Source organism: Schistocerca serialis, chromosome 8, assembly GCF_023864345.2.
Source record: "Schistocerca serialis cubense isolate TAMUIC-IGC-003099 chromosome 8, iqSchSeri2.2, whole genome shotgun sequence".
Classification (NCBI taxonomy): domain Eukaryota; kingdom Metazoa; phylum Arthropoda; class Insecta; order Orthoptera; family Acrididae; genus Schistocerca; species Schistocerca serialis.
The window spans coordinates 273908292-274052470 of NC_064645.1; the positions used below are offsets into that span (position 1 = coordinate 273908292).

General features: G+C 40.9%; 2 protein-coding genes across 3 annotated transcripts; one reads left to right on the plus strand and one right to left on the minus strand.

The window, feature by feature from the left end:
- The first annotated feature begins 49292 nt into the window (after nt 1-49292).
- On the plus strand, nt 49293-76924 carry LOC126416218 (dynein light chain roadblock-type 2). The gene is made up of 4 exons (XM_050083814.1): nt 49293-49444; nt 49525-49603; nt 76320-76487; nt 76609-76924. Exons 1-4 carry the CDS (start codon nt 49442-49444, stop codon nt 76650-76652), a joined length of 294 nt encoding a protein of 97 aa, XP_049939771.1. The 5' UTR covers nt 49293-49441; the 3' UTR covers nt 76653-76924.
- A 1792-nt stretch (nt 76925-78716) lies between these two features.
- LOC126416662 (transmembrane protein 234 homolog) lies at nt 78717-116205 on the minus strand. Of its 2 annotated transcripts, XM_050084461.1 has the most exons (5): nt 115910-116181; nt 103397-103548; nt 103161-103227; nt 81125-81217; nt 78717-78891 (listed from the first exon to the last, which is right to left on the minus strand). In XM_050084461.1, the coding sequence occupies exons 1-5, from the start codon at nt 115923-115925 to the stop codon at nt 78797-78799; spliced, it is 423 nt and encodes a 140-aa protein (XP_049940418.1). In that variant the 5' UTR covers nt 115926-116181; the 3' UTR covers nt 78717-78796. The 2 variants fall into 2 exon arrangements, with proteins under 2 accessions (XP_049940418.1, XP_049940419.1); XM_050084462.1 differs by lacking the exons at nt 78717-78891; nt 81125-81217 and adding an exon at nt 97292-97452 and having other exon boundaries at nt 115910-116205.
- Nucleotides 116206-144179: the final 27974 nt, after the last annotated feature.

Genomic DNA, 144179 nt, shown 5'->3' on the forward strand with positions numbered 1-144179 from the left:
ATGAATACCGCACTTTGTATGTCATTTCTTCTTTTCATTTTTATTTTAGCTGTATCTTTTTGCATAGAGGGCGGGTTTGCTTTGCAGCACCCCCTTATGGTTTCTCGTTGTCATACGCAATTCTCTATGTTTGACCTGGGCTTAGGACAGTGTTACTACTCAGGGAACATGTATGTTGAAAGGTAAATTTGTATGTGCATTTTAAATGGTTTAATGAGTCTATATACATTTAATTGGTTTTACGTTGCTTTATGTACATTTATTCATTTGGTCACTGTTGTTAATTATTTTTATTTTTATTCTTGTATTTGTAGCACCAATGATGGCTGTTAATCAGTTGAAATCGATTTGCAAAAGTAAATAAAGAAAATATGATTTTGCGACTGGTTGCTACTTATTTGGTAGTTATATATATATATATATATATATATATATATTAGTTTCACTTTTCATGGAATGGCCCTAGTCTATGTCACTTAATAATTTTGTGAAATGAAATAAAGAATTTAATAGAGGGAAACATTCCACGTGGGAAAAATATATCTAAAAAGAAAGATGATGAAACTTACCAAACAAAAGCGCTGGCAGGTCGATAGACACACAAACAAACACAAACATACACACAAAATTCTAGCTTTCGCAACCAATGGTTGCCTCGTCAGGAAAGAGGGAAGGAGAAGGAAAGACAAAAGGATATGGGTTTTAAGGGAGAGGGTAAGGAGTCATTCCAATCCCGGGAGCGGAAAGACTTACCTTAGGGGGAAAAAAGGACAGGTATACACTCGCACACACACACATATCCATCCACACATACACAGACACAAGCAGACATTTGTAAAGGCAAAGAGTTTGGGCATTTTTTGGGCAGAGATGTCAGTCGGGGCGGATGTACAGAGGCAAAGATGAAGTTGAAAGACAGGTGAGGTATGAGCGGCGGCAAATTGAAATTAGAAATTAGCGGAGATTGAGGCCTGGCGGATAGCGAGAAGAAAGGATATGCTGAAGGGCAAGTTCCCATCTCCGGAGTTCTGACAGGTTGGTGTTAGTGGGAAGTATCCAGATAACCCGGACGGTGTAACACTGTGCCAAGATGTGCTGGCCGTGCACCAAGGCATGTTTAGCCACAGGGTGATCCTCATTACCAACAAACACTGTCTGCCTGTGTCCATTCATGCGAATGGACAGTTTGTTGCTGGTCATTCCCACATAGAACGCTTCACAGTGTAGGCAGGTCAGTTGGTAAATCACGTGGGTGCTTTCACACGTGGCTCTGCGTTTGATAGTGTACACCTTCCGGGTTACAGGACTGGAATAGGTGGTGGTGGGAGGGTGCATGGGACAGGTTTTACACCGGGGGCGGTTACAGGGGTAGGAGCCAGAGGGTAGGGAAGGTGGTTTGGGGATTTCATAGGGATGAACTAAGAGGTTGCGAAGGTTAGGTGGACGGTGGAAAGACACTCTTGGTGGAGTGGGGAGGATTTCATGAAGGATGGATCTCATTTCAGGGCAGGATTTGAGGAAGTTGTATCCCTGCTGGAGAGCCACATTCAGAATCTGATCCAGTCCCGGAAAGTATCCTGTCACAAGTGGGGCACTTTTGGGGTTCTTCTGTGGAAGGTTCCGGGTTTGAGGAGATGAGGATGTGGCTCTGGTTATTTGCTTCTGTACCAGGTCGGGAGGGTAGTTACGGGATGCAAAAGCTGTTTTCAGGTTGTTGGTGTAATGGTTCAAGGATTCCGGACTGGAGCAGATTCGTTTGCCACGAAGACCTAGGCTGTAGGGAAGGGACCGTTTGATGTGGAATGGGTGGCAGCTGTCATAATGGAGGTACTGTTGCTTGTTGGTGGGTTTAATGTGGACGGACGTGTGAAGCTGGCCATTGGACAGGTGGAGGTCAACGTCAAGGAAAGTGGCATGGGATTTGGAGTAGGACCAGGTGAATCTGATGGAACCAAAGGAGTTGAGGTTGGAGAGGAAATTCTGGAGTTCTTCTTCACTGTGAGTCCAGATCACGAAAATGTCATCAATAAATCTGTACCAAACTTCGGGTTGGCAGGCCTGGGTAACCAGGAAGGCTTCCTCTAAGCGACCCATGAATAGGTTGGCATACGAGGGGGCCATCCTGGTACCCATGGCTGTTCCCTTTAATTGTTGGTATGTCTGGCCTTCAAAAGTGAAGAAGTTGTGGGTCAGGATGAAGCTGGCTAAGGTAATGAGGAAAGAGGTTTTAGGTAGGGCGGCAGGTGATCGGCGTGAAAGGAAGTGCTCCATCGCAGCGAGGTCCTGGACATGCGGAATATTTGTGTATAAGGAAGTGGCATCAATGGTTACAAGGATGGTTTCCGGGGGTAACAGACTGGGTAGGGATTCCAGGCGTTTGAGAAAGTGGTTGGTGTCTTTGATGAAGGATGGGAGACTGCATGTAATGCGTTGAAGGTGTTGATCTACGTAGGCAGAGATGCGTTCGGTGGGGGCTTGGTAACCAGCTACAATGGGACGGCCGGGATGATTGGGTTTGTGAATTTTGGGAAGAAGGTAGAAGGTAGGGGTGCGGGGTGTTGGTGGGGTCAGGAGGTTGATGGAGTCGGGTGAAAGGTTTTGTAGGGGGCCTAAGGTTCTGAGGATTCCTTGAAGCTCCGCCTGGACATCAGGAATGGGATTGCCTTGGCAAACTTTGTAAGTAGTGTTGTCTGAAAGCTGACGCAGTCCCTCAGCCGCATACTCCCGACGATCAAGTACCACAGTTGTGGAACCCTTGTCCGCCGGAAGAATGACGATGGATCGGTCAGCCTTCAGATCACGGATAGCCTGGGCTTCAGCAGTGGTGATGTTGGGAGTAGGATTAAGGTTTTTTAAAAAGGATTGAGAGGCAAGGCTGGAAGTCAGAAATTCCTGGAAGGTTAGGAGAGGGTGATTTTGAGGAAGAGGAGGTGGGTCCCACTGTGACGGAGGACGGAACTGTTCCAGGCATGGTTCAATTTGGATAGTGTCTTGGGGAGTTGGATCCTTAGGAGTAGGATTAGGATCATTTTTCTTCGTGGCAAAGTGATATTTCCAGCAGAGAGTACGGGTGTAGGACAGTAAATCTTTGACGAGGGCTGTTTGGTTAAATCTGGGAGTGGGGCTGAAGGTGAGGCCTTTGGATAGGACAGAGGTTTCGGATTGGGAGAGAGGTTTGGAGGAAAGGTTAACTACTGAATTGGGGTGTTGTGGTTCCAGATTGCGTTGATTGGAATTTTGAGGTTTTGGAGGGAGTGGAGCTGGAAGTGGGAGATTGAGTAGATGGGAGAGACTGGGTTTGTGTGCAATGAGAGGAGGTTGAGGTTTGCTGGAAAGGTTGTGAAGGGTGAGTGAGTTGCCTTTCCGGAGGTGGGAAACCAGGAGATTGGATAGTTTTTTAAGGTGGAGGGTGGCATGCTGCTCTAATTTGCGGTTGGCCTGTAGGAGGATGCTCTGAACAACAGGTGTGGATGTGGGAGAGGAAAGATTGAGGATTTTTATAAAGGATAGGAGTTGATGGGCGTGTTGATTGGCTGAGTGGATGTGTAGGTGAAGGATTAGGTGGGTGAGGGCAATGGATTGTTTGGTTTGGAACTGGTATAGGGACTGATGGAAAGAAGGGTTGCAGCCAGAGATGGGAACTTTAAGTGTGAGGCCTTTGGGGGTGATGCCAAATGTCAGACAAGCCTGAGAAAATAAAATATGGGAGTGTAATCTGGCTAGGGCGAAGGCATGTTTGCGGAGGGAATGTAAATAAAACTTAATGGGGTCGTTGTGAAGGTGTTGTGAGGGTGACATGGTACTAGAAGGTGGAAAGTGGAACACGAGGCTGAAATGAAAATGAGAATAAATTTGAAAAAATATATGGGGAGAGATAAAGGTAAAATTAGAAAGCAAATGGAGATCTGGTGTGAAAAAAGGCGAAAAAGGGTTGGTTAGGGCTGGGCTATGTTGATCCTGTGGTGAACTTGTGTAGGTAGATAATGATGTGCATAAAGGTTAGGTGGTTGTGTTGCCGCCAAAACACGTTAAAGGGTGGAGAAATTCGGGAAAATTTCGAAAAAACTACGTGAGGATGTATTAAAAGGAGTGGTTTGGTGGTGGCAGATTATGGAAATGAAGCTAACAATTGTTTGATGAAGAAATAATGACGTTAAAACCTGTGGGAAGCGGCTAAAAATGATCGGTGATGTGAGAAAAACGGAAATGGAAATAAAGCAAAAGTTATTAAAACTGCCGAAAGGGTTGTTTAATAGCTGAAAGGAACTGTTTGTGGACTGGAAACGGTGGATTTTATAGCAGCAAAGCGGAAAAAAAAAAATTTTTTTTTTGGTTATGGTTTGGAAGTGATTTACGTATTATTACGTATTATTGAGTGTATATCGACGGGATAAAATTGTATACTGGATTACGGTAAAAAAGGAGAAGGTGAATAGAAAGTGGTGGCAAAAACAGAAGGAGGAAATAAGACGACAGAAAAGACTTCGAAATGTAACAGTGACAATAACAATAACGATAACAATAACAAACGTGATTGTTGGCTTCAAATTAATGATATGAATATAATAGAGGGAAACATTCCACGTGGGAAAAATATATCTAAAAAGAAAGATGATGAAACTTACCAAACAAAAGCGCTGGCAGGTCGATAGACACACAAACAAACACAAACATACACACAAAATTCTAGCTTTCGCAACCAATGGTTGCCTCGTCAGGAAAGAGGGAAGGAGAAGGAAAGACAAAAGGATATGGGTTTTAAGGGAGAGGGTAAGGAGTCATTCCAATCCCGGGAGCGGAAAGACTTACCTTAGGGGGAAAAAAGGACAGGTATACACTCGCACACACACACATATCCATCCACACATACACAGACACAAGCAGACATTTGTAAAGGCAAAGAGTTTGGGCATTTTTTGGGCAGAGATGTCAGTCGGGGCGGATGTACAGAGGCAAAGATGAAGTTGAAAGACAGGTGAGGTATGAGCGGCGGCAAATTGAAATTAGAAATTAGCGGAGATTGAGGCCTGGCGGATAGCGAGAAGAAAGGATATGCTGAAGGGCAAGTTCCCATCTCCGGAGTTCTGACAGGTTGGTGTTAGTGGGAAGTATCCAGATAACCCGGACGGTGTAACACTGTGCCAAGATGTGCTGGCCGTGCACCAAGGCATGTTTAGCCACAGGGTGATCCTCATTACCAACAAACACTGTCTGCCTGTATCCATTCATGCGAATGGACAGTTTGTTGCTGGTCATTCCCACATAGAACGCTTCACAGTGTAGGCAGGTCAGTTGGTAAATCACGTGGGTGCTTTCACACGTGGCTCTGCGTTTGATAGTGTACACCTTCCGGGTTACAGGACTGGAATAGGTGGTGGTGGGAGGGTGCATGGGACAGGTTTTACACCGGGGGCAGTTACAGGGGTAGGAGCCAGAGGGTAGGGAAGGTGGTTTGGGGATTTCATAGGGATGAACTAAGAGGTTGCGAAGGTTAGGTGGACGGTGGAAAGACACTCTTGGTGGAGTGGGGAGGATTTCATGAAGGATGGATCTCATTTCAGGGCAGGATTTGAGGAAGTCGTATCCCTGCTGGAGAGCCACATTCAGAATCTGATCCAGTCCCGGAAAGTATCCTGTCACAAGTGGGGCACTTTTGGGGTTCTTCTGTGGAAGGTTCCGGGTTTGAGGAGATGAGGATGTGGCTCTGGTTATTTGCTTCTGTACCAGGTCGGGAGGGTAGTTACGGGATGCAAAAGCTGTTTTCAGGTTGTTGGTGTAATGGTTCAAGGATTCCGGACTGGAGCAGATTCGTTTGCCACGAAGACCTAGGCTGTAGGGAAGGGACCGTTTGATGTGGAATGGGTGGCAGCTGTCATAATGGAGGTACTGTTGCTTGTTGGTGGGTTTAATGTGGACGGAGGTGTGAAGCTGGCCATTGGACAGGTGGAGGTCAACGTCAAGGAAAGTGGCATGGGATTTGGAGTAGGACCAGGTGAATCTGATGGAACCAAAGGAGTTGAGGTTGGAGAGGAAATTCTGGAGTTCTTTTTCACTGTGAGTCCAGATCTGTCCAGGGCCTCGCTGCGATGGAGCACTTCCTTTCACGCCGATCACCTGCCGCCCTACCTAAAACCTCTTTCCTCATTACCTTAGCCAGCTTCATCCTGACCGACAACTTCTTCACTTTTGAAGGCCAGACATACCAACAATTAAAGGGAACAGCCATGGGTACCAGGATGGCCCCCTCGTATGCCAACCTATTCATGGGTCGCTTAGAGGAAGCCTTCCTGGTTACCCAGGCCTGCCAACCCGAAGTTTGGTACAGATTTATTGATGACATTTTCGTGATCTGGACTCACAGTGAAGAAGAACTCCAGAATTTCCTCTCCAACCTCAACTCCTTTGGTTCCATCAGATTCACCTGGTCCTACTCCAAATCCCATGCCACTTTCCTTGACGTTGTCCAGGGCCTCGCTGCGATGGAGCACTTCCTTTCACGCCGATCACCTGCCGCCCTACCTAAAACCTCTTTCCTCATTACCTTAGCCAGCTTCATCCTGACCCACAACTTCTTCACTTTTGAAGGCCAGACATACCAACAATTAAAGGGAACAGCCATGGGTACCAGGATGGCCCCCTCGTATGCCAACCTATTCATGGGTCGCTTAGAGGAAGCCTTCCTGGTTACCCAGGCCTGCCAACCCGAAGTTTGGTACAGATTTATTGATGACATTTTCGTGATCTGGACTCACAGTGAAGAAGAACTCCAGAATTTCCTCTCCAACCTCAACTCCTTTGGTTCCATCAGATTCACCTGGTCCTACTCCAAATCCCATGCCACTTTCCTTGACGTTGACCTCCACCTGTCCAATGGCCAGCTTCACACGTCCGTCCACATTAAACCCACCAACAAGCAACAGTACCTCCATTATGACAGCTGCCACCCATTCCACATCAAACGGTCCCTTCCCTACAGCCTAGGTCTTCGTGGCAAACGAATCTGCTCCAGTCCGGAATCCTTGAACCATTACACCAACAACCTGAAAACAGCTTTTGCATCCCGTAACTACCCTCCCGACCTGGTACAGAAGCAAATAACCAGAGCCACATCCTCATCTCCTCAAACCCGGAACCTTCCACAGAAGAACCCCAAAAGTGCCCCACTTGTGACAGGATACTTTCCGGGACTGGATCAGATTCTGAATGTGGCTCTCCAGCAGGGATACGACTTCCTCAAATCCTGCCCTGAAATGAGATCCATCCTTCATGAAATCCTCCCCACTCCACCAAGAGTGTCTTTCCACCGTCCACCTAACCTTCGCAACCTCTTAGTTCATCCCTATGAAATCCCCAAACCACCTTCCCTACCCTCTGGCTCCTACCCCTGTAACCGCCCCCGGTGTAAAACCTGTCCCATGCACCCTCCCACCACCACCTATTCCAGTCCTGTAACCCGGAAGGTGTACACTATCAAACGCAGAGCCACGTGTGAAAGCACCCACGTGATTTACCAACTGACCTGCCTACACTGTGAAGCGTTCTATGTGGGAATGACCAGCAACAAACTGTCCATTCGCATGAATGGATACAGGCAGACAGTGTTTGTTGGTAATGAGGATCACCCTGTGGCTAAACATGCCTTGGTGCACGGCCAGCACATCTTGGCACAGTGTTACACCGTCCGGGTTATCTGGATACTTCCCACTAACACCAACCTGTCAGAACTCCGGAGATGGGAACTTGCCCTTCAGCATATCCTTTCTTCTCGCTATCCGCCAGGCCTCAATCTCCGCTAATTTCTAATTTCAATTTGCCGCCGCTCATACCTCACCTGTCTTTCAACTTCATCTTTGCCTCTGTACATCCGCCCCGACTGACATCTCTGCCCAAAAAATGCCCAAACTCTTTGCCTTTACAAATGTCTGCTTGTGTCTGTGTATGTGTGGATGGATATGTGTGTGTGTGCGAGTGTATACCTGTCCTTTTTTCCCCCTAAGGTAAGTCTTTCCGCTCCCGGGATTGGAATGACTCCTTACCCTCTCCCTTAAAACCCATATCCTTTTGTCTTTCCTTCTCCTTCCCTCTTTCCTGACGAGGCAACCATTGGTTGCGAAAGCTAGAATTTTGTGTGTATGTTTGTGTTTGTTTGTGTGTCTATCGACCTGCCAGCGCTTTTGTTTGGTAAGTTTCATCATCTTTCTTTTTAGAAATAAAGAATTTGTGAGACAGACTACTGGAGCTGTAAATTACATGATTATTTAAGTGTGATATTCACTGTTGAAATTTCCTTTGACAGACTTGTTAACTGAATAAATCTGCATTATTGAATATAATGGTTACTTAAAATCTTGTCAGGTATGTATTCTGGAATATGTAAAACTAACAACAGCATAGACAGCATTTGTACTGACCCAAATATTTCGTGAAGATAATATTATGTGAGAGAAAGAAAGGCTTTCCCTGACGTTAAGTGTACAATTTCCATTTTAGTGACTATGCTTATATGTGCCTAACCCAAAACAATTTTCATAGCATGTTTTGATCTGATTAAAACCACAATTCCAGTGATGACAATCTGAAAATCCTTTATTTGCAGCAAAATGATTAGAAGGCTCTTCTTCTGTGAACTAATACAATTAATAATTAGAGCTAAATTAAAACGATCAGCTGTTTTGCTGTGATGTAGGTATGAATGATGAATGAATTTTACATCAACAAATTACATTCTCAACCATCTGATTATGAGTATTCATCCTTGAAAATGTGTTATAACGAACTGCATTCTCAGATATAACTGTCTGATCTCTTCTAAAGTTGTTCGTTCTACCATGCGAAACGCAAGGGGGTCTGTGTGACATATTGAAACATCATCCGTTTGAATTATTTATGTTACTCAAGGTTCTTATTTCATAAGAAACTGTTTTAATCATTGTTTATTACGTAACTGTTATTCTCTTATGTAGGTTACTACTGTTCTGAATTACAGAGTCAACAGTTAGTTTTATATTATGACGCTTGGTTCCACAGGTATATGTATTTATACAGCATTTGCACATGGCAGACCCACTTGTTTTTGGAGCTATTGCCCTGGCAGCGACAGTAAATCTTCGGATTATGGCAGAACGACGACGAAAACAAAAAACCAAACGTCATTGAGTTCGATCCTGGCTGAAAAGAAGGGACAAAGGCATGGGATTATATTCGATGTTTATGAAAGAACTGAGGCTCGAAGGTCCATTTGAAATTCGGAGCTTCGTCACGATGGACATAGCCTGTTTCGAGAAGCTGCTGTCTATGATAGAAGATTGAATTAACAAGTGTGACACAGTCCTGAGGGAGGCTGTTTCACATTCTCGAAAGTAATAATTAAATCATATTTTTATATGTTTTGTGATCGTACCAGCCTAGATCACGAATAAAGTACTGGTAAATGCCCTGTTATGTTGTAGGCTGGTTGTAACATTACGTTTCCTGGCTACTGGGGAATCTTTTAAGAGTCAGGCCTTTAGTCACAGAATAGCACAGCCCACCATTTAAATATATATATACTACTCAGAGTTTTGCAGTCCTTGTCTGCAGCAATGGGCCGAACTGCACAGACTTTCTCCCCTATCACTGCCAGTTTCTCTTTTCTGGCATGCTGAAATAAAGTAAGAGATGCAATCAAATCGAACATGAACTTTCGTAAACGTATGATTTACGATACAAATCGAAAATCGCCATATAACGTTAAATGCATATTACTCAGAAAGAATCGATTTCTGATGTACCTTAGTATGATACAGCGGGTCATACATACACCTTTCCTCTCTGTATGCGTGAATTAAGACGCTGAGCACCTCTTTGCTCTATTTCAATTCTAGAATACGAAGCAATCAATAGAAGAAAATTCTTTCACAAATTGCTTCTATAGAAGAGAGTCTTCTGCTAAATTTTTTTTTCTGTTTTTATGAAACCTACGTTCGTTATTGAAACAATAAGCAAATAACAAGCAGAAAGCACTGTGGTACCCCCTTCTGCTCGTGCGCGAGTTATCATTGCCTAGTGCGCATGCGTGGACTGACGGTAGTTTAAGCGGGTATTACACGACGATCCGCCGCGATTGGTATTGGTATAGTGCGACAACCGTCTAGCGGTAGAACGGGTTAAACTACGAAAAGTAGCAGACATATTGTCTGTGCGCCAGAATAGAGAGCAGTTCTAAACTGCCGTCAATCTGTGCATGTGCAGTAGGCAACGATAACTCGCGCATGTGTAAAAGGGTGTACCACAGTGGTTTCTGCTTGTTGTTTGCTTATTGCTAGGCGGCTAGTGGCTATTTCAGATTTTCGTGTTGGGGATTTTTCGTGTTGGGGAATTCCTCTTTTTTTCAGTAAGCAGGTTTCATAAATTCATAAGAGAAACTTTTTTTTCAGTAGACTCTTTTATACAGTTTGTGAAAGGATTTTTTCTGTTGATAGCTTCGTATTCTAGAAATGAAGTGAAGCAAAGAGGCGTTAAGAGTCTTAAATCAGGCATACAGCGAGGAAAGGTGTATGTATGACCTGCTGTATCATAATAAGGTACTTCGGTTCAAATGGCTCTGAGCACTATGAGACTGAGGTCATCAGTCCCCTAGAACTTAGAACTACTTAAACCTAACTAACCTAAGGGCATCACACACATCTATACCCGAGGCAGTATTCGAACCTGCGACCGTAGCGGTCGCGCGGTTCCAGACTGAAGCTCCTAGAACCGCTCGGCCACACCGACTGGCTAAGGTACTTCGGAAATCGTTTCTTCTGAGTAATATGCATATAACGTTATACGGTGATTTTCGATTTGTATCGTAATGCCTTAGTTTACTAAAGTTAATGTTTGATTTGATTGCGTCTTTTGCTCGATTTCAGGATGCCAGGAAAGAGAAACTAGCAGTGAATGGGGGAAAGTCCTTGCAGTTTGGCCCAGTGCGACAGACGAGGACTGCAAAGCTCTGAGTAGCGTATATATACAGTTCAAACTCGGAAAAATAACACAAGTACACCTTTAAGTATTGGTCCTTTAAAGTGTTGCAAATTGCAGTGCATACATCCACAACAACTTTTAAAATGGTGGGATGTGCTGTTCAGTCGCTAAAAGCCTGACTCTTAAAAGATTCCCTAGTCACCAGGAAACGTAATGTTACACCCAGCCTGCATCTTAACAAGGCGTTTTTGGGTATTTTATTTGTGATCTAGGCTGGAATGACCACAAAACATATAAACATATTATTTAATTCTTACTTTCGAGAAGGTGAGATAGTCTCCCTCATGACTGTGTCACACTTGCTAATTCCATCTTCTATCATAGACAGCAGCTCCTAGAAACAGGCCGTGTCCATCCTCACGAAGTTCCGGAATTCTTGTGGCAATTTAGGCCTCATTTCTTTCATAAGCAATCTAATCCTCTGCCTTCGTTCCTAGCTTTCAGCGAGGGCCGAACTCAACAACGTCTGGCTTTTTGTTTTCGCCCTCGTTCTGCCCTAATCCGAAGGTTTGTTGTCACTGCCAGGGCAGTTGCTCCAAAAACAAATGGGTACTCCATGTACAAAAGGTAAAATTAAATACACATGTACCTGTGCAACAAGGTGTCGTAATGCAAAACCAACTGTCGAGTCTGTAATTCAGAACAGTAGTAACCTACATAATAGAATAACAATTACTTCATAAACAACGATAAAAAACAATTTCTACAGTCTGGAACCGCGCGACCGCTACAGTCGCAGGTTCGAATCCTGCCTCGGGCATGGATGTGTGTGGTGTCCTTAGGTTTAAGTAGTTCTAAGTTCTAGGGGACTGATAACCTTAGAAGTTAAGTCCCATAGTGCTCAGAGCCATTTTTGAACCAGTACCGCTCCGGCGGACCGTCGTGTAAAGCGGGTATTACCAACACCGGCTCAAAGGAAGGCCTCGGCGCTTGTTGGTGACGTCACGTCAGCTAAGCACGGCGAACGCCAGGTCTGTTGCAGGCATACTCATAATGGTGGTGTCTCCCTCTCTGACACAGGAAAATGTGAAACCATTAATTTCCACCTGTTTTAAGGACGGACATACAAAAACAACTTCATGGTCCAGCAGCAACAGATTTCGTGCTTCTTTACTCATAATGGTGGTGTCTCCCTCTCTGACACAGGAAAATGTGAAACTATTAATTTCCACCTGTTTTAAGGACGGACATACAAAAACAACTTCATGGTCCAGCAGCAACAGATTTCGTGCTTCTTTACCTTATTTGTAAATCTGAGGAAGTTACGTTTGTACTGGGCTGCTTTTACAAGAAACTGTGAACATATTGGTGCTCTTCTTTAGGTATCTTGGTTGACTATGGGGTGAGGAGCACTGAATGTTAATGAAATATCTTGTGATTGTACACGTTGGGGGAGGGGTGGGGGTCAGAAGAAGAGGCAAAAGAGAGATACTTGTTTTATCAAATAAATTTTTTTTATAAAGTTTATCCTTTCAGTTGCAGGAGGGGAATGTTTATCTTTTCTAAGGTGCATGTTTAAAAAAGTTTCAGCTCAGCAGTATTTTCGATGTATGAAGCTATTGTGTTTCCTGCTTAGAATTCCTTTCGTTGAAAACGACTGTAATCTAATGACTGGCAACAGTTGGACATTTAGACATGTAAATTAGTTCACATTTCCAGTGACAATGCCAAACGAAAATAAATAAATAAGTAAAAGAAACGAGTTAATTGTAAGGGGGTTGGGGTAAGTTTCGATAACAAAATGAATCAAGCAAATATAGTTACTTGAATCTAAAATTTCCGAAGCTTGCAATGGGGCAAAGCATCTTCTCATATTGATCTACGATTGTTTCGACAGGATTCAGTAATACAGAATTATGATCTTCATTTGTAGCTTTACGATAGTAAGAAAATCTTTCATCTAAATAAAACTGCATAATCCAAAACAATACCACTGCCGCAAACGGTAGTGGTCTAGCGCGACGGCCATCTACCGGTAGAACGGGTGAAACTCCGAAAATTAGCAGACACATTGTCCGCGCGCCAGAATAGAGAGTAGTTCAAAGGCCCCTATTACGCGATGCAAGTGCACGCACCAGCGCCCCAAGAGTGCATATCTATAACTACATGCTGGTTCATGTAGACCTATTACACCATCCACACGGGATATACCTGGCGGACATGCGCAGTAGACGGTAATAGCGCGCGAAACGCAGTTAGAACCGTCTTCTCTCTTGTAATGTCGTTTGCGGCAGTGGTATTGTTCAAATGGCTCTGTGTGAGATACTGAAACGTCAGTCCTTGAAATTATGTATGTGAGCTCAAGGCTGTGTGATTTTGCCTTATGCTGCTGTGTAAGTCGTGTGACCTTGAAGCGGACTTGGCCGCTGAGCGAGGCTGCCGGGCAACACGGGCCCTAGTATTTACTAGGCCCGTGTTGTTGGAAAATCAAGATTGCGCAACACTGATAAGGGGCGCTGGCTCTCTGCGCGCGAGTGGGGGCCGGAAGTTCTGACGTCATGGTACTTGATAACTGTGTCGAGAGGCAGCAGCAAGTTCATTCTAGAGGTGGGTCGAACTCGTTCATTCCCGCGAACTACTTCATTCTTTTCACTCTTTGCCGTGAAGCGTTCAAATGAAGTAGTTCATTCACGAAGTACGGAAGCCTGGCGAAGTTGCCCAGTTCGCCGCTCAGACGCGGCTACGCTCGCATCGCCTCGCTCGTACAAAAAGCTTCGTAATACTTCATAATTTTACCAACAGATGGCCGAACTATGCAGTAACGTGCACGCAACGTTTTACGCTCTTACAGCGTCTGAGCTAACTTAAATAGAGCATGGTCGAAGGGGACAAAGGAAAGATAAACAGAGAAGCCTGTCACATATAAAGAAGGTATTACATTTAATCTTGCTCGACATTTTCTCATGAAGCGCCCAAAAAAGTCTTTATCTGCCAAGTGAAACATTATTTGTTGTATTCATGGACTGAAAACTAGGGCTACAAACGAAATGCATTCCAGTTTTATGTTCCTTTTAAAATTTAATCCAAAATAGAATGTGTATGTTTACCACTGTCACAAAGTCTATATATCTACGTTAGGTAATTATTCAGAAGTTTTCCTGTAGATTTTATTTTTGTTGAGAATAATAACCCTCCAGATTCAAAACAGTTTAAACTGTCACCTGCAGTCATTGTTACGATTTCAGGTAAAATCCCTCTTTCAGTGTTATTAACAAACCTTTTATTTTCATGTTGGCTGTGCGTGCTCACACAGCCAGCCTCTTCGTTTGCATCTGTAATATTCATTGGTCCGCAAGATGTCAGCACTGCAGGAAGCAGCTGACGCTGCCTTCCCCTCGCCCCTCACCACCGCAACCCCTCACTAACCTATCATTTCCCACAAACGCCGCGCGATTCGTCGACAGGCAGTAGAGGGGAACTGAAGTGAAGGGAGAATGAGTGACGTAGCGCCGATGTAGTGAGAGAGGGGAAGAGAGTGAGTGAACTAGAAAGAACTGTGGAGTGTGCCATCTGTGAAGAGTTTGAAGTACCAGTTCATTGAAATTGAGTGGTTAGTTCACACTTCACTGGAGTGAAGCGTTCATTTGAACGACTCATTCACGAGCTCCCCATCACTAGTTCATTCGACTCGAGGCAGCTGCACGAAGCACACAGCCATGCCGTACCGTCGTAGAAGATACAGGAGGAGGAGCACACTTCCAGTGTACAAGACAGTGGATACATTTTCAATTACACCAAATGAGACTGGTCAACAGGAGTTACTGCAAGGACCTATTACTTTTGTTGGTTGCAAGATTCAATTTTCTTGTACTACAACAGAAGTAGTTAGTGGAAATGCATGGTTAACAACCTAGAACCGCTTGGCCACCCTGGCCGGCAGCGGTACCGGTCTAGCACGACGGCCATTTAGTAGTAGAATGGGTGAAACTACGAAAATTAGCAGACACATTATCCGCGCAATGTTTTCTGCTTGCTGTTTGTTTACTTCTTGGTGGCTAGGAGCTCATGTCAGATTTTCTCTTGTTGGGGATTTTCCGCGTTTTTTTTCTGTAAGTGGGTTTCATAGATCACTTCATACTCTAGAAATGAAATGGAGCAAAGAGGCGTTAAGCGTCTTAATTCAGGCGTTCAAGGAGGAATGGTGTACATATGACTCGCTGTATCATAATACGATACATCGGCAATCGTTTCTCTCTGCGTAATAAGCATATAACGCCACACGGTGATTTTCGAATTGTATCGTAATGCCTTAGCTTACTAAAGTTTATGTTTGATTTGATTACATCTCTTGTTTATTTCAGCGTATCAGAAAAGAGAATCTGGCAGTGATAGGCGACAAAGTCCATGCAGTTTCGCACAGTGCGATTGACGAGGACTGAAAAACTCTGAGCACTTATACAGGGTGTCCCATTTATCTTGACCACCCTAAATAACTGTTTGTCCAGATGCAAATTACAAAACGTTTCAAGCATATGTTTTTCAGCCGACAGGGGGACATCAGTCAACATGATTGCCTTCGTTGTAGCTTTGTATTTTACAAAGATATGAGCAGAAGTATGACTTTTTTAAATGGCACCCTGTATTTTTTATTCGGTAACTGATTTCCTCAAAAAATAGTTCAAATGGCTCTGAGCACTATGGGACTTAACTTCTGAGGTCATCAGTCACCTAGAACTTAGAACTACTTAAACCTAAATAACCTAAGGACATCACACACATCCATGCCCGAGGCAGGATTCGAACCTGCGACCGTAGCGGTCGTGCGGTGCCAGACTGTAGCGCCTAAAACCGCTCGGCCACCCCGGCCGGCTCTAATTTCCTCTCCTAAAGACCTATTCACAAATTTATCACAGTGTACCATTTACTAAAACACAACATTATTAATTACATAACACAACATTGATGTTGACGCTCCCAGTACTTAGTGCAGGTACTCAGGGTAATGGAACACATCCAAGTGCTGACGTTGACAGAAGACAGATGTAAACATAAGTAGAATGCACACCCGGCGTTCCATCAACCATCGCAGGTTGAAGAATTGTGTTAGTAGCATGTACACCAAAGAAGAGAAGGTAGAAACGTTACTCATCCATGAGGAATGCAAGTTAGCAGAACAGTAATTGCAATACTGTTTTCTTATGTACGGATACATTTAGTACAGTAGTTTAGTCCTTTTAAATGCTGTTAGTAGAATAGGCATACAGTAAAGGCTCCCCTTCCTACAAACTGCATCGACGTAACGTTTCTTTCATTGTTGTTGTTGAAGGTAGGCAAAATGCTCGCAGGCAGCGGAACTGTACAGAGAGCGATATTCTGACAAGAACCCACCTTCCCGATGGATGTTTTCCCGTCTTGTTGCGACGCTTCAGGAAACGGGAAGTTTCAACCCACGACAACACAATCGTCGTAGCACTCGCACAGGCGAAGCTGCTAGAGTTACTGTTCTCTCTTCCGTTGCTATGAATCCACATGTGAGCATACGACATGCTGAACACGAGATTGTCGTTCCTAAAACCAGTGTACATCGTATTCTTACACGTCACCGGTTCCGTCCTAATCATGTACACCTACATCAACAATTGAATGGGAATGATTTCCAGAATCGTGTACAGTTCTGTCAGTGGGCACAGCAGCAAATCCTCGCCAACCCGGACTCCTTCTCCAATGTTCTATTTACCAATGAATGTTCCTTCTCAAACAAAGGACAGCTAAATACAAGGAGCATGCATTATTGGTCCAGCGACAACCCACGGTGACTCAGACAGATGGAACATCAGCCTCAATCGAGAGTTAAAGTCTGGTATGGGATGCTTGGTACTACAATTATTGGCCCTTATTTCGACATGGGAGTCTAAACGGCGCAGCGTATGCCAACTTCCTCGGACGAACTCTTCCTCCTCTTCTGGATGGAATGCCGCTAAGAACCTGAATGCTTATGTGGTATCAACACGATGGATGTCCAGCACGTAATGCTTTGCGTGCACATCATGTTCTGAACTGAAGGTATCCTGCCGGATGGATTGGTCGAGGAGGAACAATTACTTAGCCTGGTATGTATCCTGATTTAAATCTGCTGGACTTTTTCCTTTGGGAATGCACTGAAGACATTGTCTATCGCGATATTCCAACAACTCCAGAGGACATGCAGGAACGTATTGTGCTTGCTTGTAATTCTCTTCAGCAGGCAACACTGGAAGCAGTAAATAATTCTTTCATTCAACGAGTGCACCAGTGTATCGCTGTCTTGGGTCAGCACTTTGAGCACCTTTGAATGGTCTACTCCTGGGCAATGGTACAGGAGAGCCAAAGTCAATTTTGTGTTATGTTTTTACCTGGTTTTCATTTGTTTTCAGACAACTCCAACAAGTGGACGAGTTTGTAATCCTGCGTTCAAAGTCAATGTTGTGCTATGTAATTAATATCGTTGTGTTTCAGTGAATGGTACACTGTGATACATTTTTGATTAGGTCTTCAGGAAAGGAAATGAAGTACTGAATAAAAAATACAGGGTACCATTTAAAAAAGCTATACCAGTGTTCATATCTTTGTAAAAAGCAAAGCTACAACAAAGGAAATCATGCTGATTGACGTCCCACTGACGGCTCAAAAGCATTTGCTTGAAACATTTTGTAATTTGCATCTGGACAAACAGTTATTTAGGGTGGTCATGATAAATGGGATACCCATATAGGTATATTCAAAACTTGTAAAAATAACACAAGTACCCCTTTAAGTGCTGCAAATTGCAGTGCATACATCCACAACAACTTTTAAAATGGTGGGCTGTGCTATTCTGTGGCTAAAAGCCAGACTCGTAAAAGATTCCCCATTCACCAGGAAACGTCGCATTGCAACCAGCCTGCAACTTAACAGGGCATGTACTGGTATTTTATCAGTGATCTAGGCTGGTATGATCATAAAATGTATAATCATATGATCTTATTCTTACTTTTGAGCATGTGAGATATCCTCCCTCATAACAGTGTTACATTCCCGGCATAGCACGAGAAGCGTGCTGTACGAACCCAGAATAACGCCTCATCGGAGAATAAACTTATTATAACTAAACCCGCGATTTCTGGCCAGTTAACGAGCTTAACCAGTGAATATGTTTTCAAGATGGCAGGAAAAGTGACAGATGCAGACAGCAATGACGAGATTTTCACTGAACTGTCCATGAAAATGAGGAGAAAGTGAGACGACATCGATTCCGAATTTATATCCAGATATTGCTTATCAAAGGAAGCTGTATTTTGTCTTTTCAGTTTTGCTCATAACAAACTGGAGCTTATGACGAACATGTGACAGTATTTTTCTACTTTCTTAATTAATACTGTTTATTTGTAGTAATATGAATTTGATTTCTGTACTTCATGAATTCCGTCATGCTATGTACGTAAATCAGGCACACTGAAATGACGATTCGCTAAAAATAGCCTTTCTTTGCAAGATGTGGCAACCCTGCAGGCTTGCATAGTCACAATATCTTTGACCTTGGTCTGTAAGCTGCTTCTAGTCCAAGCAGCACATCGATGCAACTGGTGTTTGTGTCTCTTGTCATGGAAATGGAACTGCATAATATTGCGCATTGGTATGCCATTTCTTTTTGTGTTAAATTGGGTGAAAACGCGATGACAACTTACAGTAAGCTTCAGAAGGCTTTCGGAGAGGAGATTATGTGAAGAGCTCAAGTTTTTTGTAGTCATAAAATTTTTAGTGAAGACAGAACGAATGTTGAAGATGAAGACCACAGTGGACGACCATCAGCCTCACGGATGGATGTCAACTTGCCCAGGCTGTGTGAACTCGTACAATCTGATCGAAGATTATCCGTGAAAATGATTGCAGAAGAACTGAACATCAATCGAGAAACGGTTCATCTAATAATAATGATGATCTTAGTATGAGAAAGATTTGTGCAAAAATGGTCTCCAAAAATCTCTCACCACAACAGCGAGAAACACGGGAAAAATGTGGCAGCCGATCTGTTACTTGTAGAGCAAATGGAAATCAATCGAGAATTGTTGAGCCATGTTATCACTGGTGATGAAAGTTGATTTTTTCAGTACGATCCAGAGACAAAACGTCGAAGTTCGCAATGCTGCTCAAAGGGATCACCCAGACCACAAAACTGCTCGCATGTCAAAATCAAAAGTGAAATGGATGCTTGTGTGCTTATTTGATTCCAAGGGAATTGTTCATAAAGAGTGGGTGCCTCCTGGACAAACAGTTAACCAATATTACTTCAAAGAAATTTTAGAAAGACTTCGGAAAAGAGTTCTTCGTGTCCATGCCAATATTGCTGATAGTTGGATTCTGCATCACGATAATGTGCCATCCCATACTGCTCTGTCAGTACAGCAAAACCTCAAAACAAATTTCAGTACTACCACAGCCCCCTTATTCGCCACATATCGCTCTGTGTAACTTTTTTCTATTTCCAAGAGTCAAAACACCGGTCAAGGGACACTATTTTCAAACAATGTAAGATGTTCAAAAAGCCGTGATGAGGGTCTTGGAGGATATTACAGAAGATGAGTTCCAGAAATGTTACCATCAATGGCAGAAGCGCTGGAAAAAGTGTGTGCAATCAGAAGGGAACTACGTTAGAGGAGACAATGGTAAACTTAAATAAATTCCACGCCATCATGACGTCACGCACCACAACAGCCTTACATCATGGGTCAAAGCCGACAGGTGATATCGGACTGAAGAATGGGATACAACACATCGACTTTGACCAATGACATCATTGTTTACTCACAGATTTTAATGTCTTTATTTTCGAGCCATAGATAATAAATTGGTTATCTTTTGTGTCAGGGCATCATCATTGGAAATCGATGTAAATGAATGTGTTTTTTGTCTCTTGTATTAATTTAAATCATTTGTTCGTTCCAATTCATTCGGTACCTATTTTCATTCTTAGTGAGTTTGAGATATTTTGGGAGAATTGTTTTTTATTCTGGACAATTTTTTACTTTTTGATTTTCGGTTCCAGGTATGCATTTCTTAACCGGAGCACTAGTATTACTATGATATTTTTCAGTTGGTACAAGTACTGTCGAAGGCGAAAAGACCGACATATGAAAAATGTATATCCGGTACTAACACTAATATCCTATTCTTCAGTTGACTTACATAGGTCAGCTGAAGTATAGGATACAAATTTTCCTGTTGTAGGTGCTTTTTTCCTGTCGCTATTACTACTATGATAATTTTCAGTCGATACTGTTACTATGGAAGGCGAAAAAAATTTGTATGCCACACTTCAATTGACCTATGTAAGTCAACTGGACCTATATAGGTCAACTGAAGCATGGGATACACATTTTATGTATGTCCTTTTTTTGACCTACGCATAGTTCAACTGAGGTCAGTATGGCAAAGTTAAGTGCGTCGATTTTTTACGTCTTTGATAGCATTAATCTCATATTCTGAAGTATGGGATGCAAACTGTATGTATGTCCATCTTTTCACCTTCGCTATTTCTAGTCTCAGATAAAGCATAGGATGCTAGTAGTACTGGAGACGAAAAAAGTAATACCTGTAAAATTTGTATCTCGTACTTTAGTTGACCTAGAAAGGTTACCAGAAGAATAGAATACCAGAAGCGGTATACTTAACATTATGTTCGAAATATGAGTACACATGCTATATGTCTACCACCTGTTTCTCTGTCCCACATTCCTTTTTTTCTCAACATACGTCTTTGCTGTTAAATCTGTGCAATACATCATCTCTGGTGACTTCTGACATCATTGGTCAAAGCTGATGGGTTGTATTCCATTCTTTGGTAATACCGAAAATGAATGTGTTTTGATGCATATTACGTACGGATATCGTACACAAACTGGAAAAATGCAATGGACGATCCACTATGTATCCTTCACCATATTTGATCTGTTTTCCCGCATTTGCTACTCCTGGTATAGGTTCAAAGACAAATTCGTTCTGCAAACGTCTGTGGCAGTTAAGTCAGTAAGCTCCGCTTACTGCATTAAAAACATTTAGACACGTTGTCCTAAATGTGTAATACGACTCATGCTATAAATCACTCTGCCATTCAACCAATAATTTGTAATCAGTTGGCTTCAATCAGTCACGTAAGACTCTAATCTGTAACTCTGACTACACTGCGGATTATTGTGTCACCTTAATCAACATTATTCGTATTCGAAACTTGTTTCTATATTTAATTCTCTTAATGGAAGCTTTATTCAAACAATCTGGAGTGACCTGATGTTCCAAAACGTCAACTGAAGGCAAGTCTGTATATACTCTGTGGCCAACATGTGACGTCACATATGTCAACAGAGCCACTTGCAGGTCTAGTCACCAGGCTTCTCTGTCACGCTTTTGGCCTTTCTGATGACGTCACGAAGCGATTTCTTGGGGCCACAGGACACACGTGCGAGATGCACATGTATGAAAGGAAAGGATCATACTCTTTAAATAAACGAATGTAGCATGCGATAAAATTACAGTCAAGTTTAACGCCATTATTATTTACACGCGAATGACATCTAAACGACTTGAAGATAACCAACATAAATAAGAACAGGGATAAACAAAAGACATGCCTGATTAGAATTATTGCTATAATTTATGCAATTAGAGGGGCACAGAGAACCATTAAACTTCATTAATGTATAGTGCAATGTGAAATCGAGCTATTACAGAAGTGCGTTAATTTTAATATTGATTGTTCATTCAAACGGGAGAACCGCAGGCAGGTTGGGATTTTGGGCAGGGAGAAACTAAATTACAACAGAACAATGGAAAATAAAGCGAATGGTAACAAATACAAAGAACTAAAATGAAATATGGAGAAACCGACACCACAGTAAGGAAGATCCATAAAAAGTAACAAATATTTGAATCGATAACTGGAATCGCCCTACTTACCGATTCCAATATTACTAACTTTTTCGCACGAATTCAGAGAGCAGTTACGAGTGCAGAATTGGTATTATACTTGACACATGTCCTGCAAAAACAATCTAATTAATGAACCTTCAAATAGAACTGATTGATATAGGAGGCCAATTCTGGTTACAGATTCCAATATTACTGTTTTGCGGTAGTTCAGATAGCAATTACAAGTGCAAAAATCTTATTACATTTGACAAACAAGCTTAAAAACGATCTCGTTAGTGAACTCTGCAATAGGCAGAATCGGTAACTAGAACTGACCTAAATAGGTGGTCATTTCTAGTTACCAATACCAATATAATAACTTCTTCGTGGTAGTTCTTAGAGCAAATAGTACTATGGAAATCCCATCACATTTCAGTGCAGAAACCTGGTGCAAAAAATCCTAAATTATGAACGATAGAATGGTTGGAATTTGTGACTAGAATCGACCTACATCGAAGATCAGTTCCAGTTACTGATTCAGACAAGTGACTCATCCCTAATGAAAAGCAAATGCGTAAGAAATCAAAATCTTATAAATTTCTAATATTTTCATCAACAAAGGATACCGAAAACAAATTATGATATGAAAGCAAAACACTATATATCGGCTTTTTAATACAGGCACGCAACCAACGGGTGGACACTAGAATTGACCCCCGATGTGTGTGGCATCAGCAGTTAATCCTGTGCGAATTACTTTACGTAATTCTCAGGTAGTAAACAGTAATGAGACAATGATTGCCAAATGGCAAGAAAATTGGACTAAATTATCTAGAATGAAGCTTCATTACTGATGGAACATTTGTTCAGATTGTATGTCTTTTTCATACAACCGAAAAGTTCAGTACTGCCTGCTTTCCACTTAGAATTCTTTCTCACTATACTGGCCCACAAACAGGATTGGCACCTTACTTTTATTCAGTCTGTCCTACAGCATTTTCTTTTTTAGCATCTTAGATCTAAAAATTGTACTTTCTAACATTGAAATTCTTATACTCAAATCCTAAATATTTAATCACTAATGGTATTTATGATTAATAATAGAGTAAATTTAGTAGACACTGATTTGATTTACGAATTTTCTTAATGTCAGCCAAGACATTAATATAAGCCCTTACCAGCTGCTTCAGCATCTTGTTTTGCAAATATAAATGTCCCATTAGTGTCTTCAGTTTTGCTCCATGTCTCCTTCTGCTTAAATACTTCAGTGACTGAAAATAAAGTTCAAGAACTCCATTTAAATGAGAGTTAACTCTGAAGAAGCCTTCCAACAGACATTACAACAGTGCTAAGTTGCATACAGCACAGCTATGAAACTAAATCTGCTGTTTATAACATTCATCAAAACAACACCGCACTTGCAGCTTGAATACATATGTCTCAGCATTAAATAAATCATATACATTTAAAATCTTCCGGGAAGTACGATATTGTCACTGCAATCATTTTAACTGTTCAACTTACTTGTCTCCCTGAGTATCAATCTATCTTCAACAACTTTGCATCCATCTTGCATTCCGATTTTCGCCTCAGTTCACTGCAGCAACACAATCTTGACGAAGACAATAACAAACACATATATTTCTGATCGCTAAAAATTTCATCTTCAAAGTAAATTATTACAATGCCTTCAACTGGATGTGGTAACGTCTGTGAACTGCATCACTTTCCGTGTTTCGCCGGCGCTTATGTTTTTCCTAAAATTCCGCTTTCACGTAACGAGAAACAAACCGACGCTTCCTGTCTTATGAAAGACCTTGTGAGCAGTGTTTGTCTGGGCTGTCTGTGGTTATACACTGCAGAAAAGAATTTGCAGATACCTGCAGAAACACTAGAGAAAATGAGCCTGACGTCTATTAGGAGAGACATCCTGTACAACAGTGTACAGACCAATGTCAGACGACAATGACGCACACAGAAGCTAAAAAAAAGAAAAAGAAAAAATGTCGTAAAAAAAAGGAAGTTATCATAAAGTAAGAACACCAATGTAGCCACCTTAAAACAATGTTAGCGTAGTATCACTAATACCAATTTAGACGTGCAAAAGCAAATTTTCACCAAACTGAAGATGCATTACGACGATCCTGTTAGATGTAGGTCTATAATAAGTAGAAAAATTGCCAGGCTGATGAATCTTCTGCTGAGGGCAAATTCGTAAAGGAATGCCTTTTGGACACGTCAAATGTAGTATGTCCCAATAAAGAAAGAGTGTCCAAAAAATGAGTTTGTCAGCATATACAGTTGTTAAAAAATTGATATGAAGGCTGATTACATTTAAAAAAATTGCATGATAATGCTGCCACATTCGAAGCATTTTCTTTCGGATTGGATGAGAGCACTGATTTATCAGGAACAGTTGATTTTTTTTCGTTGTGTATATGTGGCGTGCGGTGTAGTGGAAGAATTATTAGCATTACAACTATTAAAAGGAACCACTATTGTTGAAGATATTTTTGAAGAATTGCAATCTGCAGTGAAGTCAACTCACAGGAGTTCGTTTTGATGGAGCATCTGTGATGTGTGGTTCACGAAACGGGTTTATTGGCTTATTAAATAATAAACATGCTAATTTAAATATTGAGAAAGCTAATTTAACAACTCTTCACTGCATTACACAACAATAAAATTTGTGCATGGCCCATGAGCTTAAGTAAGTACGTGAAAGAGGACCGCGGGTCACAAATAGTTGCCAATGCCTGTTTTAAATGGCCAACACAATTGCTCATTATGCGATGGCAGTTTTCACATAATAATTCACTACATGGCAAACCCAATGACTGGCGAAATCCTTTTCGAATGTGTTTTTAATTCCATATGTACATAAGTAAAAGTCAATCGCACATGTATGAAAGACTAGCACCTGAGTATAGCTAGATTGATTTGGTTGATTTTTTTTTTATGTGTGTTTGTTATTGTCAGGATAAGGTTTACATGAAAGAAAATTTTTGGAAAACCCACCCAAAAAGAATTAACACCAACTGCTGCATGTGTGAAATACTGTATCATCAGTTAGGAATGGCTGGTCAGGTGTGATTGATTTTTGTCATGTGCTTAGAATTCTAACAAAGATTTATAAGAAAGAAAATTTTTGTAAATTTCACCAGAAAAGTAGGAAATTAAAATCAATTGTGGGAGATCATTGTGTGAGAATGGTTTGACCAATTTAGTTGATTTGTTTGGCAGTGTTTGTAATTGCGGATAGTAATGGTATTTTTAGTATGAAAAACTAAAAAAAGTGTAAAACAGTTTGACAATTATGCTGTCACAGTTTTCATTGCAAAGAAATCAGTTTGACTGTTTCATACACATCCACGCACACACACACACACACACACACACAAAGTTTTGCATCACCTCAGTTCTGAGAGTTCTGGTACCTGTACAGAAAATAAGAATAGAGAGCAGCATAAACATCATTTCCGCCCTATTTATTGCTCATGAAAACCACACATTGTGTGTTGTACCACCATATAACGAGACCTTCAGAGGTGGTGGTGCAGACTGCTGTATACACTGGTACCTCTGCTGCAGGAGCTCTGGGAACCAGGGTGATGCAAAACTGTTTTTGATGTGTGTGTATATATACGTATCTATGTATGTATACACATACATATATGACATCTAGAGGTGAAATGTTGTTGCTGAAGATCTTGAAAACTTCTTAACAAATTTACTTCAAATTTTTACATGATACTCTAATTAACATTCAGATGGAAATAGGAAGATAGGATATATATTTTTGAAATATATGTAATATATGGATGTACACGTAATATATAATGGAGTCAGCATCATTATCACAAATATCAAACAGTTCTTGACCAATTAATTTCCTGTTTTTGAATGATACTCTAATGAACATTCAGACAGACATAAAGAATTTATTTTTGTAATACACTCCTGGAAATTGAAATAAGAACACCGTGAATTCATTGTCCCAGGAAGGGGAAACTTTATTGACACATTCCTGGGGTCAGATACATCACATGATCACACTGACAGAACCACAGGCACATAGACACAGGCAACAGAGCATGCACAATGTCGGCACTAGTACAGTGTATATCCACCTTTCGCAGCAATGCAGGCTGCTATTCTCCCATGGAGACGATCGTAGAGATGCTGGATGTAGTCCTGTGGAACGGCTTGCCATGCCATTTCCACCTGGCGCCTCAGTTGGACCAGCGTTCGTGCTGGACGTGTAGACCGCGTAGACGACGCTTCATCCAGTCCCAAACATGCTCAATGGGGGACAGATCCGGAGATCTTGCTGGCCAGGGTAGTTGACTTACACCTTCTAGAGCACGTTGGGTGGCACGGGATACATGCGGACGTGCATTGTCCTGTTGGAACAGCAAGTTCCCTTGCCGGTCTAGGAATGGTAGAACGATGGGTTCGATGACGGATTGGATGTACCGTGCACTATTCAGTGTCCCCTCGACGATCACCAGTGGTGTACGGCCAGTGTAGGAGATCGCTCCCCACACCATGATGCCGGGTGTTGGCCCTGTGTGCCTCGGTCGTATGCAGTCCTGATTGTGGCGCTCACCTGCACGGCGCCAAACACGCATACGACCATCATTGGCACCAAGGCAGAAGCGACTCTCATCGCTGAAGACGACACGTCTCCATTCGTCCCTCCATTCACGCCTGTCACGACACCACTGGAGGCGGACTGCACGATGTTGGGGCGTGAGCGGAAGACGGCCTAACGGTGTGCGGGACCGTAGCCCAGCTTCATGGAGACGGTTGCGAATGGTCCTCGCCGATACCCCAGGAGCAACAGTGTCCCTAATTTGCTGGGAAGTGGCGGTGCGGTCCCCTACGGCACTGCGTAGCATCCTACGGTCTTGGCGTGCATCCGTGCGTCGCTGCGGTCCGGTCCCAGGTCGACGGGCACGTGCACCTTCCGCCGACCACTGGCGAGAACATCGATGTACTGTGGAGACCTCACGCCCCACGTGTTGAGCAATTCGGCGGTACGTCCACCCGGCCTCCCGCATGCTCACTATACGCCCTCGCTCAAAGTCCGTCAACTGCACATACGGTTCACGTCCACGCTGTCGCAGCATGCTACCAGTGTTAAAGACTGCGATGGAGCTCCGTATGCCACGGCAAACTGGCTGACACTGACGGCGGCGGTGCACAAATGCTGCGCAGCTAGCGCCATTCGACGGCCAACACCGCGGTTCCTGGTGTGTCCGCTGTGCCGTGCGTGTGATCATTGCTTGTACAGCCCTCTCGCAGTGTCCGGAGCAGGTATGGTGGGTCTGACACACCGGTGTCAATGTGTTCTTTTTTCCATTTCCAGGAGTGTATGTTACGCATATATATATGTGATATGTAAAACGGACATGTTGTTATCAGAAAACTCAAAAAGATCTAGATGGATTTACTTCAGATATTTAGACGATGCTCTACTAATCATTCAGATGGAAATTGACACAGAGAGGGGAAGGAGGAGATGGACAAAGAGAGGGGGAGGTTATGCACAGGGAGATGAGAGGGAGGAGGAGATGTATGGAGAGAGAGAAGAGATGAGAAGAAGGACAGAGAGAAGGGGCAAGGAATTTAGGATGTATGTGCAATTCTCATATATGTTAGCAACTGCAAAGGTTTGTCAGGTACAGTAATATTTTAATAAATTACAGGAGTGGTCAGCGAGATATCATTTACTTTGTTTCTGACTAAGGAAATTTTCAGTTCACTACCTGAAGTCTACCAGCAATCTATTATAAATATTTGCACCAAAATATAGAAATCCATTCTGAACTACTGATAGGGAATCACTATCTATATGAAAAGCCTTACTTCTCATACTGCAGTAGAGAATGTTATAGTTTACCTTTAATTCATTATTGCTAAAAACTACATATTTTATAAGGCAGTAAAAATACTGGCACACAACTATAAGAATCCCTATGTCCCTGAAGACACTGCTGCAAGATGTTCCTCTATTAACTTAACACGACATTTGCCTGAATTCTTCTACATATTAAACACTTTTTTATGTACACTGCTACAAATTACTATGGCATAGGGCAGTACTGAGTGAAAGTGTGTTAGCAAGACCTCAATCAAGCGAACACAGTGAGAGACATTTCTCAGCACAAAGCAGGCAGTACTAATAATTTTGGTTAAGTCCCCAATGATGTTTTCCAGAATTACATCTTCCCTGTTTACCATAGGGTCAACTATTCTTGTTTTCTCTATTAAAGAATTATATGCAGCTACCTCCTTATCTGTAATCTTTTGTCTTAACTTTCCACAAAATTGTGTGGCTTCTATGGGGCTATTCAGAATAATCTAGACATTTTCAGTTGATTGCGAAAATGTCTGTATTGAGGTAAGGCATTATTTGATTATATGTGTGGCTAGAACAACTCAGGAAGCTTTTGCGTCATGTTGACAAATGTTCAACATACTACCAATTACTCACATGGCACACAACCGGAGTATAGTCCAATTCGAGCCACAATCGCTCCACTCTGTCTGCATTAATGTCAGTCACAATTGCCCTGATAAATCCTCGAAAGTCAGCGATGCTGTGGGAAAGTTGAGGTGTGAATCACGTCCTGTGAACGTGGGCCAAGCCAGCAATCGCAGACTGCCAGCTGACGTACAACGGTTCCATCATCATGGTAGCAAGAACTCATGGGCATCATTGTGGAAGTGTAGTGGAGCTTCATCCTGTTGAAAAATGAAAGTATCCCTGTTCTCTTGCTGCTGTGGCATGAGCCACAGCTGAAGCATGTCCTGGAAAGTATTTTCATTGATCTTCACCCCTGCCAAGAAGAAGGGTAAAATAGTCTTTTTTGCTTCGACAAAGCACAAAACACAGCTTCTGAGGACCATTGGGGATGTTCAACAACAGTGCTGGAATTGTCTGCTCCCTATATTTGGATGTTGTGTTGTTTTGCTGTTTTACTGGATTGTTTGAGTGAAAAGTAGCGTCGTAACTGAAAGTCAACCTGCAGGTGAAATCGTCACCTTCCATTAACTGCAGGACATCAATGCAAAATTGTTTCTGCATACATTTGTCTCTATGTGTAATGGTTGGAGCAACTGAATCCGATATGGTTTAGTTTTAGTCATCTTCTAAGCATTCTCCAAACAGTTGATTGAGGAATTCATAGCTCCCTTTGGACATGAGGTGTTGATTTCTTCGAATTTCTGGGCAATGTTTCCCAGATCTGTTAAACCTGTTTGTCAAATGTTGATGGGCAACTACTGATTTTGTCTTTAAAATGACGTCCTGTTTCCTTAAACTTCCATACCAACTCGTAAATGGATACTCTGGCAGGCAGAGGCCTGTTAAACATAGTCCTGAATTTCCTATGCATTGCAGTTGCAGACTCGCTCTTCCAGAACTCCGTCAAATAAAATGTCTTCTTGCTGGTCTGGCAGCCATGGTTGCTGGAGATCACTCACTGTAACAAAGAAATTTTTGAGATGCTGTATCCATACAGATAATCATACATTACCTCAATACAAACATTTTTACACTCGCTTGAAAATGTCTGTATCGATTTAAAAGACTCTGTACATATTTCAGTAAATTCAGCAAAGAACTTTCTGAAACACCGACACATATCAACCATTTTAGAACTCTTTTTGCATGTAAAGACAAGAAACCCTAGGCTGATCAGATAGCTGATTCAAACACGTTTCACACGCCAGATTTGTGGCGATCTCCTGTCCCCACATTGTGATTATTCTGTGCAGATGTGACTTGTGCAGTCCAACTTCCAGGGTTGTACACCTATCATATTTGCACAAATTTGCTGTCCATACGATATGTCTGCACAGATCTGATGTGTACAGACAGATTGTTGCATGCAGACAAGCTTTAGCATTTGACTCAGTACTAGCATTCATTCACAAAAATAATATCATATAAAGTATCAGAAGTAATTTGTAACAGGATTGAGTATTCTTGGTAAGAAGGATTCGGCTTGTTATTTTGGATAGAGAGTCAGAAGTAGAAGTATATTGGGACCATTGCTGTTCATATTGTATATTAATGATCTAGCAGGCGATATTAATAGTCACCTCATACTTCAGGCTTTGATACAGTTATCCATAACGAAACTCTGTCTGAAAAAGAGCTGCACAAACATTCAGTTTTTTATTTATTTTATTTAACTTTATTCATTCAAAAGTAACCTAACAATGATATAGAATTTGTGAAGGTCTACAGTGCCAATCAGTAGGCCCCAAATTAACACACAGCATATGTAACATGCTTTAAGAGGATGGAACTGGTAGCCTAAGGGGATAGGACAGGTGACTGGATCTGGATAAGATGTCAGTGTAGTGAAAAGATTGGAAACTTGATTTGAATGTTAAGAAACGTAAAATTTTGCACTCTAGAAAATGCAAAAATGTATTATCCTATGTCTACAATTTCAATTAGTCACATGTGGATTAGTCAAGTCATACAAACACCTAGCTGTAACAGGTTCCAGGAATGTGAAATTGAATAACTACACAGGTCCATCCATAGGCAAGTCAGACTCCACACAGGTTCGTTGGTGCAAGTCTGGGGAAATTCAGCTAGCCTACAATGGAGACTGCTTACGAACACTTATTATCTTAGAATATTGGTCAAGTATGTGGAATTCATACCAAATAGAGTACCGGAGGAAACCACAGCATGTTGTCCATTTACAAGTACCTCCTGCCTTTCACTTCATAGTGTTTTTCAGTGTATGTATGTAGATTCAGACGTCTCCTGAAATCCTGTCTACAATGCACTCCACTCAAATGTTTCGGACTGCTGTTCGAATGGACCCACTGCACTACTTCTCTGCCATTAATTGAAAATAGAGTCAGTTTTTGAGAAAGCTTTTGACAATGTTGACTGGAATACTCTCTTTCAAATTCTGAAGGTGGCAGGTGTAAAATACAGGGAGCGAAAGGATATTTACAATTTGTACAGAAACCAGATGGCAGTTATAAGAGTCTAGGGACATGAAAGGGAAGCAGTGGTTGGGAAGGGAGTGAGACAGGGTTGCAGCCTGTCCCCGACGTTATTCAATCTGTATATTAAGCAAGCAGTAAAGGAAACAAAAGAAATATTCGAAGTAGGAATTAAAATCCATGGAGAAGAAATAAAAACTTTCAGGTTCGCTGATGACATTGTAATTCTGTCAGAGACAGCAAAGGACCTGGAAGAGCAGCTGAAGGGAATGGACAGTGTCTTGAAAGGAGGACATAAAATGAACACCAACAAAAGCAAAGCGAGGATAATGGAATGTAGTCGAATTAAATCGGGTGATGTTAAGGGAATTAGATTAGAAAATGAGATACTTAAAGTAGTAAAGGAGTTTTGCTATTAGGGGAGCAAAATAATTGATGATGGTCGAAGCAGAAAGGATATAAAATGTAGACTGGCAATGGCAAGGAAAGCGTTTCTGAAGAAGAGAAATTTGTTAACATCGAGTATAGATTTAAGTGTCAGGAAGTCGTTTCTGAAAGTATTTGTATGGAGTGTGGCCATGTATGGAAGTGAAACATAGACGATAAATAGTTTGGACAAGAAGAGAATAGAACCTTTCGAAATGTGGTGCTACAGAAGAATGCTGAAGATCAGATGGGTAGATCACATAACTAATGAGGAGGTATTGAATAGAATTGGAGAGAAGAGAAATTTGTGGCACACCTTGACTAGAAGAAGGGATCGGTTGGTAGGACATGTTCTGAGGCATCAAGGGATCACCAGTTTAGTATTGGAGGGCAGTGTGGAGGATGAAAATCGTAGAGGGAGACCAAGAGATGAATACACTAAGCAGATTCAGAAGGATGTAGGTTGCATTAAGTACTGGAAAATGAAGAAGCTTGCACAGGATAGAGTAGCATGGAGAGCTGCATCAAACCAGTCTCTGGACTGAAGACCACAACAACAACAACGGAGTCGGTTTATTTGTAATGATCTGAGTATGAGATTCCTATTATGTAAATTAAAATATGACAGTCAACATGGTTGAACTCCAGTGCTATAACATCAATTATATATATTCATAAAATACCGAAATAATGTCATCTGTTGTTGACAGAATGTATGTATCATTAACACATGCAGAAATGTTGCAGAAAGAAGTTTTCTTGGGTTACCTTATATCCTTTGCCTCATTTTAGCTCACTGTAAAGATAATTTGCTGAAAAAGTTCTGAAAAAAATGGTCCAATATTTTGTGAAACGATTTGTTTAAAAATAATAAATAAAAGAAATTACAGAAAAATCTGATGCATCTCTTTTACTATACATGATTTCGAGCATTATTCAAACGAGAATCAAATGTTTCTCTAAGTTTTTTATTTCTTACTTTTAGTCACATCATTTCACAATACATTTGACTGTTCTTTCATTTTTTTTTTATTTTCAAGTTTTGTTTAGAAAGTATGATTTTATTACTTTCTCGACCTTCCCTGTTCTTGAAATACCTTGATTTACTACTTGATTCTAAGTAAACCATTTTGAAAATTAAACATCACACCAACACAATTTTTTATCCACAGCCTCGAAAATATAAACCTTTTTGAGACCTCATTTACAACAGCTAGCAGCAGCTATTTGCGAAAAACTTCAATTTTTCCTCAGATCAATAATTAAGTTATTCTGTTTACTTTCAAATAATGGCAGGGGAAAAATGCTCCTTTTGGAGCACGGAAAATGGGAAACGTTCGTCTTTAAAAGACTGACAGAAAAGTGGGGAACCAGATGCCTCAATCCTCATTCTACCTTCTTCATAAAAAATTTAGGAATGTGAATGTATTTGTGCTCTTTTAACAGAGAACATTCTAAATCCTTTTACTTAGTCTCTATTTGTAACGAAGCCTTCATACTCAGTGTTTCTCTCTCGCTGTCACTTCCATTGGCACTGTCTTCTATGTGTCTCTCCCACTGCCACCGTCTTTATCCCTCTCTCTAGGTCTTCCTTACCACTGTCTCCTTCTATGCCACTTTAATTCTCTCTCTGACCTACTATCATTGTCTTTGTCCCATTACTTTTTCTCCTAATGCCAACGTCCTCTCTTTCTATCTTACAGTCTGCTGTCTTTCTCTTTAGCCACCATTGTTTCCCCTCCACATATGTTGTTAGGGAGGGTCTGCTTTGGGTTTTGACTCTTAGGCCGGGAAACTTTAACATTTGGGTACAGGGGACAGGAGAAACTGGGTAAATGTTTGAACATGTGAGTATAGGACGGTGGGGGAAAATTGACAGAAAATAACCCCTCCCAGACTGGAAACTCCAGACATATAAGCTCCTCTCTTTCTCTGCCATTGTTTACACTTGTTTCTGTCTCTCTCATTGACACTGTCTCCTCTCCCTATTACATTGGCTCCTTCTGCTTATCTCTCCCACTCTCTACAATCTCTCATTTACACTGCTCCATGTATTTACAGTATATTCCACTGCCACTTTCTCCTCTTTTTCACTTATACTGTCTGCTTCCACTCTTCACTGTCTCTACCACACCTCAAAAGCTCAAAGATTCTGGAGGGTCCAATACCCATGAGTTTAAAACTTCGGTTCAAAACGCGCCCTCCCCTATACCTACATATTAAAGTTCTCCAGCTTAGGAGGTTTAGACGTTCCAAGTCTATGTATGGTCTCCATTCATCTCGCCTTTTCATTTTCACTATCTCATTTCTTTTCAGCTCCCACTTCAATTGTCTTCCTCCATCTCTCTTTCTATTTCGTTGCCACTTTCTCTCTCCCACCAACACTGTCCCCTTTCTCTTCCACTGGCACTGTCTTCTCTCTCTTCTACCATTTCGAAAAAGAGAAAATATATTCATATGCCAAAATATATGCCAAAATTTTTGGAGAAGAAGGCGGAATGAAGACTGAGGCAGCTAGTTCTCCACTTTTCTGTCAGAGTCTTTTAGAGAGGAATATAGTCACCGTTTTTGTACTCCAACAGGAGCATTTTTCCACTGTTTTCCTTCTTTTCCTTATCACAGAATGCTACTTATATAAAAATTATTCTGTAAGTTAGTAATGTTTTAATAGTTCATTGATATACTTCGACATATTTATATATTTTGACACATACAAACAACAAATAAGTGTGTATAATATATAGGTTAACACAAAATCGTTTGATTTTAATTTTTTCTGGAGACTGCTCATTGACTGGAATTCAGCGAAAAGGCCCAGCTTATGCTTTACATCTTAATGGAGTAAAAACGTTTTTAGAAATATTTTACTGAATTTGCAGTCTTTACAAGTTTTCTTGGTAGTCATTTTCAGTTCTTTCATAGCCTACTTTTTGTCATTGCTGTACCACGTTTGGCATATTTGAATAGCTTTAGAAGTAAAATCTTCCAACACAAATTCGCTTTTCACTGTTTTACTTTAAAATGCTCAACATTTTTAGGATACACCTATAGCATACCAAAATATGCAATGTTTGATTTTCAAGTATAAAGAATTTCATACGACAAAATAAATTTTTTGGCAGGTACTTACGCCACCAGGAGGCACCATGAAATAACTGACAGTTCAAGACAGCCCTTATATGCAAGAAGTGCCCATTATTTAGAAGCAGCACATCGCGAAATTGTACCTTGGAAAATTCTGGCTAAACATGTAGTTTGGTGACCATCGAACCCTTGCGATGACACCAGAACCCTTTCCATGTGCTCACTAAGTCGGTTAAAAAGTACATTTAGACCTCAGACTGGATATTACATGCATATTTTATCTGCAGAAGTATCATAACTTTGAATCTCTTCCTCCCTGTAATGGTTAATGATATCGAAAAAAATTTCGAGGTTTGCCAAGAACATATGTTAAAAAATTCGACGATTTGCCACAAATAGAAATTATAAAAGTGGTCATCCATACAATTGCTACAAATCATGGTTTTACAGGTATATCTTGATAATGGATAAGGGTTCTCGAAAATGTCAAAACAATATACAGCTAAAAATCTAGCCATTTGCTGTGGTTAGTTATTCAGGTAACTGTGGCCCACAATGCAGAAAACGGGTAAAACCCGGTTTTTTCGGTTTTCTCAAGTACTGTCCATGGACAAATGTTGCTTTTATAGGCCACCTAAGGACCACCTTAGATCACACGTAATGCAGAAGAACCAATCACATCGCTCAATTTACCTAGGCTGGAAGAAGTGTATAATGTTTAAATGTTGACTGTATGCTGTAGGATAGCTACAGTATGCCCTTTTTTCCGACAGGTATATAAATGGTCGCTAGGCCAAGGGATATCCGAAACGCTTGACCCCTTATCTCTGTGATTAACAGAATATGAGGTATGTTTTCCTGAAAAACCCGATTTTTTCACACAGCGACATTATATGTCGTACCACGCGAAAGACTACGGAAGTGGAAAATGTGATGGACCAGATCGTGCACAGGAAGTTATTAAACTTAAAAGGAAGCTATCCGAAGAAGATCTGGATGATGAAGAAAAATCAACTGAAGCAGCTCTCAGAGTGAGTTACAAAATTGCTTTTCTTTTAGCAAAATCCCTGCGCCCCTTCACTGATGGCGATTTAATAAAAGAATGTTTGGTAGTTGCAGCGGAACATTTGCGTCCATCTCAAGTTTAACAGTTTCGGATTGTGCCATTATCTAACATGACCATTATGCATCGCATACAGGACATGGCAGACGACGTCCAGAGCCAGCTTGCAAATATCTGTAAAGATTTTATAGCGTATTCTCTAGCTCTGGACGAAAGTGTTGATATCACTGCAACAGCGCAGCTTGCCATATTTATTAGAGGTGTTAACAGTGATCTTCAGGTGAGGGAAGAGCTCCTCGATGTAGTAGCTATGAAGAACACTACAACTGGCGGTGATATTTTAAGTAGTGTTGAAGAAAGTGTTGAAAATATAGGATTGCCGTGGAATTCTTTAGTTTCAGTGTCTACAGACGGTGCACCAGCGATGACAAGGAAAAAATCAGGTTTCGTTGCGCTGTTGAAGGAGAAAATGCAAAAACTGCCCGTGCCGAATGAAATAAGGGGCGTTCGTTGTGTGATCCACCAGGAAAACTTATGTTTAAAGAGTATCACTCTAACAAATGTGATGAGTGTTGTTGTTCGTACAACCAATTATATAAGGAAGCATGGGCTACAACACAGGCAATTTAAAAGCTTTCTTGGGGATGTAGAAAGCCAGTGTGGTAGCCTGCCTTATTACAGCGAGGTCCGCTGGCTTAGTCGTGGCGAATTATTAAATCGATTTTTTTGCCTATTAGACGAGATAAATATGTTCATGGAAATAAATATCATGTGTGTTCCTGAATTGAAAGAGCCTTCATGGAAATGTTATTTCGCGTTCTTAGCAGATTTAACTTGCCATCTGAATGCTTTGAACATTTCACTACAAGGTAAAGATCTGCTAATTACTCATTTCATAGATCGAATACGAGCTTTTAAAATGAAATTGACACTTTGGGTGAGTCAGCTGGAAACAGGAAATCTAGCTCATTTTCCTAAATTATCATCCACGCAAGATGTTCACAAAGACTGTGAACGTTATTCACATAGTTTAGTTGCCCTTAAGGAAGAATTTGATCAACGCTTTCAAGAACTGACAGCACTAGACAGTGATTTTGATCTGTTCTCCTCTCCATATTCAGCGAATATTGAAGAGATTCGTCCTGAGCTGCAACTAGAAATTATTGACCTGCAGTGTGACAGAGAATACAGAGACAAATTTCAGAACAAGAAAAACATTTTGGAATTCTACAGACACTTCCCTCAGGATAGATTTCCTCGTTTGCACAAACTGGCGGCTACAATAATATCAATGTTCGGTTCCACGTATGTTTGTGAACAACTGTTCTCTGCAATGAAATGTAACAAGACGCGCCAGAGAAACGCATTGTCTGATCGAAATTTAAACTGCACGCTGCGCCTACAATGCACAAGAACAATTACTCCGAACATAGACGCAATTGTAAAGGGCAAAAAGTACAAGATAACCGTGAACCCCACACTTCAGTGACACCTTTTATCGTGTAACAGTTCACAAGTTAATACGAATGTAGAGGCATACACTAAGCTAATAAAATTATGTGGCACGTGTACATTCTCCTTTATTTGTTTCATTTGTCGCAGTAATAATTCGTGAGTGATATCCCTGCAGGTGACCGCGGATTTACATTGACTGGCGGCAGCTGTTGTGTGCCCCACGTGACTCTCCCCACTCTCCACTCTGGTCCGGTAGTGGGGGTAGCGTGCTCGTGCTGCTCCGTGCTCGCGCCTTGCTGCTCACAGCTTGCTCCGCGAGCACGTATGTTGTGAAGCCCTGTTATAAACAAATAGTCTTAAAACTTAAATACAATTGACAATACAAATTTACAAAAAAAAAAAACAGTTGTTGATTAATCTGCATGTACTCATCAAGAGAATAGAACGACTTATTCATAAGGTATTTTCTCAATTTAGATTTAAATGTAGACAGATCATTAATTTAGAGTTTGATATCTGATAGAAGAGAATTGAAAACTATTGCGGCAGAATGGTGAACATCTTTTTCTAGAACTCTTAGTTAGAGACATGTTATCAGCATTCAAAGATCATGTAACCTTCTGTGATCTGAATAAAGCCTTCGACTGTGTTGACCACCACGTTTTCCTCTCCAGATTAGAAGACTATAGAAATTGTGGCAAAAGTCTAAAACTGTTGAAGTCACACCTCAGTTAAAGAAAGCAGGTGGTGAGTTCATGTCAGTTATCAAACACACTTGATGTTGAAAATGGAGTGCCACAAAATCAAAATTAGGACAACTTCTATTCCTGGTACAAATAAATGATTTACCAGGTAATACAGATGTAAAGACATAAACTCTGATCATCCAGAACATTACGACAACATATTTGATAGCCAGTACGTCCACCTTCGACACGAATAACAGGGGTGACACATCTTGACATGGAAGCCTTGGTAGATCTATACACACAAGTTACCTAATTCCGTAAATTCTGGGGAGGGGGACGATGGGCTCTGACACCACATTCAATCACATCCCAGATGTGTTCGGTCAGATTCATATCTGGCAAGTTGTGGAGCCAGCACATCAATTGTAACTCACCACTGTGTTCCTCAAACCATTCCACCACAAACATGCCCTTGTGACATGGCTCATTATATTGTTGAAAAATACCATAGTCCCTAGGTATCATGATCGTCATGAAAGGGTGTATGTGATCTGCAACCAGTCTACGACAGACCTTGGCCATCATGGTGCCTTGCATGTGTTCCACTGGACCCATGAATACCCATGTGAATGTTACCCAGAGCGCAATGGAACTGCTGCCAGCTTCTTTCTGTCCTGTAGTACAGGTGCCAAGTAGCTGTTCTCCCAGAAGACGACAGAGTCGCACCCTCTCATCAGCGTGATGAAGAAGGTACCAGGATTCATCAGACCACGAAATGCTCTGCGACTGCTCCAACATCCAATGCTGATGGTCACATGCCCATTTCAGTCATAGCTGCTGATGTCGTGGTGTTAATATTAGCACATGCATGGGTCATCGGCTGCAGAGACTACAAGTGTTCGGTGCACTCTGCCCAGCGTCAAAGTCTGATGTTAGTTTCGCCACAGTCGCTGTCTTACTAGTCTGCCCAGCCCATGACGTGTGACATCTGTAGTGGGGGAAGAGGGGTTGGCAACCCCACGACATTTGGATGTGGTTTCACCTTTGAGTTGTTGAAGACACTCACCACAACAGCACTTCACGAACATCTGGCAAGTCATACAGTTTCCAAAATGCTTGTGCCCAGCCTCCAGGCCATCACAATATGCCATCTGTCAAACTAAGATAGAATATACGCCTTCCCTATTCTGTACACGGACGTCATACTCATTGATACTACATGCACTTTACATGCATCTGAGTAGCAGTCATTCCTCGGCAGGTGGCGCTGCTATTGCCTGCATGGATTTATACCAGCAGTAGGCAAGTGGTCACAATTTTTCGGCTGTAAACAATGTATTGTATTGTATTGTATGTTAACCGGGGGCCTAGAACCGACGGAGAGGCTCGGTCCCCACCACAGCTGCAGTGGTCCACAACCCCACGACGACTACCGCAGTCCACTTCACCCCTCCGCCTCCACACACCAAACCACTCTTTCAGCGTTATTGTGTAGTTTGGCCCTCGGTGGACCCCCCAGTGGAACGTCTCACACCAGATGAGTGTAACCCCTATGTTTGTGTGGTAGAGTAATAGTGGTGTATGCGTAAGTGGAGAACTTGTTTGTGCAGCAATCGCCGACATAGTGCAGCTGAGGTGGAATAATAATCATCCACAGACTGGCCGACTCACCGGACATCAACATAAGTCCGCCGGCGCATTCGTGTTGGGGAACAGACAATCCTTCCCAAATGGAAAACCGTGTGTTAGACCACACGGCTAACTGAGTGGGCTGTAAACAATGTAGTTGGAGACCTTGTCAAAAGAATGAATTTGGTGAGAAGAAGTGAAGTATCGTCGTTCAATGGAAATGGTTTACTATTAAACGTAAATAAAACGCAGAATATGTGGTTCAGCCTATCAAAGACTGATAAAATAGAAAAACAAAATGTGAAATTTTTAGGCATTACACATGACAATAAACTTTCATAGAACACCAATGTAGAACAAGCAATATCAGTTATGTTATCAAGAGTAATACACTTGCTGAAGAGACTGAGTCATGTGTCATCTTTGAATGTGTAAGGACAGCGTACTTTATTTTTTTTCGATCTATTTTGAGAGACACCCACATGCCTTGCTCATACTGTGGCATCAAGCAGTCAGGCCTGCAAGATGAGTTGTCTGCCAAGCGAGTGGATTCATTCTTATTTACCGAGTAACATGAACTCTAGTACTCACACTTAAGTTACAGGTTATCCTCCTATATGATTAATACGCAACGGAAACGCATACTGACTATCAGTGATTTACAGAACTCTGACTGTTCACTACGCACTGGCAATACCACATTTTCTTTCTTATTTTATTTAACGGCTTTTGTCAACACGTGGCCACCGCACTGAATATGAATGGCGCACACATTATAAATTCGGGACATTATGACAACATACAATTCGAAGGAAAAGTCCACCAATCTTTTTCTTTTCACTATCTTATTTATTCCGATAAATTCTCTAACCTAAACACACAAATTCTATAACCTACAACAATAACACATGAGAAATTCCGCCCAGTGGGCATGGCTTTACATTGGTGAATCTCTATATTATGGTCTCGTAATTATTTAACGCTGCAGTGCACTTTCTGGATAGGATGGTGGATCTTTTATTATACCTCACACTTCGACTCTCACAATCATCATCACTAAACTTTCCTCCAGACCGAGCGGTACTAAAGGAACAAGCATAACCCACTAATCTTTTGAAACTACCTCGCTACTCTCCCATGCAAACCACACATACCCAAATTACATGACATACACCACACTACAACATGAAATACTACACAGAGAATAGTCACAACATTATCACTTTCAGCTTTCCCACTTCAATTAATATTTATCCCAGTTTCACACGACACTGCCCCACTTCATAATTCTACTTTCCTACTACGAACTCTGGAGATATTTCCACGACTTCCTGTGCAATGCAAGCCAAGTGGCGTTGCTGGATAGACGGCCGACTCACCTTGCTTCTCTCTCAGAGTTTGAATCTAGCGTCACACGGAATCATATCACGCAAAGTAATATTAAGAACGTATTCATCACACACGCGAGTCCTCAACTGATACCATGGACGAGTACTTCTCTTTATCTTTTGTCTCATACACAGTTTGAGACTCACACAGTACTCACCACGTGGAAGTACTCGTCTCTAATTTCAAGTCCTGCACACGCCATTTCTTAAATATTTCAACTTATGGTACACACGCTATTTCTTAAATATTTCAACTTATTGTACACACGCTAGTAATTCAGCTTAACTTAAGCACACGGAAGTATTTCAACTTAATGCTACACGTGGTTTCATTGTGACCATTGGTCACTTCCGAAGATTCCTACAATCCCATTAATATTACCTGCCTGACATTTAATTCTCCCCACAAAAGTTCCTGAAATAGAGAAATTAATATTTCAAACTACTCTTAAATATTCCACATGCATACCATGTCTCCACTCTTTCGTCATTACGGAGCACAACTAAAACAGGTCTTAACAGCACAAGATCCAGCGGCAGAGTGCTGAAACATGGCCGTTCTCGAGGTCCTCTCCACCTCTGCTGAAGTGGGGGGAGCACCTTTCTACTGCATTGGTCAGCCACATTTCAGGCGCTCAAAGCTCAGGCAAATTTCATCTCTTTGGTCCCACCAAAGATGGCCAAAGGATCTACTCAAAGATGATCATATATTCACATTCACTATCTGCGGTTAGCAGACGACCATACATTCATTCATTTCACAGATCTCACCAAACTGGATGTAGGGATTTACTTTGTGGGAGTGCACATGTGATCAATTAAATAAATAAATTGTCATTCTTTCCCACACTGGTATCCGGCTTCACTGTATTAATTGAAATTGAGTTATTTTACAAAAAAAAAAATGTGTTCTTCTGACAAAAATAATGAAGTATGTTGTACCCATTTTCAATGTCGTGCGGTACTGTACCCTTTCAATTTTCATTCATCATATCATCAGTGTTCTGCCAAAAGTGCGATAAGAAATAATGTCCCTCTCATTGTAGGCTTCCAATCCAGCAAGAGGTTGTTCAGTACCTCTCAAAATAGCAATTGTTAACCGTGCATTGCCACTAACTACTTCTGTTGTAGTACAAGAAAATTGAATCTTGCAACCAACAAAAGTAATAGGTCCTTGTAGTAACTCCTGTTGATCAGTCTCATTTGGTGTAATTGAAAAAGTATCCACTGTCTTGTACACTGGAAGTCTGCTCCTCCTCATGTATCTTCTACGGCGGTACGGCATGGCGATACATAGCGTGCGGCTGCCTCGAGTCGAATGAGCCTGCTGCTGCCTCAGGACACAGTTATCAAGCACATGACGTCAGAATTTCCTGCCCCCACTCGCGCGCACAGCGCCAGCGCGCCTTATCAGTGTTGCGCAATCTTGATTTTCCAGCAACACGTGCCTAGTAATACTAGGGCCCGTGTTGCCCGGCTGCCTCGTCCAGCGGCTAAGTCCCGCTCAAGGTCACCCGCCTTACACGGCGGCATACAACCAGTGCAAAGAGTTACAGTGTCCAGTCTTCTGCGATCCTCTTCAGGTCGGCATAATTTCCTCTTCCCTTTATGTCATCTGTCATCTCGTATCTTCTTCTTCCTCTCATTCTTCTCCCACAAACCAATCCTTCCAAAGCACCTGCTAGCAAGCACTTCCTTCTCAATGAATGTCCCAACCAGTTCCTTTTCCTTTCTCTTACAACCTTCAGCAGACATCTTCTCTCACCAAACCTTTCCAGTACTCTTTCATTACCCATTCTTTCCATTCAGCTTATTCTCTCCATTCTCCTCCACATCCACATCTCAAATGCTTCTAACCTTTTTTCATCTTCTCGTCTCAGTGAATGCCTCCTTCGCCATGTCAATTCGAGATTTCACCTCCTGGTGACATCTAAAGTCTTCAGTTATTGTGCTTCCAAGATGTTTAAATGTACTTACTTGGCTAATGGTAGATTGTCCTATTTTAATATTGGACAGTCTGCGTCTTGTACTGATGACCATACTCTTTGTTTTTGCTGTGTTCATTTGCATCCCATATTCCACACGAGCTTCATTCAGATCTGTCAGCATGTTATTCACTGTCCACTTGGTTTCTGCTACTAATACCATGTCATCAGCAAATCTTATGCATTCTTTTTTTTTCCACCAATATATACATTCCTCTTTTCCCATCTAAGCCTTTCGCAATAATCTCTTCAAGGTATGCGTTAAACAACAGAGAGGAAAGACAACAACCTTGTCTGACACCTCGTCCAATGTTGCTTCCTTCTGACATCTCATTTCCAATCCTTATCCTTACTTTCTGGTGTAAATATAGATTCTGTATCATTCGGCTCTCTTTCCAATCTACTCCTTTCCTCTTCATAACGTCCATCAGCTTGTTCCACAGAACTCTGTCAAAAGCCTTTTCTAAATCTATAAAAACAACAAAGATTTCTCTACCTTTTTCCATATATCTTTTCCCTATAGTTCTTAAAAGGCCAGTAGCATCTCTTGTTCCTTTTCTCTTCTAAATCCAAACTGCTCCTCTGCAATCCCTCTATCTAGCTTGCCATATATCCTTATATTCAACACTCTCAGCAAGATTTTAGCTGCATGAGAAATTAGACTTATGGTCCTATGTTCTTCACATTTTTTATTGTTTCTCTTTTTCTCTATTGGTATCATAATTGTTGCAAGGAAGTCCACAGGCCATTCCACTTTCTCATCTATCTCGTTACAGAGGTACACTATTTCATTTCTTGCCTTGTTTCTCAGACTCTTCAACAGATCTGCTGGCATATCATAAATTCCACATGCCTTCCTATTCTTCATCTCCTTCAGCACCTTTTCTATTTTTGTTTCCAAGATGGTGAATACCTTTCCATCTTCCAGCACGTAATGCTCCTCTTCAACCTTAATTTCGCTTTGTATTTCATCCCCCTTATAAAGAAATTCAAATTATTCTTGCCATCTGTTCAAAACCTCCTGTGGTTCTTCTGCTATAGTACCATCCGCTCTTTCTATTTTCATGTTATTCCTCTTTCTTTTACATTCAAAAACTATCTCACTAGCCAGTGTATTCATCATTTCACGCTTTCCCTCTTTCTCAATTTTCTCTGTTTCGTGGCATTTCTGTTTCTTCCATTTTTCCCTTGCTTCTTCAGTTTCTCTTCTTAATTCATTATTCAGTTTCCTCTACCTCTTTTTGCCTTCTTAATTTTCTACATTTTTCCACTTTCTCCACTCTTCCATCTTCTTCAGCACGTTTTCTGTTATCCATTATTTCCTGCTACTTTGGGATATTCTAATTCCTAGGACTTGTTTGGCAGAATACATGAGTCCTTCCCTCATTTTTATCCATTTGTCATTAACACTTTTATCAGCACTACCACTTTCCCATTTTTCCATTAATTTGTTCTCCAAATCTGATACCTTTCCTACATCTTTTAGTCTTTCTATATTTAGTCTTCCCTTTGCTTTACCTCTCCAGACTTTTTTCAACCTCACTTGTATTTCTCCCTCTACTAGGTTGTGGTCTGAATTCATATCTGCTCCTGGATAACTTTTGGGATTCTTCAAACACTTCCTAAATCTTTTTTGTGTCAGGATGTAGGCCAACTAATAACTTTCCCTATTCAAATTTGATGTCCATATATAACATCTCCTTTTGTGGTCTTCAAATAATGTGTTACCAACTGCTAATGAATTTTCTTTACAGAAACTAATTGCTCGTTCACCTCTCTCATTTCTTATTCCTAATCCAAATTTTCCTGCTGTATCTCCAGCTCTTCCTTCACCCACCACTGCATTCCAGTCCCCCATGATGATAACGCAGGCATTTCTATTTTCTTTCATTATTCAGTTTCCTGTACCTCTTTTTGCTTTCTTAAGTTTCTTCATATATTCATCCACTTCCTCATCTCTATGCTGGCTGGTTGGCATATAAACCTGTATTAACACCAAATCTTTTGAACTATACTTAGTTGTACCATCAATATATTGTAACATCATTACCTTATTTTTCCGCTTTTTCCCTAACAACATTCCTACTCCGATTTCACCACTTTTGATTTTCTCTGAGTAAAACAGCTTATAATCTCCACTTTCTATCTTCCCATTCTCTCCCCATCTCATTTCACACAAACCGAGGGCATCGAATCTGTTCCTTTTCATCTCCTGTTTTGCATTCTCTAGCTTTCCTGCTTGCTATAGTGTCTTTTCATTCCATGTTCCAATTCTTATCTTTCCTTCCTTCACTGTCCCTTTCTTCCTTTCAAATATGTCTACTCTTTATGTGTTCCTCTCCCAAAGATCCAAATGAAGGGAAGTTTTAACTCCGGAATCTTCCACATGGAGAGACACACCATGTACTGTTTGGGAATGTAATGTGGTAGTTTCCCATTACTTTCTACATAGGCAGTAGGATCCCCAGCCTAAAATCAGCCACTCACTATGAGTCAGATGCTGTCTATAGCCACCCCTCTGGGGTACAGTCGCTACTTGTACTCTTTTTGTATCCAAAGAGAGAGAAGGTGCCTCTTCCACCAGCTCCACCATACTGAAGTCCATCTTCTCCACCTTCATTGCCGTTGAGGTCTTCACTGTATCCCTGGCAGGAGCCCTCACGGGGCACTACCTCCTGGGCCAGGTGAACCAAGGTTTTTTATCGAGGCATTATTCCTCCTCCTCCTCCTTTCGCAACCAGGCTTGGGACCAGCTATGGTGGATTTTGATCTATCTTAAAATATAATAATTAATACTCTGGGGAAATAGCAAAACAGAAATGAAATTCTTGTAATTCAGAAGACAATTAGAGTAATGGTAAGAACAAATAGCAGAACTCATTGCAAGCCTTTGTTCACTAAGACTTTAACTCTAATTAATTTATGTATGTAGAAAGTGTTAATTACATACTGATTGAACTACCAAATTTAAGTGTAAGAAATTAAAGGCATGGTTATAATACAAGAACCAGTACCACTCTGCTCTTACCACAAAATAGACTAGCAAAAATAAACAATAGTCATACACACATGGCAATCAAAATATATAACTAACTGTGTAAAAATGTCACGAACATCCCAGTCAAACCATTTACTTAAGGAAAAATTGCATGGCTGCTTGCTAGCTAATCCACTTTCCTCTTTAGAAGAATTTTTAGAAATATCACATTCGAAAATGTAAATAGTGTATGTATCTAACATTAATAAGCAAATATACTGACAAAGTCTATTGCATGAACAAATGCTGGAGACTAAAAAGCAATCGGAACCTATTGAAGGATTGAATGTTTTAGATCCCTATATAAATCATTTTTGACCTTGTACTGAGAACATGATAGACACTGTTGGAACAGTTTATGTCACAGTTCGGGAAATCTCGGCTTCTGTTCGATCCTTTGATCAACCTGCATTCTAGTGACCTGTTGGTGCTATCATGATTATCTATAATAGCGTTTTAATGCACTATGAATTTCGACAATAACTGTGAAACACGCACTGAAATTCCATCTAAGGTGGAGATCATACAAAACAACGGAAACTACACTGAAGCGCCAAAGAAACTAGTACAGGTATGCGTGTTCAAATACACAGATATGTAAAAAGTAGAAAACGGCACTGCAGTCGGCAACACCTACAAAAGACAACAAGCGTCTGGCGCAGTTGTTAGATCGGTTACTGCCGCTACAATGGCAGGTCATCAAGATTTAATTGTGTTTGAACTTGGTGTTATAGTCGGCGCACGAGCGATGGAACATAGCATCTCCGAGGTAGCAATGAAGTGGGGATTTTTCCTCTGCAACCATTTCATGAGTGTATTGTGAGTATCAGGAATCTAGTAAAACATCAAATCTCCAACATCGTTGTGACCGGAAAAAGATCCTACAAGAACGGGACCAATGACGAGTGACGAGAATCATTCAACGTGACAGAAGTGCAACACTTCCACAAATTGCTGCAGATTTCAATGCTGGGCTATCAACAAGCGCCAGTGTGCAAACCATTCAACGAAACATGATTGATATGGGCTTTCAGAGCCAAAGGTCCACTTGTGTACCCTTGATGACTAAAACTCCGCCCAAACAGGCCATGAAGGCTCAAGGGTACCCTGGTATGTCTAGGTACGACTCTGACAGGTGACATATCTAAGCATCCTGTGTGATCACCTTCATCCATTCGTATCCATTGTGCATTCCTACAGACTTGGGCAATTCCAGCAGGACAATGTGACACCCCACACGTCCAGAATTGCTACAGAGTGGCTCCAGGAACACTCTTCTGAGTTTAAACACTTACGCTGACCACCAAACTCCGCAGACATGAACATTATTGAGCACATCTGAGGTGCCTCACAACGTGCTGTTCAGAAGAGATCTCCATCCCCTCATATTCTTACGGATTTATGGACAGCCATGCAGGATTGCTGGTGTCACTTCTCTCCAGCACTACTTCAGACATTAGTTGAGTCCATGCCTCGTCGTGTTGCAGCAATTATGTGTGCTTGCGGGGGCCCTACACAATATTTGGAAGGTGTACCAGTTTCTTTGGCTCTCCAGTGTCATAAACAAATAAAAGATTGCAATCATGATTTTGTGTAGTTCTCGAGCTTTCGATCGGCCCATAATCTAATGATGTCTGATGGCACTATCTCCAAGGCAGGTCATTTAGCTGTAATTTATTCTCATGATAAAAATTTACAGTCACTTTATTATGATACAGTTCGTTTGTTCGGCATTTAATTCTTGATTAGTTTTCTTGACTGTTTCATCTAAATGGTGTTTTCTTGTTTTCAGACTGATTAATTGTGGTAATGTTTTTATCTGTTGTACAACTATGTGAACAGGGGTGGAATTGCTCATTTGCAAACCTACTTGGTAAACCATTACTGCCTCTCATAATCAAATAAAATGTTGTATTGGCTTCATCAAGCAATATTTTTTGGAAGACAACATTTTCACCTTTGTTACCTTTACTTAAAAATCGACATAAAAGTTTCTTATATCCATACATATATACATACATACTGTATGAGAACGCATATTGTAAATTTGTTCAAATACAATAGGAGTTTGTCCAGTGGTACGATTTAATGCTGTTTCTACAACTGTTTCAAGAAATTGTGTAATTGATGCAGAGCCGTAGCTTATCATTGTGGCTAGTTCATAGTTTCTTTCGTATACCTTGTACTCAGGCCACTAGGATCAAATGTAACATGATTGTTCAAATAATCTCGATATTGTATGGAGCACTGTGGTGAATTGGAAAATCTTGATCCTGTTCGAACACTAGTATCGTTTGCCCACCTCTATAATCCCCTATTATATGTAAAAATGAGGATAGTTATTCGAGACAAGACCATAAAAAGAGCAAGTGTTATTGAGATGTAGTGGCTAGTATTTGGAGCTTGCAGAAGAGATTTCAGCAATAATATCTTTGATGATTGCCTCTCATGATTCTAACTAGTCTCTTTTGTGCAATAAAGATTTTTGGGTTAAAGGCCAATTACCCAAAAACATTATATCACACCCCATAACAAAGTGAAAGTACTCAAACTAAACAGTTTTGATAGCATTCATATCACCAACAGTGGTGTAATTAACTTTTAGATAATTATTCAGATTATTTTGAAGTTAACAAATCACTTTTTGAAAAATTTGATTTCACCCTGGTCAGTTAGGTAACTCATTTTCCACTCTACATTTGGCTATGAACATTCGGACAAACACATGTAGCAAAAACTAGTGTCACTCTCCTTGATCAGGTATGTGTAAACATGGACAAGTGTACATCAGAAAACTTTGATACTGGCTATAGTGACCACCTCTTCGCAATTACTAACCATACCTGCAAGCTTTTCAGGAAACAAACGGCAATTATAAGATTAATGAAACAAGTGAACAGCACAAAAGCATGTAAACCTTTCTACAAAGAACTACAGATCTTAGCCCTTCCCTGCATTTATATACTGTAAGTAGTCATGCCTGTCAAAAAAAGTACACTGAGGATATCTCTTGCCTCAAAACAAAAGTGTCCATGACTACAGCACCAGGTCAGACAGTGAAATGCATGTTAATCATTGTCACACCACATTATGCCAAAAAGATGTATATCATGCAGGAACAAATCTATACAACAGCTTACCAAGACATATAAAATCTCTTACAGAACTACAGATGTTTAAAAAGTCTGTCACAGCCTACTATCTGAAAAACTGCTACTATTCAATGTCACAGTACCTTATGTAACAACAAATGTAATTTGTATCTTTATCTGTAGAAATAAGTTATAAATATACAATATTTAAAAAAATGTAATTATTAACCGTATGGATCCAATCTGTTATAAAAATTTACATAGTGTATGTTTGATGTTTGAAAAATCAATACATAAAAAGGTTTTGTGTCAAATATGCTGTGTACGATATATGTACTGAAAAAGAGAATTATGTGGACAAATAAATAATTTCTAAGGAGTCTTGTTTTCACTCTGCCAAACGTCTAACAAATAAGGGTCGAAGTGTATTCTGTTATATTCTTTATTGCAGTTCTCTTTGGTTCTTGTAGTATCATAATAAATATAGCATTTGACAGGTATATGAACTGTTACGGTCTCCTTCAACTCGTAGGAGGCTACGAGGCTACAAATTACACATGAGCTGGTCTCAGTGAGGATTCTTCGATATATATCGCACAGGATGTTTATCGGAGTGAAGAGGATAGTCGATAACTTTAAAACTCCTTGCATTGTTGATTTGTTGTCAAGTACTGGAAGTATGTGCTAATGTCAGTGTCAGTGCTGTAAAATAATCGTAGTGGTGTGAAGTCCTGTACATTTATTACAATGGTACCCTTATATTTCTTATCTTCTTGGGCCATTTATTGGTGTCATTTATGTGTAACAATTATTGTGTATTATTCTTTCAGGCCAGTGAAGTTGAAGATACCCTTAAAAGGATTCAGTCCCATAAAGGGGTAGTTGGGACGATTGTAGTGAACGCTGAAGGTAAGTGATTGTTAATATTGTAATACATTGTTTTGTTTGACTGGCAGAACTGTTCATCAGCGTATGAATCATATACCGAAAAAGCACTGTTGGTTGCCGCTTGATACGACGGTTAATAATCATGTTATTTACTTTCTTCATTTTCTCAGCGTCAGACTTTTTAACCTTAAAATGAAGCAGAGAATAACAATGTTTTCATTATTTTGTGAAAATCTTTCCCAGTGATGTGTTGTCGTTTTCTTTCAGAGTGTTGGATTCTGTAAGTAATTTCCAAATAGGAATGTCTTTTCTTTTAAAGTATCATTCAACATACGTGCTAGGTATATGCATGTAACATCAGAATGCGCGGGGTGGTTTACTGCATTGAAGCTTTTCGTGAAGTAAAGTTACTTGATGTTGTTCAACATACAACGGTTCGAAATGTTTATACTTGTTCGTGGTTCTCTTATGTAAGGAGAAGGATTGTGCTATCACTGTAATAGGAATGTGCATAAGCTCTGTGCCGCACATTTACCATTCACGCAATTACAGACAATGTAATGTATGATTTGAGAAAGAAAAAATTTAGATCTGATGTGCAGTCTGCTACAACTGGAGAAAGTCTTATGATGTAATGGAAATACTGTCACATCCACATAACTATTGTAGAGTCCATATTAGTTTTGATCAAACACACTAAGCATTTACAGTACAACATCCTTGCCATGTTGGATACACCAGTTCTCACCCAGACACCAATGTGAAGCATCATTGGGCTGTGTCATTACTTGGAGGTGTGACCAGTTAGGAACATCTGGTGTCATTGGCTCAGGAATATGCTTGTTGCTGAAGTGTAATCCAGAGAAAGGCTGGCACCAGGCCTTTCAGCCATACGGCGCTATTACTATTAGCATTTGCAGTGCTGTAAATGTGTCTTAATGGTTTCTGTCTGACATTTGTGCTGTCTGAATCGTATGGACAGTATAACTTCCCACAGATGGTGCTGGAGAGTAATCCTTGCTCCCTTTGAAACCTACTCTTGTAGGATGGACAGCATTTAGAGCAAAAATGCATCACTGTTTTTATGAAAAAGAGGTGACATACAAAGGTAAATATTGTTTAAGTAATTTTGTGTAATAAAAACTAAGGTTTTGTGATTACAAAATATAGACACATTTACTAAATAAGGTTGACAGCCAAATGAAACCAACTTTGACAGATTTACTCTGATATCTAGCTCCCAGCATCCAGCATGAAGAGTGCAAAGCAGTGTTTTTAATGATTCCTCTGCTCTCAGTATCCCACATTAAAAGTGTGAAGCTATGTTTCAGGTCTGCTATGCCCTGCACATGCCTTAATAGTTTTGATTTTATCGTACTGACTTGGTGTGAACCATATTTAAGGGGCAGTTTGTGTTCTTACAATATTGCGAAAAGATGTACTCTGAAAATGTTGAACAGTCTTCCATAAACTGCCCGATATCTTTGTTGGTGTGGCCCATTGATTTTTGCCATAGACCTGTGGAAGCACAAGACATACACATAAATCATGCAGCCCCATTTTCTTCCTACTGGTGTTTCTTCAGCAATAAGATCTGCTGAGCTTGAATGAAAAAGGCCATAGAAAATGCATTGTCAGAAAGCTTAATGGCAGTGGCAGTTTTACTCATGTGCTTGTCAGCTGCTCCGCACCTGAGTTGTATGGTAAGCGGTTACCTGTACTTCTTCTCTGGAGAAGTAATTTTCAAGAATGGCTTACATGAGGTTCCGATAAGTTACTTTCTCTGTATCTAAGCTGTTGTTGTTGTTGTTGTTGTTGTGGTCTTCAGTCCTGAGACTGGTTTGATGCAGCTCTCCATGCTACTCTATCCTGTGCAAGCTTCTTCATCTCCCAGTACCTACTGCAACCTACATCCTTCTGAATCTGCTTAGTGTATTCATCTCTTGGTCTCCCCCTATGATTTTTACCCTCCACGCTGCCCTCCAATACTAAATTGGTGATCCCTTGATGCCTCAGAACATGTCCTACCAACCGATCCCTTCTTCTGGTCAAGTTGTGCCACAAACTTCTCTTCTCCCCAATCCTATTCAATACTTCCTCATTAGTTATGTGATCTACCCATCTAATCTTCAGCATTCTTCTGTAGCACCACATTTCAAAAGCTTCTATTCTCTTCTTGTCCAAACTATTTACCGTCCATGTTTCACTTCCATACATGGCTACACTCCATACAAATACTTTCAGAAATAACTTCCTGACACTTAAATCTATACTCGATGTTAACAAATTTCTCTTCTTCAGAAACGCTTTCCTTGCCATTGCCAGTCTACATTTTATATCCTCTCTACTTCGTCCATCATCAGTTATTTTGCTCCCCAAATAGCAAAACTCCTTTACTACTTTAAGTGTCTCATTTCCTAATCTAATACCCTCAGCATCACCCGACTTAACTCGACTACATTCCATTATCCTCGTTTTGCTTTTGTTGATGTTCATCGTATATCCTCCCTTCAAGACACCATCCATTCCGATCAACTGCTCTTCCAAGTCCTTTGCTGTCTCTGACAGAATTACAATGTCATCGGCGAACCTCAAAGTTTTTATTTCTTCTCCATGGATTTTAATACCTACTCCAAATTTTTCTTTTGTTTCCTTTACTGCTTGCTCAATATAGAGATTGAATAACATTGGGGAGAGGCTACAACCCTGTCTTACTCCCTTCCCAACCACTGCTTCCCTTTCGTGTCCCTCAACTCTTATAACTGCCATCTGGTTTCTGTACAAGTTGTAAATAGCCTTTTGCTCCCTGTATTTTATCCCTGCCACCTTCAGAATTTGAAAGAGAGTATTCCAGTCAACATTGTCAAAAGCTTTCTCTAAGTCTACAAATGCTAGAAACGTAGGTTTGCCTTTCCTTAATCTTTCTTCTAAGATAAGTCGTAAGGTCAGTATTGCCTCACATGTTCCAGTATTTCTACGGAATCCAAACTGATCTTCCCCGAGGTCGACTTCTACTAGTTTTTCCATTCATCTGTAAAGAATTCGTGTTAGTACTTTGCAGCTGTGGCTTATTAAACTGATTGTTTGGTAATTTTCACATCTGTCAACACCTGCTTTCTTTGGGATTGGAATTATTATATTCTTCTTGAAGTCTGAGGGTATTTTGCCTGTTTCATACATCTTGCTCGCCAGATGGTAGAGTTTTGTCAGGACTGGCTCTCCCAAGGCCGTCAGTAGTTCCAATGGAATGTTGTCTACTCCGGGGGCCTTGTTTCGACTCAGGTCCTTCAGTGCTCTGTCAAACTCTTCACGCAGTATCGTATCTCCCATTTCATCTTCATCTACATCCTCTTCCATTTCCATAATATTGTCCTCAAGTACATCGCCCTTGTATAGACCCTCTATATACTCCTTCCACCTTTCTGCTTTCCCTTCTTTGCTTAGAACTGGGTTTCCATCTGACCTCTTGATGTTCATACATGTGGTTCTGTTATCTCCAAAGGTCTCTTTAATTTTCCTGTAGGCAGTATCTATCTTACCCCTAGTGAGATAAGCCTCTACATCCTTACATTTGTCCTCTAGCCATCCCTGCTTAGCCATTTTGCACTTCCTGTCGATCTCATTTTTGAGACGTTTGTATTCCTTTTTGCCTGCTTCATTTACTGCATTTTTAAATTTTCTCCTTTCATCAATTAAATTCAATATTTTTTCTGTTACCCAAGGATTTCTACTAACCCTCTTCTTTTTACCTACTTGATCGTCTGCTGCCTTCACTACTTCATCCCTCAGAGCTACCCATTCTTCTTCTACTGTATTTCTTTCCCCCATTCCTATCAATTGTTCCCTTATGCTCTCCCTGAAACTCTGTACAACCTCTGGTTCTTTCAGTTTATCCAGGTCCCATCTCCTTAAATTCCCACCTTTTTGCAGTTTCTTCAGTTTTAATCTACAGGTCATAACCAATAGATCGTGGTCAGAGTCTACATCTGCCCCTGGAAACGTCTTACAATTTAAAACCTGGTTCCTAAATCTCTGTCTTACCATTATATAATCTGATACCTTTTAGTATCTCCAGGGTTCTTCCATGTATACAACCTTCTATCATGATTCTTAAACCAAGTTTTAGCTATGATTAAGTTGTGCTCTGTGCAAAATTCTATCAGGCGGCTTCCTCTTTCATTTCTTAGCCTCAATCCATATTCACCTACTACGTTTCCTTCTCTCTCTTTTCCTACACTCGAATTCCAGTCACCCATGACTATTAAATTTTCATCTCCCTTCACTATCTGAATAATTTCTTTTATTTCATCATACATTTCTTCAATTTCTTCGTCATCTGCAGAGCTAGTTGGCATATAAACTTGTACTACTGTAGTAGGTGTGGGCTTCGTATCTATCTTGGCCACAATAATGCGTTCACTATGCTGTTTGTAGTAGCTTACCCGCATTCCTATTTTCCTATTCATTATTAAACCTACTCCTGCATTACCCCTATTGGACTTTGTGTTTATAACCCTGTAGTCACCTGACCAGAAGTCTTGTTCCTCCTGCCACCGAACTTCACTAATTCCCAATATATCTAACTTTAACCTATCCATTTCCCTTTTTAAATTTTCTAACCTACCTGCCCGATTAAGGGATCTGACATTCCACGCTCCGATCCGTAGAACGCCAGTTTTCTTTCTCCTGACAACCACATCCTCTTGAGTAGTCCCCGCCCGGAGATCCGAATGGGGGACTATTTTACCTCCGGAATATTTTACCCAAGAGGATGCCATCATCATTTAATCATACAGTAAAGCTGCATGCCCTCGGGAAAAATTACGGCCGTAGTTTCCCCTTGCTTTCAGCCGTTCGCAGTACCAGCACAGCAAAGCCGTTTTGGTTATTGTTACAAGGCCAGATCAGTCAATCATCCAGACTGTTGCCCTTGCAACTACTGAAAAGGCTGCTGCCCCTCTTCAGGAACCACACGTTTGTCTGGCCTCTCAACAGATACCCCTCTGTTGTGGTTGTACCTACGGTGCAGCTATCTGTATCGCTGAGGCACGCAAGCCTCCCCACCAACGGCAAGGTCCATGGTTCATGGGGGGGGTATCTAAGCTACACAATCCAAAAACCCCTACCACTGCATGACTGACTTGGTTGCCCCACTGTTCATGACTCCATACAGCTTTGCACTAGCATTGAAATATTGGCATTGGCTCTAGTGACTTACTGGTAATGATACAGGAGACTGTCACCACAACACACGCTCATTACATTAATTACCATTGAGAGATGGCTGCTATCCACCAAGCTAAGCAGAGAAGAAAACAACAGATCTGATAACTGGTTTTGCCATTCACAAATTATTTGTATATGTTGAGAATAGCAGTAATGCTGTTCATCCCTCCATTAGTTTCTAGTGATGACTCTTCATCCAGAGCTACATACTGCCTTTTACCAGTGGGAAATCTTCAATCCAATTTCATGTAGAAGTGGTTGTAGCTCTTAAGGTACGCATTTTAGAGCTCATGTTTACTAGCCTTTTTCCATTGAATGATAGTTCCTGTCATATTCCTGAATATTTGACCATTGCTCCTGGGACACATTGTGTAGATTCACATGTTTGCAGTAGATACCAGTTATAAGTGCTGCTAATTTTCCTAAATATTCAGAGTACAGTATAACAGACCATTTTTAAGTCTCAACATCTATAGATTATCTTTATAACTTCCACATGCATATGATTTTAGAAATCAGATAAACTTGATTCACAATTTCATTTTTGTTTTGCTGTCTCATCATCGGTGCACATGAAGTTAATAAATAACTGGGCAGAATGTTTCAAAATGCTGCTGACTTACCTGATCAAAGTTGTGGGGCATGTATGATAGCTCTTTGATGCATTGTGCCTTTAAACTTGTCAGAGCCATCCCAGATAGCATTCCCCCCCCATCCCATTAAAGTATCCACAGTCTCATGAAGCCTGTGGGACACTTCTTTGGACAGCTTGCTGATCATATTGCTAAACCACATTGGACTTCTATCATACTTCACCTTTGTTGGTACATCCTCATCCAGCATGTGTTGAATTAGTACAAAATGCTATCAGTACCAGTAAAAAACCTGCAAGTGAAATTTGCGCACATTCACAATGCACTTGATTCTGAAGGAAGACACTGGTCTTCAGAAGCAAGAATTGTCATATATATCAGTCTGTTGCATATTTTCCCATTTATGCCATGTATACTCTCTTCCTTGGCCAGTTTTTTTTTTTTTTTTTTTGGGGGGGGGGGGGGTAAACTGTATTCATCCTGTATATAAAGGGTTTATCAAAGGTAATCATCAGATTTTTAAAAAATGATGACTATTATGTTATTTGAAATATGTGCATGAGCAAAGTACTGTTGGAAAGAGCAAACTGTAGAGTTTTATATGGTTCCTGCTAGGTAGCAATAGTGTACGCCCACCTAATTTCTAGTAAAAATGGTGTCGGGACAACACAAAGCATTTTGTATTTTATGTTTTGCGATTGTGGGCGAGTGGTAACTGTTCAGCATGACTATCGTACTAAGTATGACGCTACAAATAATTCAATACCTTCTCTTGCTGACAGTACACGTAATGTAATGGATGATGATAAACAGAAGCGCCCCCCACCCCCACCCCCCTGCGGGTCCGGGGGTTAGAATAGGCCCGAGGTATTCCTGCCTGTCGTAAGAGGCGACTAAACGGAGTCCCTCCCCCTCAAGGGGGTAGTTAGCGCCTGCGTCCCGAGACGGACGGTTCCACGACCTATATTTGCGGTTATTTTGGTTTTTCACTTCTTCTGGTTTCTTCCTTCCTTTGGTTGGTTCCTTTCTTTGTTCTTCTCCATCTCACTGTCTTACTTACTCTTTCCCTTGCCTTCTTCTCCTTGCCTTCTCTGGTCTCCGCCTCGGCGTTTGAGACAGTCTGTCCTTTCTCTCCCTCTCTCCCCTCTTCTTCCTTCCTCCCTGTGCATGCCTGAAGGCCGACCCACGCGTTCGCACGCATAGCCGGTGACGGGGTAACGCGTAACTCCCCGCCCTGGGTAGACAAGTAAGGCACGCACGTACCCCCTGGTAAAGGCCAGGCCGATTGGTCCCTCCGTCCGTTTTTCAGGAGGTGTGACCTGAGGTGTAAACATTCACCTAAGGCGGGAGTGCCCTCTGAGAGGGTCCCCACAAGGAAGGAGCGCGCCATCGGAGACGCTGGCAATCATGGGGGATTCCTCCGTAATGGATTTCTCTTCTTCTTCTCCTCTCTCGACTTCTGCCCAAAAACGGAAACTTGACCAGCCACCAGTGACAAAAGTACTACCGCTTGCCCCAAAGTTCCTCGTAGTTTCTTGATCTGAGGACGGAAAGGATTTTTCCTCTGTCAACCCTTTCGTTATCCAGAAGGGCGTAGATGCCATAGCCGGATCTGTCAAGTCTTGTACCAGGTTGCGTAACGGTACCTTGTTACTAGAAACTGAGAGCGCCTTTCAGGCACAAAAACTGCTTCGGGCCACACTCCTGTACACATTCCCTGTCCGGGTGGAGGCTCACCGCACTTTGAATTCGTCTCGTGGTGTGGTATATACTAGATCACTCGACGGATTGACTGACGAGGAGATTCAGTCTTTCCTCGCTGAGCAGGGCGTGACGGCTGTCCATAGGGTCATGAAAAAGGTCAACAGTGACCTTGTACCGACCCGGACACTTTTCTTGACCTTTGATAGTGTTCAGCTGCCGTCTCGCATCAAAGCGGGCTACGAGGTTATTTCTGTTCACCCCTATGTCCCGACACCTATGCGCTGCTACCAGTGTCAGCGTTTTAATCACACTCGCCAGTCTTGTTCCAATGCGGCTAAATGTGTCACTTGTGGCAGGGATGCCCATGAGGGTGACTGTCCACCTCCGTCTCCTCGTTGTGTGAACTGTCAGGGTGACCATGCAGCGTCCTCCCGCGACTGTCCCATCTACAAGGAAGAAAGCTGTATACAGGAAATTCGGGTCAAAGAGAAGGTGTCCACCTCGGCTGCTCGCAAGTTATTTGCTAGTAGGAAGCCCACGCTGCTCCCAGCGGGGAAATACAGTACTGTCCTCGCCTCTCCTCGGACTACCAGGGAGGTGGCGACGCAGACATGCGATCTGACCTTCAGCACTACGGTCGTCCGTTCGGCCAGTGCTAAGATCGCCCGGTCGACGTCTCCTTTTCCTCCCGTCACTCCTCAGCCACAAGCACCTTCATCAGCTTCTGCCAAGACGAAGACCCAGAAGTCAGACTCACGGACCTTCAAGAAGGAACCGTCCTGTGCAGACTTCCTACGTACCTCGAACTCCCAGCCATCGACCAGTACTTCCCCTAAACGACCTTCCAAGAAGGCTCATAGGAAGCGCAGTTCTCCTTCTCCGCCACGGCGTATTTCTTCTGCTGTGCCACCCAGCGGTTGCCGCCCCAGGCCGTCATTCGTTTCGCCTGGCCGCACCGCTGGTAGCCAAACATTTGGCCGTTCACCGGCGGAGGAAGCTCCCCCTCCCGGCCATCTTAACAAGATGGCCGATGAACCTATAGAACCAATGGACGATGACTGTCCGTCTACTGATAGCGGCGGCAGTGCTCGCTCGAAGCCAGGCCCTCAGCGGCCTTCGAGGTGACCCCTTCTTGCATCTTCTTTTTCTTTTTCTTCTCACGATGGCACTTATTCACTGGAATATTCACAGCATTTGCTCCAACCGAGAGGACTTGAAGTTGCTGCTCCGCTTGCGCCGTTCGCTCGTCGTAGCCCTCCAGTAAACGAAGCTATGCCCATGCGATCAAATTGCCTTGGCACACTACACCTCTACGTGTTTTGACCTACCCCCTGTGGCAGGTATTCCGGCTCATGGAGGGGTTATGTTGCTGGTCCGGGATGATATTTACTGCGATCCCATCACATTGCACACCGGCGTGCAGGCAGTTGCCGTCCGAATTACTCTCCCCACTTTTACATTTTCCATTTGTACCGTTTACACTGCATCGTCGTCTGCCGTTACCAGGGCAGACATGATGCAAATTAGTGCTCAGCTATCTGCACCATTTTTGTTAACTGGAGACTTCAATGCCCACCATCCCCTTTGGGACTGTCCAGCATCCTGCCCGAGGGGCTCCCTGTTAGCAGACCTTTTCAACCAGCTCAATCTTGTCTGCCTCAATACTCGTGCCCCTACTTTTCTTTCGGACACATCTCACACCTATTCCCATTTAGACCTCTCTATATGTACTACCCAACTTGCACGCCGGTTTGAGTGGTATGCACTTTCTGATACATATTCGAGTGACCACTTCCCGTGTGTTATCCATCTCCTGCATCGTACCCCCTCTCCGTGCTCAACTAGTTGAAACATCTCCAAAGCAGACTGGGGGCTCTTCTGCGATAGTCAGGTCGCACACCTCACGGAAGTCATTCTCACTGCTGCTGATGAATATTCCATCCCTCACACTACTTCTTCTCCACGTCAAGTACCGGTCCCCTGGTGGACCGCAGCATGTAGAGACGCTTTACGTGCTCGTCGACGTGCTTTACGCACCTTTAAACGCCACCCTACAGTGGCGAATTGTATCAATTATAAACGACTACGTGCGCAGTGTCGTCTTATTATTAAAGAAAGCCAGCTGGGCTGCTTTCACAAGCACCTTCAACAGTTCTACTCCTTCTTCTGTTGTCTGGGGTAGCCTGCGCTGGCTATCTAGCACTAAGGTCCACTCACCAGTTTCTGGCTTGACGGTCGCGAATGACGTCCTTGTGGCCCCTGAGGATGTCTCCAATGCCTTCGGCCACTTTTTCGCAGAGGTTTCGAGCTCCGCTCATTACCACCCTGCCTTCCTCCCCCGAAAGCAGGCAGAGGGGGCTAGGCCACCTAACTTCCGCTCCTCGAATCTTGAAAGTTATAATGCCCCATTCACCATGTGGGAACTCGAAAATGCACTTGCCTGGTCATGGTCCTCCGCTCCAGGGCCTGATTCTATTCATATTCAGATGCTGAAGAACCTTTCTCCTGTGGGTAAAGGTTTCCTTCTTCGTACTTACAACCGCATCTGGACTGAGGGACATGTTCCCGCATGCTGGCGCGAGTCTATTGTTGTACCGATTCCAAAGCCAGGGAAGGACAAGCACTTGCCTTCCAGTTATCGACCCATCTCGCTTACCAGCTGTGTTTGTAAGGTGATGGAGCGAATGGTTAACTCTCGTTTGGTTTGGCTGCTCGAATCTCGACGCCTACTTACCAATGTACAATGTGGATTTCGAAGGCGCTGCTCTGCTGTTGACCATCTGGTTACCTTGTCGACCTTCATTATGAATAACTTCTTGCGGAAGCGCCCGACCGCGGCTGTGTTCTTTGATTTGGAGAAGGCTTACGACACCTGTTGGAGGGCGGGCATTCTCCGCACCATGCATACATGGGGCCTTCGCGGTCGCCTCCCTCTTTTTATTCGTTCCTTTTTAATGGATCTACAGTTCAGGGTACGTGTGGGTTCTGTCCTGTCGGACACCTTTTGCCAGGAGATGGGGTGCCACAGGGCTCAGTTTTGAGCGTCGCACTCTTCACCATAGCGATCAATCCAATAATGGATTGCCTCCCAGCTGATGTATCAGGCTCCCTTTTCGTGGACGATTTTACCATCTATTGCAGCGCGCAGCGTACATGTTTCCTGGAGCGCTGTCTTCAGCGTTGTCTTGATCGTCTTTACTCCTGGAGTGTCGCCAATGGCTTCCGTTTTTCTGCCGAGAAGACGGTCGGTATTAACTTCTGGCGCTACAAAGAGTTTCTCCCACCGTCCTTACGACTCGGTCCCGTTGCTCTCCCATTCGTGGAGACAACAAAATTTGTAGGTCATGCATTTGACAGGAAACTTAGCTGGTCTCCACATGTGTCATATTTGGCTGCCCGTTGTACCCATTCTCTAAATGTCCTCCATGTTCTCAGTGGTATGTCGTGGGGAGTGGATTGAACCGTCCTACTTCGCCTATATCGGTCGATCGTCTGCTCCAAGCTGGATTATGGGAGCTTCGTATACTCCTCTGCACAGCCGTCCATCTTACGCCGCCTCAACTCCATACAACATCGGGGTTTACGTCTTATGATCGGAGCGTTTTATACTTGTCCCATCGAGAGTCTTCATGCTGAAGCCGGTGAATTGCCACTCACCTACCGGTGCGATACACTACTTTGTCAGTATGCCTGTCGGCTACTGTCAATGCCCGACCACCCGTCTTATCATTCCTTTTTTGACGACTCTCTCGACCGTCAGTACTGGTTGTATGTCTCTGCCCTGCTACCCCCTGGAGTTCGCTTTTGTCGCCTCCTTCAACACCTTGATTTTTCACTCCCTGCAACCTTTAGAGTGGGTGAGAGCCACACGCCACCTTGGCTCCAGGCTCAGGTTCGCGTTCACCTTGACCTCAGCTCGCTCCCAAAGGAGGTTACCCCCGGTTTGGTCACCACTCCCGTTTTGTCGAACTTCGTTCGAAGTTCATTAATATGACCTTCATTTATGCAAATGGCTTTAAGACCAATGACGGGGTCGGATGTTCTTTTATTGTCGGGGCACAAAGTTTCAAATACTGGCTCCATGGCCATTGTTCGGTCTTCACAGCTGAGCTCTTTGCCCTCTACCAGGCTGTTCTTTACATCTGCCGCCACCGACATTCTGCTTATGTCATCTGCTCAGATTCCCTGAGCGCCATCCAGAGCCTCAGTGATCCGTATCCGGTTCACCCTTTCGTGCACCGGATCCAACGCTCTCTTCAGCAGCTGGTGGATGACGGATCTCCGGTTAGCTTTATGTAGGTTCCAGGCCATGTCGGTATTCCTGGGAACGAAGCTGCAGATGCCGCGGCCAAGGCTGCAGTCCTCCAGCCTCGGACAGCTTCCTGTTGTGTCCCTTCATCAGATTGCAGCAGGGTCATTTGTCGGCGCATTTTATCGCTGTGGCATGCCGATTGGGCTGCACTTACGGACAACAAGCTTCGGGCCTTGAAACCTCTTCCCGCGGCTTGGACGTCCTCCTCACGCCCTTCTCGGTGGGAGGAGGTAGTTTTGGCCTGGTTACGAATTGGACACAGCCGGTTCAGCCATCGCCATCTGCTGACGGCTGCGCCGGCGCCGTTCTGCCCATGTGGGCAATTGCTGACGGTCCGCCACATTTTAACGTCCTGTCCGGATTTTAATACACTGCGTCTTGATCATGGCCTATAACCCAGGAGCAGCTGCTCGCGTTCTTCGTTTTGTCAACTTGACAAACCTGTCTAAGGACATTTGATTATGCTGCTTTTTTAATCCTATGCCTGTCAATCTGTCTTTTATTGTGTTTTCCCTTTTAGTTGCTGTTTTAAACTTGTGCCTCGTGGTGCATTCCTAACGTAGTCTGGGCGCCAATGACCATTGTGGTTGTGCGGCCTAAAACCACAAAAACAAAAAAAAGGCTGAAATTCTAAACATAGCTTTCAAAAACTCGTTTATGGTAGAGGACTGCAGCACCATTTCCCCTTTCAGTTATCGAACAAACTCAAGGATGGCTGACGTAGTGTTTAGTGTATCTGGGATTGTGAAACAGTTAAGATCCTGCCAGGAAGGCATCTGGCCCAGACGGTAGCCCCATAAGATTTTATGTTGACTATCTACAAATATAGCACCATTCATATCCATCATCTATCTGAGATCATTGGAGCAGCGGAAAGTTCCATGGGACTGGAAGAAGGCCCAGGTCATAGCAATGTATAAAAGGGTAGAAAATTGGATGCACATAATTACTGGCCAATTTCACTGACATCGATTTGTTGTAGAATCATGGGACATATTTTGTGTTCAGACATAATGACCTTTCTAGACTCTGAGAAGCTCATCTGCAGAAACCAGCGCAGTTTTAGGAAACAGCGGTCATACGAGACACAACTGGCCCTCTTTGTGCATGATTTTATAACAGGTTCTAGATACTGGCTCCCAGGTTGATGCCATATTCCTCGACTTTCAAAAGGTGTTAGACTCAGTTCCACACTGTCACTTGCTCCAAAAAGTGCATGCTTATGGTCTATCTGTCGGCATATGTGGTTGAATAGAAAGTTTTCTAACCGATGGAGAGCAGTACGTCGTCCTGAATGGAGAGGCTTCAACAGAAACAGCTGTACGATCAGGTGTGCCCCAGGGCAGCATAATAGGTCCACTGCTTTTTACGATTAACATAAATGATCTGGTTGATGGTGTTGACAGCAGCATTAGACTGTTTGCCAATGCTGCTGTAGTCTGCAGGAAAGTAGTATCATATGAAAGTTGTGAACAAATCAATGAGGATTTGCAGAAAATAAATGCATGGTGTAATGACTGGGAGTTATCTCTCAATATTAGTAAGTGTAAACTACTGCGCATAACAAAGCAAAAATCCCCTTTAACGTAAGAGTACAAAATAAATGCCCAGTCTTTTGGAAGTGGTAACATCCGTCAAGTATCTGGTTGCGACTGTTTGAAATGATCTCAAATGGAATGATCAAATCATACAAATAATGGATAAGGCAAACTATAGATTGCGGTTTATTGGTAGAATCCTGAAGCGATGCAGTCCTTCAACAAAGGAAATTGCTTACAATACTTAAGTTTGTCCAGTCTTAGAGTATTGCTTGTCTGTGTGACCCTTACCAGTTGGGTCTGATTCGAGAGATTGAGAAGGTCCAGAGAAGAGCAGCAAGATTCTTGACTGATACATTTAGCCATCACGAGAGCGTTACAAATCTCATAGAAAGTTTGAAGTGGGACACACTTGCAGATAGATGACGCGCTAAATGGAAGGGGCTGCTCACTAAATTCCGAAATCCGATCTTCGCCGAGGATGTAGAGCATATTATTACCACCAGCTTTCAAATCACGCAATGATCACCATTCAAATATAAGGGAAATTAGAGCTCGTACTGAGGCGTTCAGACAGTTGTTTTTCCCTCGCGCGATCTGCAAAAGTGGAGCAGAGGGGGGGGGATATGACTTCGGCGTGAATAGTGCTCTCCGCCACACACCGCTTGCTAGCAGAGTATATCTGTAGATGTATGGTATGGATCCTCCTACAGCACAGAGCATTCGATGGTAGTATGAACAACTCTGAGAAACAGGTTGTTAGTGTAAAGGCAAATCGCCGGGCCGTCTCAGAGTGTCTGACACAGATGTTGAATGCATCCATCATAGTTTCACAAGGACTCCAGAGAAATCCGTTCACTGTGCAGTTGGCAGCCCAAAATGCCCTTGATCCTCCTAGCTTGTGTTGCATCGATGTTAACACGTGAAGCCATACAAAATTCAGCTACTGCAAGCACTTCATGAAGGTGACAACAACTTGTGGAGCTCTGTAATTTTGTTTCTGCAAAAAGGACAACGACAGTTTTATTCCACGCTCAGTGTTGAGTGATGAGGCAACTTTCCATTTAAATGTAAAGGTGAATAATGCGAGAATATGGGGAACAGAACAACTACATGAAGTTGTATAACATGAGACAGATGTCCAAAATTTAATGTGTTTTGTGCAGTTCGAATCACATATCTCAATATGCTTGAGAACTTTTTTTTCCCACTGTTGGAGACATTCAAATAACTTCATTTACCAACAGGATGAGGCACCGCCACGCTGGCACCTGGAAGTGTGGGAACACTCTAAGTCAAAGGATTACTGAATGACGGATCAGTCGCACTGGACCAAATGATTCAGCCTTACATTACTAGCCTCCAAGGTCACCATACCTCACTGTACGTGATTATTTCTTGTGGGGGGGGGGGGGGGGCTTATAAAAGACTCCATTTATGTGCCTCTGTTGCCAACAACAATGAATGAACTGAGACACTGCATAACAGTGACTATGGAAGCTGTAACTCAAGACTTGCTCGATCTAGTGTGAGAACAATTTGAGTACCGCATTGACGTGCTGTGCATCTCTGGGGGGCATATTGAACACCTATGAAAAGGTATAAAAAATCTTTTTGGGTATCCTGTTCATCAAAAAAAGGAAAAAAAATTAAGTGCAAATTTTTATTAGTTTCAGAGATATCAACGTGCCAGATTGGAGGATTCTTTTTGATACACTCTGTATATTCCAGTAGGAAAAGTAGGGACACACAATGAACAAACCACCTTCCTTATGAAAGTCACTATGCACTATTCTTGATACCGAATGTACACAGAAGATGGTCACACTGCAGAGCTAAATTTACCGAGAAAGATTTTTATATAGGTGGACAATGGACCAGAATCAGCTGTCATCACATTTTTAGAACTGAAAATGTTCTCTGTAGGAATCAAGATGGCTTATGAATACAATGATCATGTGCAACCCATGTAGCTGATGTGTTTCTTGACTTCTGGAAGACTTTCCTTACAGTTCCGCACTGCCATCTAATGAACAGCTGTGTGACTGGATTTAAGAGTTTATAGCAAACAGAACACAGCATGTCACTTTCAGTGGAGAGAAGTCTTCAAACGTAAACATAACTTCAGACCTGCCCCAAGGGAGTGTTACAGAACCAGTACTTTTCACAGTGTCTATAAATGAACTAGCGAATACTGTTGTATGTACCACAAAGGTTTTCGTGGTTGATGCTGTTGTAGATAAGGAAGTCACCACGCCAGAAAATTGTATCTAGATGCAGGGAGATCTACAGAAGATACACTTGGTGCAGACGATTTAAAAGAAAAATTCCCTTATGGTTTGCATCTGCAAACATCTTTATCAGTACCCTTTTAACTACAGGAGAGTTCTGCATACAGCAACATGGCCAGGTAGGTAGTGGAGGTAAAAGCAGATCTTTGTTGTCAGTGCTGTTTAATAGAGCATCATTTGGTGTGTTTAAATTTGTTTGTGAATATTTCAAATTCCAGCTGTGAAATATAGGCTGTGATTCGTTTCCTCAGTGATAATGACATGAAAGTGGCTGAAATTCATTGTCAGATCAGTGATTTTTATTGAGAAAACATTGAGTGATGGGATGATATGGAAATGGGTGGGAGCTTTGAAAGATGGCCATACAAATGTGCATGACTAGGATCTAAGTGGGCGACCTTCATTGATTACCGTCAGTTTGGCACAGAAAGCTGGTGAAAAAATGAAAGAGAACAAAAACTTTACGATTTTACAGAACTTTTAAATTATCGAAAGTTACGCTCATGATGGATACCAAAAATGCTGATTGAGGTTCACAAAAGCAGACATTTAGCCAGTTCTTTGACTTGCCTGGAGTGGTACAGAGGGGAAGGTGATAAGTTTTTAAGCCAGATTTTTGCGGGTTACGGAACGTGGGTGGCTTACTTTGCACTTGAATCAAAGCAGCAATGCGCAGAATTGTGGCATTCAACATCGCCCAAAAAAGTGAAGTTCTAGCAAACAATTTAAGCCGGGAAATTGTATGTACTATTTTTTGAGACAATAAGGGAATATCACTTGTGGATTTTTTGCCTCATGGTAACTCCATAAAATCTAAGGCTTAATGTGAGAACTTAAAAAAACCACACTGTTAAATCCAAAATGTAAGGTGTGACATGCTGAGTAAGGGGATCACATTACTTCATGACAGTGTCTGAGGACATGTGGCCAATCAAACTCAAGAGCTGATTGAATCATTTTGCTGGGAATAACCTGTTCACCCTCTGTACAGCCCCTATCTAGCGCCCAGTGACTATTGTTTGTTTCTACATTTAAACACCAACTGGGTGATAAGTGCCATGATGATGATGAAAATGTCGGAATGACCCTGTTCCATTGGTTATCTAATTGGACATATCTCTACGAGGACGGTATTCAAAAACTGGTTCTATGATGCAATAAGTGCCTCAGTGTCAGTGGGAATTGTGTAGAAAAGTAGGTTAAAGCACAAGCTTTCATATAAAAGTAAAATTGCTAAGTCTACTTGTTTTATTTTTATTGTAAAATGGTACTTAAAAATCATGCCTCGTATAATTCACCCTGGGGGCTCAGTTCAGTCTGTCGATGTGTCTAGAAGGATCATTTGAAATGTAGACACTGCACACTTGTCATGTTGCAGCAAGATTTTTGCGGGTTACGGAACGTGGGTGGCTTACTTTGCACTTGAATCAAAGCAGCAATAAATAAAAACAGCATCCTATGTAATGAACAACATGGATTCAGAAATAAGAGGTCAACGACAACTGCTGTCTATGAGTGCATAAATTCCATCCTAAACCTGATGGACAAAAAACAGGAAACAATAGGAGTCTTTATTGACTTGTCAAAAGCTTTTGACATGGTGGACCACAAAATTCTGCTATCAAAGCTAGAAAGATATGGTATTCGAGGTCTGTCCAACAAGTGGATCAGTTCCTTCCTGACAAATCGTATGCAGGCAGTGTGCGTCAAGCACACAAATATTGAACTAAAAACTGTATCTAATCACTTATCTGACTATAAACAAATAAAATGTGGTGTACCCCAAGGATCCGTATTGGGACCCCTTCTGTTTCTTCTGTACATAAATGATCTAAGCTTAAATATTGATGCACACAAATCAATCATATTTGCAGATGACACCACGATTCTACTAAAAGGAGACGACGATGAACAGTTGCAGCAGACAGTAAACACGGTCACGAAACAACTTAGCAGCTGGGCACAGAGTAATCAGCTTGTAATAAACAGTAAGAAAACCGTTGCTCTAAAATTCCACAATGTTCCTAACAAGGACATGTTTATCCCATCAGTCTCTATCAATGACGAACCAGTTGGTAACAGTACTGAAACCAAATTCTTAGGACTTTGGCTGCAGAGTAACATCAGATGGAATAAGCATATTGAATGTCTCAATGCAGAACTGAGCAAAACATGTTATCTTCTTTGTTCATTAAAATCATGCTGTAGTGAGAAAACAGTATTGAATGCATATCATGCGTACTTTCATTCTCGTCTTAGATATGGGGTCACCTTCTGGGGAAACTATAAAATAGCTAATAGCACTTTTAAACTACAAAAAAGGGCCATTAGAATCTTGTTTGGGTGCAAGCCTAGAGACTCTTGTAAACCCCTGTTTAAGAAATCTGGTATTCCCCCATTACCGTGTGTATACATTATGGAAACCCTTTTGTTCTTTAAATTAAATGTAATAGGCAAGGACCAGAGGCTACAAAAAAACTGTGATATACATGAGCACTTTACCAGACAAAACAGGAACTTACATATGACTCAAATCAGCACAGCACTGTGCCAAAAAGGTACTTTTCACATGGGAGTTAAGCTTTATAACAAACTTCCTGAAAACATAAAAGCTATCACTGAGGTCAATACATTTGGAAAATCTCTAAAGTCATATTTACAGCATCACTGCTTTTATTCCATTGAAGAATATTTAAATTTATGAAATGTGTTATATAAATACTTGTGTGTAAAGTGTATTATTGTAAGCTTAAATATGTATGCCTTGAAATTACTTTCAGCCTGTATATTTATAACTTGACTTGTCCAATGTCTTATGCATAAGCTGCTATGTAGACAACAGGACCAATAAAATACAATCTACAAACAAGAGGAGTAATCAGCATGGGAAGTTAGTCACTGAACTGGTACACATCACTGCAGTGTCATTTGGATGCAAGGAGCGTAGAATGAGTTCTCTTCAGCATTGTGTGCAAGATTTGTCAAACACATGGCGATTTTTGTAGAGAGAATGTGGAAATGGCCTGGTAACAATAAATTCTCAGGAATTGTGTCCCATAGGTAGTATATGGGGCCAGTAGCTTATATGGATGCTGGATGCCTCATTGTCAAGGGTAATATAAGAGCTTTTCAGTGTCAGGAATGGGTCCTCCAACCTATTGTCCAAACCTGCAGTCCACATTTTGGTGGTGGATTCTTCTTGAAAGATGATAATGCAGATGCATACTGTGCTCACCTCATGAACACCTTCCTCCAGGATACAGGGATCAACCGAATTGAACGGCCTGCAGTAATTGCTGAATAAGGCCTGTTGAACATAATTGGGACCACTTATAACCTGCAATGTATCATCACAAGAATCTTCTTCCCACACTTTATGACCTAAGGAGAGCCCTTGCAAAGCATTGTACAGGCTTGAAGAGTGATGTCTTGTCCCCTTTGTTAGTAGCATACTGGGAAGGATTCAAGCACATTATGATGCACAGTGTGAAACAGCACAGTGTTGAATGTTAAAGAGCTGCAGATTTTGATTTCACAGATGTGCAATTTTAAAAATATTGCTTTTATATTGGCTTGTTTAAGGTAGGGAAGGTTAAAACAGGAGGAAAGATAAGTCAGACCCCAGGATGAAAGAGAGAATCTATCGTTAAGATGAAGAGAGACAATAGATGAAGGGGGAGGCTCTGACAGCTCCTCCTCCATCTTTGTCTCCCCTCATCCTCACAAGTGCCTCCCTCTCTTCCTGAGGACCAGGCGAACTGCCTTTCCTTTTTAATCTTCCCAGCTTTTGGAACTATTAGCCTTGTACGTCTGCATTTCTATAGGCAGTACTGAAAATTTTTCCTGCAGAGGGGAAGTACTGGCCTGCAGTTCTCTCATAATTTTATAGTTTGCTCAAGTGACTCTTCATTTTGATGGCACTATTGTTTTGTTTTTATTCCACAGTACAGTTATTGATTTCAGATTCATAAGACTTATTTTTTCCCTTCTCCCCATGAATCCAAGCCTACACATGTGTGCAGATATGCAGGTGGTGCAATTTTTTGTAGTTTGTATGCTGCAGTAATAACTAATGTTACTGATAGTTGTGCTTTTACACAGTTCAGATTTTAATATGTACATCCAAGAATGTGCCCTATTCATAGGCTTCTGTTCATGCTTTTCATTAATTGTTGCTGCTGACAATAACATGTGTTTTTGTGCTGTTAAGGGAGTTACTTCACAGGAATCACTTACTAATTCCTTGAAACATATTGACAATACTTCTGTCATTGTCTGTTTAATTGTAACACTTGTCACCCAGAAAAGTTACCATCTTGTCATTGTCTGTTTAATTGTAACACTTGTCACCCAGAAAAGTTACCATCTCTTTTTGATGTACTGAAAGCAAAAAGTCATGCACATGTACAAAACAAATAGGAGTATACCCAAAATTGAGTGCTGTGGGCTCCCACTGGTGATTAGTCTCTCATGACTAAAATCCCCCCTCCAGTGTAATTTGGTTTATTCGGCACCACTTACTGCATTCTTTTTGTTAAATACTGCTCAAACCAATTGTTTCTAAACCCATTAATTAAAGCTTTTCAAAAATGTGGTTCTGGTTTCATCTGCAGGTCAAAATGGTGCAAAGTTAACTATATTAGGAACTAAACCTATGTAGTGTGTTTGCATTGAAACCAATAGTCATGCATTGCTGTCTGTAGCTATGATCAGAATATAGTTTTGACACTTAATTAGTTGCATCATTTTTAGTACATGTTGAGTTTGTTTGCCTTGAAATTAAAAAATGAAGAAGAATATAGTATTCCTTTGCACCCTGAAATAACCATTTACAGTGTGGATTTTTATTCCTTTTTGAAAGAAAAAGATGATTGCTATTATTTTTTTAAAGAACCTTTTAAATTCCAAATGACTGCTTTTTAAATAAAAGTTCCAGTAATCTGTTATCAAGTTATATAGAATAAAATGTTCATTCTTTATTGTCTTATTCGCAGGCTGTACAGGTACCTTTAGTGTGAGTTGTAAGTCTGCTTCTTCGACAGTAAAGACTTTACTAAATACATATTTTGAAAAAAAATAAATACAGAAAATTTTTGACACTTCTGGAAAAACTTCTGGAGGGGGATACTTCTTGGCCAGTACAGTTTTCTGGATGTTTTGTTGCATACTCACACTTTCATGCGGGAACACTGTGGGTTCTACTGGGTAGCACCTGAATGCAAACCATGTATTCTGTGCAAGTATTCTGTCAGTTTGTGTACCGAGACCACAACAGTTAGCTGAAAGGCGAGCAAAGACTGCATTAGACAAACATTGATGGTAGGTAATAACAAAGCCAAAATAGCAGCCCTACAGAGAACCGTGCAGTGCATGGTTATTGTCAGTAGGTGGCAGCCGCCAACTCTGCCACAAGCATTTTGCCACATGACAAACATGGATATACTCTTCCACACTGTGCCTAGCGACATCACTGGATGTATGCATAACTATAGCGATTAACCCATCAATATTTTTGTTGAATCTGTGAGTGGGACCAGAACCATTGTGGACAGTTTGGGGAGGATAGGGCGGGCATGACCTGTTGCAAAGGTTGGGGTGTGGCTTCGAATGCCAGTGCAGAGTCGGGGGAGAGACTGATGTGCCTGGGTCCAGATCCATAGATAGGGTTGATGGACAGTGGATGATGACTCGAGAACCAGGAATTCTAGGCACCTACTACCTGAATTTTGTCCTGGAACAGGACCTCGGATCGATGACTGAGTTTGCCTCAGATGGCGTAACTGTAGCTGGCGTGGTACCATTACCAGTGAAGGATATCCCAACTTGTGGCCACCAGGACCAGGTGGCAGCTTCGGTGTTCAGTTTGATTTCTGCACCTGGACTGTGTGATACTTTTACAATTTTGCCATTAGACAGGTTAGGTCAGCTGAATTTCCTTTTAGTTGACAATACTGATCTCTCACAGTCCATGGAAATTGAAGCTTGAATTGCTTGGGAACTCTTCAAAGCCTTAGCAATACAGATAACAAACTTCAGATAGAGAGAGATCTAATTGCAGTCACGTTTGAGCAGAAACTTCACTGTCTGGTCCTAATCTAATCACTTTGTCATGGAGTAATAATTGTGAGTTTGACGTTCCACAAGATTATGTAAACTTGCGTTTTATTCATTAGCTTGGTAGTTCTTTGATTCATGATGCATAACTGTCTGTGTTGCCTTATGATATCAAAGGAACTCTCAAAAAGCAACTGACACATGCATTTTTGTAGCAAAATATTCACTTAAAAATGACTGAATAGTGGTGAGGGGCAGCACTGGCCACTTTTTGCGTAAGATAATAGATCTTTGGGTTTGTAGATAATAGAAAGGCTCTCTGTTGCTCAGGGGGCAGTCCTGAAAACGAAGTGCTAAACACATTTGCTACCCTTCCCAGTCCTCTTGAGAATCATTGAATGACTGGAAAACCATGATTGCAAGAAGCGATTGTATACTTGCCGGATCCATCAGCTCCTGTACAATTTCAAGCTACTGCACAAGTTATTGTTTTCCAGAGCATGAATAACTGCTTGTCTATAGGGTTTGAAATACTCAGCAAAATAACTGGACAAGTCCTATTCCAGCACAGGATTGATTTCAATTCCAAAAAAAATCTTCGCCAACATTTTTTTGTAAGTTCTTTCTTCAACAACATGAATTTCATGAAGCAAAAATTAATTACAAATGAATCACAGAAGGTATACTTCAAAGGTGTAGAAATACACACAACAAAAACTTGTATGATACCTCTTGCCCTCTGAAAGTTTCTTGAATAACTCGCATGTTAGTGTAGGGGAAGACTGTTGGTGGTTCAACTGGGAAGCACTTAAATATGAACCATGTTCGTTGCACACCCGTATGCCGTTGGTTCGTTCACTGAAAACACAACTGAGTATTGAATGGTGATCAAAGACTGCACCTATCTGCATAACATTGATAGTAGGCAACAACAAAGTCAAAATTGCAGTCTAGGAGACTGCCATCAGCAGTTAGACCATAGCACTTGCTGCAAACATTGGCTGATTGCAACAAGTGACGCGTGGGGGCCCATGGCATGGTTAGCTAGGGGAAAAATAGATACTACCTATAGGAAAATTACATGCACTTGCGGGGAAAAGAGAAGCTACTGCATGAATATCAAGAGCTCAAATAGAAAACAGTTACTGAGGAAAGAAGGGAAAGGTGCAAAGGGTATATAGAAGGTCTATACAAAGGAAGTGAACTAGTGTTTGGGAGACAGATCCAAAAGGGAGGGTTTGTGAATGAGCCATTGAAATTCAGCATGTTGTGATCAGCAGCGTGTGCTACTGGGTGGCCAACTCTACTTTTGGCACAGTTTGGCAGTGGCCATTCATTCAGTTGAATTGCTGGTTACTTGTCATGCCCATGCAGAAAGCTGTGCAGAGACTGCAGTAAAAATGGTATATAGCATGATTGCTTTTATAAATTTTTCTGCTGTGTTGTAGCATCAGGCTTTTTCTCCTCAATACCAGCTTTTCTGAACTACATAGATGGGAATTGTCCTTGCAACACACCTTCATCCCTGCAATGCTCCTGGTCTGGTCTCCAGTAGCGCACTGCCCACATCAACCTCCTCCTTGGCTCAGGATTGTAACTGCATCCAGCTTTCACCCACATCCTCTTCCCCAAAGTCTTGCCTTTGTGTGTTCTGTAACCCCCTCCCAGTCCACTCCTCCATGTCGTAGTCATTGTGTACTGCATGAATTCAGTGGTGCCCGTATGTTGCATTCCTACATCATGCACCTGCTGCCTCTTCCGTTCACATTCATATCCCACACACATGCTGCCTCCCTCAGAGCTGTCAGCCACCCTCCTACCCTCTGGCTCTCCAGTCTCCCTTCTCAAACTTGACCCAACACAAACCCTCTTCCTAGCATGTATACACATGGGCCTGGGTGTGCATGCACATGCTCTATGTCGAGAAAGGATTCATACGAAAGCTAGTAAGTTTCTAGTCTTGTTTATGTGCCTCTCAATGACTCAGTGCCTCTTCTATATGGGAAGACAGCTGAACTTAACTGTGCATTATCACTCATTAACATCACTTCCCTGCCACCATCATTTACAAGTGATGCAAGGTAATGCTGTGGAATTGCCTAATTCACACAGATTCAGCAAGGCCTTAATGACCATGTTGTTGACCAGCATTGTACCACTACCATTGCCTTCTACATCTACATTTGTACTCTGCAAAACACTCTGCAGTGCATGATGGAGAATGTGTCCCAATGTACCAGTTATTAGGGTTTGTTCCCATTCCATGCCCATAAGGAGTGCAGGAACTATGATTGTTTAAATGCCTCTGTGCCTGCCTTTGAACAAATACCAAGATCCTGTCTCCATTGTGGGCTTGAAATATTTTTGAGCCCCAAAAAAAGGCCATCCTTAGAGACTGTGAACATAAAATTAAGACTAATGCTTCAATCATCTCTCTGTATCACTTATCACTTTTGCACTCGAATAGTTACCAGCACTGTTCATGTCTACCTGCTGTAATTTGAATGTGCAATTCCTCAGCAAGTAGTATTAGTAATTTTTCAACAGCATGGTAGTTGTTAGTTAACCCAGATAACCCTGACGTCCTTCTGGAAGGACGACGTAACTCACTCTTGAAATTATTTATTTTTGCGAATAACGCATTGTTGCAACGGACTGTGACGCATTGTTATATGACATAGGCAGAGTCAGTTGTGCGCTGCGACAGCCAGTTTGACGCTGTCGTTCATAGTGAGTGAGAACCTGTGTCTTGAAAATAGGGCAGATTTTACCGTGGACGAACTGACTGACCTTGTCATCGATGGGTATATATATTTTCTTTCATATCGCGTCAATAATTCTGAAACTTGTCATATAATATCTTCAAGAATTAACCTATATTATTTATGGGCTCATATTACGATTGAAAGTTTTCGTCATTTGTAATACAATAATGTTTTCAACCGTCCTCCCAGAAGGACGTCAGGGTAATATGTTGTCATTTTGTATTCGCAGAAAACGATGTACACTTATGGAACTTTTGGACATGTTAGAATCAAAAGATGAGGAAATACCTAATACTGGTGTGAATGTAACATTACATCCTCCTCTAAATTCAACTGATGACGTAACAGATGAAGAATCGGGTGCTGAAGAAAACCCAAGTGTAGATAAATTACCAGCAAGTCAGCTCAATGCTAATGCACTACATGACCTAAAAGAGAGGGGTGTGGAAGCAACAGGAACAATAAGAGGAAACTGAGTTAAGAATTGTACTCTATCATTTGTAGATAAAATGATAAGAGAAAATAGAGGATCATATGAAATTTGTTCTGACTCAGCATCCGGGATTTCCATTGTACGTTGGAATGACAACAATGTTGTCACTGTAGCCACTAACTTTGACAGAGTGCAACCACTACGCTCTGTAGCAAGATTTTCCAGGGAACAAAAGATATGGATTAGCGTGCTTCAACCTAACTTATTACACTCCTACAATACTCATATGGGAGGCATAGATCGAACTGACCAAAATGAATCCCTATATAGATGCTCTATAAGAGGGAAAAAGTGGCATTTCCCGATCATTGCACATTTTATAGACATTGCAGAGCAAAATGCCTGGGATCTTTACAAGCACAACGAATAACCCATAGATCATCTGACATTTCGTCGTTGAATTGTCACTGCATTTCTTGAAAGTAACAAAAGAGTCACTACCAGCAGAGGACGTCCTAGTAAGAGGGCAAAACTAGATTCCAGATTTGATGGAAGAGAACATTATGTTGCTGAATTACCAATGGGCGGGATGACAAAAAAGAAGCAGCAGCTGAAATGTCGAACTTGCCACAAAAAAAACTACTACTAGCCCTATGTGCGTAAAATGTGACGAACCACTTCATATTTGTTGCTTTTTGTCTAATCATACTAGTGCATAAAATATGTGTATAGGTTATTTCCTTTGTTTTTTGTATTTATTAGCTGTTTTAGCCCATACTTCAAATTTATTTATGTTTATTTGAAAGTATAAAAACCAAAACAAGTTAATCGTGCAGTGTCATATACTTTAAAAACAAGTTCCCTTATTGTCCTGATGTCCTTCTGGAAGGACGCCCATTTTTGGAAATACTAAATAAAAATAAATACTCAAAATTGTTTTTACTTTCTTCCTTACAACCTTGTGAATGAATGTAGATAAGATATAAATCAATTTTGGAAAACAAATAATTCAGGACTATCTGGGTTAATAATAACATTGATTTAATTTCAGTGTGATTCTGTTAGTTCAGTTAACACATGATTTACCTGTTATGGTGATATAATGCAATTGGCAGATGGTGAATTCATATTAATTTTGTAAAGACTGATTCCAGTCTCCATTTAGTCACCTTTATTTAGGTTTTCCATGATTTGTGTTTGTTGTATTGAGCAATTTTTATGGTTCCTCGAGCAAAGTTATGACTGCTTTTCCTTTTGTCTTTGGCCCCTAGGGTAAGAGTTCAATACCGTTTTGGTGAACATTTCTCCAATATTACTTCCACATGCAACGACATTGTGTAATGCTGAGTTCAAAAAAGAAATGTTTCAGCTTTTCAAATAAATAATGTGTTTAGTTAAAAAATGTGCCTTTGTATTGGTACACACTTTATTTCCAGAAATGAGTTTTTGGCGTGATGTAGCATTAGGAAGTGCCATTAGTGTATACCCTAAATAAATATTAAAATAAAAGGAGCTGTCGGAACACATCAGTGTTGGGGTGTCGTAAGTATGCAGAAATGGTGTGTATGCCTATAGATACAAAAATAAAATATGCAGACCACATTTACCAGCAGTACCATGTATATGATGATTGTCATCCTTGCTCAACACAATTTGTTTGGAATTCAGTGGGTGGGAAATGGTTTTTATGCCCCCCCCCCTCAGTTTCTTTCAATCTTTGTCATATTTCTGCTACCTGTGTATGTTGAAATGTCAGAATGTGTTACTAAACTGACAGAGGGAAGAGCCGTCATTACAAAATTAGTTTGTTCTTATTTCCAGGAATTCCTATTAAGACGACAATGGACAACACAACTACTGTTCAGTATGCGGGGCTGATAAGCCAGTTGACAGACAGAGCTCGCAGTGTTGTTAGAGATTTAGATCCTACCAATGATCTTACTTTTCTTCGGATACGGTCCAAAAAACACGAAATATTGGTAGCGCCAGGTGAGAAACCAAATTTAAACACGATTTGTTTTACACTGCAATGATATAAATTTTGAATAAATTGTTGAGTAGTTACTGTTTTGAAATGTTGCTCTTTCATTTTCTTTTTTTTTTTTTCCAGACAAGGAATTCATTCTTATAGTAGTGCAGAATCCAACAGAATGAACTGCAGGCCAAAGTGGTGTAATCTGGCACAGCGTGTGTTCATCAGTGATCGTGAACACAGTTTTAATCTGTTGCAGAACTTCACTCACAAATAATTTACTGGAATATATTCTTGTTGCATTTGCTGCAACATGATACTTAACATTTTTGCAAGCTTTACTCCTTATTTATTGCCATATGCTGATTTTGCAAAATAATGGAAAATGATTTATATGTACTTCTGTATTCTGTTAGCATTTTTACTAATAAAATAAATATCATGTTACCGTATACATTCTTAGGAGTACCAGCTACTGAGCTGTGCATTTGTTGAATAGTCACTGTATTCTTAAGCTTTAAATAGTAAGATGTCACTCAAACTAATGCATGATCATAAACCATTGTTGATGAACAGATGTTGAAGCCCAGCATGCATATTGACTTCCAGATGATTCTCAACAAGTTAAGAGTGCAGTACCTTAGATTTTGTGTTGGTATAGTGGAAGTGTGGTAGCTGTAAAATTTTTAAAATGTGTAATGCAGACAAAGTTACATTCCTGCATATGACACTACATCATAACCATGTAATTTATACAGTACAGTTAGTAAAAGTTTACCTTCGTCTGTGTACTACAGTTTGCAAAACATTTTGTTACAGTATTAATTTCTCTCACTTTGCCTACCAGTGCGTTTACGAGAGAAATTAATTTCACATCTGTTTGGAGAGATTGAGCCATAAGATGACTGAAATGAGATCTTCCAGTTTTCTACACTAGTTTTCACAAGTCCACCATTTACATTTCTCAGTTAAAAGAGCTGCTCCTCTAGTATGACCGATGGTCTTGTTTTGTGCTCTTCCCTACTTCTCATATTAGGAATTAATCATTTTGATGAAAGTTAAATCACTTGATCTGCTTTATATTCTGGGCAATACAATCTGCAGTCACCATAAGAAAAAGTGCTTGTAGTTTAATGTTACTGACAAGAAAAATATCTAACAAAAAAGCTAAATGTTTGCTAAAACAATAAATGTGAGTAGAGAAGTACTTTCAGAGGCATATTTCCCACAACAGAAGTTCCTGTGTTGTTGTATGCTCTTCCATTATTTGTCAACGAAGCAGCAGAAATGTGATTTTTCATTAAAATGATTGGAAAAACAGTGGAATGGAATGGTAAGCAAAGTCGAACTTGTAGACATGCTACATCATTTCTGGTGCATCTGCACTGCAGTTGTCCAATACCAAATGCAGCATCACTTTATCAAATGATGCAACAAGAGTACCATCTTAGTAGCCTGGTTGTTGCCACATGTATGGCAACATAGCTCTTTACCTGGTGCAGAAAGTTGATTGTAAGTAGATGATGAAATATCAGTCGAGGGTTAACAAATATTGTTTAAAGCAAATATTTAACTGTGTGCTATATAATTTCTCATTTATTACTCTTCTGAATTTGCTTGTGTATTACATGGTTTGCTTCTTATGTGACGTGTCCTTCAGTAGACTTTAGATTCGTCAACCTTGAAACTACTCTCTCTGGTAAGTGGTTGTTTTGGATTAGAACAGCAATATTCTCAATGAAAGAGCAGCCTTTACAAAGCATACACTTTTTTCTTGGTTGAGGTCAATGGAGGCTGCAGGAAATGGGAGTAACAGGCTCAATGCCCTTCCCACACTGCAGCTCTGAACTTTTGCTTGTGTTGCATACAAAACATTTATACTCACTGCTAGAAATGATTTTCCTTTTCAGAGAAGTCATAGGTAATGCTGCCATAGTACCTGAAAATGATTTACCACCTTTCTAACACCAGCAGCTTAATCAAAGCATGGAAGAATGTAGTACAGCATTCAGAAAAGCTACTACAGTGCTTCTTCACACAAAAGTGTTTGATTCCTAGGGTTGACAGTGAGGGGACATAGTCCACCCTCACTGAGAAAAAGCCAGAATGTCCAGACAAAGCCAAGAAAAATGTGTAGCTGTACAATATGCATAGTGCCCCCCCCCCCCCCCCTACACACACACACACACACACACACACACACACACACACCAGGAGAGAGTAAGGAGATGACAAACTTCAGAATATTAGGTTAATACACAGTAAAGAAATCTTTTATTTTATACCGTCTCATTTATGAAACAAATACAAAAATGATACCATAGCTTCATCCAGCACCACCTCCTCCATTTTGCATGAGGAATTTGTCCACACAGCAAAGTGATATTCCACACACTATCAATGTAATGCCACACACGGTCTCTGTAGAAATAAGTTCAATATTGATTAGCAGTAAATTAGCAAGCAATGTGAAAAAGTGTAATTTTAAAGCTATAAATATCATTTGTATTACTATCAAATTCTTCTTCAAGTAACACTGTGTGGAATCAGACATGCAGTTTCAACAGAATAAATATAGGATAATATACTAACAGTATAAAAACATACTTAAAAATGTGGATTTATTCCAATCTGTGAGAGCCCAGGTATCTCATATTGACATAATTTATCTTTGTAGTTTTTTAATGTGACTGCAGAACTGCTGCTACTTCCACTCTAAAAGCTAGATAGTGTACCATCTCTATTTTGATATTTTATTACTCTTTTCTGTGTAGAATTAACAGAACTTAAGTTATTGACCTTAATAAGTTCATCCCCCCCCCCCCCCACACACACACACACACCCAGTTGGTACCAACCAAAGTTGCCTTTGTGTAGGCATTTGATTAGGTGAGCTTTTGTTCAAAGCAACACAAGAAAATAGTAAATACGGAAAGGAAAACTTCAGAAACAAACCACACGTGAAAGAGGTAGGTGTGTGTGTGTGTGTGTGTGTGTGTGTGTGTGTGTGTGTGTGAGAGAGAGAGAGAGAGAGAGAGAGAGATATGAACTTCTTAATGATATTCTACACACTACAAGAGTGGGCACATTGTACCAGTTGTCAGGGATTGACATTCTGTTCAAGTATGGATTGCAGGAAGAATGGTATGCATTGTGGGAAGAATGATTGTGACATCTCATTGAATCGGGTGTATTGCCGGTGGCCGTTTTTCTGCAACACAACCTCGGCGTCTTCATCAGGTGCTTCCTGTGACTGAACTTTCAGCACGTGATGAAGACGCCAAGGTATGGTGTCGAAATATTGTGTCAGAAAAACACAGACCACCGGCAGTACACCCAATTCAACGAGATTTCACAAAATCGCCAGGAAAGTCTAAGGAATTAAGAATGATTGTGTTTGGCTCTCTCTCTGTGTGTTGTAATTATTCTAATGTTGTCCTCACAATCCCTGCTTGAGCAGTACATAGAGATTGTAGTATATTTGTAGAGTTATCATTTACAGGCGGTTCTTGAAACTTCGGCAATATGCTATCTCGGGATGATTTACGTCTATCTTGGAGTGTCTGCCCCGCAGGTCAGGCAAACCTGTGACCATTCATGCTGCCCCTTTCTCTATATGTTCAATAACCCAAGTTAGTCCTATTTGGTACAGGTTCTACACACTTCAGCAATATGGGTCACATGAGTGATTTGTAAGCAATCTCCTTTGTAGATTGATTGCACTTCCCCAGTATTCTCCCAATACCCCGAAGTTTGACTGGGTCTATGTGATCATTCCATTCCATGTCCCTACAAAGTGTTACACCAAGGTATTTGTATGAGTTGGCCAATGCCAACTGTGACTCATTGATATTATAGTCATAGATACTACTATTTTTTCATTTTGTGAAGTGCACAATTTTACATTTCTGAACGTTTACAGCAAGTTGCCAATCTTTTCACCAGTTTGGAATCTTTTCCAGATCTGAGTGAATATTTATACAGCATCTTTGTAGACAACTGCATCATCTGCAAAAAGTTTGAGATTCCCATTATTTTTGTCGCAAGGTCTTTAATATACAAAATGAACAGCAATTGTCCTAACACATTTCCCTGAGGCATACCCAAAGTTACTTCTACATGTGATGATGACTCTCCATGCAAGATAATGTACTGTGTCCTACCTACCAAAAAGTCCTCATTTCAGTCACAAATTTTACTTGATACCCATATGACTCTTTACAATAAGTATAGGTGTGGTACTGAGCCAAATGCTTTACAGAAGTCAGGAAATATGGAATCTATCTGACTGCCTTGATCCAAAACTTTCACTACGTCATGTGAGAAAAGTATGAGTTGTGTTTCACATGATTTATGTTTTTGGAATCCATGCTCTTGATTAGTGCTGATCATGGAGCGCATTTAACTAAGCCAGAGATTTCACATTCTCGAAGTCTCTGACTTGCTCTGGTTGGACAGGACTTGTGGGAAGTTCAAATACATTGAGCAGGCTTCTGTTTTCATGCGACATTTTTGTTATATTTGGTTATAAAAATCTTCAGAAACTATATATGTGTGCTTAATGTTGATATTCTACAGTTTTTGTGTGTCATTATTTTGAGGCATACTTTACTTTGTGGTATAATGAATTAAACACTTCTGAAGCTGTACTCACTGGCATTGGGTAAGCTTTCTCCCAAGATCCAACCTGTAGCTGCAGTGAACACAAATGTGAGGGAATTTGCTACTGGAACTGCCAAAGACATTTCTGAAACAATGGATTAGACAAATGAAATATTCAATAAAAAGTACAACTGTTCATACAAAATAAATATCCATCAATTTTACTGGAATGTAATGTTGTAAATAATTCTCCCCCCCCCCCCTCTTCCTATGTTCACTGGAAAGAGCATTCCAGGAATAGAGGTCTTCCTCCTACAATGTAATACTGATCAAGTATCTCATTAAATTCCTAGTGTAACATGTGATGTCCAGGCTTGGATGAAAACTGTGGACTAACAGCAGTTAGGCAATGCGTTCAAAATATCTGACATACTTCTATAACTGAATATTGCTACTTTAAGTTTGCTTTCAATAAGGTATTTTGCATCATAAAGACTTAACTACTTTTACCATACTACGTATACTGCTGATAAAATATGGAATATTAAATATGATGGAAGTAGTACTGGGAGCTGACCAAATAATATATAAAGTATTGTATTGAAAAGGAAATACCTCCAAATGTTTTGCAAAATTATATTTACTCGGTCACAAACCAGCTTTTGCCTTCTTAAGCAGTCTTTAGGTGTCACCTGACATTACTGAATAAAAATAATTTTGCAGAACAGTGGGAAATGTTCCCTTTATAATACTATAATCTTGTACTGACAACTACCTATCAAAAAATTTAATTCATCTTTAATTAAAATATCATTTCTGGTCGAAGTGGGAGAAGCAGGACAGCAAAGAGGTAGGGAAAATAACTATGAAAGAGGTACAAGGAGGTGGCTACACAAATGGAAATTGGGAAATCACCAGGGCCTGGAAATGTACCAGTAGAATTTCGTGTGGCCTAAGTATTCTGTATGAGTACCTAAGCATGTTATTTAATAAATGTATGAGGTACAGGGAAGGATTTCCAGCGGAGTGGGAATTTAACACATCTAAGCCCCACACGTAAAAAAAAGGGGGGGGGGGGGCAAGTAAGAAAGTGTGTAGCAATTACCATGGCAGCAGTATCACAAGTTCAATCAGCCAGGCTGTAGGTGAGGATTTTCAAATAAAAAATGCAGAACATTTGTAAATCAAGTGGAAGAACAAATTGGCTTTAGAAGAGGCAGGTCAGTGTAGATAACATTCTTACTCTAAGGCAAATCATGGCGAAGAGACTGGAAAGGAATTGAAGCAGTCATTTGGTCTCCATGGATATTGAGAAAGCATATGACACAGTGCCACTAAAGCTGTAGTTTGAGGTGCTGTGGTCAGAGGAATTAGCAAAAATTTTTGTAAGAAATATCATAAACCTCTATAAGTCAGCAGAATGTGTTATTAAAGTGGGGAAAAGAAATCTGTGGATAGGTCTTCAGAATAACTAAAGGATTGAAGCAAGGATGCTCTCACATTCTTTGAGATGCATGTGCAGAAGATAGTGGATCTATGGTGTAGAAAGTGCATGGGCATGTGAACTGAAATAGGGAACCACTGTATGTAATACTTTCCTGCACTGATGATCAGGTCATTGAAGCAAATGATGAAGGGGAGGAAGTTTTTGGGAGAGTACAAAAAGTGAGGTTCGAAAATTAATTTTGAGAAGATGGAGTATGTATGTTGTGGAGAAGAGGGAAGTAACTTGTACATTGGCGGACACCTCATTAAGTATGTTAAGCGTTTAAGTAACTGGGTAGCATTCTATCGTGATGTATATTACTGACCTTGCTGACAATATTGATAGTAATCTCAGACTTCTTGCAGATGACAGAGGTATCTATAATGAAGTACTGTCTGAAAGAAGCTGCATATCAGATCTCTATAAGTTTTCAAAGATTGGCATCTCATTCAAAATGTTCAAAAATGTAAAATAGTGCACTTCACAAAGCAAAATAAATGTAGTATCTTATAATATCAATTGGGCAACTCATGCAATATACATTGGTGTAACACTTTGTAGGGATATGAAATGGAATGATCACAAAGGCTTAGCTGTGGGTAAAGCAGGTGATACACTTCAATTTTGGTAGAATACTGAGAAAATGCAATCAGTCTACACAGGAAATTGCTTACAAATCAGTCATGCGATCAATTCTAGAATACTGGTCAAGAGTTTGTACACGTAGTAAATAGAACTAACAGGGGATATTGAACCTGTACAGAGAAAGAAAGCATGGATGATTACAGTTTTGCTTGATCTGTAGGAGAGTGTTACAGAGATACTGAACAAACTGAACTGGCAGACTCTTGAAGATAGATGTAAACTGTCCTGAGAAAGTCTACTCACAAAGTTTCAGGAACTGGCTTTAAATGATGACTCTATGAATATAATACAATCCCCTATGTACTGTTCACATTGGAATCAGGAGGACATGTTTAAATTAATTACAGCATGCAAAAAGGCATTTAAACAACCATTTTTCCCTTGCTCTATATGAGAATAGAATGAGAAGAAACCATAATAAGGGGACGCCGAGACATACCCTCTGCCATATACTTCACAGTGGATTGCAGAGTGTAGATGTACATGGAAGACGTGATACAGACAGCCAACGGACCAGGCATGGAAAGGCAGCTATCCAAAATTTAAGTCCTATACCTTGGTCTCTCAGAAATGAGTTTAAAGGATTTATATAAATCCACTGTGGAACCAATAAGAAGCTATGGGACTGAGTGCTGGGAACTCACAGAAAGTAAAGACTTAGAGCTTCAGAAATGAACCACTTGAGAAGAGCATGTAGAATTTCCCTTCTTGACCTAAGAAATGAGGAAATTAGAGAAAGGATGCAGACTGATTATAGTATTATGGATAGAATAGAAGAACAAGTTACGATGGTTTGGGAATGTCAAAAGAATGAATGAAAACAGATGGCCCAAGAGAGTACTTTCATGGCAACCTCTTGGAAGCAGAAGAGGATGAGCAAGAATAATGGGAGCACTATAACCTCTGAATCTTGTGAAAGATTAGCTCAGCAATATTTGCTATCCAGATACCCCCAAAATCAGAGACATCAGTGTCTCAAAATCTTCCTATTTCAGTTACTTCCATTCACTGATGTACTATGGGCTCATCTTCTGGGGTAATTCACCACTATTGAAAGAAGTATTTATCATTCAGAGAAAAATGTTGTCAGAGTTGTATCTGGAATTCCTGCAGGAACTCATTTAATCTTTTTGCCAAGTAGGGATGTTGATAACTATATCACAATATCTCTTTTCAATCATGACATTCATGCTTCACAAACTCTCAAAATGAATAACATCACCATCACAACACAAGAAGGAAATGTGCCATATAATGTGATCCAAAGAATCTGGCTAGTGCAAAAAGCAGTAAAACACGCTAGCACAAAAATCTTCAACTCTGTTTGAAGTTTATTTTGAAAAATGAAGAAACCACAGGACAGTTGCTTGACCCACAATCTTTTATTGTGTACACAAGGGTTTTGGAACACTTACAGTTCCATCATCTGCTGTAAAAACTAAAATCACTTTATCATGTGAGGTCATCCTCACCCCAGTGTTGTCATGGAACCAAAGGTTCTGGGTCAAAAGTGTGAAAGGGACAAAAATTCCGTAACCACTACTCCTCCTGTGCTGCGTGATCTGTTTGTGATCCTGGTGACACAGCACAGGGGGAATAGTTGTTATGGGATTTTGGTCACTTTTACCCTTTTGACACGGAACCTCTGGTTCCACGACAACATTGGCATGAGAATGACTTCAGATGATTAAGTTATTTTATTTTTTTACACCAGATGGAACTGTGAGTGTTCCAAAACCAGTCATGAATACAATAAAAGATTGTGGGTTAATCAACTGTCCTGCAGTTCTTCATTTTTCCAAATGGACTTGTACACTTGCAGCTGTCCCATAAGGAGAACACAATTCCAAGTAGTATTAAGCCCATAGGAGGTACTGACTGATTATTTAAATGTAAGTTAAAGGAATTTTTGCTTAAAAACATTTATATGCTCTATATGTATTCTGCAACAGGGACAGATGAGACTATTTCTCATATATTTAGGTGTTTTCCCATTTTAATGTCTCTTGTTGCTTTAATTACACCTTATAAAACACTTTGTGTTCTGTAAGTTATGAAAACGGTCCTTGCACTTTCTTGGATCATATCTGAAATTTATATTTCAAACCTGAGGGTGTGATTGTTAATGTTTCTTGTTAACCTCTGTATGTAATTGTTAATGATGTGAACACAATAATGAATTACAAGTCTTCACTCATTCCAGTCCAGATGCTATTATGTAATATGGAATATGCAACACAATACATAAACTGCTTTTTTTATAATTCTGTGGTATATCATGTAAGGGCATCATTCTTGTTTGGTGAGCTAAATCTCTGTCAGCCATCAGCCTCTGTTGGTGAGGAGATTAGCAAGTCACTTATTTAGCTTTCCTGTTTGTTTTCATAATTTAATTCTTAAGTTAGTAGTAGTACAATGGATAGGGTGCATGTGTGCTGTGTGCAGATGCAGGAGGAGCTGGCCACAGTTTGCAAACAGCTGAAGACACACATTGCCATGGTCAGCTGTCTGCAGGCTGTTGCCTCGGGGTGTGGCGGCAGTGGAGTAACTGATGTCAGTTGTTTCACCCATGGGCTCTGCTATCGAGGCACCTTCCAGCATACCTGATGTGGGGGATCCACACTCACTGTAGAGTGAGTGGTGGGTTTTTACGTAACTGCATCACTTGAGCCAGAGTGTCAACATGGAGGCTGGCTGTCTGGCTTTGCCCATTCACTCTGTAATTTGACAGGTAGCTGACACTTCAGCAGGGTCCGAGCAGGCACATGGGTGGGGGGTTTACTAGTTATTGGGAACTCCAATGTTAGGTGCATTATGAAGCCCCTTAGGGAAAGAGCAATGAGGGCTGGAAAGAAATCCAATGCGCACTTGGTGTGTCTGCCTTGGTGGCCTCATCCAAGACTTGGAAGAGGCCCTACCTGTGGCTACTGACAATGCAGGATGCAGTAGCCTGCAAGCTGTTACTACAATCAGCACCAATGAGACCTGCCGTTTGGGTCTGAGGTCATCCTCAGTTTTTACAGGTGGCTGGCGAAGTGAGGAAGACTGCTGGTCTCACTCACAAGGTGCAATCAGAGTTCACAATTTGCATCATCATGCCCAGAGTTGATCGGGGCCCTTTGGTTTGGAGTGTAGTGCAATGTTTCAAGCAAAGGCTCTGTTGATTCCATGACATTCATGGGTGCAGATTTCTGGATCTGCATTATGGGCTGGAAAGTTGTACGACTCCCTTGATCGGTCAGCAGTGCACCACACAAAAGAAGTAACTACTCAGATAGCAGAATACTTGTGGAGTGCACACGAGATATTTTTAGGCTAGGCAGTAGTTTGAGGTTCTCTGATGGATGCTTGCCAGTTGATAAGCAGGAAGAGAAATCAGATCGCATACAAAGTAAGGACACTTCGACTGTCAAAAGCTTAATGGAAAATTGTCGAAGTATATGTAACAAAGTTCCTGAACTTACTGCACTGCAGAGAACTTGTGGCATTCAGATTATTCTCTGAACCAAGAGCTTGACGAACTGAAATAGTAGGCTCCAAAATATTTCGCTAGGCATGGGACACACATGAAAAAGGCAGATTATACACCATATGAGGGAGAGGGTTCATGGCTGTTGACAAAAATATTGTGACTATTGATTGCAAAACTAAGTCATCTGGATCCAAGTAGCAGATCTAGGTGAACTCAAGTTAATTATTGGATGTTTTTACCAGCCACCCTGTTCTATGTCAGCAGAGCACGAATACCCAGATCATGCAGTATTACTTGGAGGCAACATTAATCTACCAAGTATAGTCTCGGACATTTATGAATTTACTGCAGGTGACGTTGGCAGACAGTCTTGTGAAACACCTTTGAACACTTTTTTCGAAAACTGCCTTGAACAAGTAGTTAGACAACCCACACACACTGGAAATATTTTAGACCTTGTAGCTATGAACAGGCCTGACCTTAGTGCGTGTATAGAGACGGAGGTTAGTGATGATGATGATGATGATGCCATAATAGTGATAATGGTTAGTAAAGTTGATAACTCCATCATGAAGGTAAAGAGAGTATTTATGCTAGAAAGTGATGATAAGCAGTTGATAGCATGCTACTTAGACAGTGAATGGACATAATTTTATTCCAATATGATAGACACAAAGGAATTACAGGCAAAGGTGAAACTGACTTAAATTGCTCTCTGGAGACATGTGGATGAAGGATGGAAAAGACCCTCTGTGATTCAATAATAAAGTTTGGAAAATGCTGAGGTAGTGGAGATTGTTGCATTATTGGTTAAAAAAAGAACACACAAATATCAAAAAGCAGAAGTTCATGGCAATCCGTGCGTTTGTAAGAAGATCAATGCATGAAGCAAACAGCAACTTACACCGTCATACCTTAGCAAAAGCTCTTGCCAAGAACCTGAGAAAATTTTGTTCACATATAAAATCATTTCTACTGCTGGCAACATATATTTTGCATAAGGACCATGAGTATCAGATGGGAGAAATTAGGGCTTGTACGGAGGCTTATAGCCAGTAGTTCTCCCTTGCTCTGTTTGTGATTGGAACAGGAAAGGAAATGACTAGTAGTGACACAAGGTACCCTCTGCCGTGCACTGTACAGTAGACTTTCAGGGTGATACAGAAAAACAGGAATATTTCCACAATCCAATAAAACTAGAAGCGATGAAGGAGAGAAAATGCTCTCATAATAATTGAAACTTTACAACTTTAATATTTATGAAACATTGATGGCATTTGTCATTTTTTTTAAACCATATCCTTTAGATGGCATCTTCCTGTACGAATACATTCGTGAAATCGGCTGTTGAGAGTCCTCTCTGACTGCCCCTAAATCTCTGTTTTAACTCATCCAGGGTTCTTGGTTGAGTCGTGTAGACTTTGCTCTTGAGGTAGCCCCACAAGAAAAAATCACAAACAGATAAATCTGGCAATCTAGGGGGCCCCATGGAATATTACTGAATCGTGAGATCACATGGTTACCAAACAATTCTCGCCCATATGCCACTGATTGCCATGCAGTGTGTGATGTTGCTTCGGCCTGCTGAAACCAGGCTTCTTGAATGCTTGGAAAGTTGTTCAATGCAGGTTTAACAAAAGGTCATAACATCTCCATGTAACGATTGGCATTGACAGTTATTGTGTTTCCCTGTTCATTTGTAAAAAAATACGGTCCGATAATTCCATGTGATGAAACATGACACCATACTGTCACTTTACTAGTGTGTAAAGGGCGCTCATGAATATCATTGGGAATTGTGTTTGCCCAGTAACAGTAGTTTGGTTTATTCAAATAATCTGTGAGATGAAAAAGTGCCTCACCCGATATCCACTACTTGTTTAGAAATTCATTGTCATTGTTTATTTTTGTTATTACTTATTGACACAATCCTAATCGTAACCAGTAATCATTGTCCTTCAATTGTTGCACCATCTGTAGTTTGTATGGATGACATTTTAAATCAAGATGAAGAATGCTGCAAGTACTCTTCGGAGACATTCCAACCACTGCTGCTTACTTATGAATTGAATGCCGTTGGCTCTGTAAGACAGACTTGCGTACAACACCAATGTTCACTGGAGAATGCACACTTAATTTGTCATTGTGTTGGTTTCTTCTTGAGGGCAGATCCAGTCCCTTCAAAGTTATTAATCCAACATTTTATCATGTGTTTTGATGGAACAGCATCATGACGTCCTAAATTATAAAAACGTCGAAACTCCCTCTGCACCGCTACCAAACTATCATTGTTTTTATAAAACATTTTTATGGCTAACACATGCTATTGTCCATTCCACTGATCCATGATTACTGAAATGGCGGACTGTTTACTTGCTAACTATCACAATTCGCAGTGCTGCCACATGCCCATGGCTGCCCCTACTCATTTCAAACATTACCGTTATTCTGTATCACCCTGTATAACCTTCCCAGTAAAGTAATGGCTTCTACAAGTTTCATTGATCACATAAACTGTAGTTTCTGTTGTTTCCATTTATTGCTTCTAAATTTCTCTCAGCTTGTTCGTTAGTTTGGAGTTAAATTTTGTGTCTGCAAACATAGTCACATTGCTTTTCTGAATAACAAAAAAAATCATGTTTAAAAGCAGCAAAGTGCCAGTCAAGTCTGAAGTCATTTTCTTCCACCACACTGTAAATATCTTAGTAGACTAATGCTACAGAAAATGTAGGTTTGTGGTCTTTATCAGTCATCACCATCCTGTGTTGCTGCCATAGATGAATCTTTCATAGAACTCGCTATCAGTTGCTTTTACACCACTGTCTTTCAAAAACTGCTGTGCAAAGCATTTATTTTAATGATCAAGTACTCCATGTTATCTTCATAAAGTGTCATCTCTTTCAGCAACAAATTCAAACTATTCTTGACGAACAACTTTAACAGACACTTTCACAGTCTAATACAACAGCGATTGCAGTTTTATTATTGACTAATACCCATGATATACCACAATTTGCAACTGTTTGGTCAATTTCCTCTAGTCTAGCCTTCTTGACAGAAAGAGAGTTGCAAAACCAAATACCTACAGATACCTTAATTTTATATATTCTTGATAAGTGACCTATCTTGGCACAAGAAGAAGGCAATCCTCATCTACACCGAAGAGCCAAAGAAACTGGTACCTGTCAAATACCATGTAGGGCCCCCACAAGCGCACAGAAGTGCCGCAACACGATGAAGCATGGACTCGAGTAATGTCTGAAGCAGTGCTGGACGGAACTGACGCCATGAATCCTTCAGGGCTGTCCATCAAACCGTAAGAATATGGGTGGGGGGGGGGGGGGGGGTGGAGATCTCTTCTGGACAGCACATTGCAAGACATCCCAGATGTGCGTATAATGTTCATGTCTGGGAAGTTTGGGGCCAGCAGAAGTGTTTAAACTCAGAAGAGTGTTCCTGGAGCCACTCTGTAGCAATTCAGGATGTATGGGGTGTCACATTGTCCTGCTGGAATTGCCCAAGTCTGTCGGAATGCACAAGACATGAATGGATGCAGGTGATCAGACAGGATGCTTACGTACGTGTCGCATATCAGAGTTGTATTTAGATGAATCAGGTGTCCCATATTCCTCCAACTGCACATGCCCCACACTATTACAGAGCCTCCACCAGCTTGAACAGTCTCCTGCTGACATGCAGGGTCCATGGATTCATGAGGTTGTCTCCATACCCTTACACGTCCATCCGCTCGATGCAATTTTAAACGAGACTCGTTTGACCGTCAACATGTTTCCAGTCATCAACAGTCCAAAGCTGGTGTTGACGGGCCCAGGTGAGGCATAAAGCTTTGTGTCGTGCAGGGTACATGAGTGGGCCTTCGGCTCAAAAGCCCATATCAATGACGTTTTGTCGAATGGTTCACACAATGACACTTGCTGATGGCCCAGCATTCAAATCTGCAGTAATTTGCGGAAGGGTTGCACTTCTGTCACATTGAATGATTCTCTTCAATTGTTGTTGGCCCCATTCTTGCAGGATCTTTTTCTGTCTGCAGCGATGTTGGAGATTTGATGTTTTACCATATTCCTGATATTCACGGGACACTCATGAAATGGTCGTATAGGAAAATACCCTCTTCATCACTACCTCAGAGATACTCTGTCCCATCTTGGCTCGTGCGCCGACTATAATGCCACATTCAACCTTACTTAAATCTTGATAGCCTACCATTGTAGCAGCAGTAACTGATCTAACAAACTGCACCAGACACTTGTTGTCTTACACGGGCGTTGCCAACCACGGCACCGTATTCCGACTGTTTACATAGCTGTGTATTTGAATACACATGGCTATACCAGTTTCTTTGGTGCTTCAGTGTATAAGCAGACTGGTGTGTAGCACATAGACACACATAACAGAGGGAGCAGTTGCCTGGGCTGAGAGAAGTGGTGAGGGTCTAGGTAAGGATGCACAAGTCAGAGCAAGAGGGGGAAGGTTAGCAGGATGGTGCAAGACAGGTCTTTGAACATATGTCTCAGCAACTGCACAAGAAGAAGAAAGGAGTTCAGAGGGTAGAGTAGGTATGAGGGGGGTCCCCATAAAAATCCAAAATAACATTGCCATGGGTGGAGCTCATGTAGTATGCATTTCTGCCCGTAGACGAGTATAGCACAACTCATTGCCACTTCAGTGCTGCCTATTGTTGACCTGGCTTGTTCTGTTCATCTGCAGTGATTGTTTTTGCTAGTGCTGTTTTGTTCGTGTTTTGTTTTTTATGATGGCAAATTTAAGTCAACAATGTACAGCTGTGAAATTTTGTTTTCTACTGCATAAAAATCCTGTTGAAACTGTTTTAATGTTGAAACAGCGTACCAAGACAACACTATGGGAAAAACTCAAGTGTACGAGTGGTTTGCTCAATTTAAAAATGGGAACATCTCAATTAATGATTAACCTTGTTCTGGATGTAAGTCCATCATCTGCCCGAATCAACAAAAATATTGGAAAAAATCGAGAGCTCGTGCTTACAGACTGTCAACAGACAACTGATCAATTGTCAGAGATTAGTGGTTTGTCTTGGAGCTTGGTTCAGTAAAAAAAAAAAAAGACTTGATTTATGGCAGATAGGAGACTGATTCTTTCACCACGACAATGCACCTGCATCAGAAGTCATCTCTGTTAGACAGTTTTTGGCTAAAAATGGCATGGTTCCACTGCCCCTCACACTTTACACATCTGACCTGGCACCGTGTGACTCTTTTTTTATTTCTACACGTGAAAAGAGGCATGAAAGGACACACTTTACTCGTCTGACCTGGCACCATGTGACCCTTTTTTTATTTCTACACATGAAAAGAGGCATGAAAGGACACAGTTTGTGGAAGCAGTCAAGTAAAAAGCAAGGAAGGAGCTGTCAGCTAAGATGACTATAAAAAATGTTTTGAACAGTGGAAGCACATTGGGACAAATGTATTAGTTGTAGTGGAGAGTATTTTGAAGGGGATAAGGTTGTTTAGCAAACAATTTGAAAATATATAGCTTTTAAAAATTAATTCCATTTTTTTGGGGTGCCTCCTCATAAAATACATACATAGAGAGGCAGTACACAATTAGGCCAGGGAAGGGGTGGTGTGAACAGAAGAGAGAAGGGAAAAGCTAAGGAAAGGCAGTGGGAAATAGGTTAGGAGAGGTTCAGGTCAGGGGAATTGTGAGAGGTCAGCATATGCTGGAGAGACAATTCCCACGTGTGTAGTCCACAGAAACTTGTGCTGGAAGCAAATATCCAATGGCCCCCATAGTGCTGAAATCAATTGTGTTGTGGTGCGCAGCATGTTCAACAACTGGATGGTCAAGTTGAAAGTTTGTCAAAGTTTGGCAGTGGTCATTCATGTAAGTAAACAGCTATCTAGGCCTACCTGTCATGCCCACATAGAGTTATGTACAGTAACTGCAGCAAAACTGACACAGAACATGGCTATTTCCACATGTGACTCTGCCTTTTGTGGGTAGGAAATGCCTGTGGCAGGACTATAGTAGGAGATGGTGTGTGGGTTATGGGGCAGGTCTTCCATCTGGGCGAACAACAAGGGAATGACCCACAAGGTGCAGTACTGGGAGTGAGATTGGAATTGGGATGAACACAGATATTCTGTAGGTTGGCTGGGCTGTGGAACACTAGTTGGGGTGATGTGGGTAGGATATCTCATCTCCCACAAGAACCTTCAACTTTTCCAATTCCACCTGTCCTTCACCATCTGGTCCATCATAAACATACAATCCAAGCTCAAAGCATACTTGACAGCCTCTACTCCGTTCACTAAATCCCTTTACTGTTTGACCGCAACTTCTGGAGTGCCATCGCTGCAATAGAAACGTCTGCCCTTCAACAGTTGGAACAGCATGCTACTCCTCTCCTATGCCTGCATGGTATTACCTGCAACCAAGAAAGATCCTACCAATCTGATCTAGCCCCCACTCATAGCTCCCTCACTGTGGCTTGCTGACTTACTTCCACATTCCCAAAAACTTCCTTACGCCTTCCATGAAACACAAAGCTCCCTTAACACTATTATCAACTTTTCTGCCAAAATTCTGATCCCTGCATAAGTTTGAGTACTTTCTATATACCATATTTTTAGCCCAAACCCTAAGTTCAACCATACTGGGCTCGTAAAGGATCTTCTTTCCTTTATCATTCTCTGCAGTGGATACATTTCTTCGCCATGCACCCCACTAATAACAGTCAACCAAATCTCCATACAAAACATTGTTCAATCCCTTGCTGTACTTTGATGAGTCTGACTCATGAAAACAAATGCAGGCCAAACATAAACATAACAAGTTACACATGTGAGAACAGAAGTTGGGCCAAATGTAAACATCTAGCCACACACGCACGAAAAAATGTTCTGAACAAGTGTAAATATCATGATTGCATCCCATTAGACAAAACCTTGTTAGTTATAATTGTGGTTTGGTTCTTACCATTATGAGAATTGGTCACAATTTATTAAATCTACATTATGCGTGCTAGTGGTTTTGTACCCTCATTTTTGAATAAAAATTTAATAGACCTTTACATAATGTCAAGAGTGGGGTGTTTACGCGGAAATAGTGACGAAAAATCCAGAGATAGAGACATCTTTGTACAAAAGGGAAAGTTTGCAAAGCTTTCAATTGCAGATAATGATAGTAAGAGAAAATACAATGCCTCAATCATGTGTATGATGGATCAGGCAGGAAGTGAAAAACACACCAATCATTTGGAAATATTGTGAAACTTATGGCATAAAAGCCTCTATTTCAAATCATTTAACTGAACACCCAGGATTATTAGAGTTATTTTTTATTATGCTTGATAACGAATTGTGGGAAATATTTTCCACAGAAACAAATCTCTTCACATGTCAGATAACAGACCGTGAAGGGCACAAAGCAGAAAGAGGAGGACACTTGATACCCTGTAGTTTTTGACAAAATGAAGGCCAACTATGCACTGTGCATCTTGATGGCTCAAGTCAGAAAACTAAACATCCAAACATATTAAGACCAGTAGCACAAATGTGAATATTTTTTTAAAAAACTAATGTCTCTTAAAATATTTAAACAAATTTGGAGTTTCTTATATTTTTGCAGAAATGAAACTACTGACAGTACCAACCAGTTTTGAAACATAAGATCTATTATTTGGCCTGAAAAAGTTAAAGAAATTCACATACCAGATGAAAATGTCAGATAGACAGGTTTTAATGAAAGATTAAGTACATTTAGCATACAAACAATCTACTCTTTCAAAAAGAGTGAGATTTGCATTAGAAATTCACAAACTACCAGAGGCAAGTACTGGTTATTGTTATGGTTTCAAAATATTTCCTGGCCAGGACAAAACTGATAGCAACAGCAGTATATCAGAGAATGCTTTCATTAACTTGTCAATTTTCATAGTGAATAAGGAATATACTATGTTTCTTGACAACTGGGACTTTTCTCCCAACCTGTTTTTAAAATTACACCACGAAAACATAAATGTTATCAGGACGGTATGCAAAATATGCCAAAGAATATTCAAAAACTAAGAAAGGAGAATGTTTATGAGAAAATTGTAAAAATTTGTTGGCTCTGAGATCAGAATACAAGCTTGATGTGTAAATGATATTAATGAAATAAGACACTCTAGAGAGGGTTGAACACACAGACAAACAGTTTAGAAAAAAAATGAAGCACCAATGCATCCTCGAATACAATAAGGGAATGGGCATAATAAATCATCAAGCTCAAATGTTGGCCTGTCTCCCAATCATAAGAAAATTCCTCAAAGGATACAGGAAACATTTTTGTATATATAACAGACATGGCTCTGTCCAATACGTACATTATCCATAAAACAATACACAGTCAAAGAATGGAAAAATATTTTGATTGTCAAATAAATCTAGCAGAGGCAATTTTTAAAAATGTCCAATTACTGGACTTTGTAAAATGAGGAAAACATCCACTAGGTGAAACACCTCTTCAATTCAAAGTACAATATTGTGCCCATTTCCCAAGGGGAACATATCAACCTGAAAACTAAAAAAAAAAAAAAAACACCCAATAAGGAAGTGCAAAGTTTGCGTAAAACACAAAGCATGAAGTGAAATGACTTGGGAATGATGGAGTGTAAAGCACCTTTACATCTACCATGATGTTTACAAAACTACCATACCACGCAAGACTACGGTACTAATTTTTGGAGTTGTAGGTATTTTCCTATTGGAAATTCATTAAAGCAGAGCATTTTTTCTTGTAGTTAGATTTTTTGTTGACAATATCTGTTTTTCGGAATTGTGTTATAACATACCTTCTTCAGAAGATGCCATAGAGGATTATAATTTCTATTAAATTATTGTTTATGTATAACAATATACATTCATATTTATATTTTGAAGTAATGTTTGAAAGATTTTATTAATAATATACATATTAAAAAAGGTACATTAACTGAATTAGTTCTGATGTCCACAAGAACAGTATTGCATGAAAAAAATCAGCATTTATCTACATACTAAGTATCCAGAAGTCAGCTTATATTGCAACTGTCTAGCACAGCATGTTGGCCTGTTTAGCACTTGTCATCTCCAACAGTTTGGGCATGGATTTCTTTGAACTAAATGGCACAAGGGGATGAAACAGTTCTGACTTCCCTCCAACCATGATCTTCCTTCTCTTTCATCCCTTCCTTGCAGTCATCCCTTTCTGACCTGACTTCACCTTCCTATCCTACATCTCTTCCCAGTGAGTTCAACACCACTCAAATAGAACATACAGCTATCTGTTATCTGGAAACCAATCAAGATCTTATCATCCTTCCCCACAGACCAAGACATTACCACAATGGTCATGAATCACAGTGACTATGTGACTGAGGGCCTCCATCAACTTTCCAACACCTCTGCATACAAACCTTACAGACATGATGCCATTCCAGAAGTCCAACATGATCTCCAGCAGTTCCTCAAACCCTTAGGTCTCTATCCCAAAACTTGACACCTGAATGCATTTCCTTCCTCACACCAGCAATCCCCCCCCCCCCCCCCCCCTCTTTTACTCTCAGCACCCCTGTCTTTTACATACTCCCCAAACCCAAATCCTCAGTTCTCCCTACTGGTCATCCCATTGTGGCTGGGTACAATCTGCCCACAGCAAACCTCTACCTTTGTTGACCAATACCTCCAAACTATTGTCTGTAACCTCACACCCTACATTCAAGAAACTGCTCACTTCCTTCATGCCTTTTCACAGTTTCTGTCCCGTTACTCCTAACTCCTTGTAGGTTACTGTGGGTGCAACATCCTAATACACCAACAACCCTCATGCCCATGGCTTTGCAGCCATGGAACACTACATTTTCCAGTGACAGCCTGCCTGAGACCAAACCCGTCCCTTTTTTCCTAATCCTCATAGCCAACCACATCCTGACCCACAATTATTTCACTTTTGAATTCCAAACCTATAACCAAATCAGTGATACTGTCATGGGTACTCACATGGCACCATCCTGTGTCAACTTATTTATAGACCATCTGGAGAAATCTTTCCTATCAAGTCAACACCTAAAACCCTTGACAGGTTCAGATGCACTGATGACATTTTCATGATTTGGACTCATGATGAGGACAACATTTATTCATATCCTCAGCACCAACTCCAAAACCTGCTCCACCTGATCCTTCTGAGCTGCATAAGCCATCTTTCTAAATGCCAATCTGCACTCTTAGACAACAGCTCCATGAGTACATCCTTTTACATCAAGTGCACCAACCACATACAGTACCTCCACTTTGACTGCTATCATCCACTCCATGTTGAAAAGCCTCTTCTTTACAGCTTTGACAGCCATCTGCCTTGGAAAGCCTGATTTGACAAAATATACTGACAACCTTACCAGAACCTTTATTGACAGACAATATCCTACCAGCTCAGCTGTATACAGATCTCCCTGCCATATCATCCTCTGAAACCGGTAAATCTATTAACCACCCATCGATGAACACTCCTACAAATACCCAGTATCAACTTGACCTTGAAAAGCTTAACAACCTCCTCACAAGTGCTTTGATTATGATACTTACCCAGAAATCTACTCACATCAACTAAAGCAGTGTCCCTTCACCGATCCACCTATAGACTATCCTTGTCCATCCATATTCCAACCCAGCACTCGTTGTTGTCAACCCAGATGCAAGGCGTATCCCATGCAGCCACCTGCCGCCTCCTGTAGCCCAGCAACAAGCATTTCCTACCCAGTAAAAGACAGGGCCACATGAGAAAACAGCCGTTATATGTCAGCTATGTCACAATTACTGCAAAGCATTTTCTGTAGATATGATAGGTAACCAATAGTCTAATCATATGAATGGCCACCGCCAATCTGTGGTGAGCCGCAAACTTGACCATCCAGTTGCCCAACATACTGCACACCCGTATATGAGTGACTTTCAAGCTCGGCTTCATTACACAGGCTGTTGCATTCTTCCTTCTAGCACACATTTCTCTGAACTACACACTAGGGAATTATCTCTCCAGAATACCCTATGGTCTCACAATCCTCCTGGATGACACCTCTGTTAACCCGTTTCCAACTACCTCTCTCTTTTGTCCACATCACTTCTTCTTTGTAAGATTGTGTACTTCTTCCAACATTCATCCCCCCCCCCCCCTTTCCATGAGGGGGGAGAAAGGAATGACAAGAAAAGGGAAGGGATTATTGATGTCAGCTGCATTGGGGCTTAATGTAAAATCAGCAGTGACAAGCGAAAATGTCTGCCGGATCGGCAGTTGTGTTAACCACTGTAACACCCAGACACAGTGTTTATAGCAATTGTGTGGACCAGCTTGGTATGCCTCTCGGCCGACATAAACTCCCACCAAGAGCCACCTATCCACAGTTCCTGCCGATGCCATGTCCTCCATGCTCACTAGTTTGAGATTCCTGCAGGAGGTCAGACATAATCATGCATCCACACTGAAGAAGGTGGATTCATTGCCCATCAAGGCATATCAATTATATGAATGCTTGATGTCTCTTCTTTCGGACATGGTTAATGCAACTGCCTAATAATCAGGAGATCATGGGTTCAAATCCTGGTCTGGCACACATTTATATTCATTGCTGCTGAGTCTACGTAAAGTCCCAATGCAGCTGATATCAATAATCCCTTCAATTTCCTTTCCTTTCTCCCCCCCCCCCCTCCCCGCCCCCCCCTCCAATTAAGTTGTGGATTCTGCACTGTGTCTGTTCTTTCAAACAAGTCTTCAGGACATGGACAGGGACTGTGGGTAGGTGATGCTAGGTGCAAGTGTGGGTCGGCCAAGAAGTGTGCAAAGATAGTCCACAAAATTGTGATAAACACTGTGTCTGGGTGGTGCAGTGCTTAATGCAATTGCCTAGTATATGGGAGATCCCGGGTTCGAATCCCAGTTTAACACATTTTCCTAGGTACTCACTTAAAGGTGCCGCCAATAAGGCATAGTTACAAATGAAATGCCTATATAAGTTTGTGACACCTAGAAACTGACGAACTCATGTATTGTTATTGGTTGTGGATGATTCAATATCGTCTTGACTCTTTCTTGTGGGGGCTGTGTTTCATGGGTGTTGATGGTGTGCACCACTGGTGCTCCGAAAACACACTTCACTGGATTTATAAGCAAACTGTGTGCACAAAGACAGTTGAAAAGCATGCATAAATGCTCTAAATACACTGCCCCTGATCTGGACATCACTAAAACATTATCAATATAGATAAAACAGAAATTAAGATCATGTATCACTTTGTCCATAAACCCTTGAAAAGTTTGGGCACTGTTGCATAGACCAAATAGCATCCTAGTAAATTCAAAAAGTCTGAATGGGGTACACTCAGCTGCTTTGGGGATGTCCTCTGGCATGACTGGTTTTTGATAGTAAGCTCGCAATACATCCATAGCAGAGAAGATGCATTTACCATGTATGTTGTGTGTGAAGCCCTCAATGTGGGGCATGCGGTATCAATTAGGAATAGTCTGTTTGTTGAGCTGATGATAATTGCAACAGGGGCACCATCCATTAGTTTTCTGTGGCAGGTTGTGGAGAGGCAGATACCAGTTGCTACTAGATGGTTGACAGATTCCCTGCACCAGCAAGAATGCAAAGTCCTAATTTGCTGGTTTAAACTTATACAGTTTCAAACACAGTGGTCATGCATGGATGGTGTTGTGTAGGAGTTGTTAACATGTAGCGCATCATACTGTGTTGACTGGTGCAAGTGTGGGTGACTACTGCGTAGTCTCCAGATACTGCTGAAGGAGTGCAACATATGGTGAATCACCCGTTACTGTTCATATTCCGGCACTGTTCGTATTCTGGCTCCTTAGGTTGGTTGTCGTGCCCAGAAGACTGTTGTGTTTGAGGTCTGAAGAAGTCCAAAGTATGAAAAAAGTCTGCTCCTAATATCCGATATTCTATGTCAGCGACTATGAATTGCCATTTGAATCAACATTGGAGACCAAGATTGAGAGCTAATGTTCATATGTCTGACTGGTGGAGCCAATGGCGGTAAACAGGTGACAATCGTCACGACTACCTGAGGTAGGCATTTGGTCGGGTTAACTGACACATCTGCTCCAGCGTCTGTCAAGAACCGCTATTTTGTGTATCGCTCAGAGATCTGTTGAGTCAATTGCCATCAGCAATGAGCCCTTGTCATTAAATGGCAGGTCACATTTCGTGGTCTCTGTACCAAATCATCTGTAGTACCAACATATCCTCAAGGTTGATGGCGAGCAGCTACGACTCCAAGTTGAGCTATGGTGCCGACATTAGTTGGTACTAGAATGCACATTCACAACCAGTGCTATGAGCTCTGCCAGATGTGCCTGTAGCGATGTAAATGTTGCTGTGGCGGGACTCTCTGGTTGTGGTGTAGCAGTGCCTTTCTAGCACACAGATACCTTTCGACTATACGGTTGGCTGTCAGCGTGAGTGCGTCTAAAGCTCTGGCACACACCGTAAGTATCTTTTGTGCGCCCTTGGGCTGGCGTGACATCCAGATACATCTCCGTATGTTACCAGTGACTGCATTATTTGCCAAAGTGCACAGACGACATAATAACTGCGATGGTGTTGGATCACCAAGCTCTTCTGTGTGCAGCAATTTCTCCAGTCTCTTGGTCTCTGACTGTTACAGTCATTGATTAGTGTGATTTTAATCGCTGAGTACCATTCCACGGCAGGGGAATCACCTGTTCATATTCCGGCGCTATTCATATTCTGGCTGCTTAGGACATCCTTTGCTTTGCTGGCCATCTTTTCATTTAGTGCCGCAATGACGTAGTTGTACTTCTTCTCATCGGCAGTGACATGTGCCAACACAAACTGGCTCTCCAACTGAGCAAGCCAAAGTATTGGGCTTTGTTACCAAAAGGGAGACGGTTTCGTGGATACATGGCTGACTGCTGAGATCAATGGCATCTCACTTGTGGCTGCTAGTTCTGACACAAGTATAGTCTAGGCTCCTCTGTAAGTTGCATGAGAACTTCACAGCATGGCTGGCATCGTTGTCTCATGTGTACATTGTGGTACAAAAGGTTTACATGTATGCTGTTGCCGACACAGTCATTTAACTCACTAAGCAGCGTGATAATGTGGTTGTCACCATTAAATGTTTGGTATTTGACAAGATTTGTGTCAACATTTACAAAGCACAACTACAGAGACAATGCATAAAATACATCTCTGGTTACATATGATGACCAAAAGTAAATAAAAAGAGTAAACAACACTATGACTACATAACGTCTCATAAACTTCTTTGACAAGCAGCACTTTGCAGCAAGATAATTTGCCACTACCGCTACAGATAGACTGCTACTCCTCATATAGAGGAGAAGTTAAGTAGCAGAAAGGCACAACGAAAAGACTGCTGTATGTTTAAGCTTTTGGCCAAAAGGCCTTCTCCTAATGTAGAAAACACTCATGACTGCTGTTTCTGACCACTGAGACCAGACCCATTGGTCAGAGGTAGTGGTCATATATATATATATATATATATATATATATATATATATATATATATATATATATATATATGTGTGTGTGTGTGTGTGTGTGTGTGAGGGGGAGGGGGGGGGGGGGAGGGGGGGGAGAGAGAGAGAGAGAGAGTTGTGCTTGCGTCAATGTATTTATTTATTTTTTTACTTTTTATTTATTTAATTATTTATTTTAGAAGAATGCCTTTTGGCAGCTCAACTGTATGCTTTCTGTTGTGGCTGTCTGCGGCTCAACATCTCCATATGGTGAGTAGCAACCAACCCTTTTCATAATATTAATGTTTACTCTCTCCAACTTTTTGGTAGCTTGTTGGGTCACTCCAGTTAATATGTACAAATGTTCCAAAACTATACATAATCTTTTTTAAGTGCTCTGAAGTAATATGGTATAAAAAACTGCATGATTCCTAATGACATCTCCTTCATGCAATGTGCTTAATGTCTCAGAGTTTTGAGGCAGCTAAGAAAGATAAGTTGCACCATTCAATTTTCATTCTTATTGACTCAATACATGGTTTCCATTTCCAAAAACTTATATTAAAAAGTGACCAGCTGAAAACGTTTCATCTTATATTGGCAGTAGTACAGAATAAGCATGTCGCACATGTACTTATCAACTTTTCCCATACAATTTTTTTACTGTGATAATTCTATAAAGCATACTTCCCTGAATGTTGACCAGTGTATCTTTTTGGGCATATATTTTAAAATCCTGTATTTGCAGTTACAATGTACACTGCCCATCAGTTGTTGAAGGCAGATGACACAATTTGACCTCACTGGTTTTCTGGCAGTGACTGATTAATAAGGTACTTTAGAATATTCAGCCAAGTTGTTGATTCCATTTTTCTGCAAGACATTCGACAGCTGAACAAGTTGTCTTCTTCAGATGCTGCAAGCTGTGTTAAAGAGGTTACTAACTGCCTGGACTTTAGTCAGACTTTTTAAATCTTTCTTCACCCACTCATAAGAGCTGTTATCCCAGTAGGCTGGGAGTGGGGTAGATGGGTTCCCAGTCGAGAATATCTGGGAGGGGATTTCCAGTTGATGTATTTGCCTCATAACCAAGGGAAACCTCCCAAAAACTTGTGTGTGCATGTGCATGTGCATATCAAAGCTGCTATTTATAGTCCATTTTGACTCTTAGTGTCCACTTCCCCCCTTGATGCTCATGTTTTTTAAGAGCTTACAGTGACATTCAGTGAAGCACACATTCTCTTAGTATTTTCTAGGTCTGGTGGATGAGACACACAGTGAGATTTTGATAAACTAAATGCAGGATCCAGAGTCCTGGTTGAATTTAAAATTCCATCCTGGTTTATTATGTTTTTCATCTTTTTTTCAAGAGAATCTTTAGTTACAGTGTCTCAGAAGCTTGGAATTTGCACCCTGACTCTACTCTCATTACATTTCATTTCACGATTATTGTTCACATAAAATATGATGCAACCAGTAACAAGATGCAAACACCAAGTTTCTCAGACAGCCTAGTTAATGCGTCTACCAAAATAAAGATGTTCAAAAACCTAATAAACCAAGATGGAGATTTCAGTTTAAGCAAGACCTTAGATCCAGCACTGGAGATATTGAGAATTCAGCAGTCATCTCAGCCATCAAAGCAATAGAGGACATACCAGGGGCTGGGAGTTGAACTAATCTACAAACACCATTGCAACACCGACTATACTTCATGGATGGCTGGAGTTCAGGCATGAGTACACATGGCAAAACAGCATCAGTGATCAATATATCATGCTGGAAAATTAATGCAATCAATGCCTTGGCTGAACAACGAAAAGCACGCCATCAGAATGTTATTTTCTTTACAAAAATCATGGATTATAATACGCGTTTTAAGTCATATGAAGTTCACAGATTATTCACAGAATATGGTAAATAAGGTAAAAATATAGTCACCTGTATTTTGAAGAGCCAAAAAGTAAAACAGTGAACCACTCTGGTTTAAAAGGAAAGGTGTCATGTACTGTAAAAGATGTAAATTGAATTTACAGACAGCTATACATGATGATTACAGCTTATAAATCAGAAGCAAGAATAACATGAATTGCTTGTATTAAAAAAAAAATACTAGTTGCTGAATATGTAGAAGACTATGAATGTCAAAGAAAAACAATCCATAGTAGTATACAAACCTTCCAATTACTCAATAGGAATTTAACTTCTTTAAAAAACTTTTTGGTAGAAGATTTTTCACTAATGTCCTCTACCCCTGAACTTCCTTTTTTGATGAATGGATTAGTGCAGCCCCATAGAATAGCCGCAACCACAAGGCTCATTACAGATGCTGCAAACAGAAATAGTAATTTGATACAATGTGAACGCTTTTTATTGCATAAGCGGTCATATCGTAACAAGTCTGTTTGATGTACAGCATAATATTGTGTGCTATTACAATCATTTGTTTATATCCAATGGTTCTGCAGTGAGCAATTGACTAAGGAAATAAATCAATGAATCAAAGTAGCACTGATACAGTGACTGTACACATCATGTTAGTTATCAGTCATTAAGATTGGATTTTGTCATACATTTAACACAATGCCACTCTTCTATCACAGTGTTTCTTAATGATTAGGGACAAAAGTCTTATGCTACACATAAGAAAGCTAGATTATAGACAATGTCCAAAATCAGCAAAGAGATTCTGGAAACATAGTGGCACTGGTAGCTTCAGTGTTGACAACTCCAATAGTTTCAACACTTATACAGACCATGGGAAAAATCATACAATTTCAGACTGACAAAGGACATAATTTGCAAGCTATGGCTAGGGAGGGAAAGCCTGGAGAATGGACAAAAAGTTTTACATGCTAAAAAGTAGTTATGGAAGGGGAATACAAAGCCTGGTGCAGTTACTAAGTAGCTTGTGTTTCTAAGACAAGTGAAGAGATCAGCTATGCTACCTATGAGGTAGGGGAATATTTTGGAGAAGAAAATTATTTTCAACTCTTGGGGTGCAGGAAGCAGCTTGCATTGCAACTTCTATTAGGCTGTAGAGTTGGTTACCAGGCAGACTCCTTGCACTGGTGTGCAGATTATTATTCAAGTAGTACAGTAAATTGTACATGAACCTTTAAAGGGCAAATGTTTAAGCAGAGCTGCGACAATCACTAAAGAGAGGGAGACATTCACACATGGGCATGATTCATGGATCATCTCTCCCTCAGTATTATCATATTTAGTGTGGTCATTTAGAAAATGCTCCTGGTATGCACAACTTATTGACTGAAGCAGTTGTCTCACTAAATCAACATTCATAGAATCCCAATGATTTCCAGTGTTTTTGGTAGGAATCTTTCATGTAAATTACTTCAAAAGAGGGAGCTGTTTTTATTATAGGGTCCAGTCACATTAGTGTGACCACTGTCTGCATCTGACATCAACATGCAGTAAACACTCACTGCGGGCAGGTCGTAGCACTAGCAGTGGAGGATGTATAAAGTGTGAGTGTGTGTGTGTGGGGGGGGGGGGGGCATGAAAAACAGTGCAGTTGCTTTTGTAATGTGGAAACAGAGTGATTTATTTGATGTTTAAAAGGTTAAGATCATTGGCTTTCACAACAAGGGTGGAAGCATTTCTGACATGGCTACATTTGTAGCCTTTCACATCCCACTGTAGTTGATGTATACTGTGCATGGAAAACTAGCGCTATCCAAAACACTTGCCAAGACAACTGTGGTGCGCCATGGGCCATAGATGACAGGGGTGAACTATGGCTATGGAGATGTGTACGGGTGAATAGACATGCAAATGTTGAGCAACTGACTGGCCAGTTGAACCAAGGGGCCACCAACAGTGTCTCCTCAACATATGTTCAGTGAATGTTGCTGTGATTGGGCCTCCACAGCAGGCACCTGGTTCATGCACCCATGCTGACTCCTGTTCATCAGCAATGAAGGATGGAATTTGCACACCAATACTGCAGCACTGAGTGGTGTCAAGTGGCTTTCTCACATGAATCAAATTTTATGCTCCATTGGACAAATGGTCGTTTGCCTGTACGGCCCTGCAACAGTAATCAGAAGGGTCCAGGCCAGAGGAGGGAACATTATGGACTGGGGTACGTTTGCGTGGCATTCTCAGGGTGAGCTCATCATTCTGAAAAGGACAGTGGATGAGCACAAGGACTCGTCTATCCTTAGGGATCATGTCCAAACCTAAATCAGTTTTTTTTTTTTTTTCCTATGGCCCATTGCATTGTAATTGACAATGTCACTGCATTAGCATAGACACATTTAGGGGTCATCTACTGCAGAGCCCCATGTTCAACAATGTGTGCTGCATGATGTGCTCTGAAACACTAGTGCCTGCACCAGCACTGTACGCTTGTCATCAGATCTGCCACAGATCGCCACTTCTCTTGCTTTGCGGAGTGGGCGAGCTTCTGACTGCCACATTCTCTGATGAAGTAAGGACATCTGACTCCTTGTTCTTTGCTTGTGGATTCAGTGCCTTTCAACCACTTGCTACAAATGCTCAGGATAGTAGCATGCAAACAACTTCACCATTTCTGACAAGCTCGTTCCCTGGCGCTGGGCTATAATAATCTGCTTTTGTTAAAATCACTAATGTCAGTGTGTTTCCCATTTGAAGCCCTTATCATCAATATAATTATTCCCTGTTTGTCTCTGGTCCATTTATATACTTCCCTTACAGTGTCAAATGCCGACGACAACACCAGGTGGCATTCAATTTTGTGCTAGTCAGTGGTTATAATGATTTAACTAGTCACTGTAGGTCAATAATGATGGTGAAGAGCAACTGCACCGGATTATTTGCTCTAATAATAAGCAGGGGCTTTCATAATTGCTAAAATTAGTTTTTGTAGTTTTCTGTATTTTTTCTCCTTCGAAGGAGGGGGCACATCAGTGGTTCTGAAGTGCCCTTAATGCCTAAACATAATACTTGTGTGAACTGGGTTGGTGTCATCTATGAACGTGGATTCCTGGTTAGTGAACAGCATCTCTGCAATAGAAGGAACTTATTCACCTAGAATATCCAGAAAATCCTTGACTATTGTTGGTCCTTAAAGAGTATTTGGAGAGTTATTATGGTTATTAAGACACATGAACAGCAGGATTCAAGTCTTCATCCAGCAATAAAGATTTTTTATCTGCTATCTCTAAAACATTTCTAATGCAAGCCTGGATGTTTCCCTCACTAAGATTGTGACGAATATTCTCATAAATTCTTTTCCAACCTGAACATATATTCGTCTTCTAATAACTGTGGACTCAACAAAATGTTAATCCCTCTAGTTCCCCCTCCTTCATTACATTAAGTAGCTACAGGACCACGATAATACTATGAAACTGTAATCTGTACCATAACAGAGCAATATCCACAATGAACAGTGGAAATGAAATTTCATGTGGCTAGGGCCTCCTATTGGGCAGACTGGTCATCTGGTGTAAGTCTTTTGGACTGACGCCACTTCAGCGAGTTGCGTGTCAATGGGGATGATATGATGAGTTAGACAACACAACACTCAGTCCATGAGTCGACAAAATCTCCGAGCCAGCCAGGAATCGAACCCTGGCCTCTTTGCGTAGCATTCGGCCGTGCTGACCACTCAGCTATCAAGGCGGACACAATGAATAGTGCAAAGTACCATAGACGGAAGTGTTTGGGTGTCCACTGTTCATACATTCAACTTCTTGCTGAAAACAATGCAAAGGATGAGGCATTGGACCATATTACGCTTTTCCAACCAGAAGAGTTCCATGTTGCAACTTCTTTCTGGCATCTGAGTTTTTACAGAATGGCCTTTATTGTGATCTTAGCCTTGGTGTCCGTATCCAGCAGCAGTAATCCACTCTGTGTACTTCTCATTTACTATAATAAAAAAATATATGTTTTGAGATGCTGACTCAGTTCAAACACCATTATCTTAAAGTTCATTAGTATAAGTACTTTCGATTTTGGTGTTCTCGTCATACACCTCCTATGTTAAAATTACCTCAGATCTCATTGCTCTTGATACAAGTAAAATACTGGTAATCATAGATACAACTGCAGCAACTTAATGCACTCGAACAAAACATCTTAATGAAAATTCATGTGTCTTTGCCAGTTTACCTCATCTACACCTCACCAACTGCACAAAGAAATAGAACTACTATATCATCATATGGCATGAAGGCACTGCACTCTAGAATATAGGAAATTGTCCTTTCCCATAACCATATGTTTAAACGTCCTTGTTTTGTTTGTTGTTGTCTTCAGTCCTGAGACTGGTTTGATGCAGCTCTCCATGCTACTCTATCCTGTGCAAGCTTCTTCATCTCCCAGTACTTACTGCATCCTACATCCTTCTGAATCAGCTTAGTGTATTCATCTCCTGGTCTCCCTCTACGATTTTTACCCTCCACGCTGCCCTCCAATGCTAAATTTGTGATCCCTTGATGCCTCAGAACATGTCCTACCAACCGATCCCTTCTTCTAGTCAAGATTTGCCACAAATTATTCTCCTCCCCAATTCTATTCAGTACCTCCTCATTAGCTACCTGAACTACCCAACTAATCTTCAGCATTCTTCTGTAGCACCACATTTCGAAAGCTTCTATTCTCTTCTTTTCTAAACTACGAGGGCGGTTCAGAAAGTAACCTCCGATTGGTCACAGTGCGGGTTGTGGGGGGAGTAGCGACGCCATCTGTGCGTTCCCGCACTCAACAGGTCAGTCGGCATCAAGCCGTGGTCGAGTGAACGTCGTACCTGCGCTAGTTAATTTTTGTGGCAGTTTGAAATGTGTGCTGCAATAGAAAACCCCGCCAAATGTGAAGTGCGTGCTGTCATAAGGTTTTTTACAGCCAAAGGATATTCTGCAGCAGCTATTCATCGTGAGCTTTGTGCCATGTATGGACCAAGAGTTATGAGTGAAGGAGTTGTCCGTGAATGGGTACGTTTATTTAAAAGTGGGCGAGAAAACGTTCATGATAAAGAGAGGAGTGGTAGACCATCATTGGTGACTGACGAACTCGTTCAGACAGTTGATGCAAAAGTTCGTGAAAATCGACGTTTCTCAATGTCGGAGTTGTCTACTGGTTTTCCACAGATTTCTAAGACTCTCTTGTACGAGATAGTGACAGCAAGATTGGGTTACCGTAAGTTCTGTGCACGATGGGTGCCCAAAATTCTTACTGACCACCACAAAACTCAAAGAATGGCCTCTGCATTAGACTTTCTGTCACGTTATGAGGACGAAGGAGAACCATTGTTAAACAGAATCGTGACCGGTGACGAAACCTGGATTAAGTACGTGAACCCTGAGACAAAAGAACAATCAAAGATGTGGGCACATTCAAATTCGCCTACCAAACCAAGAAAAGCCTCGCAAGATTTTTCTGCCAGAAAACTGATGGCAACGGTGTTTTGTGATGCCAAAGGGGTGTTGTTGGTTGAATTCATGGAACGTGGTACGACCATTAATCAAGACGTGTACTGTGAAACAATAAAAAAGTTACGACGGGCTATACAGAACAAACGCCGTGGTATGCTGACTTCCGGTATCGTTTTTTTGCACAATAATGCCCGTCCTCACTCTGCTCGCAGAACAACGGCCGTTCTTGAGTCCTTCAAGTGGGACGTTATCAACCATCCACCTTACAGCCCTGACCTGGCGCCAAGTGATTATCACCTCTTCATGCATTTGAAGAAATGGCTCGGGTCACAGCGGTTTGATGACGACGAAGAGCTCAAAGATGCGGTCACAGGCTGACTCCAGGCACAAGCGGGTGATTTTTATGCAGAAGGAATTTCAAAGCTTGTGAAGAGGTACGATAAGTGCCTCAATCGCTATGGAGACTATGTAGAAAAATAGTGCAAAGATGTAGTTGTAAGATGTATATATTAAAATATTTTTATTTAACTTGGTGTATTTTTTTAAATCAATCGGAGGTTACTTTCTGAACGGCCCTCGTATTTATTGTCCACGTTTCACATCCATACGTGCCTACACTCCATACAAATACTTTAAGAAAAGGCTTCCTGACACTTAAATCTATACTCGATGTTAACGAATTTCTCTTCGTCAGAAACACTTTTCTTGTCATTGCCACTCTACATTTTGTATCCTCCCTACTTTGACAATCCTCAGTTACTTTTCTCTCTAAATAGAAAAACATCATCTACTACTTTAAGTGTCTTATTTACGAATCTATAATCTATTTCCCCTCTGCATCACCAGATTTAATTAGACTACATTCCATTCTCCTCGTTTTGCTTTCGTTGATGTTAATCTTATATCCTCTTCCCACTGCATCACCAGATTTAATTAGACTACATTCCATTCTCCTCGTTTTGCTTTTGTTGATGTTCATCTTATATCCTCCTCTCAAGACACTGTCCATTCCGTTCAGCTGCTCTTCCAGGTCCTTTGCTGTCTCTGGAAGAATTACAATGTCATCAGCAAACCCCAAAGTTTTTCTTATCCATGGATTTTAATTCCTACTCCAAATTTTTCTTTTTTTTTTCCTTTACTGCTTGCTCAAAGTACAGATTGAATAACATCAAGGATAGTCTACAATCCTGTCTCACTCCCTTCCCAACCACTGCTTCCCTTCGGTGCCCCACGACTTGTATAACTGCCATCTGGTTTCTATACAAAATGTAAATAGCCTTTTGCTCCCTGTGTTTTACCCCTGCCACCTTCAGAATTTGAAAGAGAGTATTCCAGTCAACATTGTCAAAAGCTTTCTCTAAGTCTACAAATGCTAGAAATGTAGGTTTGCCTTTCCTTAATCTATTTTCTAAGATAAGTCGTAGGGTCAGTATTGCCTCACGTGTTCCAACATTTCTGCGGAATCCGAACTAATCTCCGCCAAGGTCGGCTTCTACCAGTTTTTCCATTCGTCTGTAAAGAATATGCATTAGTATTTTACAGCTGTGACTTATTAAACTGATAGTTCGGTAATTTTGACATCTGTCAACACCTGCTTTCTGGGATTGGAATTATTATATTCTTCTTGAAGTCTGAGGGTGTTTCGCGTGTCTTATACATCTTGCTCACCAGATGGTAGAGTTTCGTCAGGACTGGCTCTCCCAAGGCCGTCACTAGCTCCAATGGAATGTTGTCTAATCCCGGGGCCTTGTTTCGACTCAGGTCTTTCAGTGCTCTGTCAAACTCTTCACGCAGTATTGTATCTCCCATTTCATCTTCTTCTACATCCTCTTCCATTTCCATAATATTGTCCTCGAGCACATCACCTTTGTATAGACCTTCTATATACTCCTTCCACCTTTCTGCTTTCCCTTCTTGGCTTAGAACTGGGTTTCCATCTGAGCTCTTGATATTCATACAGGTGGCTCTCTTTTCTCCAAAGGTCTCTTTAATTTTCCTGTAGGCAGTATCTATCTTACCCCTAGTGAGATAAGCCTCTACATCCTTACATTTGTCCTCTAGCCATCCCTGCTTAGCCATTTTGCACTTCCTGTCGATCTCATTTTTGAGACTTTGTATTCCCTTTTGCCTGCTTCATTTACTGCGTTTTTATATTTTCTCCTTTCATCAATTAAATTCAATATTTCTTCTGTTACCCAAGGATTTCTACTAGCCCTCGTCTTTTTACCTACTTGATCCTCTGCTACCTTCACTACTTCATCCCTCAGAGCTACCCATTCTTCTTCTACTGTATTTCTTTCCCGCATTCCTGTCAATTGTTCCCTTATGCTCTCCCTGAAACTCTGTACAACCTCTGGTTTAGTCAGTTTATCCAGGTCCCATCTCCTTAAATTCCCACCTTTTTGCAGTTTCTTCAGTTTTAATCTACAGTTCATAACCAATAGATTCCTTACGTCTAACATATTGTATGCTGATAATTGCAGGTCTATGGGTGTCACAAAATTAAAATTTAATTACCTATAATTCTGAAACTGTTAAATTCATTATCTGATAACTACAAGTACATATAAAGAATGCTGTCATTGTTTGACTTTTACAGATTACTTACTGGAAGGGATTGATAAATTTTAACAGTTAATATTTTGATAACCACATTGGAAAACAAACTTACTGCTGAAAACATGAGCTCTTTACATGCTTACGGTATTCATTCTTTTTTGTGTGTATCGAATATTTTATGATGAGACTAATCTTCTGACTCAACCATTTTCTCATAGTTACTTAGGGTCATTGACTCTTGGTGCTTATCAGTTATATTTTAGATATGTGCCTTCGGAATGATGGAAACAGATGTTAGCATCATGCATGTTGGTAGGTACTGAGATGTTTCTTCAAAGTTTGAAGGGGAGTATGTGTATAAATTCAGATGCTCCTCTGTAATGATCTGAAATTAACTTGCTTTTCTTGAAGTATATCTCCCCTCTCGATATCTTGTTTCTTCTCTTGATAGGCTTCATTTCCTTAGCAGTTTGGTCTGCGCTGAAAATTTAATCACGCTTATCTGTTTCCAAAAAACTACTACATAACATACACAACTCTTCTAAGGGGGGGGGGGGGTATATATTGTTTCAGATCATAAAATATTGAAACATCACTTTGTAGTAATAATTCGGCAATTAAATCTATCAATACAGATTGTTTGACAGTTCACAGCAGACTACCTCGTCTGCTCTTTCCTTCACAACATAGCAGATTGTCACCAGGTGCACTATTCCATGTAGTGCAGTGCATCTCCGAGGCCAGAAGGCAACTTCATGGAGTTATCACCAAACCAGCAGGTGCCGCAAATAGTGACTGAATTGCCAGTGTTGCCTGATCTTGTAGAAATGCTGCAGCCATCATCACTCAATTACATGCACAGACAATATGAAATCCCCATAGAATATTTATGTCCAAACTCACTAAATCCACTAACTGTATGTTTGTTGATCGTCATTTGTTATCATTATAAACAGTCAATACATCACATTGCCACTACGCTACATAAACAGTCAAATTCACTAGATGTTACTCAACGAAAATGTGGGTGATAACAGTGGCTGGAAGCTATTACATACTCAAATTCAAAGTGCATAATGAACATCAGGTAGTGTAATACTTGGCGACTTAAATAATTTTGTGTGCATAACCGGAGAATAATGCTCACTTGTCTCATTTTCTCTAGATCCTAGTATAAATAACTTTCAAGCATGTGCAACAAGTTAAGAAATACATTGGTGTAGTGAAGCAGTTTTAATAGAATGTTTCTGTATATCGCGCTAGCTATTAACTGGTAGTAATGATGGTAAGTGTTATGAAGAATCCGAAGTTAAAGTTGGTCCCATACTCAGTGTTAAGTTTAAATGACAGAACCAAATTGCTCTCCTGCTTTCTGCCAAGGACATAGAGAGATATATTGCCCGTCTCTTGCTCCAACTGGTTAACAAAATTCCAAATGTGATTTCATACTGTGTGCATTAGTGCAGTAATTGTTAGTGCCATGTAGTGTTGATTCAAATGTGTATAGAATGTAAGGCATGAAGAAATTGAAAGCTCGCTGCTGTTGCACACCTCACTCTTCCCAAGTAGTTTTAGGATGCAGCCACCATACCTAACATCCCCGTCTGACAGTCTGAATACCATCACTTTTCACTGCTCCATTAATCACTGTGGAAGTCCTTGGGAGTTAAATATGGACAATGGTCCAATGCCTGATAATATGGATATGTAATTCATAACCTCTCCTCCAGTTTCTGATGATGAATATTTCTTCTACCTCCAAAACTCAGACCAGTTACCTTCAAGTTAAGAGTTGTCAACTATTGTGTCTCAGCATCCTCATCTGCAGAGCCACAGGGTGTGACATTAAACATAGGAATTTTCTTTTCTCTCTTTATGCTAAATGATCAATTGTATATACCTTTTAATCATCAATTACATCCCAAAGTTGCTATTTGAAAAATAATAGAATCCTAAAATATTTTTCCATGTCAGGATGAATATGAAACAATAATTTATAAAAGTGGGTGATACTACATACTATTAATGTTTTCTAAGTGACTCCTTGGCTGCTTTATTTCCTACCTTATGTCTGTTAGCAACTTGTTCCAAGAGTTCTGCATCAGTATACAGATCCCACTGTGGATTCTAGACAAGGTTGTGTATACATGACTGGCAACCTCGTATGTACAGTATTCATACACTGAGTACTGAGAATTACATGGCAACTCATCTGTTATGGTTTTGATTATTAGATACAAATTATATGAAAGAGCAACACTAGTGTCATTGAAGTGGAATTTCATATTACTCTGAGAGGCATTGGCATGCTCTCTTGTATTCACTGGTGCACACAGTAATCACTGATGATGGTGAATAAAGTACTTATTCAATTCTGATATATTAATGTACAGACTATTAGTATATAAAACAAGGAGTGATATCCCACATAACATGCTAACATTTTCCTCTTCTGTGCAGAACTGCCATAAAGTGCTCTGTGAGAAATGAAACTAGGCCTGTGTTTAATTGGTTTTCATTGTTCTGTCATCTAGAGATACTAAGGAATTTAAAACATCAGGTGTGTCGGCACTTGCCTCTCTTGTATGGTTCTGGAACTGTCAAAAGTATTTTAAAAACTTGCAAGCTAAGGCATCTGTAATTCGCAGACATACTTTAAAAGGATAAAATCATATTTCAGCAGTAACAGAAGGCAGGATATGACAACAGAATCTTGATGCAGATCTGAAATCAGGCATATTAAGTATGGTGTACGTCAAGGATCTGTACTTCGCCCACTCTCTTTACCTATTTGTAAACAATATTCAAGGTAAGAAGGATATAAAAAGTATTGAATGCTTCTAACATGAAACTAGTGAATATTGAAGAAAATCTGGAAACATGAGAAAGAATTGCTTTCACGCTAGCAAATAATACAGCACAGTGGCCCATACAGAAATATTTAACAATAAATCTAAAAAAGACAATGTTCATGGTGCTCACACACTGAGAAAAGGAAGATCACATAGGTACACTCATATATGAAACAAGACTGGAAGAAGTTAACTCGATAAAAGATTTTTGGGAATTACATCCACCAGTAAGCTTCAATGGAGATAACTTATGGACAATGTCTGTTGCAAATTAAACACCATTAATACTTATTATGAAACAACTAGCAGATTACGCTAACAAAAAACTTCTACGTACAGAGTACCATGCATTATTTGAACCACACTTACAGTTTGGAATTACTGTTCGGGGAAACTCCTTCAGCAATAACACAAAAAGAATTTCTGTATTGCAGGCAAAAGGCCATTAGAAACATTTTCAATAAAACAACAAATCTATAATTCATGTAGGACTGCATTCTGTAATCTAAAAATGACTTTTCCACCTATGTACATACACGAAACAATGATTTTATTCACGAATGGCAGTACATTACTAGAAAGAAATGCAGATGGTCATTCATAACATATAAACGCCACCTGAGAACTCCTGCTTGGTCTTGGCGTTTCTTGATCACTAAGAAAGCCAAGCAGATCAAAATACCATAACGTTGGCTGGTATACTTGATCTATTCCTACACCAGATCTAGATTTCTGAACTTTGGATAACTCATTTCGAGCATTGTATGCTGCAGTATTTTTGTCTCGGTCACTATATTCTTTACTTTTAATCTAAGACTGGTAAAGCATCATCTCAAGTCTACAGTACAGCATAAGCAAAAGGATATTAAAAAACTTCTACACAATTCAGCATCATCATGTAAACGAATTATTTAGTGGAGGAAGAATTTAACAGTGTGAAGTGAGGAATGCTATTATTACTGGTATGTATGTATTGTAATCAATTGAAAATATTGTAGTATGATGTAGGCCCTACGTAAATAGACCTTACGTGTAGTAGGCCATGTTGTTTCATATTGTAATATGTAGGCTAATGTTTTTAAGATTTTATGTTAAGCTGACCTGTATCACAGACATACAAATTGTACATAATGAAATTGCATAAAAATCAACAAATCTTTCTCTCTCGGGCGCATGGGCATTTGATGTTTGTTTGTCAGTATGTAATATGCATTTTTATACCTGTAAAGAAGTGAAGAGTATGCCGTGAGAATTTTGTGTACAGCTATCTGATGCTGCATTATTATGGATTTATTATTTACTAATGCTAGAAGCATTCTACTCTATAATAATCACAATCCAACAACGCAGTATTTTCATTGTGAGATGTTATGAGTTTCAGTATTAAAAGTATTCAGTTGTAAACAAAAGGAGATTTCAACAGCATAATTCTTTCTATTTTATTACAATGTAACTTTATTACTAAGACCACTACTATATAATGTACACATTAATAATTAAATATGAGTGATACCGCATTTATTATTACAAATAATCGGAGCATTCGTAAGTATAAAGTACGCGGTGTATACAAGTCGTGCACCAAAACATCAGAATATTTCTCAGTTGTCTGTCACTATTCAGAAAAATTTCTGAAACACGGGTTTGGCAAAAGTGGCATTTAAAGTGCCTTGATGGCGAGTTCTGAAGGGGACGCTACCACATAAATTGCATTCTTTTATTAAAAGAAGGCAGTAACGCATAACTAAACTGTCTGCAAACACTAAACACAAGATATTTCTACATTTCGCCAAGGCAGCACAGAACAACAAAACCCTCTGCAGTACGAGTGACGACTGTGTGAAATACACAACCTTCTGTAAACAAAACAAAAAAAAAAAGATATGTCACTCACATGTTGTCCCACCCATTTTGCGATGTTAGAAATGGTAACTGCTATCCAAACAAAACAACCATTGTAGCCCGTTCTTACAATGTGTGAACTGTGAAATTAATTGGTAAGTGCTAATAGTAATCTGAACACTGCGATATCAAAGGAAAAATCAAGTCAATTTGTAGCCTAAAATTATCATCTCAGAAACTTATTTCAAAATACGCAGATAATAAAAAACGACTTTCCCTTCGATAGGCTCTTAATTGTGGACTGGACTGCGAAGAACAGAAAATCCTTGAAGTTCCCTCATCGTTTAAGCAAACTGTTACGCATCCCTTATTTGCCTGGCAGTTGGTGCTGCGTTTATTATGATGAAAAGGTGAGAGAAGAAGAAAACATAAAGGCGACTGTGGGTTTTTAAAAAAAAAAAAAAAAAAAAAAAAAAAAAAAAAAAAAAAAAAAAAAAAAAAAACCAGAAATACCGGGTGATCAAAAAGTCAGTATAAATTTAAAAACTGAATAAATCACGGAATAATGTAGACAGAGAGATACAAACTGACGCACATGACATGGGTTTTTATTACAACCAAAAAAATACAAAAGTTCAAAAAATGTCCGACAGATGACCCTTCATCTGATCAGAATAGCAATAATTAGCACAACAAAGTAAGACAAAGCAAAGATGATGTTCTTTACAGGAAATGCTCAATATGTCCACCATCATTCCTCAACAATAGAGATGGGCAAACTGAAACACTTAACTGTTTCGAAACAAATGAAACAGTACAATGTAATGTTTCGATACGCTGTTTCGAAACAGTGAAACAGTTTGTGTTTTGTAATCTAATAAACCTACACATTTTATCATCTTGAATGTCTACTATATAAGTATGTCCACATAAACACAAATGAGTTGCGAGAGCGCTAATCATATCCCAGAAAGTATGAAATTATCACTTAGGCGTCTTGGCAGTTTCGTATTTCTGCAGAAAATGCGCTGCTTTCGTGTCGTGTGGCTTTCATACTTTTCAATTGGCTGAGGACAGCCATAGCTGAAGACAGAAAAGCCACCACGAACGGAACAGGAGGTGGGAGCAAATTGCGGAAACAACGGATATGCTACTGGAATTCCCACATTCCGTTAGTATGGGTAATATACCCATCCTGCTAATTGCCATGCACACAAAGAGAATCATTGAGGATAATAGGCACAGTGACTATAGACTCACAAATAACGCCAAATTATTTGAATAAATAACAAAATATAACAGAAAAAAATTTTGTCTTTCAAGGTGTTTCGAACCGTTACTATAAATTCACCATGCTTCCTAGTCCTTCCCGTTCACCATTACACTATCAGTGATATGTCAAACAGATTGCTTGCAATTATACCTACATCAGATTTATGTATATGTCTAATAACTGTCACTCTACGCCTTTTTTTATTCAAAATGTTGTAGGCTTACTTATGTTTCTTAATATGATTACTGTACTTGAACAGAGAAGCGTATGTTATCAAAAAGTGTAATTTAACTGAATGATTTTCACATATTTATTATTTTGAATGTGAATAGTATGCGTTGTTTTATTGCTTGGTTAGTGTTTATAAAGCAGATATTACGCCATTTCGGAATATGACAGTCAGCTAGAAACGAAGCTTTATTTTCGGATATCTTAAGCTTCATGCTATTGTTTGTCACAAAGATTTTGACATTCTTGAAAGTATTTCATGAAGTGGTATGTTAAATGTGTTTCAGTACCTGTGCCGAGCCCGAATCTCGTCCGACACAGAGGGGGATGAAACATCACTGTTTCGATACAATTAGTCCGTTCCAAGCACTGGTGGACTGAAACAACCTTATTCTGAAACAACGATACAGTTTCTGTGTCTGGCTCGAGACCGAATGTGGCCCAGTTATCCGAGACAGGGGTGGAATGAAACACCACTGTTTCGAAACAGTGACCCGTAGCCGTTCCGAAACACTGAAACAGTTCCACGTATCGATACACTGTATCGAAACATAGAAACAGTGGCCAAGTCTACTCAACAATAGCTGTAGTCGAGGAATAATGTTGTTAACAGCACTGTAAAGCATGTCCGGAGTTATGGTGAGGCATTGGCGTCGGATGTTGTCTTTCAGCATCCCTAGAGATGTCGGTCGATCACGATACACTTGCGACTTCAGGTAACCCCAAAGCCACTAATTGCACGGACTGAGGTCTAGGGACCTGGGAGGCCAAGCATGACGAAAGTGGCAACTGAGAACACGATCATCACCAAATGACGCGCGCAAGAGATCTGTCGAACATTTTGTGAACTTTTTTTTTGTTCTAATAAAACCCCATGTCATTCCAAGCATGTGTGTCAATTTTTACCTCTCTATCTACATTATTCCGTGGTTTATTAAGTTTTCAAATTTATACTGACTTTTTGATCAACCGGTACATTTTTCCGGAGATGTTTTGTTTGCAAATTTCAGGTCACAGCAAGGTTCTCGATTTTCTGCACAGGAAACTGCTGCTACAAGGTTGGTAATACATTTCGTTAGGTGGTAGCAGGTGACTTATATTCCAGTTTGAACTATTTAATTCCCCATGTCAGTGATTAATGATTATTTAAAAAACAGAGAGATATTTAACGGAAGCTCTTAGTCGTTGTATCATGGATTATTTTATAAAAAAGTTATATACACAACTTTAATCATACAAGGTTAAGCCCGGTCCACACGTAACGATTTGTATGCGCAGACATCGGTGCAGATGTCTGTACATGCAAAAGATCGCTGCAAATGTGGTGTGTTCACACGACACAAACCCCAATATACTACTCGCCTGTCAGCTGTCGGTGTAGAAAAATCAGTGGCAAGCGACTACGCTCCCCGTAAACGTCAAATATTTAATTCAGTTATTTTGAAATATAGAAATGGAGGAAGTTCTGTTGTGGTCTGTGTTCGCAACTTGTGTTGCAAAAAACAGTCAGACCAACCGCAGGAAACAGAGAAAGCGGGCAAAATGGTGTAGACAGTGGCTGCTAAAGCGAAAGCAGTTTTCTCACGTAAATTTACTGAGAGAGTTGCAGGACGAACCTAACGACTGGCGAAATTATTTGCGGATGGATGTCGAAACTTATAATTATCTCTTAAAGCTTGTAACCCTTCATATTATGAGAAAAAAATACTTGTATGAGAAGGGCAATTTCTCCTCATGAACGGCTGGCGGTAACATTGACACTCCAATTTCGTCTTCAGTTGTACTCCTGCTTTGTCTTGGCGTTTCTTAATCACTAAGAAAGCCAAGCAGATCAAAATACCATAACGTTGGCTGGTATACTTGATCTACTCCTACACCAGATCTAGATTTCTGAACTTTGGATAACTCAATTAGAGCATTGTATGCTGCAGTCTTTTTGTCTCGGTCACTATATTCTTTACTTTTAATCTTCCACAAACATGGGTGGTTTCTACATATTTCAATGAATTCACTTACAAACTCTCGAGAATACTGACGAGTATCAGCCAATTTAATGCCCTGTGCACACAAACACTAGACTGAGCAAACAGCTGTTTCGCGCCAGATTTGCGGCGATCTCCTGTCCACACGCTCCAACTTGTCTGCGCAGATGTGGTTTGAACCCACAGATTTGAGAGGTTTCGCTCAAACCTCCAATTCCAACTTCCAGGTTTGCACACACCTCAGGTTGGTGCAAATCTTCTGTCCACACGCAACGATCTGTCTGCGCAGATGTGACGTGCGCAGACAGATCGTAACGTGTGGACGGGCCTTTACATATAGATTGGCCCATAGGGCACAGTGTTTTCCGCTGCGAGATGGGCGCTGTGCATCAAACTGATCACATCGCTTGTTCATACAATTATTTATTAAATTTCATTAACACAGCACTTTATAAATGGAAAATATCCTTAAAGGAAGCCAAAGATGACAAAAGAGCACAACAACAATAGAAACGTTAATCATTCGATTTGCTTATCGTTAATTTCAGGCTGTTGTAATAAGTGATCAAGTCACTTTTTCATTAGCTTCTTAATAAATCTCACTAATTAAACTCAGTATAAGTGACATATGTCTTTACAGAAAGGCAAAAGTTGACATTAAAACACAACAACAATGATAATATTACTCATTCATTTGTTTCATCACTTTTGGACTGTGGTAACATAAGAGGAATTTTAACGAAGTCAGAACAGAAAGTTTCAATGTGCATCAAGCAGATTGGCTTGTGATACATTTTACAATAATATTTTGTCAGTCTTTTCCTTACTGTGCAGGTATTTCACCTTTTCCTCTTGATTCCAGTTCCTTTTCTCTATTTCTGTTTCTGTCTTCTGCTGTTTCTTCGCACTCTGACCTATAACGTTGTAGCCTCAGATGAAAGTCCATGTGAATTCCTGAGTTGTCCAAGCTTTTTCGAGCTAATGCTCGGTTTACACTAGCAAGTTATTGCAGCAATTTACTTGCGCGGAGGAACTTGCCGCGCGGTTTGCGAGTGTAAACATATCGCCAAGTCGACTTGCGACTGTAGCAATTTATTGCGGAAGTGACTTGCTGCACGTTTTCCGCTTCCAGTGTGAACACCACGCAAGAAGTATCTGCAAGTAACTTGCAGCTTTTAGGATTTATTTCTATTTCCTGCAAGTAGGAAGCGCAAGTTATAGTAAGTATGTCGTCTGCATAACATTCATATTTAACATTTTACTTAATGTGGTGACTTAATTTTATGCAACCATCTTACGTATTATATGCAAACAAATTTCAGAAATAGAGGAGAAACGGGAATGGATGAAGCAGGATACAGAACATTTTATTGAATCTGTGGAGAGCTACCCTGAAATACGGAACGTGCATAACCGAGACTTTAAGAATAGAGTGAAGAAGATGAGCGCTTTAAATGAAATCTCGTCGATATTCGACACATCTATAAAAGAAGTACATATAAAGTAGCATAACTTGAAGACACAACCCCTTTGCCACCTGCATCCACTCACTTGTTGTTTAGGAGTCTAGAAAAAGACGATGTGTAATTATTACATTTTCTATTTACTTAGCTTTTCACTTTCCATTTTACGAGCATTAGGAAAAAAAAAAACATTTTTATAAGCATATCATTCTGTAAAATGCAGTTTATTTCAATAAAAATTTGATTTCATTGTTGTGTTTTCACATACCTTCAAATAATTTTCCCTTTTCAAGACGTTAAAAAAGGCTCTACATATGTCGGGTACGATCAGAGAAATCGTGCAGACGGGAATATGAAACAAGTACATTAGGGACTTGTATGAGACTCCTACAAAGAAAAGATTTCAAAATTCAAACTTTTTTTGGTTGTATGTTTCACATAAATAAATGAAACGCTTATTTTTTTCGTAGCTCACCGGTAGCTATAAATCATAGAGTGACTAGCAAACGTTCCTTTGCTAAAATTGCAGTACCAAAGTTTGTGTCTCGTTTTGATATGACAGGCGCTATTAACATCAACAAATACTCAGGATCATTTGAGGACATTCTGCAAAAGTATTCATGCTCTCGATACTAAGTTCTTGCAATAGGTTATTACAGGCACCATTTTGCGATCTTCTCATTATCTACTCTCTAACCAAGATACTTCTCTTTTTCTTTTTCACGTTTTGCATTACAATTACAAGAGCTGCAGCATATCTCACCCGCCTACTTGTCATTTTACACTTCGGCTGACACTCGTAGTGGTACTGAAAGCATATGTAAACAGTATCAGCAAGTTGTTGACGCAAGTTTCTTGCCAAAGAACTTGCGGAAGAATCTTGCTTAATTCTTGCGCTGCTGTGTAAACACAGCTGCAAACGGCTAGCAATAACTTGCAGCAGTAACTTCTGCAAGCGACTTGCTAGTGTAAACCCAGCTTAAGTGAGGTAGAAGTAATGCATGATCCAATTGTTTCAGGAATCCTTTTCTTTGCTACAATTCTCATTGTTGCCACAAGAAATTACTTGCGCGTTAATTGCACTCGTACTGATCCCTGTAAAAAGTATAACCATGGGCGAATAGCGCACATTTCTTGCAACATTGTACAAAGTAGTAAACTTATGTGTTAGCATCGACTCCATCTTTGGTGCTATTGTAAAATGTTGCAATGGACAGATTCCGTTTATCTCCAGTGTCAGAATCTATTGAATTATCTTCATGCAAACTTGATGCCAAAATCACATCCTTCCCGTTTTAGAAACATTAGAGACAAAGACATCGTCAGGAGCGCCCCAGGGAAGTGTGATAGGACCACTGTTGTTATCCATGTACACAAATATTGGGCGAACAGGGTGGGCAGTAGTCTGCGGTTATTTGCTGACGTGATGCTGTGGTGTACGGTAACGTGTCGAAGTTGAGTGACTGTAGGAAGAGACAAGACCACTTAGACAAAATTTCCTGTTGATGTAGTAATGGCAGCTAGCCCTAAATGTGGAAAGATGTAAGTTAATGCGGATGAGTGGGAAAAACAAACCTGCAACGCCCGGATACAATATTACTAGTGTCCAGCTTGACACAGTCAAGTCATTTAAATATCTGGGCGTAACATTGCAAAGTGCTACGAGGTGGAACGAGCATGTGAAAACTGTGGGGGGATGGCAAATGGTCGACTTCGGTTTATTGGGAGAATTTTAAGAAAGAGTGGTTCGCCTGTAAAGGAGACCGCCTATAGGACGCTAGTGCATACTGGTCTAGTACGATTTAAGGAAGACATGGAAGTACTTCAGAAGAGGGCTGCTAGATTTGTTACCAGTAGGTTCAAACAAAACTTAAGTGTTACGGAGATGCTTTGAGAACTCAAATGGGGATCTCTGGAGGGAAGGCGGCATTCATTTCGAGCAACACTATTGAGAAAACTTAGAGAACCAGCATTTGAAGCTGACTGTCCAACGATTCTGCTCCCGCCAAATACACCCTGCATAAGGACCAAGAAGATAAATACTAGAAGTTAGGGCTCATACACAGTCGTAGGGACTGTCGTTTTTCCATTGCTCTATTTGCGAGTGTAACAGGAGAGGAAATGACAAGTAGTGGTACATGGTACCCTCCACCACGTACCTTACGGTGGCTAGAGGAGTATCTATGTAGATGTAGACATAAAAAACTAGAGTGTAGTCTTTCTTGAAGCCAAAAAGTGAACTGTGGACAGCTGTTCCTGTAATGGTAGCACACTCCAGAGGAACTTTACACTTATTTTTCATCGTTCCAACAAAGGAAAAAAATTCCTTCCTAACTCTTCTATCAGTTGTCTGCTGTTACGTTTTGACCGAACTGAAAGTAAGTTCAAACAGTCACAGTGAAATATCTGGCGATTTATTGTTTATATGGTATCATCCTTCTGGCTGGAACCCAATGTATATTTCCAAACTATGCAGGTAAAATACTTGCTAATCGGCAAGCGCATATATCTTCCTGGTTTCCTGGGTATGTGTTGGAGAAAAATGCACCTTCCATGGAATCCTTCCAGTTCCTCATCTACTAACATTTTTCCGATGGTGTAGGAATTCTAGCAGTTTAGCACGAACATAAAAAATATTTCCAAAATTGCTGTTGTGTGTCTCCTTTCATCGCGAATCACATGACTGTCAAATCTAATGCAGCACATAATGACTTTGCAACGTCTTATGTTAATTATAAGGAGAAATTTTGTCAATGCCACACCATCAGTTCCCCACAGATCCTCTGAGCATTGTGTGTTACTTCTGTTAACACTAGCTAAGAAACCTATGAAGGCTTTCAATTCAATAACATCTACTGGTTTTATGTCGCTCACGTGCTAAAATGAAGTTTTGATGCTCTGAATATACTGATTTGTATACGAAACTATGCTGTCACATCATTGGTCGGTGTTGAAGTTACTGTAAAATTCTTCTCGCTATCAACTGTGATGTTTATTATTAGAATTCACCGAGGGTGTCTTTTCCATACAATCCGTGCACTGGTTACCACATAATGATTGACTGACATGGCTTGTATGAGTTGGGGAAATAGTTTTGGTGGATGGACAGCAACTTCTGGGGGTTGCTAGCAGCGAAACAGTGATCGTGTATATGAGTGCAATATGAGGAAACAGTCGAAAGGGAACGCAGAGTCGTCAGCTATTCCGTCAGTGTGAGAGACGAGTCTAAATGTAGAGCTTGTGAATGACCTTCGGACTGTAGTTTGGAGACCTACGCCAACGCCATAAAACTCTTCCAGTTTGCTTATGTTGTAACTGTCTTCTATTTAAAATCATCCAGTGGTATGCTGTCTGCCGTAAGAATATGATTTACAACGTGCAACGTCTAATTTCCTTCGAAAGGCCATGGATCAGAACTTCTTAATGTCAGTTTAGAACCTGGCACAGGCCTCGAAGTCATGGCAGAAAAAAACAACAAGTTTGGCATTATAGAAAAGTGTGTTAGAAGACAGTGTTTGAAACAACTAAACAGGACCACAGGTATTTAGTATTCTGCGGGATACAATCATTCGCCTAGAGTGTAGCTGGTCAAACTTTAAAGTGGCCTCTGTAGGGCCTGTATATTTAATAGGCGGCAGTAGCAGTAGCAGTTTGAGGTGTAAATTCGGTGAGGGACTTGGTAAACCGTTAGGAATGCTTGGGTGGCTGAATGCTGCGGTATTCTGGGGGGCATTGCGAAATCTCTTTCCCTGCGCTGGATCCCCACTGCAGCTTTGCGTAATTGCGTTAGCATCAGTGCCTAGGTGACTTCTAAATCGGTTGAGCTTTTATAGTTTTTAATTTTTCTCTGTTTGAGGGTAGTGAATAACGATGATAACATGTTGGGCCGATTGATTTGAATGGACAAGGATCTGTAGTACTCTTATATAGTTTTGGAGATGTATCACATTGCGCGCATTTCCATCGACTGGTCAAAACATGTCAATATGTACTAGACCTCGTGGTGAACACAATGTATGCCGCCAGCTTGAATAACGGTAGTCGCTTCATCAGATGACATCACAGACAACAGCGCCCTCTGGTGCCGGTACTGTGTACTAAGTCAGTTGGAGTTGGAAGCTCTTGATGAACGCACTGTTTTCCGCCATCATGGATTACGTTACACATGAGAGCAGCCTTTGTTGGTGGCGATGTGTACTAGGCCTCGTGGCGAACACACTGGAAGGCCGTACTGCATTAAAATGGTTAAATAAAGACTTATGTCCAAGTCCTTTCTCCACAAATCCTTAGGAGGAGGTAGTGGTCAGGTCACTGAGGTTAGTACAAGTGTCCTTTCTTTCGCTCCATTTTCTTAGCTTAGTAGAGATACGCGAACTGAGCTTTGTTTACTGCCATAATTCAAACTTGGTGCCAGTTCATAGGATGCAGTTGCGGTCGGGTGACAGGTTAGTGGAGGTAGGCCAAGTGAGCTATCTTCCCGCGATTTTCTTAGCTTAGTAGAGATAACTGCGGTGTGATGCATTATCCTGTTGGAATTTGAACTTCTTGCCATTTTTCTGGGGGAGGTGGCGTTCGGGTGACAGGTTAGTACAAGTGTGCTTTCTTTCCCGCAATTTTCTTAGGTTGGTAGCGAAACCGCAAGTGACTTTTGTTTACCAAAAAAATTCAAACTTGGCGCTGGTTCATAGGAGGAAGTGGCGGTCGGGAGACTTACATTAGTGGAGGTAGCCCAAGTGTCCTATCTTCCTGCCATTTTCTTTGCTTAGTAGAGATAACCGTGGTGTGGTGCATTATCGTGTTGGAATTTGAAATTCCCACCGTTTTTCTGGGGGAGGGTGGTGTGGCACTTTCCCACTTAAAGCCACCATCTTGAATGATGGTACTTGCATCATCACCTGACATCATGGCCGCCACGTTGGATGATGTAATACACTGTTGCCAAGTCTACACAATGCCATCTTGGATGACGTCATCGCTGCCATCTGGGTACATCTGGCAACATGCAGAGTGCGCTGCTAGTGGCTTTGCTCCAATACTCCTGTGATTGAATCTACCCTGCTTTTCCCCCTACACAAAATGCAATCATTCTTGATGATTTAATAATTAATGAATGTTGTTAGTAAAAAAACAAGTGATTTTCATAATTAAGTGTTATTAGTAGCTAGTAAGTAACATCCAAAGACGTTATTAATTATTGTGTCTCCGGTAAGGCAACAAATGAAGCATGATCGACTGAGTGAAAAGTTAACATTAATTATCAGGAAAATCCGAAATTTAGTCGCCGTTACAGTGAAGAATTTTGTGGCTGCTCATCTGATATATAACTCTAACTAAAAGCCGAGCATATAGAGTAGATAATACATTACATCTTCCGTCAGAGAAGTCGACGACAGCAGATCGATGGAGGGCGGTTACAACCGGCGCCCAGCGCGTGGCACGAAGAAAGGTATGAAAACAATTATTATGTAATAAACAGTGGAGAAATTTAACTGCTGTGACTGCATAATGAACAGTGACTGAAAACTTTCGATTATGAGCAGGTTCACATGACAAGCACTTAACGCATGTCTACAACTATATACATTTTATTCAGGCCGTACACATGCTAACGGGCGTTTTAATACAGCATGCTTTGAACGCAGCGCTAGCGATCGACTGTTGTCACCGCTCGCTTTGAGATCATTGGCTTTCTATGATACCATTCAGTTGAGTGCACGCTTTTGACACAGATAGACGTGTTTTTGGGTTCGCTCAGCTCATCCAGAAATAGTCCGAAATGTAAACGGAAGCTTTGAATACCGAAATATTTATAGATGAAATAGACAAAAGTCCTGCGATGTGGAACATGACAAGTAGCATTTATTCACAGAAGAACTTAAGGAGAAGGGCTTGGGAAGAACTCGTTGTCGTATTCTGTGAAGGATATGACAATGAAGAAAAGAAGAAATTACTATGTGAATACATATATTTATACACACATAAAAAAAGTTTTGTATCACCTCGGTTCCGAGAGTTCCGGATCCCGTACAGAAAATTGGAATAGAGATCAATATAAATATCATTTCCGCTCTTCTTATTGTTCATGAAAACCATACATTGCACATTGCACCACCATACAGCGAGACCTTCAGAAGTGGTGCTCCAGATTGCTGTATACACTGGTACCTCTAATACCCAGTAGCACGTTCTCTTGCATTGTTACATGCCTGTATTCGTCGTGGCATAGTATCCACAAGTTCATCGAGTCACTATTGGTACAGATTATCCCACTACTCAACGGCGATTCGGCGTAAATCCCTCAGAGTGGTTGATGGGTCACGTCGTCCATAAACAGCTCTTTTCAATCCATCCCAGGCATGTTCGATCGGGTTCATGTCTGGAAAACATGCAGGCCACTTTAGTTGAGCGAAGTCGTTATCCTGAAGGAAGTCATTCACAAGATGTGCACGATGTGGCGCGAATTGTCGTCCATGAAGACGAATGCCTCGCCAGTATGCAGCCGATATGGTTGCAGTATCAGCCGGAGGATGGCATTCACGTATCGTACAGCCGTTACGGCGCCTTCCATGACCACCAGCGGCGTACGTCGGCCCCATATCGTGCCACCTCAAAACAACAGGGAATCTCCACCTTGCTGCACTCGCTTGACAGTGTGTCTAAGGCGTTGAGCTTGACCGGGTTACCTCCAAACACGTTTTCGACAACTGTCTGGTTGAAGGCATATGCGACGCTCATCTGTGAAGAGAACGTGATGCCAATTCTGAGCGGTCCATTCGGCGTGTTGTTGGGCCCATCTGTACCGTGCTGCATGGTGTCGTGGTTGCAAAGATGGACCTCGCCATGGTTGTCGGGAGTGAAGTTGCGCATCATGCAGACTATTGCGCGCAGTTTGAGTCGTAACACGACGTTCTGTGACTGACCGAAAAGCATTATTCAACATGGTGGCGGTGCTGTCAGGTTTTCTCCGAGCCGTAATCTATAGGTAGCGGCCATCCTCTGCAGTAGTAGACCTTGGGCGGCCTGAGCTAGGCACGTCATCGACAATTCGTGTCTCTCTGTATCTCCTCCATGTCCGAATAACATCGCTTTGGTTCATTCCGTGTCGCCTGGATACTTTCCTTGTTGAGAGCCCTTCCTGGCACAAAGTAACAATGCGGACGTGATCGAACCGCGGTATTGACCGTCTAGGCATGGCTGAACTACAGACAACACGAGCCGTGTACAGACAACACGAGCCGTGTACCTCCTTCCTGGTGGAATGACTGGAACTGATCGTCTGTCTGACCCCTTTAGTCTACGCGCTGCTCATGCATAATTGTTTACATCTTTGGGCGGGTTTAGTGACATCTCTGAACAGTCAAAGATATTGTGTCTGTGATATAATATCCACAGTCAACGCCTATCTTCAGGAGTTCCGGGAACTGGGGTGATGCAAAACTTTTTTGATGTGTGTGTTTTCAATAAGCCTGTGTTACAAGTAAAATATTGCGATCTAGCCAACCAACTTTTCCTTCGTTGATGAAATAATTTGTTAAATGTACTCGAACGTTGTCTGCCTGTCGCACAGCACTCCCGGTATAATGTGAGATTAGATTTTTCAGTGGTGGAGTATGAAGAGTATCTTCATAATTGTAGCCATCCATCATTGTGACATAACTGTGTAGTGTACATATCGATTTTACGATCTTTTCTGCAAAACCGGTGTTAACATCTAATGGCCTATGTAAAATACGCCATTTATTGCACATTATGCCAAAAGCACATTCGACATATCGGCGTGCTAATGTCAAACGGTTATTAAATATTTTTTTAGCCTAAGTTAGTGACCTTCCCCCACAAATCCTCAATGTAATTGCGAGTTTTTCTTCTGGTAAAATACAATATCACACAGCGCTTTTATCTGCTACGAGTTCATCGTTCATGAGAGCCAGTAAATCGTCAAATGATTTGATGCACATTCTGAAATAGTTAAAATATTTGGGTCAGTATTGCCTTACTTTAGAATACAAGTTATGTACTGGCTTTCAGTCAGCATGTATGAAAAATTGGGTTGACCCAATATCTCCGTCTTCTGTCGCGTCGTTTTTGTCGTCGTTGTAAAATCACCGTTAAAACTGTTTCTACGTCCGTCTTCGACAAATATAGAACCCAAACTGAATCAGGGCGGCAACGCGCGTTCAACGCCTGGCGAATGAGCAGCAAGTGAACATTATACTTAAGCGCTTGTCATGTGAACCTTCTCTGTATGTTTCATGTTCTCCACTACGACAACCCACGATGCACGCGCAACGACACGAGCTGATTGCGGACGTAAGAGCGCATATGCGAGTGCGGCCGACAACGACAACAAATAATTGACGTGTGTTACTGCGGCTCGGACTTGCATGTGTAAAGACATTTTATTACTGCCTAAACAGTACCTCATTGTACCGCACTGTGCTTCCTTATAATTCTAACTGCGTGGATAAATGAGGCAAGCCTGTGATTAAGAAACTGCATAAGTGGTTAGAGTTATATTTTATTTATTATGTATTATTCTTTTGGTGTTATTCTGAGATTATATATTGATAACAATGAAACAGGGACACCATTTAAGTTCCAATATAGATACAAGTCTAGTGACTTTCCGGAGAGAAGATACGAGCGAGGACGAAAATCGTGTGGAAAATTTAGATGTTAATAGGATAGAGGATCTGTTGGAACCTGAAATGTCAAATATGAATAGAACTGTTTTGGTAAGTAGTAATGACCATACGTAAGTGACTGGTTTGAAACTGTAGTAATCCTACCAGTGTGGTCAATATTCCATCTGGAGATATCAATATCAATAAGCTGTTTGCATTTCTAGTGAAATCAAATTGGAACAAATAGAGCTAAATAAACAACGTCATCTCAGAGAGCAAACCCTTAGAAAGGAAATTTTAGAGCGAAACAAACAACGCGAACTTAGAAAAAGGGAACAAGAGAAACGACGCGAACTTGTGGAAAAAGCTTTTCGGGAGGAGATGTTGGAATTACCGAAACAGCGAGATTATCAAGACCAAGAATTAAAGAAAGAGGTATTAAAGATTGTTAATGACCTAGAATCACGTAGTAAGAAAAGGGATGAATAGCTATCTGCCGAGATAGGTAAATTAACATTAAGTGTAAAATCTTCCTAATGAAATGAATGAAACGTTGCAGACTTTGGTCTCCAAATTAGAGGGAAATGTAGAGGAAATAAATGAAGAACAGACTGAAATAGCTGAACAGATCGATAAAATAACTAAACAAGTAGAAGATTTAAAAAATAACAGTGCTGGAGTTTATAGACGACTATCATAGTAAACAGACGACTAAGATGGAGGAGGATTTATCAGAATGGTTAGAAGCAAAGGCGAGAGAAGTTAACACGCAGGATGAACACAGTATTTTCAAAGCTAGACAGTTTCAAATATTTTCGAACAACAAAAATTCAGACACCCAATGGTGTTTATAAAAAGTTTCAGAAATGTATTTCCCCTATCTTGGAAGCAGCAAGATAAAATACAGTTTATAGCATCAAAGACCAGTGGAGAAGTTTCATTGTGGGTATCAAAAGCAGCTTAAAGCTGCAGAATCTGTAGAGATTTTGAAAAATTATTCTTCGCGAAATATTGGTCGCAAAGCAAGGAAAATCGATTTAAGAATGAAATTTATAGACCGGATCGCAGAAAATGGAGAGGCAAAGGACCTGCTAATATAGCAGAAACTGATGATGATGATATAGTCCGGAATTTTATAATCCTAAAAAAAGTGACTTTGCGAAAATAGAGCACTTGCCCGCGAAAGGCAAAGATTCCGAGTTCGAGTCTCGGTCTGGCACACAGTTTTAATCTGTCAGGAAGTTTCACATCAGCGCACACTCCGCTGCAGACTGAAAATCTCATTCTGGAAACATCCCCTAGGCTGTGGCTAAGCCATGTCTCCGCAATATCCTTTCTTCCAGAAGTGCTAGTCCTGCAAGGTTCGCAGAAGAGCTTCTGCGAAGTTTGGAAGGTAGGAGACGAGGTATTGGCAGAATTGAACCTGTGAGGACGGGTCGTGAGTTGTGCTTGGGTTGCCCAGTTGCTAGAGCACTTGCCCACGAAAGGCAAAGGTCCCGAGTTCGAGTCTCGGTCCGGCACACAGTTTTTAATCTGTCAGGAAGTTTTATGAAAATCCCATTAGTCACAAAGAGGTTATTGGAATTCTCAAGGGAAAATTACCTATTTCTTTACGTGAGAAATTAATAAACGTACCAGATGACGATGTTGACCAATTTTCGTCAGATATTGATTCCCTGGACATAGCTCAGGAAGGAGCTAAGAACATTGGGAATCAATTTCATTGTACTAATTGTAATCACTCTCAACAAAATAATTGTTGCCGGCCGGTTTGGCCGAGCGGTTCTAGGCGCTACAGCCTGGAACCGCGCGACCGCTACGGTCGCAGGTTCGAATCCTGTCTCGGGCATAGATGTGTGTGATGTCCTTAGGTTAGTTAGGTTTAAGTATTTCTAAGTTCTAGGGGACTGATAACCTCAGAAGTTAAGTCCCGTAGTGCGCAGAGGCATTTGAACCAAAATAATTGTTGTAGTGACAATAACAGTAATAGTAAAACGAAAGACAACGGGAAGAGTCACCAGGTTAAGCGAAATCAGAATAGTGAGTATAACAATCAGGATAATGATTAACAGTCTGTAGATAAAACTTATAAACAAAATAATTCTAATAACAATTACGGGAGTAGTGGACAAAATCGTAGTAATAATGCTGATTATAGCAATAGAATTAAGCAGAAACAGAATGGACACAATTCAGATGGAAGACAGTCGTGTTCAGTGGCGTAATGGACCGAATATTCAGTGGGGGGCTCCCACAAATGTTATTACAGCTAACAGATAATTTGTACCATCGCCCATAATGTCTAGGCCTGAAAATATCTCTACTAACAGTAACAATGGACGGAATGGTCAGAATTCTGGGGTTCGGATGGTGGTGCTCTATGAAACGGTGTAAGGTTATGGTTAGGTGGTTTCTTATTCTATGACTGAACACAACTGTGTAAGCTGAAATGACATCATTTAATACTGCAATTTTGTCACGGAAATACACGCTTTTACACAGTTTAAAATGTGACAATGTTAAGACAGTTGGCAGAATGACGCATCTCGGCCTCTCAAAGTGAACTAATCCTAAGCACAGCAATGTTAAATTTTAGCTCTCAGAAAGTTAAGTAATTCTAAACACAACAATATTAAATTTTAACTAGAAGTTTCTTTACAAAATTATTCTTGCGATTACATCATGATTTTGGCCAGTACTACGATAAATCATCCGACTCCGGTTCAAAGTTCGGTACTGTTTTTAGGATGACAATCAAGTCTATGGAGGATGTGAGTTTTGTGACATGTCGAGCAAAAGATTACCCAAGGGCGCTCGAGTTTACAGTCAACCGATAAGTTTACGCCTCTGCACGCGGTATTTACCTTAGCTGCGACGAGTTGTCGTCCGCCTGGCTGCTCTCGCCTTCTGAAATTCCTATAAAATCCAATTAAACCTTTGCTGAATTTTCCAGAAGAAACTCTCCTATGTTTCTCGATATGCGAGAAAAGATGAACTCATCCCCAGTCTCAGACTATGGCGATATACACGCGCATGGCTGGAGCAGCATGCATATTATAATGCCCTCTCAGTTCTCGCAAGAACAATTAACTAATTGGCTGGTTCGTCTCTCCACAGTTGGAGCTCAACGATGCTACAGCTGGAGGTCAGCCACTGTGAACACAGTGTTCACACAAATTCCTCCTCTGCGTCGTACAGAGCATTATGCGCTCCATTCTGCACTTGACGTCAGCTTAGAGAAGAGTCCCCGAAAATTTCCCTCTCGTCTATCTCGTTACCGAACTCTCTCCCCACCTGGGTCCTTTCGTTCTCCACGTCACGGCTTTTTTCGACCAATAGGAGCTTTCCTCTTATATTGTGGAAACACTCTCTACCAATTGCAAGGGTCCTACCATTGAACTGCGTCGATATCTCGGCACTTTACTCCTTCCTGGTGCGTTTCCGCCAATCGGACGTTTTATGCCTGCTCCAGATGCCTAAAAAGCTACATGTTTTTATCACGCGTGTACCACTTGCAGTTCACGTGTTCGAATGCATCAATGGTTTTGTTCGTATGCCTTTGGCATTCTGAAACTAAAGCTTCTTTCTGTCCTACTTCTGGTGGCCCCGTTACTCTCCCTGCTGTATGCGTCACCTGTCCGGTCGCTGGCTCTCGCTGCGGGACGCGCCCCCTTAAGGGGCTCCGGAACGCCCTACCTGTATACTTGCAGTGTTAAAATAACGCTTATAAATTACATCTTTCCTCACAAAGTAATTGAGGTAGGAAGTTGAACTTTTTACAGATTATTTATTGGAATATGGGCTACAACTTAACACAGGGATTTTACAAAATTTTAGTTCAGTTATTAAAGATGATTTTTTTTCAATTGTAATGAAAATTCACAACATTTTTTTGCAATTTTTTATTTATATATTCAAAAATATACAGTTTTTTGGAAAAAGGCTGTTTTAAATTATGCAGAAGGTACTGTGTAACATTTACTGAAAATTTGAAACAAATATGTTTGGAAGATCCTTAGAAAACATGTAATTAGTATGAGAAAATAAAAGTTTTGGGAATCGAGCGACAAAGATTGGATTAACTTTTTAGTGCATTCCAGGTCCATAGGATGGATTATCTTCATCCTCTGCAAACTCCTCCTCCAGCTTCCTCTTGTTCCTACTCCTGTTTATCTTGCTTGTATTTCTAGACTCTTTACAGCCCTGTCTGCAGCCCGAAGGCGTTCCTTGTCTAAAGCAAGCATCGCTCGTTTTTGTGTTCGTAGATTTTGCTACCATTTTCTTCAGTTGCAGTTACTGCAACACTGTTCCAAAAGGTGGTCATGTATGAACACTTATCACATTTCAGTTGTATTTCACTAGCAAGTCCTACATGCTTTATTATGGAGAGTTCCAGACCAACTTCACTACAATGAATACATCTTACACAGTTTGAAAAAATTCCTTTGAGAACCGACATATCAAATATTTCATTCACATCCGATTCGCCCATAAAACATTCATAGTTTTCACTCATTGAACCAGGCTTCTTCTGTGAAGTATTTTCTTTCCCACTTTGACTGCTATTGGCAGGTGTACTTGAGAGGTTAGGTTCACTCACTTTGTTATCGTCTTTATTGTTTACAGTAATAACACATACCTTTGGCTTTCCAACATTTCTCCTTTTCTTAAAAGCCTTCAGAGGATTTCTAATAACTTTACTTTTACTCATTATTATACTTCAACAAAACAGAGACTCAAGAAACAGAATTAATTACGAATATTTTCGAGATAACGACGGAGTAAATAAACATGAAACAATCGACAATCACACCAGCGATATATATTAAACCATCACAGGTTAGCCACAACACATACTTTATCTCACATCACTAAAATGTACCTGATGAACACGGACGTTAATAATAACACCATTTGACAGCAGTTTAACAGCGCCACAGCGGGTCACGCCCATGTAGAACACATTTCAAAAAAATTTTAAAAATAGTTGTAGTCTTCGGAATTGAATAAATTATATATCTATTAAAAGGTAATAGTCTGCAGATTCAGAAAACGCAAAAAAGTAAAAATTGAACTTTTCATGATTTTTGAGCCTTTCCGGAGCCCCTTAAGGGGGGTGGGACGTCAAACGGGCCGACTTGGAGCAGGAGAGGCACCATAGGACATTTTATTTTCTACTGTCTATACTTTTACAAATAAATTCATAAAACTTTGTCAGCATGACCAGGAAGGATTCAGGATTCACACTCATAGCAGTGGAAGTGCAAAAACATAAAAAAATAAATTTTTTTTAGATATGAAATTTCATCATTTTTTCACTTACTGATGGCTGCATTTGTTGCTATAGGTACATTTTTCTTCACAAGTAAGAGAGATTCTTTGATGAATTTTGCACAGCATACAAAACATACTTACAGGTGTATGAAACTCTAGAATTTTCCAAATATATTAAAGACTGTGATAAAAATTGAGATAATTAACTACAAAATTTGATTTTTTTTCTAAACATGAAGTTTAAAACGTAACAGCTCATTCATTTTTTCGTAAATTAAATAGATTCTAGAGTTTCAGACACCCGTAAGTATGGTTTGTATCCTGTGCAAAATTCATCGAACAGTCTCTCTTACTTATGAAGAAAAGTGTACCTACAGCAACAAATGCAGCCAATAGTAAGTGAAAAAATGATGAAATTTCACATGTAAAAAAAATTATTTTGTTGTGTTTTTGAACTTCCACTGCTAAGAGTGTGAATGCTGAATCCTTCCTGGTCATACTGACAAAGTTTTATGAATTTACTTGTAAAAGTATAGACAGTGGAAAGTAAAATATCCTGTGGTGCCTCTCCTGCTCCAAGTCGGCCCGTTTGACGTCCTACCCCCCCCCCCTTCCCCCCCCCCCCCCCCCCCCCCCCCCTTGAGAGCGTTCTGTAGTGCCTCCCGTGGTGCGGCCTCTGCGTCTGCCTGTGCAGGCTTCCACACAAAACGTTTCCTCTCGCTGCTTCTTTCACCTTCTGCTCACTGGCATGAATTATATAGGAGTGGTGTGTTAATACTGTCGATTGACTGTCATCTCTTTTGCATTACATACTTATAGGCAAATCTGACCATTACCGCCAAAGTAAGTTAGGTGTCATATTCACTTTCCCATTATGATGTATAAAACGATGTATATGTAAGGTGCGAAATTGGCCTCCGTTTATTCTGCCACCTTACAGTGGGAACCACAAGGCAGATGCAACAAACTACACTTCAGGCCATTAAAATTGCTACACCAAGAAGAAATGCAGATGATAAACGGGTATTCATTGGACAAATATATTATAGTAGAACTGACATGTGATTACATTTTCACGCAATTTGGGTGCATAGATCCTGAGAAATCAGTACCCAGAACAACCACCTCTGGCCGTAATAACGGCCTTGATACGCTTGGGCATTGAGTCAAACAGACCTTGGATGGCGTGTACAGGTACAGCTGCCCATGCAGCTTCAACACGATACCACAGTTCATCAAGAGTAGTGACTGGCGTATTGTGACGAGCCAGTTGCTTGGCCACCATTGACCAGACGTTTTCAATTGGTGAGAGATCTGGAGAACGTGCTGGCCAGGGCAGCAGTCGAACCTTTTCTGTATCCAGAAAGGCCAGTACAGGACCTGCAACAAGCGGTCGTGCATTATCCTGCTGAAATGTAGGGTTTCGCAGGCATCGAATGAAGGGCAGAGCCACGGGTCGTAACACATCTGAAATGTAACGTCCACTGTTAAAAGTGCCGTCAATGCGAACAAGAGGTGACCGAGACGTGTAACCAATGGCACCCCATACCATCACGCCAGGTGATACGCCAGTATGGCGATGACGAATACACGCTTCCAATGTGCGTTCACCGCGATGTCGCCAAACACGAATGCGACCATCATGATGCTGTAAACAGAACTTGGATTCATCTGAAAAAATGACGTTTTGCCATTCGTGCACCCAGGTTCGCCGTTGAGTACACCATCGCAGGCGCTCCTGTCTGTGATGCAGCGTCAAGGGTAACCGCAGCCATGGTCTCCGAGCTGATAGTCCATGCTGCTGCAAACGTCGTCGAACTGTTCGTGCAGATGCTGGTTGTTTTGCAAACGTCCCCATTTGTCGACTCAAGGATCGAGACGTGGCTGCACGATCCGTTACAGCCACGCGGATAAGATGCCTGTCATCTCGACTTGCTAGTGATGCGAGGCCGTTGGGATCCAGCACGGCGTTCCGTATTACCCTCCTGAACCCACCGATTCCATATTCTGGTAACAGTCATTGGATCTCGACCAACGCGAGCAGCAATGTCCCGATACGATAAACCGCAATCGCGATAGGCTACAACCCGACCTTTATCAAAGTCGGAAACGTGATGGTATGCATTTCTCCTCCTCACCCGAGGCATCACAACAACGTTTCACCCGGCAACGCCGGTCAACTGCTGTTTTGTGTATGAGAAATCGGTTGGAAACTTGCCTTATGTCAGCACGTTGTAGGTGTCGCCACCGGCTCCAACCTTGTGTGAATGCTCTGAAAAGCTAATCATTTGAATATCACAGCATTTTCTTCCTAACGGTTAAATTTCGCGTCTGTAGCACGTCATCTTCGTGGTGTAGCAATTTTAATGGCCAGTAGTGTAAAACCAGCTGCCCCGAGCCTTTGCAGTGTAGCTGGCAGCCGGCCGAAGTGGCCGTGCAGTTAAAGGCGCTGCAGTCTGGAACCGCAAGACCGCTACGGTCGCAGGTTCGAATCCTGCCTCGGGCATGGATGTTTGTGATGTCCTTAGGTTAGTTAGGTTTAACTAGTTCTAAGTTCTAGGGGACTAATGACCTCAGCAGTTGAGTCCCATAGTGCTCAGAGCCATTTGAACCATTTTTTGTAGCTGGCAAAGAGACGGGAGTCAATAAAATCTTAAAGGCGTTTGTATTGAGGTATGATGATGGTACGGATATTAGAGAAGAACTCTTAGATAATCCAGGAAAATTAGATAATAGCCCTATCGAAGTGGTTCAAGCCATGGTTAAAGTTAAAATCTTAGATGAAGATATTAGCATCTTGTTGGACACTGGCGCAAGTTCTAGTGTGACGAATATGGGACGTTAGAAATATTTGAGTGGCAAACAGAAGTTGCCAGTAGTACCGGTAGCCAACTGTACTTTGTCTGGAGCATTAGGAACACATTCTGTGCCCATAAGGGCCCAAGTACAGGTAGAAATACTAGTGCAAGGGTAACGACTTACTAGCATCTTCTTGTTGGCTCCTAATTTAATTTATCCATGTATTTGGGGATAGGATTTTATGGGGAACAAGAAGTAATGCTCGACACTGCGAAGGCAGTGCGTTCCTTAACCAATCTGGTATGGGTTGTTGAGCTACCCTTAGTACGGAAACTGGAATTTCAAAACAAAATATGTAATCAAATTAGAATAAGAAGTAATAAAGCTAAAATAGTCTACTTCAACAATAAGGATCTCATATATTCGTTAACTGATCAAGGAGTGTCAAACGTCAATGAACATATAAAAGTTAAAATGCTGGAATCCGAATATCTAACTAATGAGCAAAGGTACGAACTAGCTGATGTGTATCGGAATCATTTGACATAAAAACTTTGTGTTACAAAGGATTATGAGTACGAGATGGATGTATACCCTCATCAGACGTTCCGTAAAGCATCATACTCAGTACCTAAGGCAAAAAAGGAAAAGGTGGAGAAGTGTATTCGAAGTAGGTTTGAATGGGACATTATTGAGCCTTCCACTTTTCCGTACAGCAATCCCCTGGCAGCTGTGGGGAAATCGGACGGTAGTTTGCCTTTGGTTCTGGACGCCCGAGATATTAACAAAATCATCAAACCTGTACGTACCAGACCGGAAAACTTAGAAGAATTAGTGCAGAGTTTTCACGGGGTAAACTATTTAACTTCTCTTGACCTTCGATCACCTCACTGGCAAACTAAACAAGCTAAAAATTCTAGAAAAAAAAAATAGCTCAAATGGCTCTGAGCACTATGGGACTTAACATCTATGGTCATCAGTCCCCTAGAACTTAGAACTACTTAAACCTAACTAACCTAAGGACATGACACACATCCATGCCCGAGGCAGGATTCGAACCTGCGACCGTATCAGTCGCGCGGCTCCGGACTGAGCGCCTAGAACCGCTAGACCACCGCGGCCGGCAAAATTCTAGAAAATACACTACTTTATATTTGCCGGTAGGAGCTATCAATTTAGAGTGATGGCCTTCGGTTTAAACGTAAGTGTATGCGTTTTTATCACCGCGCTCGGCACGGTGTTGGGTTACGATTTACGAGAGAAAGTAACCACTTACGTCGATGATTAGGTACTATCCACTGCTGCTTGGGAAGAGCACGTTGATATGGTGAATAGGGTGCTAGATAAGTTCAGTGAATACGGTGTAACAGTGAACCTAGAAAAATCTAAATTCTGCCGAGATAAAATCAAATTTCTCGGGCTTATTATTTCGCCGGATGAGATAGTACCTAATCCGAAGAAACTGGGTGCGATTAGAAATTGTCCATATCCTCAAACAAAGAGACAATTAAAATCTTTTCTAGGTATGGCGTCTTCTTTCAGAAAGTTTGCACCCAATCGCTTACTAAACAATGATGTCCTTTTGGGACTATTACAAAAGAATGCGCCTTGGAAATGAAATAACGAAAGAATGCGCCTTGGAAATGAAATGACGAGTGTAGCATAGCTTTAGACGATATACGCGAAGCTTTGTTAAAGGCAAATTTCTTGTCATCAGAATAAAGAATTTTGTACTATGACGGACGCGTCAGCAACGGGAATACGTGCCATGTTATTCCAAGTCAAGGAGCCTGATAATTTGTAAGAAACACACTTTCTAACTGCGAGAGAGCATCATTACGACCGAGTGGGAGATATTAGCTGTGGCGTGGGCTCTCAGGAAGTTTAAATATATTGTATACGCAAAAAAGGTAGCAGTATGTTGTGATCACAAGGCTTTGATCTTTCTTCTGACGTGTAAAGTTCTTCACTCAAGGTTAATGAGATGGACTTTACTATTACTAGAATACCAAATAGAAATAAAATATATTAAATGTAAAGACAATATTGTAGCTGACGCTTTATCTCGATTACCTCAAGGCAGTGGTGATGAGAGTCAGTTAACCGAACCGAATCAGAATTTTAAAATAATGGTTATACAAAACGTACCTTTTAAGAACGAGGTAGAATATTTATGTAAAAATACGTCCAAGTTACAGAAACGGGACCCATACTGGAATAAGATTATCTGTAATCTACAGAATAACATTAGTAATGCACATATGCTGAAGTATAAGTTACATCTAAATATACAGGGTGTGCACAAAGTCTTGCTCTGATTATAACAATCTATTACAGACTAACCGTTTAACATAATAATTTACATTTGATGCCGTTACATAGGTTAGTGTTATTAGTTTTTTTAAGACCACTTACGTTAGTAAAGCTCAACGTGTGCTCCCTTGGTAGCTCGGTGAAGGTTGAGGCGGTATTCCAGTTCCCACCAGGGGAGTAATGTCCGGATCGGTGGATTAGAAGGAACGGTCCAACACCCTGGCCACCCCGCTCTCCAGACATTAAGCCCCTTGACTTTTTTTCTGAGGCTATGTCAGGATAAAAGCTGCTGTGGGTACTGTGAAAGAACACATGTTACGAAACACCTGGCGGGAATTGGAATATCGCCTCGACATCTCCGAGCTACGTTGAGCTTTACTAAGGAAAGTGATCTTAAAAAAAAAAACTAGGAACACTAACCTATGTAACAGCATCAAATGTGTCAAACGGCTATTCTGTAATAAATTTTTATAATCAGGGCAAGACTTTGTGATCACCCTGTACTATTTCCTAAGATTATGGGTGGGGAAGAAAGATGGAGAATGTGTATTCCAACGGAAATGTTTCCACAGTTCTCCGATATTCGTCGGGCACTTTAATGCTAATAAGTGTTCGGAGAAACTGGAATAATACTGTTTTGTTCTCAACATGAAGAAGAAAGTATTTGAAATCTTACGTAAGTGTAAACTATGTCAAAAGGTTAAACCTATAAACTATTGTAATGGACTATGGTTACAGCCCGTAGTACCGTCAAAAACTCTTGATCTTGTGTCACGTGACATCATAGGACCATTACGAACGGCGAAAGGAAGATTGAAAAATGTAATAGCATTTTATGATGTTTTTCGAAGTTTCTGCTAATGTATCCGTTACGATCTACTAAAGCCAAACCAAACTGGTAAATGACTAAAATCCAAATGTAGGCAAACCCACGGCTATATTGACTGATAATGCTTCGTATTATGCTAGTAAAGCCTGGCATGAATGTATGGATAATTTAAATATGACATATCTTTGTATCTCGTTACCAGGTCGAGGCATCGCTTGTGGAGTGCGCATTCCGGGACTTCAATATTTTTGTTAGAACATATATAGACAGAAACCATTATAGATAGATAGAATACGTAGGTATGTTTGAAAAGGTCTGTAACGAAATGTCTGAACACCCAGCGTAGTCCTGTAGAAACGATCTGCCACAAGGAAGCATCCTAGGAATGGATTAAGAACTTACCGAGAATAGCTGATCCCATTATATACAGAAATGTACTTATTAGTAAAGTTCAGCTAGTCTTGCACAAGGCTACGATGTCAAGGAAACGAAAGTATGATAGGAAAGTAATTAAAATTAATACATATAATTTGAATGATAAAGTACTATTACGGAAACACGCCAAGTCGTCTGCGGTGAAGAAGATGAATAAGAAATGGCAACTTCGATATATCGGACCGTATAAGAGAATCAAGATTCGACATCTGGGCTAGTTAGGTATTGGGAGATATCCATAATGGGGCGGCTCGCCAAAGGGTTGTCCCCTCATAAGGACCTGAAGAAATATTGTTAATGAGAAGAGAACGGAGAAGAAGAGTTTAGTTATTGTCTTTGGGATAACTTATATTCTTTGTGTGATTTCATGTAAATGTAAGGGAACTACTGTATCTTTGTGTATGTTTTACGTATAGTTACTTGCATTGTTTATGAATTTACTTTCTATTATTATGTTGAACAATTGCATCGGATGTAAAGTCAGTTTCATGAGGCCAATGTATGTAAAAGCGCGATGAGTACTGAGGCAGTAATACAGTACGTAACGCGAGGACAATTGTCCTAAAGGTTAACAGTCAATTATTTCCTATTTAATGGGGTTTGATCCTAATTCAATGGAACACACTGTGTGGGTTTTTGCAATATATGACCATCGGCTGTGACTGACCTGGTATCAAGCACTGGCTTGAGGTTTGAGTCTTGGTACTATACGTACCGATTTGATGATGTGTGACTGCGTGTTTGAAGATAAACGTACCTTAACTGAATAATAACGTGTGAGACAGAAGCTTGGTCAGTCGTATCATGCGGGTTACGTGTTCGGAACTGAATAAAAGACAGAATCTGGGCTCGTGATGGGGAAAGTTGAATGATTATGTATTGTGACTGTACGTGGGTAGGACTAAAAGGATGGAATCTGTTCACGTAACTAGTTGCACAATTATTAAATGTAATTAATGTGAATGTTACTATAAAAGGAACCCGATGTTGTTATGTATTTAATACATGACGATGTAGAATCTGTGTTAAAGGCAGTGTCGTGAGTGATTTGGTGAAAAATGACTATGATTGAGTCCATTTCGTGAGGCTCACGAACACTTAAGGAGATAAGTACTTTAAGTATGACTAATTATCATTGTTTTGTCTTGAAGCGATGCAATTGTTGCTACCATATATATGCACAAATTTTATGTTCCATATCCACATTATCCACGAGAATGAGTTGTGCTGAACCACTACCTTCGAGAGTCAGCTCTGTGGAATGTGAAGACGCTGCACAACCTACTGATGGGGCGAGAATACACACCGACGCTGCCTGCATCTTACGGGGCGAGATAACATGCTGAGGCTGCCATAACTATCTGGTGATCGAGATGACGTGTCGTCGCTACCTGAAATCTCTGATTGGACGAGAGCACGTTATGACGCAGCAGAGAACTTCTACACGAAACGAGATTCAAGATGCTGTACCAGTATCTTGTTGAGCGAAATCACAAGCAGTTAGAAACCAAGACTTTAAGAAGACTGGAACAACTATCACCTAATAATCAGGTGGTCGTCTAACGCTGCTTGCGTCAAGATTGACGACGATATCAAGAAAGAAACCTGCGGGGGGAAAACTCTGCAGAATAAAACCCGACGCCAGAAAGCCATGATGCATTAAAACGCAATGGAAGGTAAGAAGATGTCAACAAGTACTTCATCAATCGGCAATAAGAAATCATATGCTCCAATGATGAAGATATAACGTCTGCCCGCCCGCTTAGCCGTGCGGTCTAATGCAGTGTCGTCTTGCGCCTCGAGCGAGCAGATCGTAGTTAACTTCCGCCTATGCCGCAGCGCCACTTGTGTCGAAGCTACTCAGTCTTGTTGGTGTACCGGCCGGAGTCACACCGTAGTTGCGTTGAGTCACACCGTAGTTGCGTAGCGGAGTTTGTTGTCGTTTTTCTCTCGGCGGCGGTGTTTCCTGGCCGCACCATGGTGTGTATCGAGTCTCCTAAGTCTGTTCCTCGTCGAGCTACTGTTCGTTTCAGTTTTCACAAGAGTACGCGTCGTGTTCAGCCCGGCTCTTTAGTAATTCACGATTGGTTGGCTGATTTTATCCGTGTTACACACACCTGATCAGGTAGATACTGCTTACTTTGATTCTGACTTGTATGCATTCTTTGTGAAGTTTACACATAGAGATGGTTCCGTTAGTCAAGTCCTCCTTGAAAATGCGGCACTCGAGTATACTTCGGTTAGAGTTTATAACCTTCCTCCTGAAGTGGACGATTCATTTCTTAAAATAGCGTTGCTTCTGTTTGGAGTAATACGGCATATCTGATGGGAACGCTGGTCAGCACGACATCGCTTCCAGTGTTATAATGTTATCCGAACTGTGGACATGTGCGTTAAAAAGAATATTCCTTCCCACTTAACTATTTGTGGTTACCGGATCCATGTTACGTATGCAGGGCAAGAAGGAACCTGAAGATGACTTGGACAGGATTTGTGTTTGGTGTAAAGAATGGCAGCTAACTCTAAATATAGATAAATTTAAATTAATGCAGATGAATAGGAAAAAGAATTCCGTAATGTTTGAATACTCCATTAGTAGTGTAGTGCTTGACACAGTCACGTCGATTAAATATTTGGGCGTAACATTGCAGAGCGATATGAAGTGGGAGAAGCATGTAATGGCAGTTGTGGGGAAGGCGGATAGTCGTCTTCGGTTCATTGGTAGAATTTTGGGAAAATGTGGTTCATCTGTAAAGGGGACCGCTTATAAAACGCTAACACGACCTATTCTTGAGTACTGCTCGAGCGTTTGGGATCCCTATCAGGTCGGATTGAGGGAGGACATAGAAGCAATCCAGAGGCGAGCTGCTAGATTTGTTACTGGTAGGTTTGATCATCACGCGAGTGTTGCGGAAATGCTTCAGGAACTCGGGTGGGAGTCTCTGGAGGAAAGGAGGCGTTCTTTTCGTGTATCGCTACGAGGAAATTTAGAGAACCAGCATTTGAAGCTGACTGCAGTACAATTTTACTGCCGCCAACTTACATTTCCAGGAAAGACCACGAAGATAAGAGAGATTAGGGCTCGTACAGAGGCATATAGGC

Bases quoted from the DNA above. Each gene is read 5' to 3' on its own strand.
- LOC126416218 (XM_050083814.1), top strand. The intron at 49,604-76,319 runs GTAAGTGATTGT...TCTTATTTCCAG, and splicing joins GATTGTAGTGAACGCTGAAG to GAATTCCTATTAAGACGACA. The intron at 76,488-76,608 runs GTGAGAAACCAA...TTTTTTTTCCAG, and splicing joins CGAAATATTGGTAGCGCCAG to ACAAGGAATTCATTCTTATA.
- LOC126416662 (XM_050084461.1), bottom strand. The intron at 81,218-103,160 runs GTGACTATATTT...CCATTGTTTCAG, and splicing joins TTTGGCTCTTCAAAATACAG to AAATGTCTTTGGCAGTTCCA. The intron at 78,892-81,124 runs GTGAGTACAGCT...TTATTTCTACAG, and splicing joins AGAAAGCTTACCCAATGCCA to AGACCGTGTGTGGCATTACA.